The sequence below is a fragment of the Oncorhynchus mykiss genome, chromosome 25, assembly GCF_057628025.1.
Source record: "Oncorhynchus mykiss isolate SJ-2025 chromosome 25, ASM5762802v1, whole genome shotgun sequence".
In the NCBI taxonomy this organism is placed as follows: Eukaryota; Metazoa; Chordata; class Actinopteri; order Salmoniformes; family Salmonidae; genus Oncorhynchus; species Oncorhynchus mykiss.
This window is the reverse complement of record NC_143046.1, coordinates 1,689,629-1,833,807: the sequence shown is the minus strand read 5'-3', so window position 1 is coordinate 1,833,807 and position 144,179 is coordinate 1,689,629. Positions and strand designations below refer to the sequence as shown.

Genomic DNA, 144,179 nt, shown 5'->3' with positions numbered 1-144,179 from the left:
ATACTATTTACCATGGTGATACTATTTACCATGGTGATACTATATACTATGGTGATACTATATACTATGGTGATACTATACAAGATGGTGATACTATTTACTATGGTGGTACTATGGTGGTACTATATACTATGATGGTACTATTTACAATGTTGGTACTATGGTGGTACTATTTACTATGGTGGTACTATGTTGGTACTATTTACTATGGTGGTACTGTGGTGGTACTATTTACTATGGTGATACTCGGGTGTTACTATATACTATGGTGGTACTATTTACTGTGGTGGTACTGTGGTGGTACTATTTACTATGGTGGTACTATATACTATGGTGTTACTATATACTATGGTGATGCTATATACTATGGTGGTACTATGGTGATAATGTATATTATGGTGATACTATATACTATGGTGATGCTATATACTATGGTGGTACGGTGGTGGTACTATGGTGATACTATATACTATGGTTATACAGAGTATATATACAATGGTGATACTATATACTATGGTGATACTATGGTGATGCTATATACTCTGGTGATGCTATATACTATGGTGGTACCATGGTGATAATGTATACTATGGTGATAGTATGGTGATACTATGGTCATACTGTATACTAGGGTGATGCTATATACTATGGTGGTACTAGGGTGGTACTATGGTGATAATGTATACTATGGTGATACTATATACTATGGTGTTACTATATACTATGGTGATACTATGGTGACACTCTATACTATGGTTATACTATGGTGATACTAGATACTATGCTGATACTATATATTATGGTGAAACTATATAAAATGGTGGTAGTATGGTGGTACTATATACGATGGTGATACTATATACTATGTTGATACTATTTACCATGGTGGTACAATATACTATGATGGTACTATTTACCCTGGTGGTACTATGGTGGTACTATATACTATGGTGGTCCTATATACTATGGTGGTACTATTTACCATGGTGGTACAATGGTGATACTATATACTATTGTGGTACTATATACTATGGTGGTACTATGGTGGTACTATTTACTATGGTAGTACTATGGTGGTACTATTTACTATGGTAGTACTATGGTGGTACTATTTACTATGGTAGTACTATGGTGGTACTATGGTGGTACTATTTACTATGTTGGTACTATGGTGGTACTATTTACTATGGTGGTACTATTTACTATGTTGGTACTATGGTGGTACTATTTACTTTGGTGGAACTATGGTGGTACAATGGTGATACTATTTACTATGGTAGTACTATGGTGGTACTATTTACTATGCTGGTACTATATACTATGGTGGTACTATTTACTGTGGTTGTACTATGGTGGTACTATATACTATGGTGGTACTATTTACTATGGTGGTACTATTTACTATGGTGGTATAATGGTGATACTATATACTATTGTTGTACTATGGTGGTACTATGGTAGTACTATGGTGGTACTATTTACTATGGTAGTACTGTGGTGGTACTATAGTGATACTATATACTATGGTGGTGCAATGGTGGTACTATTTACTATGGTTGTACTATGGTGGTACTATTTACTATGTTGGTACTATGGTTGTACTATGGTGGTACTATTTACTATGTTGGTACTATGGTGGTACTATTTACTATGGTGGTACTATTTACTATGTTGGTACTATGGTGGTACTATTTACTTTGGTGGAACTATGGTGGTACAATGGTGATACTATTTACTATGGTAGTACTATGGTGGTACTATTTACTATGCTGGTACTATATACTATGGTGGTACTATTTACTGTGGTTGTACTATGGTGGTACTATATACTATGGTGGTACTATTTACTATGGTGGTACTATTTACTATGGTGGTATAATGGTGATACTATATACTATTGTGGTACTATGGTGGTACTATGGTAGTACTATGGTGGTACTATTTACTATGGTAGTACTGTGGTGGTACTATAGTGATACTATATACTATGGTGGTGCAATGGTGGTACTATTTACTATGGTTGTACTATGGTGGTACTATTTACTATGTTGGTACTATGGTTGTACTATGGTGGTACTATTTACTATGTTGGTACTATGGTGGTACTATTTACTTTGGTGGAACTATGGTGGTACAATGGTGGTACTATTTATTATGGTGGTACTATGGTGGTACTATATACTATGGTGGTACTATATACTATGGTGATACTATATACTATGGTGGTACTATATACTATGGTGGTACTATTTACTATGGTAGTACTATGGTGGTACTATTTACTATGGTAGTACTATGGTGATACTATATACTATGGTGGTACTATGGTGATACTATTTACTATGTTGGTATATGGTGGTACTATTTACTATGGTGGTACTATGGTGGTACCATTTACTTTGGTGGTACAATTGTGGTACAATGGTGGTACTATTTACTATCGTGGTACTACATACTGTGGTGGTACTATTTACAATGGTGGTACTGTGGTGGTTCTATTTACTATGGTGGTACTGTTTACTATGGTGATACTATATACTGTGGTGGTACTATATACTATGGTGGTACTATATACTATGGTGGTACTATTTACTGTGGTTGTACTATGGTGGTACTATATACTATGGTGGTACTATTTACTACGGTTGTACTATGGTGGTACTATATACTATGGTGATACTATATACTATGGTGGTACTATATACTATGTTAGTACTATGGTGGTACTATTTACTATGGTGGTACTATATACTATGGTGATACTATATACTATGGTGGTACTATTTACTATGGTAGTACTATGGTGATACTATATACTATGATGTACTATGGTGATACTATTTACTATGTTGACACTATGGTGATACTATTTACTATGTTGGTACTATGGTGGTACAATATACTATGGTTGTACTATGGTGGTACTATGGTGGTACTATTTACTATGGTGGTACTATGGTGGTACTGTTGGTACTATGATAATACTATTTACTATGGTGGTACTATATACTATGGTGGTACTATGGTGTACTATTTACTATGGTAGTACTATGGTGGTACTATGGTGTACTATTTACTATGGTAGTACTATGGTGGTACTATTTACCATTGTGGTACTATGGTGGTACTATTTACTATGGTTGTACTATGGTGGTACTATTTACTATGTTGGTACTATGGGGTACTATTTACTATGGTGGTACTATATACTATGGTGGTACTATGGTGTACTATTTACTATGGTAGTACTATGGTGGTACTATTTACTATTGTGGTACTATGGTGGTACTATTTACTATGGTAGTACTATGGTGTTACTATATACTATGTTGGTACTATTTACTATGGTGGTATTATGGTGGTACTATATACTATGGTGATACTATTTACTATGGTGGTACTATGGTTGTACTATAGTGGTACTGCATACTATAGTGGTAATATATACTATGGTGATACTATATACTATGGTAAAGCTAAGGTGATACTATTTACCATGGTGATACTATTTACCATGGTGATACTATATACTATGGTGATACTATATACTATGGTGATACTATACAAGATGGTGATACTATTTACTATGTTGGTACTATGGTGGTACTATATACTATGATGGTACTATTTACAATGTTGGTACTATGGTGGTACTATTTACTATGGTGGTACTATGTTGGTACTATTTACTATGGTGGTACTGTGGTGGTACTATTTACTATGGTGGTACTCGGGTGTTACTATATACTATGGTGGTACTATTTACTGTGGTGGTACTGTGGTGGTACTATTTACTATGGTGGTACTATATACTATGGTGTTACTATATACTATGGTGATGCTATATACTATGGTGGTACTATGGTGATAATGTATATTATGGTGATACTATATACTATGGTGATGCTATATACTATGGTGGTACTATGGTAGTACTATGGTGGTACTATTTACTATGGTAGTACTGTGGTGGTACTATAGTGATACTATATACTATGGTGGTGCAATGGTGGTACTATTTACTATGGTTATACTATGGTGGTACTATTTACTATGTTGGTACTATGGTTGTACTATGGTGGTACTATTTACTATGTTGGTACTATGGTGGTACTATTTACTTTGGTGGAACTATGGTGGTACAATGGTGGTACTATTTATTATGGTGGTACTATGGTGGTACTATATACTATGGTGGTACTATGTAATATGGTGGTACTGTTTACTATGGTGGTACTGTTTACTATGGTGGTACTATATACTATGGTGATACTATTTACTATGGTAGTACTATGGTGGTACTATTTACTATGGTAGTTCTATGGTGATACTATATACTATGGTGGTACTATGGTGATACTATTTACTATGTTGGTATATGGTGGTACTATTTACTATGGTGGTACTATGGTGGTACTATGGTGGTACCATTTACTTTGGTGGTACAATTGTGGTACAATGGTGGTACTATTTACTATGTTGGTACTATTTACTATGTTGGTACTATGGGGTACTATTTACTATGGTGGTACTATATACTATGGTGGTACTATGGTGTACTATTTACTATGGTAGTACTATGGTGGTACTATTTACTATTGTGGTACTATGGTGGTACTATTTACTATGGTAGTACTATGGTGGTACTATATACTATGTTGGTACTATTTACTATGGTGGTACTATATACTATGGTGGTACTATTTACTATGGTTGTACTATGGTGGTACTATTTACTATGGTATTGCTATGGTGGTACTATATACTATGGTGGTACTATTTACTATGGTTGTACTATGGTGGTACTATTTACTATGGTATTACTATGGTGGTACTATATACTATGGTGGTACTATTTACTATGGTATTACTATGGTGGTACTATATACTATGGTGGTACTATTTACTATGGTATTACTATGGTGGTACTATATACTATGTTGGTACTATATACTATGGTGGTACTATATACTATGGTGGTACTATGGTGGTACTATTTACTATGTTGGTACAATGGTGGTACTATTTACTATGGTGGTACTATTTACTATGTTGGTACTATGGTGGTACTATTTACTATGGTGGTACTATTTACTATGTTGGTACTATGGTGGTACTACTTACTATGGTGGTACTATTTACTGTGTTGGTACTATGGTGGTACTATTTACTATGTTGGTACTATGGTGGTACTATATACTATGGTGGTACTATTTACTATGTTGGTACTATGGTGGTACTATATACTATGGTGGTACTATTTACTATGTTGGTACTATGGTGGTACTATTTACTATGGTGAAACTGAGCCCGGCAGACAGTGAAAAACATCAGTAAATGGGATAAGACCTTTACATGCCACAGTATCCCATCTACGATAAGCATATCCCAGTTATCTTGTTTGGGTTCCTAAAAACTCTGACAGGAGCTTATTCAGGTTATTGTGAATGAGATATGACATTCATACGCATCAACTCGAAAAAATAATACTTGAGTATCACCAGCAATAACGGGTTATTGGTTTAAAAGTGGTCAGTGATAAGGGGTCTTTGGGTTTAGTTTGGTCCTGCAGCGCCCTCTGCTGGTGACCAGGTGTAACATCTACACATGGTGGATACCTTCGGCACTGTTTTTTTTTTAGTATTGTCAAGAAATGTCGCCGTAGCTCAGCTTGGTTTTAAGGGAACACAGAGCTATGATGACATAACCACTCCCCATAACCATGCCAAATGGCACCCTACTCCCTTTATAGTGCACTACTTTAGACCAGAGCCCTATGGGACCCTACTCCCTTTATAGTGCACTACTGCAGACCAGAGCCCTATAGGCCCTATGGGACCTGGTCAAAGTTGTGCACTATTTAGGGTGACCATGCTGGACAGAACACATGAATTACATCACTGTTTCCATGAGTAAACAGATCATTGACTATAGACTAATTGACTAACTATAATTGAGAATTTCAATAAGCATTTTCCTACGGCTGGCCATGCTTTCCACCTGGCTACACCTACCCCGGTCAACAGCACTGCACCCCCCACAGCAACTCGCCCAAGCCTTCCCCATTTCTCCTTCTCCCAAATCCAGTCACCTTATGTTCTGAAAGAGCTGCAAAATCTGGACCCCTACAAATCAGCCGAGCTAGACAATCTGGACCCCTACAAATCAGCCGGTCTAGACAATCTGGACCCTCTCTTTCTAAAATTATCTGCCGAAATTGTTGCAACCCCTATTACTAGCCTGTTCAACCTCTCTTTCGTGTCGTCTGAGATTCCCAAAGATTGCAAAGCAGCTGCGGTCATCCCCCCCTCTAGACCCAAACTGCTACACACCTATATCTATCCTACCCTGTCTTTCTAAGGTCTTTAAAAGCCAAGTAAACAAACAGATTACCAACCATTTCGAATCTCACCGTACCTTCTCTAATATGCAATCTGGTTTCAGAGCTGGTCATGGGTGCACCTCAGCCACGCTCAAGGTCCTAAACGACATCATAACCGCCATTGATAAGAGACATTACTGTGCAGCTGTATTCATTGACCTGGCCAAGGCTTTCGACTCTGTCAATCACCACTTTCTTATCGGCAGACTCAACAGCCTTGGTTTCTGAAATGACTGCCTCGCCTGGTTCACCAACTACTTCTCCGATAGAGTTCAGTGTGTCAAATCGGAGGGTCTGTTGTCCTGGCCTCTGAAAGTCTCTATGGGGGTGCCACAGGGTTCAAATCTTTGTAGTAGAGTTACAATGGTTATTCCATCAAACTTCAAATGATTAGAATTGTACACAACACAGAACAGAACAACCAGGTTGAGGGTCAGTGGCCAAAGCCCGCGAACAGGAATATTCCAAGTTCAGACAGAAGGGGGAGTCAGATCGCTATGATCGCCAGGAACTTTTCTTTTGGTGTCTATTTTTAATTGTTGCGCTAATGGTGCTGCCTGTTGGTGTTAGGTAGGCAGCTACAGTAGTTGAATGATGTATGAACAGAACAGAGCAGAGTGCTAGCTGTCAAACAAATCAAATCTAATTTTATTGGTCACATACACTTGGTTAGCAGATGTTAATGTGAGTGTAGCGAAATGCTTGTAGTCCCGACAGTGCAGTAATATCTAACAAGCAATCTAACAATTTGCCAACAACTACCTAATACACACACATCTAAAGGGATGTAATAAGAATATGTACATATAAATATATGGATGAGTGATGAACGAGCGGCATCGGGTGGTGTAGGTGTCCTGGAGGGCAGGTAGTTTGCCCCCGGTGATGCGTTGTGCAGACCTCACTACCCTCTGGAGAGTCTTACGGTTGTGGGCGGAGCAGTTGCCGTACCAGGCGGTGATACAGCCCGACAGGATGCTCTTGATTGTTCATCTGTAGAAGTTTGTGAGTGCTTTTGGTGACAATAATTTCTTCAGCCTCCTGAGGTTGAAGAGGCGCTGCTGCACCTTCTTCACCACGCTGTCTGTGTGGGTGGACCATTTCAGTTTGTCCGTGATGTGTACACCGAGGAACTAAAAACTTACTACCCTCTCCACTACTGTCCCGTCGATGTGGATAGGGGGGTGCTCCCTCTACTGTTTCCTGAAGTCCACGATCATCTCCTTTGTTTTGTTGACGTTGAGTGTGAGGTTATTTTCCTGACACCACACTCCAAGGGCCCTCACCTCCTCCCTGTAGGCCGTCTCGTCGTTGTTGGTAATCAAGCCTACCACTGTAGTGTCGTCTGCAAACTTGATGATTGAGTTAGAGGCGTACATGGCCACGCAGTCGTGGGTGAACAGGGAGTACAGGAGAGGGCGGCCCGTCGGGAAGTCCAGGACCCAGTTGCACAGGGCGGGGTCAAGACTCAGGGTCTCGAGCTTGATGATGACTTTGGAGGGACTATGGCGTTAAATGCTGAGCTGTAGTCAATGAATTAGCATTCTCACATAGGTCTTCCTCTTGTCCAGATGGGTTAGGGCAGTGTGCAGTGTGGTTGCGATTGCGTCATCTGTGGACCTATTGGGTCTAGGGTGTCAGGTAGGCTGGAGGTGATATGGTCCTTGACTAGTCTCTCAAAGCACTTCATGATGACGGAAGTGAGTGCTACGGGGCGGTAGTCATTTAGCTCAGTTACCTTACCTTCCTTGGGAACAGGAACAATGGTCGCCCTCTTGACGCATGTGGGGACAGCAGACTGGGATAAGGATTGATTGAATATGTCCGTAAACACACCAGCCAGCTGGTCTGCGCATGCTCTGAGGATGCGGCTGGGGATGCCGTCTGGGCCTGCAGCCCTGCGAGGATTAACACGTTTAAATGTTTTTCTCACATCTGCTGCAGTGAAGGAGAGTCTTGGTTTTGGTAGCGGGCAGTGTCAGTGGCACTGTATTGTCCTCAAAGCGAGCAAAGAAGTTATTTAGTCTGTCTGGGAGCAAGACATCCTGGTCCGCGACGGGGCTGGTTTTCTTTTGTAATTCGTGATTGACTGCCACATACCTGACCACGACATACCCTGCCACATACCTATTGTGTCTGAACCGTTGAATTGCGACTCTACTTTGTCTCTATACTGACACTTAGCTTGTTTGATTGCCTTGCGGAGGGAATAGCTACACTGTTTGTATTCGGTCATGTTTCCGGTCACCTTGCCCTGGTTAAAAGCAGTGGTTCGCGCTTTCAGTTTCGTGTGAATGCTGCCATCAATCCACGGTTTCTGGTTAGGGAATGTTTTAATAGTTGTTGTGGGTACCACGCCGATGCACTTTCTAATTAACTCTCTCACCGAATCAGCATATTCGTCAATGTTATTGTCTGACGCAATGCAGAACATATCCCAATCCACGTGATCGAAGCAGTCTTGAAGCGTGGAATCAGATTGGTCGGACCAGCATTGAACAGACCTTAGCAAGGGAGCTTCCTGTTTTAGTCTCTGTCTATAGGCTGGGAGCTACAAAATGGAGTCGTGGTCAGCTTTTCCGAATGGAGGGTGGGGGGGCCTTATATGCGGAAGTTAGAATAACAATTATCCAGGTTTTAACCAGCCCTGGTAGCAGAATCGATATGCTGATAGAATTTCGGGAGTCTTGTTTTCAAATTAGCCTTGTTAAAATCCCCAGCTTCAATGAATGCAGCCTCAAGATATGTGGTTTCCAGTTTATATAGAGTCAAATCAAGTTCGTTCAGAGCCATCGATGTGTCTGCTTGGGGGGGAATATATGCGGCTGTGATTATAATCGAAGAGAATTCTCTTGGTAGATAATGTGGTCGACATTTGATTGTGAGGAATTCAGTCAGGTCAGGTGAACAAAAGGACTGGAGTTCCTGTATGTTGTTATGATTACACCACTTCTCGTTAATCATAAGGCATACCCCCCCGCCCCTCTTCTTACCAGAAAGATGGTTGTTTCTGTCGGCACGGTGGTTGAAGAAACCAGCTGGCTGTATCGATTCCGATAGCGTGTCTCGAGTGAGCCATGTTTCCGTGAAGGAAAGAACGTTAGTCTCTGATGTCCCTCTGGAATGCTACCCTTGCTCGGATTTCATCAACCTTGTTGTCAAGAGACTGGACATTGGCGTGTAGTATGCTTGGGAGTGGTGCTCGATGTGCCCGTCTCCGGAGCCTGACCAGAAGACCTCTTCGTTTGCCCCTTTTACGGCGACGTTGTTTTGGTTCGCCGGCTGGGATCCGATCCATTGTCCTGGGTGGTGGGCAAAACACAGGTTCCGCTTCGGGAAAGTCGTATTCCTGGTCGTAATGATGGTGAGTGGACGTTGCTCTTATGTTCAGTAGTTCTTCTCGACTGTATGTAATGAAACCTAAGATGACCTGGGGTACCAATGTAAGAAATAACACGTAAAAATAAAAAACTGCATAGTTTCCTAGGAACGCGAAGCGAGGCGGCCATCTCTGTCGGCGCCGGAAAGTATGACTCTAAGTTATATAAGTACAACTCTAAGTTATATAAGTACAACTAAGTTATATAAGTACAACTCTAAGTTATATAAGTACAACTCTAAGTTATATAAGTACAACTCTCTGTCAGCGCCAGAAGTTACAAACCACTCATATCTAGAGCAGCTTCTGAAGGTGAACCACTAAAATCAAAATCTAATCAAATGTATTTATATAGCCCTTCGTACATCAGCTGATATCTCAAAGTGCTGTACAGAAACCCAGCCTAAAACCACAAACAGCAAGAAATGCAGGTATAGAAGCACGGTGGCTAGGAAAAACTCCCTAGAAAGGCCAAAACCTAGGAAGAAACCTAGAGAGGAACCAGGCTATGTGGGGTGGCCAGTCCTCTTCTGGCTGTGCTGGGTGGAGATTATAACAGAACATGGCCAAGATGTTCAAATGTTCATAAATGACCAGCATGGTCCAATAATAATAAGGCAGAACAGTTGAAACTGGAGCAGCAGCACGGCCAGGTGGACTGGGGACAGCAAGGAGTCATCATGTCAGGTAGTCCTGAGGCGTGATCCTAGGGCTCAGGTCCTCCGAGAGAGAGAAAGAAAGAGAGAATTAGAGAGAGCACACTTAAATTCACACAAGACACCGAATAGGACAGGAGAAGTACTCCAGATATAACAAACTGACCCTAGCCCCCCGACACAAACTACTGCAGCATAAATACTGGAGACTGAGACAGGAGGGGTCAGCAGACACTGTGGCCCCATCCGAGGACACCCCCGGACAGGGCCAAACAGGAAGGATATAACCCCACCCACTTTGCCAAAGCACAGCCCCCACACCACTAGAGGGATATCTTCAACCACCAACTTACCATCCTGAGACAAGGCTGAGTATAGCCCACAAAGATCTCTGCTACGACACAACCCAAGGGGGGCGCCAACCCAACCCAGACAGGATGATCACTTCAGTGACTCAACCCACTGAGGTGACGCACTCCTCCCAGGGACGGTATGAGAGAGCCCCAGTAAGCCAGTGACTCAGCCCCTGTAATAGGGTTAGAGGCAGAGAATCCCAGTGGAACGAGGGGAACCGGCCAGGCAGAGACAGCAAGGGCGGTTCGTTGCTCCAGAGCCTTTCCGTTCACCTTCCCATTCCTGGGCCAGACTACACTCAATCATATGACCCACTGAAGAGATGAGTCTTCAGTAAAGACTTAAAGGTTGAGACCGAGTTTGCGTCTCTGACATGGGTAGGGAGACCATTCCATAAAAATTGAGCTCTGTAGGAGAAAGCCCTGCCTCCAGCTGTTTGCTTAGAAATTCTAGGGACAATTAGGAGGCCTGCGTCTTGTGACCGTAGCGTACGTGTAGGTATGTACGGCAGACCAAATCAGAGAGATAGGTAGGAGCAAGCCCATGTAATGCTTTGTAGGTTAGCAGTAAAACTTTGAAATCAGCCCTTGCTTTGACAGGAAGCCAGTGTAAGGAGGCTAGCACTGGAGTAATATGATCACATTTTTTGGTTCTAGTCAGGATTCTAGCAGCCGTATTTAGCACTAACTGAAGTTAATTTAGTGCTTTATCCTGGTAGCTGGAAAGTAGAGCATTGCAGTAGTCTAACCTAGAAGTGACAAAAGCATGGATTCATTTTTCTGCATCATTTTTGGACAGAAAGTTAGATTTTTGCAATGTTACGTAGATGAAAAAAGCTGTCCTTGAAATGGTCTTGATATGTTCATCAAAACAGAGATCAGGGTCCAGAGTAATGCCGAGGTCCTTCAGTTTTATTTGACACGACTGTACAACCATTAAGATTAATTGTCATATTCAACAGACGGTCTCTTTGTTTCTTGGGACCTAGAACAAGCACCTCTGTTTTGTCCGAGTTTAAAAGTAGAAACTCATATCTAGAGCAGCATCTGGAGGTGAACCACTCATCTAGAGCAGCGTCTGGAGGTGAACCACTCATCTAGAGCAGCGTCTGGAGGTGAACCACTCATATCTAGAGCAGCATCTGGAGGTGAACCACTTATCTAGAGCAGCATCTGGAGGTGAACCACTTATCTAGAGCAGCGTCTGGAGGTGAACCACTCATATCTAGAGCAGCGTCTGAAGGTGAACCACTCATATCTAGAGCAGCATCTGGAGGTGAACCACTCATCTAGAGCAGCATCTGGAGGTGAACCAATCATCTAGAGCAGCATCTGGAGGTGAACCACTCACCTAGAGCAGCGTCTGGAGGTGAACCACTCACCTAGAGCAGCGTCTGGAGGTGAACCACTCATCTAGAGCAGCATCTGGAGGTGAACCACTCACCTAGAGCAGCGTCTGGAGGTGAACCACTCACCTAGAGCAGCGTCTGGAGGTGAACCACTCATATCTAGAGCAGCGTCTGGAGGTGAACCACTCATATCTAGAGCAGCGTCTAGAGGTGAACCACTCATATCTAGAGCAGCGTCTAGAGGTGAACAACTCATCTAGAGCAGCATCTGGAGGTGAACCACTCATCTAGAGCAGCGTCTGGAGGTGAACCACTCACCTAGAGCAGCGTCTGGAGGTGAACCACTCACCTAGAGCAGCGTCTGGAGGTGAACCACTCATCTAGAGCAGCGTCTGGAGGTGAACCACTCATCTAGAGCAGCATCTGGAGGTGAACCACTCACCTAGAGCAGCATCTGGAGGTGAACCACTCACCTAGAGCAGCGTCTGGAGGTGAACCTCTCATATCTAGAGCAGCGTCTGGAGGTGAACCACTCATATCTAGAGCAGCGTCTGGAGGTGAACCACTCATATCTAGAGCAGCGTCTGGGGGTGAACCACTCATCTAGAGCAGCGTCTGGAGGTGAACCACTCACCTAGAGCAGCGTCTGGAGGTGAACCACTCACCTAGAGCAGCGTCTGGAGGAGGACCACTCATTTAGAGCAGCGTCTGGAGGTGGACCACTCATCTAGAGCAGCGTCTGGACGTGGACCACTCATCTAGAGCAGCGTCTGGAAGTGAACCACTCATCTAGAGCAGCGTCTGGACGTGGACCACTCATCTAGAGCAGCGTCTGGAGGTGGACCACTCATCTAGAGCAGCGTCTGGAGGTGAACCACTCATCTAGAGCAGCGTCTGGACGTGGACCACTCATCTAGAGCAGCGTCTGGAGGTGAACCACTCATCTAGAGCAGCATCTGGAGGTGGACCACTCATCTAGAGCAGCGTCTGGAGGTGAACCACTCATCTAGAGCAGCGTCTGGACGTGGACCACTCATCTAGAGCAGCGTCTGGAGGTGAACCACTCACCTAGAGCAGCGTCTGGAGGTGAACCACTCACCTAGAGCAGCGTCTGGAGGAGGACCACTCATTTAGAGCAGCGTCTGGAGGTGGACCACTCATCTAGAGCAGCGTCTGGACGTGGACCACTCATCTAGAGCAGCGTCTGGAGGTGAACCACTCATCTAGAGCAGCGTCTGGACGTGGACCACTCATCTAGAGCAGCGTCTGGAGGTGGACCACTCATCTAGAGCAGCGTCTGGAGGTGAACCACTCATCTAGAGCAGCGTCTGGACGTGGACCACTCATCTAGAGCAGCGTCTGGAGGAGGACCACTCAAATCGTGTCAGCGGCCCAAATGGCTCCCTTTTAGTGCACTATATAATGAATATAGTGCCATTCGGGACACAGCCAATCTTTTCCAGTCCTGTTAGCAAACCTATCAAACATTTAACAAAATACCAGCAATGTACTGTACCCACCAGTTCGTCATCTAGAACCTAATATCCTCCAGCCTCTAAGTGTCTGGTAGATAAGATAAGGGAAGTGGCGTGTGTGTGTGTGACACCAGTCCACCTCTGATTGGACAGCATTATAAAGGTGACACCAGTCCACCTCTGATTGGACAGCATTATAAAGGTGACACCAGTCTACCTCTGATTGGACAGCATTATAAAGGTGACACCAGTCCACCTCTGATTGGACAGCATTATAAAGGTGACACCAGTCCACCTCTGATTGGACAGCATTATAAAGGTGACACCAGTCCACCTCTGATTGGACAGCATTATAAAGGTGACACCAGTCCACCTCTGATTGGACAGCATTATAAAGGTGACACCAGTCTACCTCTGATTGGACAGCATTATAAAGGTGACACCAGTCCACCTCTGATTGGACAGCATTATAAAGGTGACACCAGTTCACCTCTGATTGGACAGCATTATAAAGGTGACACCAGTCCACCTCTGATTGGACAGCATTATAAAGGTGGTACCAGTCCACCTCTGATTGGACAGCATTATAAAGGTGACACCAGTCCACCTCTGATTGGACAGCATTATAAAGTTGACACCAGTCCACCTCTGATTGGACAGCATTAGAAGGTGACACCAGTCCACCTCTGATTGGACAGCATTAGAAGGTGACACCAGTTCACCTATATAGATCTGTGTATATATCTGTTCATTGTGTATAAGATGGATCATTAGGGTATGTATATTTATATATCAGTCAAAAGTTTGGACACACCTACTCATTCAATGTGTTTTTCTTTATTTTGACTATTTTCTACATTGTAGAATAATAGTGAAGACATCAAAACTATGAAATTACACATATGGAATCATGTAGTAACCCAAAAAGTGTTAAACAAATCAAAATATAAATTTGACATTTGAGATTCTTCAAAGTAGCCACCCTTTGCCTTGATGACCGCTTTGTACACTCTTGGCATTCTCTCAACCAGCTTCATGAGGTAGTCACCTGGAATGCATTTCAATTGACAGGTGTGTCGGGGTGCTCTCCGTGCTCTCCGGGGGGGGGGGGGGGGTGGAGTCTAGCCCCACGCCCCTGGACCATGACTGTCCTTCTGATACATGTTTACCGTCAGAAACCTGTTTTCCTGGTCCTTATCGCTGTCCTCAAACATGTGGATTTGCCTTCCCTTGCAGAGAACTTTCTTTGTGGTATAGCTGAAATGCCTGGCTACAGCTGTACGCCAGGCAGTAGTGGGTCTGTGTAAAATAACAGGTTTGTAACAGTCCTGTTTTGTGACCAGTCGGCAAACAACGTTTATGAGTTCTCCCTCAGAATTCTGTGATTAAAGTTGTATCTCTCTCGCCGTCTCTATCTCCAGGGTGAATAGCTTTATTGGCATGGGAAAGGGCTTTATTGGCATGGGAAACATATGTTTACATTGCCAAAGCAAGTGAAATAGATAATAAACAAAAGTGAAATAAACAATAAAAATGAGCAGTAAACATTACACTCACAGAAGTTTCAAAAGAACAGAGACATTTCAAATGTCATATTATGTCTATATACAGTGTTGTAATGAAGTGCAAATAGTTAAAATAAAGGGAAAACAAAAATAAATAAATATGGGTTGTATTTACAATGGTGTTTGTTCTTCACTGGTTGCCCTTTTCTCGTGGCATCAGGTCACACATCTTCCTGCTGTGATGGAACACTGGTATTTCACCCAGTAGCTATGGGAGTTTATCAAGATTGGGTTTATTTTCATATTCTCTCTCTCTCTCCAGGGTGAATAACTGTCTCTCTCTCTCTCTCTCCAGGGTGAATAACTGTCTCTCTCTCTCTCTCTCCAGGGTGAATAACTGTCTGTCTCTCTCTAGGGTGAATAACTGTCTGTCTCTCTCTCTCTCCAGGGTGAATAACTGTCTCTCTCTCTCTCTCCAGGGTGAATAACTGTCTGTCTCTCTCTAGGGTGAATAACTGTCTGTCTCTCTCTCTCCAGGGTGAATAACTGTCTCTCTCTCTCTCCAGGGTGAATAACTGTCTGTCTCTCTCTCTCTCCAGGGTGAATAACTGTCTCTCTCTCTCTCTCTCTCTCTCTCTCCAGGGTGAATAACTGTCTGTCTCTCTCCACGGTGAATAACTGTCTGTCTCTCTCTCTCCAGGGTGAATAACTGTCTGTCTCTCTCTCTCCAGGGTGAATAACTGTCTCTCTCTCTCTCTCCAGGGTGAATAACTGTCTCTCTCTCTCTCTCTCCAGGGTCAAGAATACAGGAGACATGTTCTAGAGCCTACTCAGGGTCAGGAATACAGGAGGAATGTTCTAGAGCCGTCTCGGGGTCAGGAATACAGGAGGATTGTTCTAGAGACGTCTCGGGGTCAGGAATACAGGAGGAATGTAGAAGGAAGGAATCTAGAACCTCCTCAGGGGTCAGGAATACAGGAGATGGTGTCTAAATCAGAGTAGAACATGACATGTAAAAACCCTTGAGGAGAAAACGTATCTTAAATGAGGATTAGTATTTTGCTGATTCGTATCTCTAATACATACTATGTGACAATGTTCACTGAGATCATATGCAAATACTCCACTAGACAAATATTTATGGGGGTTGTTAGTAAGAATTAAATAAATCAGTGAGGAGTTAACAGTCTTTTTCACATTTAGCCTTGTGGGTTTTGAGATCAATTGAGTCAGACTTAAAATCAATGCATACAGTATCCCCTTAAATGATGGCGCTGGAGGAGATGGCTGCCGTTTTACGGTCCCCTAACCAGTTGTGTTATTGTGTGTGTTTTTCTCGCTATTTGTAACTTATTTTGTCCATAATGTTTCTGCCGCCGTCTTTTATGACCGAAAAGAGCTTCTAGATATCAGGACAGCGATTCCTCACCTCGTACTGGAAGAAGATTTTTTCTTTAACGAGTCGGATGCAAAGGATTTACTTCAGACACCTGACTAGGCCCTCATCCCCGTCATTCGCAGGAGAAAGAGAAGGAGATATCGGGGATGTAGGTCTGGGTGAGGATCTGACGGCGAGTGGATAATCTGCCTTTACCATCGGTCCTATTAACCAACGTACAATCATTGGATAATAGAATAGATGAACTACGAGCAAGACTATCCTACCAACGGACATTAAAAACATCCACACAGGTGGACTTTATTTAACTAATTAAGTGACTTTGATCTTATTTAGGGGCTTCAAAGCGAATACATATGCACTCACCATTTTTCCTTAATTCTTTATAATTTTTAAAAACGTTTTTTCATTTTTATTTCACTTAACCAATTTGAGCTATTTTGTGTATGTCCATTTCTATGAAATCCAAATAAAAATCAATTTAAATTACAGGTTGTAATGCAACAAATAGGAAAAACGCCAAGGGGTGAATACTTTTCCAAGGCACTGTACAGCTGGTGCACGAAATCTAAGGAAGTAGGAAGGTTTTGCTCACCTGAGGTAGAGTATCTCATGATAAGCTGTAGACCACACTATTTACCAAGAGAGTTTTCATCTAAATTCTTTGTAGCTGTCTATTTACCACCCCAAACCGATGCTGGCACTAAGACCGCACTCAATGAGCTGTATAGGGTCATAAGCAAACAGGAAAATGCTCATCCAGAAGTGGCGCTCATAGTGGCCGCGGACTTTAATGATAATAATGCAGGGAAATTTAAATCTGTTTTACCTCATTTCTACCAGCATATTAAATGAGCAACCAGAGGGAAAAAAACTCTAAACCACCTTTACTCCACACACACAGACACATACAAAGCTCTCTCTCACCCTCCATTTGGCAAATCTGACCATAATTCTATCCTCCTGATTCCTAACTAAAGCAGGAAGCACCAGTGACTCGGCCAATAAAAAAGTGGTCAGATGAAGCAGATGCTAAGCAACAGGGCTGTTTTGCACAGACTGGAATATGTTAGGGCTTGTGGCAGGGCTTGCAAACGATTACAGACTACAACGGGAAGCACAGTCGCGAGCTGTAACAAGAGCATACCAGATGAGATAAATTACTTCTATGCTCGCTTTGAGGCAAGTAACACTGAAACATGCATGAGAGCATCAGCTGTTCCGGATGACTGTGTGATCACGCTCTCTGTATCCGGTGTGAGTAAAACCTTTAAACAGGTCAACATCCACAAGGCCGCAGGGCCAGTCGGATTACCAGGACGTGTACTCCGAGCATGCGCTGACCAACTGCCATGTGTCTTCACTGACATTTTCAACCTCTCCTTGTCTGAGTCTGTAATACCAACATGTTTCAAGCAAACCACCATAGTCCCTGTGCCCAAGAACACCAAGGCAACCTGCCTAAATGACTACCGACCCGTAGCTCTCACGTCTGTATCCATGAAGTGCTTTGAATGGCTGGTCATGGCTCACATCAACACGATTATCCCAGAAACCCTAGACCCTCTCCAATTTGCATACCGCCCCAACAGATCAACAGATGATGCAATCTCTATTGCACTCCACACTGCCCTTTCCCACCTGGACAAAAGGAACACCCATGTGAGAATGCTATACAGCTCAGTGTTCAACACCATAGAGCTCTCAAAGCTCATCATTAAGCTTAGGACCCTGGGACTAAACACCTCCCTCTGCAACTGGATCCTGGACTTACTGACGGGCCGCCCCCAGGTGGTAAGGATAGGTAACAACACATCCGTCCCGCTGATCCTCAACACGGGGGCCCCTCAGGGGTGTGTGCTTAGTCTCCTCCTGTGCTCCCTGTTCACTCATGACTGCATGGCCTGGCCAACACCATCATTAAGTTTGCTGACGACAGTGGTAGGCCTGATCACTGACAACGATGAGACATCCTATAGGGAGGAGGTCAGACAGCTGGCAGTGTGGTGCCAGGACAACAACCTCTCCCTCAACGTGATCAAGACAAAGGAAATGATTGTGGACTACAGGAAAAGGAGGACCGAGCATGCCCCCATTCTCATCGACGGGGCTGTAGTGGAACATGTTGAGAGCTTCAAGTTCCTTGGCGTCCACATCACCAACAAACTAATATAGTCCAAGCACACCAAGACAGTCGTGAAGAGGGCACGACAAACCTATTCCCCCTCAGGAAACTGAATAGATTTGGCATGGGTCCTCAGATCCTCAAATGGTTCTACAGCTGCACTATCGAGAGCATCCTGACTGGTTGCATCACTGTCTGGTACGGCAACTGCTCGAGCTCCGATCGCAAGGCACTACCGAGGGTAGTGCGTACGGCCCAGTACATCACTGGGGCCAAGCTTCCTGACATCCAGGACCTCTATACCAGGCGGTGTCAGTGGAACGCCCTAACGATTGTCAAAGAATCCAGCCACCCTAGTCATAGACTGTTTTCTCTGTACCGCACGGCAAGCCGTACCAGAGCACCAAGTCTAGGTCCAAGAGGCTTCTAAACAGTTTCTACCCCAAGCCATAAGATTCCTGAACAGCTAATTAAATGGCTAGCCAGACTATTTGCATTGCCCTTTACACTTCTGCTACTCTCTGTTATTCTCTATGCATAGTCACTTCAATAACTCTACCTGCCTGCTTTAATGTTTGTGATTGGGATAAAGAGGAGAGGAGGACCAAGGTGCAGTGTGGTAAGTTATGCCTTTTAATGAAAACGAATACTCAAACAAAACAACAAAAATGATAAACGAAACAGTTCTGTATGGTGAACATACACTACAGAAAATAATCTCCCACAACTCAAAGGGGAAACCAGGCTACCTAAGTATGGTTCTCAATCAGGGACAACGATTGACAGCTGCCTCTAATTGAGAATCATACCAGGCCAAAAAAGGAACATAGACTGCCCACCCCACCCCAACCCACACCCTGACCATACTAAAACAAAGACAAAACAAAGGAACTAAGGTCAGAGCGTGACTCCATAATTACCTCGACTAACCGGTGCCCCCGCACATTGACATTTTTAAACTGCATTGTTGGTTAGGTAAGTAAGCATTTTACTGTTGTATTTGGCGCATGTGACAAATAAAATTTGATCTGATTTATCAAGCTTGTTAATTTGTTAGCTATCCAGCTGAGTGATCTAGCTTGTTAATTTGTTAGCTATCCAGCTGAGTGATCTAGCTTGTTAATTTGTTAGCTATCCAGCTGAGTGATCTAGCTTGTTAATGTGTTAGCTATCCAGCAGAGTGATCTAGCTTGTTAGCTATTGTCACACCCTGATCTGTTTAACCTGTGCTTGTCTCCAACCCCTCAAGGTATCCCCCATCTTCCCCTTTATCCCCTGGGTACTTATACATGTGTTCTCTGTTTGTCTGCTGCCAGTTCGTCTTGTTTGTCAAGTCAACCAGCGTTTTCTCAGCTCCTGTTTTCTCCCAGTCTCTCTTTTTCTTGCCCTCCTAGTTTTGACCCTTGCCTGACCCTGACTCTGAGCCCACCTGCCTGTCCTGACTCTGAGCCCACCTGCCTGCCCCTTACTCTGAGCCCACCTGCCTGCCCCTGACTCTGAGCCCACCTGCCTGCCCCTGACTCTGAGCCCACCTGCCTGCCCCTGACTCTGAGCCCACCTGCCTGCCCCTGACCCTGAGCCCACCTGCCTGCCCTGACCCTGAGCCCATCTGCCTGCCCCTGACCCTGAGCCCACCTGCCTGTCCTGACTCTGAGCCCACCTGCCTGCCGCTGACGCTGAGCCCACCTGCCTGCCCTGACTCTGAGCCCACCTGCCTGCCCCTGACTCTGAGCCCACCTGCCTGCCCCTGACTCTGAGCCCACCTGCCTGACCCTGACTCTGAGCCCACCTGCCTGTCCTGACTCTGAGCCCACCTGCCTGCCCCTGACTCTGAGCCCACCTGCCTGCCCCTGACTCTGAGCCCACCTGCCTGTCCTGACTCTGAGCCCACCTGCCTGCCCCTGACTCTGAGCCCACCTGCCTGCCCCTGACTCTGAGCCCACCTGCCTGCCCCTGACTCTGAGCCCACCTGCCTGCCCCTGACTCTGAGCCCACCTGCCTGCCCCTGACTCTGAGCCCACCTGCCTGCCCCTGACTCTGAGCCCACCTGCCTGCCCCTGACTCTGAGCCCACCTGCCTGCCCCTGACTGAGCCCACCTGCCTGCCCACCTGCCTGCCCCTGACCCTGAGCCCACCTGCCTGACCCTGAGCCTGCCTGCCCTTACTCTGAACCCACCTGCCTGTCCTGACTCTGAGCCCACCTGCCAGCCCCTGACCCTGAGCCCGCCTGCCTGACCCTGAGCCTGCCTGCCCCTGACCCTGAGCCCACCTGCCTGACCCTGAGCCCACCTGCCTGACCTGACCCTGAGCCCACCTGCCTGACCTGACTCTGAGCCCACCTGCCTGCCCCTGACTCTGAGCCCACCTGCCTGCCCCTGACCCTGAGCCCGCTTGCCGTCCTGTACCTTTGCCTCTACTCTGGATTATCGACCCCTACCTGCCTTGAACTCTCGTTTGCCTGCCCCTGTTGCCGTAATAAACATTGTTACTTCAACAGTCTGCATTTGGGTTAATTTGTTAGCTATCCAGCTGAGTGATCTAGCTTGTTAATTTGTTAGCTATCCAGCTGAGTGATCTAGCTTGTTAATGTGTTAGCTATCCAGCAGAGTGATCTAGCTTGTTAGCTATTGTCACACCCTGATCTGTTTAACCTGTGCTTGTCTCCAACCCCTCAAGGTATCCCCCATCTTCCCCTTTATCCCCTGGGTACTTATACATGTGTTCTCTGTTTGTCTGCTGCCAGTTCGTCTTGTTTGTCAAGTCAACCAGCGTTTTCTCAGCTCCTGTTTTCTCCCAGTCTCTCTTTTTCTTGCCCTCCTAGTTTTGACCCTTGCCTGACCCTGACTCTGAGCCCACCTGCCTGTCCTGACTCTGAGCCCACCTGCCTGCCCCTTACTCTGAGCCCACCTGCCTGCCCCTGACTCTGAGCCCACCTGCCTGCCCCTGACTCTGAGCCCACCTGCCTGCCCCTGACTCTGAGCCCACCTGCCTGCCCCTGACCCTGAGCCCACCTGCCTGAGCCCACCTGCCTGTTTTCTCCCAGTCTCTCTTTTTCTTGCCCTCCTAGTTTTGACCCTTGCCTGACCCTGACTCTGAGCCCACCTGCCTGCCCCTGACTCTGAGCCCACCTGCCTGCCCCTGACTCTGAGCCCACCTGCCTGCCCCTGACTCTGAGCCCACCTGCCTGCCCCTGACTGAGCCCACCTGCCTGCCCACCTGCCTGCCCCTGACCCTGAGCCCACCTGCCTGACCCTGAGCCTGCCTGCCCTTACTCTGAACCCACCTGCCTGTCCTGACTCTGAGCCCACCTGCCAGCCCCTGACCCTGAGCCCGCCTGCCTGACCCTGAGCCTGCCTGCCCCTGACCCTGAGCCCACCTGCCTGACCCTGAGCCCACCTGCCTGACCTGACCCTGAGCCCACCTGCCTGACCTGACTCTGAGCCCACCTGCCTGCCCCTGACTCTGAGCCCACCTGCCTGCCCCTGACCCTGAGCCCGCTTGCCGTCCTGTACCTTTGCCTCTACTCTGGATTATCGACCCCTACCTGCCTTGAACTCTCGTTTGCCTGCCCCTGTTGCCGTAATAAACATTGTTACTTCAACAGTCTGCATTTGGGTCTTACCTGACACCTAATAGCTATCCAATTGAGTTATCAAGCTTGTTAGTTTGTTAGCTATCAAGCCTTTTAGCTATCCAGTTGGGCTATCAAAGCTTGTTAGTGTAACAGGGTTATATTGGTGATTCCCCTTGCCACTTTCTTGTTAAGCCAATTTGGTTTGAGTTTGTCTTGCCTTCACCTACTCAACATGGCATCTTATTGGCTGGTTTGCGTAGCTCCCTTACGAGGGAGGATGTTTCGTTTAGAATCGTCCCAGTGAACAAGCACCAAACCAGCGGTAAGTTGTTGGTTGCAAAGCACTGTACGTCAAAAGTGATTTTTATACTCCCAAGTGTTTTAAATGTACAATTTATATCAATTTGTTTGTAAATGTTATTCGAACATCACACATAAGATGCAGTTTTTGGAGAATATTTGTTGTGCATTTTGTTCTAGAGAATTCCAGCTAATACTAGCTAGCAACTTAGTGTGTCTGGTGGGGGGGTTTGTATAGTTTGTACAGTGCGTGAGTGCAGAGTTGGATGGTGAGCCGTGCCTTGCATGACGTCCAATTTTGTGCTGTTCCTATCAGAATAAATCTCCATGACTGGTGCTACAAGTTGGAGTTTGTGTCGATGATTGATTGTACACAACGCAAGCAGAGTACTGTTACAATAGCTATCCAGTTGAGTTATCAAGCTTGTTAGCTATCCAGTTATCTTCTTGGGGTGGAATGAGACAGGAGGAGAGTAGGGGTTAGGGAGTAGGGGTCAGGGTGTAGGGGTCAGGGAGTAGGGTGTAGGGGTCAGGGAGTAGGATGTAGGGGTCAGTACCTGTAGGACAAGGTTTCCATTTTAATTGGCAGGATATTTGATAAATGTACAGGACCTATATGGAATGGGTGCTTAACCTGATTAGGGAATCCACCGTCAGTGCACAGAATGACAGATATCACATTTGCATTATGGTTATTCATATTAACAGAACATGCAAGTCGAGGATGCAACGATGTGGGGTCCTTCTTACTGAATTCTGATCTGCACTTTGAAGATGTTAGAATACCTGTCCACATTTACTTTCCCTCAACCAACAAGATAACTAACGAACAGCAAAATCACTAGCCTGTCAATCCACTACAGTTAAAAAGTTTAGGCTACCTTTTCTATATGCCAGCTTGTTGAGAAAGAAACAGCCTAAACAGACTCTGGGACAGTTGTGGGCCGATAGATCCCAAATTCATCCAACCAGTAGGAGGATAGAAGGAATAGAAGGATAACCATGACCAGTCCAACATGTATTTCCATCAACTGATATTTCCATCAGTCTAGAGGCTATAAGGCATTATGTCCATCAGTCTAGAGGCTATAAGGCATTATGTCCATCAGTGTAGAGGCTATAAGGCATTATGTCCATCAGTCTAGAGGCTATAAAGCATTATGTCCATCAGTCTAGAGGCTATAAAGCATTATGTCCATCAGTTTAGAGGCTATAAGGCATTATGTCCATCAGTGTAGAGGCTATAAGGCATTATGTCCATCAGTGTAGAGGCTATAAGGCATTATGTCCATCAGTTTAGAGGCTATAAAGCATTATGTCCATCAGTCTAGAGGCTATAAAGCATTATGTCCATCAGTTTAGAGGCTATAAAGCATTATGTCCATCAGTCTAGAGGCTATAAAGCATTATGTCCATCAGTTTAGAGGCTATAAGGCATTATGTCCATCAGTGTAGAGGCTATAAGGCATTATGTCCATCAGTGTAGAGGCTATAAGGCATTATGTCCATCAGTGTAGAGGCTATAAGGCATTATGTCCATCAGTTTAGAGGCTATTAAGCATTATGTCCATCAGTCTAGAGGCTATAAAGCATTATGTCCATCAGTTTAGAGGCTATAAGGCATTATGTTCATCAGTGTAGAGGCTATAAGGCATTATGTCCACCAGTGTAGAGGCTATAAAGCATTATGTCAGTGTTGGAGTGTTCCCCTGGCTATCTGTACATTTTAAAAACAAGAAAATGGTGCCATCTGCTTTGCTTAATAAAATACATTTTTAATGATTTATACTTTTACTTTTGATACATAAATATATTTTACATACTACATTTACGTTTGATACTTAAGTATATTTAGAACCAAATACTTTTAGACTTTTACTCAAGTATTATTTTACTGGGTGACTTTCACTTTTACTTTAGTAACTTTCCATCAATACTTTTACTGAAGTATGTTTAGAAATCTTATCAATCACAAGAGTAAAACCTATATTCCAAGCTGAACAACGAAATAAACGTTGTGTTATTTAATTAGGTATATAATGACCAAATGTTGCGAAATAGCCACATAGATGGCTATTATGATTTTATTCCTTTAAAAAAGGAATGAATGGCGAACGGGGCAAACGTTCGCTCTAATCGGAAATAATGTCACCAAAGATTTTAAAAACGAAGAGACCCCAGCCCCTCGTTTCAAATGGGAACAAATGAGTCACAGTGGGCAGAACAGGCAAGATCCTATTGGCGCGTTCTGGCACGCATGCGCATATTTCCGTTAGGGAACGCCTACTCTGTGAAGTGCTTGTGTCCAATAACAACATTTCTCTTTGCACTCCTTCGAAACAACGCCATTTATTTTTTTGTATTTCATTTTTAATGCAAAGAGTAAAGTAAAACCTAGTCCACTCTGTTCGTAATAAATTATAGTTTTGGGAACAGTACATTTTATTAACATCAAATATATAATCGATGAGAAATTTTGCAGAAATTTCAACCAAGTCCATCTCGGTCCAGCGTCTCCCAATGCCTGCATCTGGGATTCCTTTTTAAATGTATTTATATTTTTATTACCAATGTAGAAATGTCTGTATACTTACAATAAGTACATAAATAGACAATGATATCATATGCTAGGGGGTACAACAAATTATATATTATACAAATACCTTAAAAGAAACACACATATTGATTGTTTTAACAGCTTTCTTATTAGAAGAATGTATAATGGTCTTAATGTACTGCTAGAATTCCTTCACGGAAGAGTGTTTTTATTTTATTTGTGAATTTACCATTTATGAATACAACTGGGCTTCCTCCGCGGTAACGCCAAGCGGATGCTTCACATTTATACATCCGGTGAAATATCGATCTCATTGCTGTGACGTAACGTCGTTGACTATGGAACCCGCCTTCCTCTGGCAAGATGGCGCCGCTGGTGGTACAGCTGAAATGTGGACTCCACTTGCAAAGACAAACATTTACTACTTTACTCCAACATACAAGTTCGTATCATATTTGGAGAGGAGGTAACACACCGAATGGGAAGCAACAGACGACTTATTTGGTGAGTATTAACCTGGAGAGGGGAGGAAGGATACTGCTCTTAGACAAGTGTCCATCATAATGTTATAAAGTTAGCTAGTTTGGGGTGACTGGGTGTTAAGTTGTATTAGTCAGAAAGTTAACCAAGTTTGTGGTGCGTTGTTTCACAAGATTGCCATGGCTGTCGATGTTTGGCTTCAAGTTGAGATTAAAGTGAAAGTGATTTCGACATTAACTAGTTTAAGTTACTTGGATAACATCCCATAAGTAGCTATGGTTAGCTGGCTGGGTTGTGGTCACCTAGGTATGTCAATTGTGGGGCAGAAACTCTAATCCAGAGCGATTTACTTGCTGTAGGGCACATCGGTTGTTTTCCTTACCCAGTCGGCTCGGGGATTCGAACCAGAAACCTTTCGCTTACTTGCTCGTAACCGCTACCATACCTGCCTACTTCAGAACTGACAAAGTACAGCGTGTCAGTGCACAGTCTGTCTGATATGACTGCGCATCCCACCCGTGGACTAACTGATAATAGCTGCACGTGACAGACACCATGGGCTTATTAATTAGACCGGTTTTTGTTGCCAAACGTTTCTCAAACGGAAGCGAACGAAATGGACAGGGACCTACCGGGAATTTGTCCAATAAACTGTTTGGACTAATGATTACACCCCAGGTTGTAAGCCAGCTAGTACTACTGGTACGATGACATGCTTTACTCACTGTTGTTGAGCAACACTGTCACTGTGGTGAAATAACGGTTCAATTGCATTGATCCTGGATATTCTGGCACATAGCTAGCTCTTGATGCCTACAATCTTCTCTTAAAGGCTGTACAAATATGTTCCACCACGAACACTGTCTCAGTGTGTTCCTGACACCTGGAATGGGTTGGTTTAGCCCATGATCATGGACTCTCAGGCCCATAAGTCATTGGATGAAGGCGTCTTCTGAATGGGGAGTTTTGTTAAGATGCCTGACGCTCGGTCTGAACATGAACGTGTCTCGGTTTTGGACGCATTAGGGTCCTTATCTTTCAGCCAGAAATCATAAAGGTTAAATGAATACACTCCGTGTTAGGGTTCCCACACGGCCATATCTCCATGTTAGCGTGCTGATTTACTGAGACAAGAGGCGATCAGCTGTTCCAATTAGCTATCTAGCTCTGAACACCTGTGTGTAAACGTAATTTGGGAAGCGTAGCGGAAGTGTAGTTTCAGCGGATGGAGTCACCCATAGCTGTATGCATCTGTGCAAAACTGCTACAGTAACTTTCTCAGTCATTATTCACAATTCATTCATGAATATCCGTATTTAGAAAGTCTATTCGTATACTACGTTATTTACCATTCCTATTGGGCACAAAATAGCCTGAAACTCAATCCAAACAAATAGCAAATACATCCAACAAATTTGTTACGAGCTTGATGTAGTCATTGCATGCTATGAATATGGAATGCAATACTTCTTACTACTTTAATACACAAGTGAATTTGTCCCAATACTTTTGGTTCTCTAAAATGGACTATGTACATGTACTACTATTATACTGTACAGAAATGCTGTAATTTGCAAACCGTTCACCCGATATGGATGAAAATACTCACAAATTAAAGCTGACAGTCTTGACTTGAATCTCATTGTATCATTTGAAATCCGAAGTGCTGGAATACAGAGCCAAAACAACAACATGTGTCACTGTACCAATACTGTTGGCGCTCACTGTATAGGACCAAACATCCTATTTGGACTAAACTTTTTTTTCTAACAATGATGAATACAAAGAAAGTGTCAAAATACACCTGCAAAATGTCACCCATCTCTTTGCATAGCCCACCACATGGCCAGTTTCCTCAACCCCAACTGGATGGATCCATAAAGAATTACTTTGGGAATAAATAAAACTGAATTAAAAAAATAATAATACTTGAATAGAGGCTAATGCAATTGAAGGCATACAATTGTTGCTTCCTGAAACACCCAAATAATACATTAGAGGCAGTAGCCTTCCAGCGTGGAGCCAACTATTCAGCACCGTTTCACACTGCTTTGAGACAAGCCTCTTGATAAATCAATGTCAGAGATTTATTTTCACCGAATCTCCATTTGGATTCTGATTGTAGAAATGTTAGCTATGCTGAGGTGAGTGCTGCTCATGACCATCTTGTCTAGTAGGCTTGTTTATTATCACCGATCTGAACGTTTAGACGGCGTGTTATGTAGTTTAACGAGTCCATTAGTTTGAAATTCACTCGCTGTTGCTTAGTAACCTACTCTTTACCAGAAGCCTGTGTCTGAATCCATGTGATTTTAAAAAAAAAATTTAATCTCCGTTTGTATATTTGGATAATTCTCTGGCAGAGAAAAGAGGGTAAGAGGAGGTGGTATGTCTCTTCGTTTGCCCGTCTGTCACTGATCAGAAATATTTAGCGTGCTATAATGTAGCCTAAATCAAGTGGTCATCTGTCACTGATTTAAAAATATATATATGTTTTTTATGACAGCGGTTCCACACATTGCCGCAATGAAAGTTGTGAAGGGAAAAAAAAATAAAAAATGAAAAGCTGAAATGTTTTGAGTCAATCAGTATCAACCCCTTTATTATGGCACCATTATGGATAGATCAGTTACTCCAAATTGACAGTGAAAAGAAGGAAGCCTGTACAGAATAAAAAATATTCCAAAACATGCATCCTGTTTGCAAACAAGGCACTAAAATTATACTGCAAAATATGTGGCAAAGCGATTCACTTTTTGCCCTGAATACAAAGTATTCTGTTTGAGGTAAATCCAATACAACATGTTACTGAGTACCACTCTCCATATTGTCAAGCATCGCTGAATGGCGCACAAAATCCTACAGGAAATCCTGGTTCAGTCTGCTTTCCACCAGACACTGGGAGACGAATTCACCTTTCAGCAGGACAAGAACACAAGGCCAAATCTACACGGTAGTGTTAATCAAGAAGACTGTTACTGAATTTATAGTTTTGACTTAAATCTAAATGTAAATGGTTGCCTAGCAATGATCAACAACTAGTTTAATAGATAAAATATAAAATGTTAATTAATTAATGAATATTAATGTTCAAGCAACGTCAACACAAGAACTGTTCGTCGGGAGCTTCATGAAAGGGGTTTCCATGGCCCAGAACAAGCCTGAGATCACCATGCCCAATGCCAAGCGTCAGCTGGTGTAAATCTCACCGGACTCTGGAGCAGTGGAAACGGGTTCTCTGGAGTGATGAATCACGCTTCACCATCTGGCAGTCCGACAGACTAATCTAGGTTTGGTGAAGGGAAATCTCAAAGCTACAGCATACAATGACATCGTAGACGATTCTGTGCTTCCAACTTTGTGGCAACAGTTTGGGGAATGACAATACCCCTGTGCACAAAGTGAAGGCCATACAGCAATGGTTTGTCATTTGGCGTGGGAGAATTTGACTGGACTGCACAGAGCCCTGACCTCAACCCTATCGAACACCTTTGGGATGAGTTGGAATGCTTACTGTGAGCCAGACCTAATCGCCCAACCTCACTAATGCTCTTGTACCGTTACCCCCTGTATATAGCCTCCACATTGACCCTGTACTGGTACCCTCTGTATATAGCCTCCACATTGACTCTGTACCGGTACCCCCTGTATATAGCCTCCACATTGACCCTGTACCGGTACCCCCTGTATATAGCCTCCACCTTGACCCTGTACCGGTACCCCCTGTATATCATCTCCACATTGACTCTGTACCATAATACCCTGTATATAGCCTCCACATTGACTCTGTACCGACCCCCTGTATATAGCCTCCACATTGACTCTGTACCGGTACCCCCTGTATATAGCCTCCACATTGACCCTGTACCGGTACCCCCTGTATATAGCCTCCACATTGACTCTGTACTGGTACCCCCTGTATATAGCCTCCACATTGACCCTGTACTGGTACCCCCTGTATATAGCCTCCACATTGACTCTGTACCGGTACCCCCTGTATATAGCCTCCACATTGACTCTGTACTGGTACCCCCTGTATATAGCCTCCACATTGACTCTGTACCGTAATACCCTGTATATAGTCTCCACATTGACTCTGTACCGTAATACCCTGTATATCGTCTCCACATTGACTCCGTACCGTAATACCCTGTATATAGCCTCCACATTGACTCTTTACCGTAATACCCTGTATATAGTCTCCACATTGACTCTGTACCGTAATACCCTGTATATAGCCTCCACATTGACTCTGTACCATAATACCCTGTATATAGCCTCCACATTGACTCTGTACCGGTACCCACTGTATATAGCCTCCACATTGACTCTGTACCATAATACCCTGTATATAGCCTCCACATTGACTCTGTACCGGTACCCCCTGTATATAGCCTCCACATTGACTCTGTACCGTAATACCCTGTATATAGTCTCCACCTTGTTATTTTACTGCTGTTCTTAATTACTTGTCAATTTTATTTTTTGAAGCTGCATTGGTGGTTAGCTGCCCATAAGTAGCATTTTCCTGTAAGGGAAAGAGCCTGTTTGCAACGCATGTGCCTAATACAATTTGATTTGAACAATGGGCCTTCTACGCCTTCAGAGGATTTATAAAATAATGATTAATAATAATAATAATAATAATAATAATAATGATCTCATTTAACCTCTGCCAATTTATGTTGGAAAGAAAAGGTTTAACACTGAAGAGAAAAAAAAGATCCAATCAAGATTTTTCTTTGCTGGTCTCTGGGGAGATAAATCTAGCTAGCTAAGTCAGCCATTGGCTAGGCCATCAGAAGTTAGATAAAGGCATCTGTCATTCAACTGTATATGGGGCAACATTTGGTTGCCTGATACACCTGATACCGATAACTGGGGTTGCACATTTTGGGGAATATTCAGAGTTGGGAATTAATGGAGGTATATGCAAATTAATATTAATTCCATTTAAATGTAGATGTTTTTTGCATTTGGATATATTTACCATATCATATGGAGACAAACATTTTACCTTAATAATTTGCAATTATGTCTACTTATGTTAAGTCCTTCCAATTGTTTTATTTCTATTTAGTTACGAATTGAACATTCGTTGACTTCACATGAGATGATTTCACTGAACAACAGAAGGGAATATTGAATGATCCCCAATGATCAATCGCCTCTTCCAAAAACATATTCAACATCTGTAAAATGATAGTCCAGAAACCAAAGCTTTAGTTGTCTTCCTCTCAGGCTTCCATGTCTTCTCCCTGGACCTCCTCAATGTCCACCTCTTGAACATCAGACTCCGAGGCCTCATCTTCACTGTCACTTTGCAACCTTGTTGAGGTTGGCTCGTTGTCAGGCTCAAAAAGCCTCAAATTTGCTCGAATGGCCACCAATTTTTCAACCCTTGTATTGGTCAGCATGTTGCGTGCTTTGGTGTGTGTGTGTGTTCCCAAACAAGGACCAGTTGCGCTCTGAGGTGGCTGATGTTGGTGGGGTTTGGAGGATGATGGGGAAAGAGCCTCAGATCCACTAAGTCCCTTCCACCAGGTGGCTGATGAGAGATGTTGGCATGTCTGCCATATTGCATCCCAAAGCCCTTGCTTGGAAGTGTACTTCGCCAGACTGCCAAGAACCTTGCCCTCATCCAGGCCAAGGTGGCAAGACACAGTAGTGATGACATCATAGGCCTTGTTGATCTCTGCACCAGACAGGATGCTCTTGCCATGATTCTTGGGGTCCAACATGTCTGCTGCAGTGTGTTGCAGGGCTTCAGGCAGAAGTCTTCACACCTTTTGATGTATTTCAGAACTGCAGTTTCCTCTGATTGGAGCAACAGTGATGTGGGCAGGGCAGTATGGATTTATTATCTTACATCTGCAAGCAGAGTGTGAACATCATACAGGATGGCATTGTCTCCCTCAATCTGTGCAATGGCTACTGCTATAGGTTTAAGGTTAAGTAAAAAAAAAACTTCTGATTCCAGGGGGACCATGAGCTGTGGCTGTCTAAGGTGCCTGATTCATCATTTTCACCTCGAATAGAAGTAGAGCGACTTTTGTCAGAGGTTGCTTGTTGTGAACGCTGAGGGAACTTTATGCACTTGGCCAGATGATTCTGCATCTTTGTTGCATTCTTCACATATGATTTGGCACAGTATTTGCAAATGTACACAGCGTTTCCTTCTATATTAGCTGCAGTGAAATGTCTCCACACATCAGATCGTGCCCGTGGCCTTTTCTGAAGAAAAAGGAGTAAAAAAACAACAAATACAATTCCATGTATCATGACCTGTAAATGTTTATGGAAACAAGCTCCTCCCCTCTGTTCTCCTCCCCTCTGTTCTCCTCTCCTCCCCTCTCCTCTGTTCTCCTATTCTCCTCTGTTCTCCTGTTCTTTAGCTGAGCCCCAACCTGAGGACAGCCTCATGGACAGTCAACAGAAGTGACAACAGACGTATACTGGAGGCTGCAAAGGTACGTTCGGTTTGTTATTGGAGCCCATGCCATTTATGATATCAGAAATGATTACGTTTGAATGTGAACTGTGTGTGCTTGCTCACAGCATTTGCAGGTGACCGAGAGGACATGTTGGCACGGAAATGCAGGTGGAAGGCTAAACGCAGACCCCAAAAATGTGGTAAGAAAACACATAGTACTTCCAACTGTTCTATAACAGAAGCATGTTATGTTTTATTAGCTCCATGATCAGCATGTAAACAGAGAGAGAAGGGGATCATCCATTTGTTCCTAACTCAGTTCTCTAGGGAAAGACTCACCTTTACTCTCATAGGCAACTGACTGTTAATTCATACCACTACTAGACCAACAACAACAACTGACTGTTAATACATACCACCACTACTAGACCAGCAACAACTGACTGTGTTAATTCATACCACTACTAGACCAGCAACAACTGACTTAATTCATACCACCATTACTAGACCAGCAACAACTGACTGTTAATTCATACCACCACTACTAGACCAGCAACAACTGACTGTGTTAATACATACCAGTACTACTACACCAGCAACAACTGACTGTGTTAATTCATACCACAACTAGACCGGCAACAACTGACTGTTAATTCATACCACTACTACTACACCAGCAACAACTGACTGTGTTAATTCATACCACTACTAGACCAGAAACAACTGACTGTGTTAATTCATACCTCTACTAGACCAGCAACAACTGACTGTTGATTCATACTACTAGACCAGCAACAACTGACTGTTAATTCATACCACTAGACCAACAACAACTGACTGTGTTAATTCATACCACTACTAGACCAGAAACAATTGACTGTGTTAATTCATACCACTACTTGACCAGCAACAACTGACTGTTAATTCATTCCACTAGACCAGCAACAACTGACTTTTAATTCATACCACTAGACCAGCAACAACTGACTGTGTTAATTCATACCACTACTAGACCAGAAACAACTGACTGTGTTAATTCATACCACTACTAGACCAGAAACAACTGACTGTTAATTCATACCACTAGACCAGCAACAACTGACTGTGTTAATTCATACCACTACTAGACCAGTAACAACTGACTGTGTTAATTCATACCACTACTAGACCAGAAACAACTGACTGTGTTAATTCATACCACTACTAGACCAGAAACAATTGACTGTGTTAATTCATACCACCACTACTAGACCAGCAACAACTGACTGTGTTAATTCATACCACTACTACTACACCAGCAACAACTGACTGTGTTAATTCATACCACCACTACTAGACCAGAAACAACTGACTGTGTTAATTCATACCACTACTAGACCAGAAACAATTGACTGTGTTAATTCATACCACCACTACTAGACCAGCAACAACTGACTGTGTTAATTCATACCACCACTACTAGACCAGCAACAACTGACTGTGTTAATTCATACCACTACTACTACACCAGCAACAACTGACTGTGTTAATTCATACCACTACACCAGCAACAACTGACTGTGTTAATTCATACCACCACTACTAGACCAGCAACAACTGACTGTTAATTCATACCACCACTACTAGACCAGCAACAACTGACTGTTAATTCATACCACCACTACTAGACCAGCAACAACTGACTGTTAATTCATACCACTAGACCAGCAACAACTGACTGTTAATTCATACCACTACTAGACCAGCAACAACTGACTGTGTTAATTCATACCACTACTAGACCGGCAACAACTGACTGTGTTAATTCATACCTCTACTAGACCAGTAACAACTGACTGTGTTAATTCATACCACCACTACTAGACTGGCAACAACTGACTGTGTTAATTCATACCACCACTACTAGACCATCAACAACTGACTGTGTTAATTCATACCACTACTAGACCAGCAACAACTGACTGTGTTAATTCATACCACTACTAGACCAGCAACAACTGACTGTTAATTCATACCACCACTACTAGACCGGCAACAACTGACTGTGTTAATTCATTCCACTACTAGACCAGCAACAACTGACTGTTAATTCATACCACTACTAGACCAGCAACAACTGACTGTGTTAATTCATACCACTACTAGACCAGCAACAACTGACTGTTAATTCATACCACTACTAGACCAGCAACAACTGACTGTTAATTCATACCACCACTACTAGACCAGCAACAACTGACTGTGTTAATTCATACCACCACTACTAGACCAGCAACAACTGACTGTGTTAATTCATACCACTACTAGACCAGAAACAACTGACTGTGTTAATTCATACCACTACTAGACCAGCAACAACTGACTGTTAATTCATACCACCACTACTAGACCAGCAACAACTGACTGTGTTAATTCATACCACCACTACTAGACCAGCAACAACTGACTGTGTTAATTCATACCACTACTAGACCAGCAACAACTGACTGTTAATTCATACCACCACTACTAGACCAGCAACAACTGACTGTGTTAATTCATACCACCACTACTAGACCAGCAACAACTGACTGTGTTAATTCATACCTCCACTACTAGACCAGCAACAACTGACTGTGTTAATTCATTCCACTACTAGACCAGCAACAACTGACTGTGTTAATTCATACCACTACTAGACCAGCAACAACTGACTGTGTTAATTCATACCACTACTAGACCAGCAACAACTGACTGTTAATTCATACCACTACTAGACCAGCAACAACTGACTGTGTTAATTCATACCACTACTAGACCAGCAACAACTGACTGTTAATTCATACCACCACTACTAGACCAGCAACAACTGACTGTGTTAATTCATACCACCACTACTATACCAGCAACAACTGACTGTGTTAATTCATACCTCCACTACTACACCAGCAACAACTGACTGTGTTAATTCATACCACCACTTCTAGACCGGCAACAACTGACTGTTAATTCATACCACTACTAGACCAGCAACAACTGACTGTGTTAATTCATACCTCTACTAGACCAGTAACAACTGACTGTGTTAATTCATACCACCACTACTAGACTGGCAACAACTGACTGTGTTAATTCATACCTCCACTACTAGACCGGCAACAACTGACTGTGTTAATTCATACCACTACTAGACCAGCAACAACTGACTGTTAATTCATACCACCACTTCTAGACCGGCAACAACTGACTGTGTTAATTCATACCACTACTAGACCAGCAACAACTGACTGTTAATTCATACCACCACTTCTAGACCGGCAACAACTGACTGTGTTAATTCATACCACTACTAGACCAGCAACAACTGACTGTTAATTCATACCACCACTACTAGACCGGCAACAACTGACTGTGTTAATTCATTCCACTACTAGACCAGCAACAACTGACTGTTAATTCATACCACCACTACTAGACCAGCAACAACTGACTGTGTTAATTCATACCACTACTAGACCAGAAACAACTGACTGTGTTAATTCATACCACTACTAGACCAGCAACAACTGACTGTGTTAATTCATACCACTACTAGACCAATAACAACTGACTGTGTTAATTCATATCACCACTACTAGACCAGCAACAACTGACTGTGTTAATTCATATCACCACTACTAGACCAATAACAACTGACTGTGTTAATTCATACCACCACTACTAGACCAGCAACAACTGACTGTGTTGAAAGTGCAGTATACAGCAATCACTCCACCATTTCCTTTTTGCTAAAATTCTAATAGACCACCTAAGTTATAGTTTGTGACAAAACAAGCAGTTGTTGTGTAGAGAATCATCGAAGCCGCTGTGAAATTTATTTTCCATATATAAATAATGTATTTTCAGTTTGAAGCTGATGTACAAAACTGAAAGTGAAAGCTACATAAACTTGAACGGGAAGCATAGAAAGAGCTCACGTAGAACAGATCTACCACTTCTTAGACTGCCTTTCAATGAGAGTGATAGATCTATAACACATAGAACAGATCTACCACTTCTTAGACTGCCTTTCAATGAGAGTGATAGATCTATAACACATAGAACAGATCTACCACTTCTTAGACTGCCTTTCAATGAGAGTGATAGATCTATAACACATAGAACAGATCTACCACTTCTTAGACTGCCTTTCAATGAGAGTGATAGATCTATAACACATAGAACAGATCTACCACTTCTTAGACTGGCTTTCAATGAGTGATAGATCTATAACACATCTCTATGTGAAGTTGGTCAGGTCGCCCCCCCCCCCCCCCAAAAAAAAAAAGCTCAGCAATCTACCCCAGATTGACAAAGCAAAATCAGGGTTTTAGAAATGTTTGCGAATTTATTACAAATAAAATACCTTATTTACATAAGTTTTCGCACCCTTTTCTACCAGACTCAAAATTGATCTCAGGTGCAACCTGTTTCCATTGATCATCCTTGATGTTTCTAGAATTTGATTGGAGTCCACCTGTGGTAAATTCAATTGATTGGACATGATTTGGAAAGGCCTGTCTATATAAGGTCCCACAGTTGGCAGTGCATGTTAGAGAAAAACCAAGCCACGACGTCAAAATGTATTTGTCCGTTGAGTTCCGAAACAGGATTGTGTCGAGGATGGAAGAAGTTTGCAGGTTCACCTTCCATCAGGACAATGACCTTAAGCACACAGCCAAGACAACGCAGGAGTGCCTTCGGGACAAGTCTCTGAATGTCCTTGCGTGGCACAGCTGGAGCCCAGACTTGAATCCGATCGAACATCTCTGGAGAGACCTGCTTCTGTGCAGCGACGCTCCCCATCCAACCTGATAGAACTTGAGGATCTGCAGAGAAGAATGGGATAAACTCTCCAAATACAGGTGTGCCAAGCTTGTAGTGTCATACCCAAGAATGGAAACAGAATGCATCTGAGCTCAATTTGGAGTCTCATAGCAAACGATGGGAATACTTATGCCAATGTCATATTTTTATATATAAAGGAACACATTTCTAACCCTGTTTTTGCTTTGTCATTATGGGGTATTGTGATGTCATTATGGGGTATTGTGATGTCATTATGGGGTATTGTGATGTCATTATGGGGTATTGTGTGTAGATTGATGACTGGGGAAAAAACAATTTAATCAATTTTAGAATAAGGCTATGTCAGGTCTTTGCTATGCCGGATTAAGTGATATGACATGCTATTCTATAAAATAATTTCTCTGTAATTAATATTACCTGATTAAAACTAATCATGTAAATGTAATTAACTACAAAGTTGGGGCACCACGAAAGAATGTTTAGAGAGCTGTTATCTTCCGAATAAACTCTTAAAGACCTAGTAATATTTTATATCAATAGCAGTCATTTGTTAATCGTCACCTTATTCAGTCTCATCTGCAACTTGTAAATTATTGGTTATCTTCACGAACCCTGGCTAACAAGTTGAATCAGCAATACAACATTTGGTTTAATTGTTTAGGCATTTAGTAAATAAATACTCACACAGAATTACATATACAAAAGGATGGATCATACATCGATTACTAATTGTCATAAAAGTAAATGTCCCTAGCGGACGGAACCGATATGACGGCTGGTTACAAAAAGAAAAGGGGTTGGGTTTTGAATGAAAGAGCGGGAAGACTGAGGAACAAAGGTATTTGGTCTCTGATCGGACCTTGTAAAGCTATGCTATCGTAAATACAGAATCTTATGCGTTCTAAATAACCGCCCATTTGGAAAAGGAAAATCCAATAAATATTTACTGAGCTGCGCTTTCAAAAGGTTGGTCGTAGATGGAAGGCAGTGTTGCTCAACAGAGATCTTCCTGTCCTCTGAAGAAGGTAGAACGGATGTGTTGTAGTAACGTCGTGTGTTTGGTTGAAGAGATACTTTTCTGTCCTTCCCTAGCCCACGTTTACAGCCGCTGCTGCTAACTCAACGGCTAGGAGGTATCACTTCTTTAGTGAATAAGAGTTCAAAGTTCATAACAAGTTGCCGTACTTTAAGCTCACACTGAAGTTGGCTTAGTTCTGTTTGATATTAGCCCTTTTAACGTATGGACCGTCGTCCTCATGTCCTCGGGAACACAAATGTAAAATTTTCGTAAAGGGCTTATATAGTGGTGGAGAGAAGGGCGTGTTTCATAGTTCACAACCAATATCTGTTCACCTGGGCCGGGCCACTGAATTGAGCCTAGTTCACTTATGAAAACCAATTCTCTCATTTAGAAGCTAAAATTACATTTCATCTTCACAAATAGTTTCATATTTAAACATTTAAATTGCACAACAATTCCATGTGAATCTGATAACTAGAATGTGTAGACTTTCCAAGATAGGATGACAAACTATCATCAGTAATAATGTCTCAGGACATCTGATTTCATATTCTTTAAGTAACAATTCATATTTTCAACTGGTTGGATTACCGAAATATTGTTCCGTTCCCCAACCTTTTGATGAGTCACTCATAAACCTCACCAACAGGGCATCGTCATGACCGCTGTAACGTAACAAAACGTGGAATAAGTCAAGGAACTGTAAATTGTACTTTCAAGAATTTTTACTTCAGTACTTTAGACCAGATTTAGGCTTTAACACAAACACACTAGTGTTGTCACGATACCAGATTTAGGCTTTAACACAAACACACTAGTGTTGTCACGATACCAGATTTAGGCTTTAACACAAACACACTAGTGTTGTCACGATACCAGATTTAGGCTTTAACACAGCAACTTTAAAAGCGTATTAGCCAAAGTCCCAGAATGACACCTGATCCAGACAAACTCAGCTTTGTTCAATCGTTGGACATCTTTTCACTTCAATATCATTACATTTTAACGTTTTTTTTTTAGAAAGCCATGTATGCATTTAAGTAATCAATTATAAAACTATATTTGACTTGTTTTACCAATTTAACTACAAAACACCTTAATGGTAATCATTTTTTAAATGGTCAATCTCTATTTATAAACTGGGTAAATCAAGATGTCACCTAGGTCTTTCCACAATACAGGTGACTACGTATTCAATAGGAGCGTCAGCTTGTTTTAGTTGATTTCATGGGGCTACAGATGAAAAACAATCCCTTCCATTTGGAACTTTTTTTTTAGGAGAATATTTGATTGTACTGATCAACAACATTTGCATAAAAGCAATCCCTTTTTAAAAAAGTGTGCGCTGTCTCGTTTTAAGAAATTAATTATATAATTTCAAGGCAGAATGTGGAATCTGACTTTGTTGCTATGCAATCTAGCAGAAGCCCGACAGGAGGCGAGGGAGGAAAGGTAGGCAACAATTAAAGCTGGAAGCTACCGGTATCGTCTTGCATTGTAAAAGTGTTATAGCCTGTAGGACATTGTTTTGCGAACAGTTTGGAACAGGTTCAACATTCCGACATGTTGCATTATTCAAGTGTGTTAACTTCAGTTTATCATGAGGGAAGCTAACAACACAGCCAGACCGTTCTAGTAATGAATCACGAAGTGGACAGACAGCTCTAGTAATGAATCAGGAAGTGGACAGACAGCTCTAGTAATGAATCAGGAAGTGGACAGACAGCTCTAGTAATGAATCAGGAAGTGGACAGACAGCTCTAGTAATGAATCAGGAAGTGGAGCTGTGTACAACATGATGAGCAGGGAGCAAACAACACAGCCAGACTGCTCTAGTAATGAATCAGGAAGTGGACAGACAGCTCTAGTAATGAATCAAGAAGTGGACAGACAGCTCTAGTAATGAATCAGGAAGTGGACAGACAGCTCTAGTAATAAATCAGGAAGTGGAGCTGTGTACAACATGATGAGCAGTGAGCTAACAACACAGCCAGACTGCTCTAGTAATGAATCAGGAAGTGGACAGACGGCTCTAGTAATGAATCAGGAAGTGGACAGACGGCTCTAGTAATGAATCAGGAAGTGGACAGACGGCTCTAGTAATGAATCAGGAAGTGGAGCTGTGTACAACATGATGAGCAGGGAGCTAACAACACAGCCAGACTGCTCCAGTAATGAATCAGGAAGTGGACAGACGGCTCTAGTAATGAATCAGGAAGTGGACAGACGGCTCTAGTAATGAATCAGGAAGTGGACAGACGGCTCTAGTAATAAATCAGGAAGTGGACAGACGGCTCTAGTAATGAATCAGGAAGTTCAGCAGACTCTTTGTTCTTGGCGCTACAAAGTGGCTGTGCTGGTAGGCTGACTTGATCCTCTCAGTCACGTGAGACACATTTGACAGAGGTACCAAACTTAACAAAAATTTTACTATGAACAGTTAATTTTTTTTGTATTGGAAAAGTACCATCGTTTCTGTATACCGTGCAACACACACACACACACACTCTCGTTCCTATAATCACTTTGGTGTTGCTGCAGCTGTGTAGCAGCCTCTAGTCCAGGCCACTGTGGCAGCTGGCTGACAGAGCAGGTAAACAACCATCTTGGCACCTCAGATGTGATGACAACCCCACGGCCTCCGGGGAGATGTAGAGTCAGACAGGATCTCCGGGTCTACCTGGAGACAGGTCTGTAGCATAGAGATAGATAGAGGACTCATCTTTGTATCGGTGCCATTATGGCGTCTGCGGCAGCATGAGCAGCACTATCGAGGCTGTCTTCATTTTAAAGTAGGTATTTTATGTTTAAAATAAGTGTAAAGCTGATATTGATTTACTGCCACCTGCAGTGCTAGAGTCCTGAACCTAATGGTGGCATTAATTTGTGGCCACTAGATGGCAGAGATATTCCTTAAATCAATTTACAACCCGTAGGCAACCTAACTTGAAGACAATGCTCTGGCTGCTCGCTCCCAGTTTACTTTAAAATGGTGGGAGCCCTTGATGTCCATGCTAGAACGGGTTTTATACATCTACAGCAGTTTTCATATCCCCACGGCCCACTAAGAGATGTCAGGCAGGCTCTCCGGGTCCACCTGGAGGCAGACGGCCAGTCTGCTCTCCATCCCTTGGGCGTACGCACCCCCGCACCAAGTGTCAGTGTCCCCTGGGGGCTGGACAGCAACTACAGGCCAGGGGGCTCTAGTTTCCCTGTCTGTCAAAGCAATTGGGAAAGAGAGCCAATATGTCTTGTCATATTGCTGTAAAAGCAGCCCCGGCCATCAGCCCCGGCCATCAGCCCCGGCCATCAGCCCCGGCCGTGCTACTGCTTCAGAAACATTTGGACTATTACTGTTACTCTGACTATTACTGTTACTCTGACTATTACTGTTACTCTGACTATTACTGACTTACTGTTACTCTGACTATTACTGACTTACTGTTACTCTGACTATTACTGACTATTACTGTTACTCTGACTATTACTGACTATTACTGTTACTCTGACTATTACTGTTACTCTGCCTATTACTGACTATTACTGTTACTCTGACTATTACTGACTATTACTGACTTACTGTTACTCTGACTATTACTGACTATTACTATTACTCTGACTATTACTAACTATTACTGACTATTACTGTTACTCTGACTATTACTGACTATTACTGTTACTCTGACTATTACTGACTATTACTGTTACTCTGACTATTACTGACTATTACTGTTACTCTGACTATTACTGACTATTACTGTTACTCTGACTATTACTGACTATTACTGTTACTCTGACTATTACTGACTTACTGTTACTCGGACTATTACTGACTATTACTGTTACTCTGACTATTACTGACTATTACTGTTACTCTGACTATTACTGACTATTACTGTTACTCTGACTATTACCGACTATTACTGTTACTCTGACTATTACTGACTATTACTGACTTACTTACTGTTACTCTGACTATTACTGACTATTACTGACTATTACTGACTATTACTGTTACTCTGACTATTACTGTTACTCTGACTATTACTGACTATTACTGTTACTCTGACTATTACTGTTACTCTGACTATTACTGACTTACTGTTACTCTGACTATTACTGTTACTATTACTGACTATTACTGTTACTCTGACTATTACTGACTATTACTGACTATTTTTATTATTACTCTATTATTATGACTTACTACTCTGTCTGTCGTTACTGTCTGTCGTTACTCTGTCTGTCGTTACTCTGTCTATGTTTTGGACGAGTGCAGCTTTTTTCAAAGCCTTGTGACGTTTGGTCCGTTTACCTTCCTGTTCTGTGGTCAGTGAGGAGGAACAAATACATAAATAATAGTGGATGCCATTCAGAAGCCGCTTTTATCCAAAGCAACTTAGTCATGTGTGTGTATAGGAGGCCCCAGCGGGAATTAAACCCAAATTCCTTGTCTTTGCAACCGCCATGCTCTACCAATTGACCCATGTGAATAAACAATTATATCATCTAACAGTGTTTTTCTTGTGTCCCGGTGGCAGTTGAAGGAGGTGAATTCCCGGACCATCTTGTCTAACATGTTGTCCTACGTGTGGCCCAAGGACCGGCCTGATCTTCGGGCTAGAGTAGCCATTGCCCTGGGGCTGCTGGCTGGAGCTAAGGTAGGCTGCTGGAAGACAGACAGCTGCTGGCTGGGAGGTACAGTGCTTCTAGAAAGTCTACGCATCCAACTTTTTTCACATTTTGTTGAGTTACGATGTGGGATTGAAATATATATCTACACAATACTCAGTGTCAAAGTGAAAATAGAATTCTACACATTTTTACAAATTAATAATTAAATAACTAAAATATAGTTCAGGAGTATAATGTGTCTTAATAAATCACATAAGTTATTGGACTCACTGTGGATGAAATAAGTTACATGGATTCACTCTGGATGAAATAAGTTACATGGACTCACTCTGGATGAAATAAGTTACATGGATTCACTCTGGATGAAATAAGTTACATGGACTCACTCTGGATGAAATAAGTTACATGGACCCACTCTGGATGAAATAAGTTACATGGATTCACTCTGGATGAAATAAGTTACATGGACTCACTCTGGATGAAATAAGTTACATGGACTCACTCTGGATGAAATAAGTTACATGGACTCACTCTGGATGAAATAAGTTACATGGACTCACTCTGGATGAAATAAGTTACATGGACTCACTGTGGATGAAATAAGTTACATGGACTCACTCTGGATGAAATAAGTTACATGGACTCACTCTGGATGAAATAAGTTACATGGACTCACTCTGGATGAAATAAGTTACATGGACTCACTCTGGATGAAATAAGTTACATGGACTCACTCTGGATGAAATAAGTTACATGGATTCACTCTGGATGAAATAAGTTACATGGACTCACTCTGGATGAAATAAGTTACATGGATTCACTCTGGATGAAATAAGTTACATGGACTCACTCTGGATGAAATAAGTTACATGGACTCACTCTGGATGAAATAAGTTACATGGATTCACTCTGGATGAAATAAGTTACCTTGGACTCACTCTGGGTAAAATAAGTTACATGGACTCACTGTGGATGAAATAAGTTACATGGACTCACTCTGGATGAAATAAGTTACATGGACTCACTCTGGATGAAATAAGTTACATGGACTCACTCTGGATGAAATAAGTTACATGGATTCACTCTGGATGAAATAAGTTACATGGACTCACTCTGGATGAAATAAGTTACATGGACTCACTCTGGATGAAATAAGTTACATGGACTCACTCTGGATGAAATAAGTTACATGGATTCACTCTGGGTAAAATAATAGGAGTTGACATGATTTTTGAAGGACTAACCCTTCCTCTGTCCCCCATATATGGGGCAGCAGGGAGCCTCGTGGTTAGAGCATTGGGCCCGTAACCGAAAGGTTGCAAGATCGAATCCCCGTGCTGACAAGGTAAATATCTGTTCGGCCCCTGATCAAGACCGTTAACCCACTAGGTCATCAACTCCTGGACTGCTCTGGCGTGTTGTGTGATGGTATCAACTCCTGGACTGCTCTGGCGTGTTGTGTGATGGCATCTCCACTGGCCTGACGAGCTCCACCGGCCTGACGAGCTCCACCGGTCTGACGAGCTCCACTGGTCTGACGAGCTCCACTGGTCTGACGAGCTCCACTGGCCTGACGAGCTCCACTGGCCTGACGAGCTCCACTGGCCTGACGAGCTCCACTGGCCCCACGAGCTCCACTGGCCCCACGAGCTCCACTGGCCCCACGTGTTTCTACTGGCCCGACGAGCTCCACTGGCCTGACGAGCTCCACTGGCCTGACGAGCTCCACTGACCAGTGTTTCTACTGGCCTGACGAGCTCCACTGGCCCCACGTGTTTCTACTGGTCCCGGGCAGTAATGTCGGACCGAGAAGGAAAATAAATGAAAGTGCCAGAAAACAATGGGCTAAGTGGATTTTGACTCTTCATTATAGATACATTATATATGTAATATATACATTATATTATATTCACTCTGTTTATATATGGGGCGTGTATATTATTCACTCACATTATATGGGATGTGTAAATTGATGCTTTCTCCCTCCGTGTAGAAATTCAACCACAGCGCACACAACACACCCAGGTACCGAGAGGCGGGACAGACAGCAGACTGTCAAACCAGCAGTGTTTCTCTGTCACCTTTGTGACTGACAGGCTCCTGTCCTGTCTAGAAGATGCATATTGTTAAATCTAGTGCACCCTTATCGGAGTTGCCAACAACCGGATGCTTCTGGTTCTCAGGGATACAGCCATCTTCAACCGGGTGCTTCTGGTTCTCAGGGATACAGCCATCTTCAACCGGGTGCTTCTGGTTCTCAGGGATACAGCCATCTTCAACCGGGTGCTTCTGGTTCTCAGGGATACAGCCATCTTCAACCGGGTGCTTCTGGTTCTCAGGGATACAGCCATCTTCAACCGGGTGCTTCTGGTTCTCAGGGATACAGCCATCTTCAACCGGGTGCTTCTGGTTCTCAGGGATACAGCCATCTTCAACCGGGTGCTTCTGGTTCTCAGGGATACAGCCATCTTCAACCGGGTGCTTCTGGTTCTCAGGGATACAGCCGTCTTCAACCGGGTGCTTCTGGTTCTCAGGGATACAGCCGTCTTCAACCGGGTGCTTCTGGTTCTCAGGGATACAGCCATCTTCAACCGGGTGCTTCTGGTTCTCAGGGATACAGCCGTCTTCAACCGGGTGCTTCTGGTTCTCAGGGATACAGCCGTCTTCAACCGGGTGCTTCTGGTTCTCAGGGATACAGCCGTCTTCAACCGGGTGCTTCTGGTTCTCAGGGATACAGCCATCTTCAACCGGGTGCTTCTGGTTCTCAGGGATACAGCCATCTTCAACCGGGTGCTTCTGGTTCTCAGGGATACAGCCATCTTCAACCGGGTGCTTCTGGTTCTCAGGGATACAGCCATCTTCAACCGGGTGCTTCTGGTTCTCAGGGATACAGCCATCTTCAACCGGGTGCTTCTGGTTCTCAGGGATACAGCCATCTTCAACCGGGTGCTTCTGGTTCTCAGGGATACAGCCATCTTCAACCGGATGTGCCAACTTCGCTCAGGTGTTTTCTTTTACGCCTGCTACATTAGGTTAATTCTAGTGGGTCAGCAGACTTTTTTTCCTTCTGACTAGCGGCTCTAGTAACCGGCTGAAAGTTAGCCTACAATCAGCTGTATAGCCAACCTGAAAACACTGTAAACCACACGCCCTTCTGGACTGAGCTGCAGGAGAGGAAGGAAACTGCTTAGGGGTGTCACCATGAGGCCATTGGTGATTTTAAAATGGTTACAGAGGTCGATGGCTGTAATGGGTGAACTGAGGATGGATCAACAACATTGTAGTGATTCCATAATAATGACCTAAACGACAGAGTGATAAGATGACAAATATTTTCCGAAACATGCACTGAGGCACTAAAGTAATACTGTACAAAACAAAATGTTGGGCCTAAATGCAAAGCCTTAACATTTGTGGAAAATCAAACGCATCATTGAGTAACTCCCTCCTTATTTTCAAGCATGGTTATGGCTGCAAGGTTATGGGTATTCTTGACATCGACAAAAGACTGGGGAGTTTTTCAGGATGAAAAGAAAGGGATGGAATTCAGCACAGGAAAAATCCTAGAGGGAAAACCTGGTTCAGTCTGCTTTCCTGGGAGACACTGGGAGATGAATTCATCTTTCAGCAGGACAATAACCTAAAACACAAGGCCATATCTACATTGGAGTTGCTTACCAAGAAGACAGTGAATGTTCGAGTGGCCAAGTGTTTTTATTTTTACTTAAATCTGCTTGAAAATCTACGTCAATACTTAACTTGAATGGTTGTCTAGCCATAATCCCCAACACTTTGAAAGAGCTTTTAAGAATTTATTTTGAATAGAATAATGGGAAAATATTGTAGAATCCAGGTGTGCAAATCTCTTATGAGAGTTAACCAAGGAGACTCCCAGCTGTAGTCGCTACCAAAGGTGTTTCCAACATGTATTGACTCAGGCAGCTGAACACTTATGACAATGAAGATGTATATTACTGTTTTCATTTCTTTTTTTACTTTGACAGTGTTTTGTGTAGATCGTTGAAGAAGTGATGGGATGATGAAACAGTTGGGCGTTGGGAGGTACCGTACCGGGGCGTTGGGAGGTACCGGGGCGTTGGGAGGTACCGGGGCGTTGGGAGGTACCGGGGCGTTGGGAGGTACCGGGGCGTTGGGAGGTACCGGGGCGTTGGGCGGCACCCTACCGGGGAGTTGGGCGGCACCGTATCCTCATCTGTCCTGCCATGGCCTGAGGGCACAGAGTATCCTCATCTCTCCGTCTAGACCAGATGTCTTTATCTCTACCTCAGTCTATTTCACCTGATGTCGAGATTGGCACGGCGTGTTAAACAAGGATTATCTTCAGCTTTATAATTGGAAAAGACCCCGTCCATCGTATCAGTAATCTTGTTACCAGACACTTCCTCCCAAATGCGCAAAGAGTCTGGTGGACCAACTCGTCAAACTTGTCCTTCATTAGCCAATAGAACGACAAGGAGAAGCTCCCAGTGCATCGGCTTAATCTACTAACCAATCATCTCACACAGCTCTTTCCCCTAACCCTCCCCTATATGTGTTTTATTTCCATTTGGAGCCATGCCTCGCAGACATGTGATTTGCTTTAATTACCTAAACTTTACTCAGTAAGGTCACTCCCATATAAATTCAATGATCACTCCTACTAAGGCCAACTTTAAATTGTTATCGCAGGCTTAAATACTGTATGCAATAGCCTGGGGTGAGGTTATTTCAGCAGTAGTCATGTTTTGGCTGTTCTGTAAGGCATTTCAGTTGTCTCGGCAGCAGTGGTTAGTTCCAGGAGACCAGAGGGACAGTATTGTAAACACTCAGCCCCTATTGTCATCAGGGTTAAAGCTGGGAAATGTCACCTGTATCGTTCATTCATTGACTCCTGGGCTTTTATTGCCCGATTTTTAGAATGAGACGAGCCATCACACAGGCAAAGACAGCATACCAGGACATGTACCCAGAATGCAAGTGTCTTCAGACATTTTCAACCTCTCCATGACCCAGTCTGTAATACCAACATGTTTCAAGCAGACCACCATAGTCCCCGTGCCCAAGAATGCCAAGGTAACATGTGCTACGGACTATCGCCCATTTACGTCCTATTGCCATGAAAGGCTGGTCATGTCTCACATCAACACCATCATCCCAGGCACCCTGGACCCAGTGGTCCAATTCACATACTGCCCCTACAGATCCATAGATGACGGAATTACACTCCACACTGCCCTTTCCCACCCGGACATAAGGAACACCTATGTGAGAATGCTGTTCATTGACTACAGCTCAGCCTTCAACACCATAGTGCCCTCCAAACTCTTCAACAATGTGTAGGCAGGTAGCTTAAGATTCAAACCTTCTCAAACAGCCTAATCCATACTCTCGAAGGTGCTCCCATAATAATGTGATTTGTACCGCATACAAGGTAAGGTAATGCATTCTTCCCACACTAAGACATTACCTCGTTCCACTTCCTTTTAAAAGTGTGTTTCCATATTTAGAATAAAACATCTTTCCTACGAACCATCAGGCTTGATGGAGCTGTTTTGTCCTGTAGTAATGTGGTGCCTGTGTTTCCTTTAACAATTCTCATTGAATATTTGTTTTTATATGTATGTTGATTAAAATGTTTAGGTTAGTAGTAACCACCACCACCTGTTATATTGGGTATGTTGGACAAGTCATTCATGTAGATATAGAGGTCTATAGAGTCTGTCTGCATTCCTGATTTCTGGAACCGATAGCTTACCTGTGGAACATTGACTTTTCCTTGTTTTACTATCCTGACTTCTCCGGTCCCCACCAGGATAGTAATACAAGCCCACACACAGCCAGCCGTATTGCACCTAGCTTCTATCATCAGAGTGGAAATTAATGATTTCACATCTCTCCCCCCCCCCTCCCTCGCTCTCTAGATGACCAACGTGATGGTACCCTTCATGTTTAAGTATGCTGTGGACGAGCTGAATGGACTTTCAGGTCATATGTTGAACTTGAGCGACGCCCCCAGCACCGTGGCTACCGTGGCAACTGCTGTTCTGATTGGCTGTAAGTCCCACAAAAAATGTATGTATTTGAATATCTTGGAACCGAATATTGTCACAGTCCAGGAGTTATTATAGAATCAATCTGGGAACCATTAAACATTAAGTATATCAAACCTAGTCTCTGTGTCCCGACCTCTCTGCTGTCACTCTGTGAATAGACTAGAGGTCAGAGGTCAGGGTGTTGGTGACCAGTCCTTCCTATGAGTCCAGACTGCCTCCCTAACCCTGGCTCTGACTGCTGATGAAAACAACTAATGAACAACGGTAGCTAGCTAGACACCAGGATTGGCTTGAGGTGCTTAACGTATTTGAATTTGGCATACTGATATTCAGGTACTGGGATACCTTGAAAATCTGACGCTTTCTCAAGTTGGTACTTGAAAAGTACTTGAATTAAAAGGAGAGGAGGATATATATATATATATGCCTTGTGAATTCCTAGGCATACTACAGAATTGTATTTCCTCATGTGTTTGGCGCTCTGGTTGCCAGGCGATACATAACTGACTGATTAGGCAAGGCGAGATCGCTCATTCCACCCACACTGCCTCCCAGCAAGGCAGATTCAACCCTGCCTGCAGGATATTGATGTTTATGAATGGTTCTGCCAGACCCATCCGGGGCTGTAGCAGAGGGTTCTGCCAGACCCATCCGGGGCTGTAGCAGAGGGTTCTGCCAGACCCATCCGGGGATGTAGCAGAGGGTTCTGCCAGACCCATCCGGGGCTGTAGCAGAGGGTTCTGCCAGACCCATCCGGGGCCTATAGGGAGGTGGTCAGAGACGACAACAACCTCTCCCTTAATGTGAGCAAGACAAAGGAGATTATCGTGGACTACAGGAAAAGGCAAGTTGAACAGGCCCCCATTAACATCGACGAGGCTGTAGTGGAGCAGGTCGAGAGTTTCAAGTTCCTTGGTGTCCACATCACCAACAAACTAACATGGTCCAAACATACCAAGACAGTCGTGAAGAGGGCATCTCAAAACCTTTTCCCCCTCAGGAGACTGAATAGATTTGGCATGGGTCCCCAGATCCTCAAAGTTCTACAGCTGCACCATCAAGAGCATCCTGACCGGTTGCATCACCGCCTGGTATGGCAACTGCTAGGCATCTGACCGAAAGTCTCTACAGAGGGTAGTGCGAACGGACCAGTACATCACTGGGGCCAAGCTTCCTGCCATCCAGGACCTATATAATAGGCGGGGAAAGCCCACATTTTTCTGCTACCGCTCGGCAAGCCGTACCGGAGTGCTAAGTCTTTGACCAAAAGGCTCCTCGAGCTGAACAATTAATAAAATCTCCACCGGACAATTTACATTGACCCCCTCCCTTTGTACATTGCTGCTACTCGCTGTTTATTATCTATGCATAGTCACTTCACCCCCACCTACATGTACAAATAACCTCAACTAACCTGTACCCCCGCACACTGACTCAGTACCGGTGCCCCCTGTATATAGCCTCGTTATTCTTATTGTGTTACTTTTTACTTTCGTGTACTTGGTAAATATTTTCTTAACCAACAGACATCAAGAAGAGTTAAGAGCTTGAAAGTAAGAATTTCACGGTAAAGTATAAACTTGTTGTATTTGGCGCATGTGACAAAGTTTGTTTTGAGAAACGACAGTCCATTACTTTAAGACATGAAGGTCAGTCAATACGGAACATTTTAAAGAACTTTGAAAGTTTCTTCAAGTCCAGTTGCGAAAACCATCAAGCGCTATGATGAAACTGTCTCTCATGAGGACAGCGACAGGAATGGAAGACCCAGAGTTACCTCTGCTGCAGAGGATACATTTATTAGTTACCAGGCTGGCCTGGGTTGGAACTGTCTCTATTATTACATGGGCTGGCCTGGGCCCGAACAGTCTCCTCTCATAAATTCAGGCTAGATTTGTCATCCATGTCCATTTTGAGCCAACCTGGGTCCTAATAGTATTTAACACTAATAGTATGTATTTTTTCAAGTACCTGAGGTTAACCTCATTTGACTTGCCTAGTTTAATCAAATCAATGGATCTCAATTTTTGTCTTTACCTGATAACTACAAAGGTTGTCTTGCCCCTCTCTCCGCTGAGCTCCGCCCCTATGTAAGCAAAGCCGTGATGAAATCCTCTTTCTCTTCTCCCAGATGGTGTGTCCCGTGCCGGTTCGGCCCTCTTCAATGAGCTGCGTAACGCCGTGTTTGGGAAGGTGGCCCAGAGTTCCATCCGGCGTATCGCCAAGAACGTGTTCCTGCACCTCCACAGCCTGGACCTGGGTTTCCACCTGTCCCGCCAGACGGGGGCGATGTCAAAGGCCATTGATAGGGGCACCAGGGGCATCTCCTTCGTCCTCTCTGCCATTGTCTTCAACCTGGGACCCACTGTTTTTGAGATGGGGCTGGTCTCTGCTATCCTGGTGGGTAAAGTCCCCCTGCCTCCATATATCCATACTATCATGAACATTAGTGTGTTAGTTTGACAGGAGAGTAGGAGCATATATCACTGTACCGACACTGCCCCCGAGTACCGACACTGCCCCCGAGTACCGACACTGCCCCCGAGTACCGACACTGCCCCGACACTGCCCCCGAGTACCGACACTGCCCCGACACTGCCCCCGAGTACCGACACTGCACCGACACTGCCCCCGAGTACCGACACTGCACCGACACTGCCCCCGAGTACCCACTCTGCCCCCGAGTACCCACTCTGCCCCCGAGTACCCACTCTGCCCCCGAGTACCCACTCTGCCCCCGAGTACCCACTCTGCCCCCGAGTACCCACTCTGCCCCCGAGTACCCACTCTGCCCCCGAGTACCCACTCTGCCCCCGAGTACCCACTCTGCCCCCGAGTACCCACTCTGCCCCCGAGTACCCACTCTGCCCCCGAGTACCCACTCTGCCCCCGAGTACCCACTCTCGAGTACCCACTCTCGAGTACCCACTCTCGAGTACCCACTCTCGAGTACCCACTCTCGAGTACCCACTCTCGAGTACCCACTCTCGAGTACCCACTCTCGAGTACCCACTCTCGAGTACCCACTCTCGAGTACCCACTCTGCCCCCAGAGTACCCACTCTGCCCCCAGAGTACCCACTCTGCCCCCAGAGTACCCACTCTGCCCCGACTCTGCCCCGACACTGCCCCCGATTACCGACTCTGCCCCGACTCTGCCCCCGAGTACCGACTCTGCCCCCGAGTACCGACTCTGCCCCGACACTGCCCCCGAGTACCGACACTGCCCCGACTCTGCCCCCGAGTACCGCCTCTGCCCCCGAGTACCGCCTCTGCCCCCGAGTACCGCCTCTGCCCCCGAGTACCGACACTGTACCGACACTGCCCCCGGGTACCGACTCTGCCCCCAGAGTACCGACTCTGCCCCCAGAGTACCGACTCTGCCCCCAGAGTACCGACTCTGCCCCCAGAGTACCGACTCTGCCCCCAGAGTACCGACTCTGCCCCCAGAGTACCGACTCTGCCCCCAGAGTACCGACTCTGCCCCCAGATCTGCCCCCAGATCTGCCCCCAGATCTGCCCCCAGATCTGCCCCCAGATCTGCCCCCAGATCTGCCCCCAGAGTACCGACTCTGCCCCCAGAGTACCGACTCTGCCCCCAGAGTACCGACTCTGCCCCCAGAGTACCGACTCTGCCCCCAGAGTACCGACACTGTACCGACACTGCCCCCGGGTACCGACTCTGCCCCAGAGTACCGACTCTGCCCCAGAGTACCGACTCTGCCCCCAGAGTACCGACTCTGCCCCAGAGTACCGACTCTGCCCCCAGAGTACCGACTCTGTGCCCCCAGAGTACCGACTCTGCCCCCAGAGTACCGACTCTGCCCCCAGAGTACCGACTCTGCCCCCAGAGTACCGACTCTGCCCCCAGAGTACCGACACTGCCCCCGAGTTCCGACACTGTACCGACATTGGCCGCGAGTACCGACTCTGCCCCCGAGTACCGACTCTGCCCCCGAGTACCGACTCTGCCCCCGAGTACCGACATTGTACCGACACTGCCCCCGAGTACCGACACTGCCCCCGAGTACCGACACTGCACCGACACTGCCCCCGAGTACCGACACTGCCCCGACGCTGCCCGAGAGTACCAACACTGCACTGACACTGCCCCAGAGTACCGACACTGCCCCCGAGTACCGACACTGTACCGACACTGCCCCCGAGTACCGACTCTGCCCCCAAGTACCGACACTGTACCGACACTGCCCCCGAGTACCGACTTTGCACCGACACTGCCCCCGAGTACCGACACTGCCCCCGAGTACCGACACTGCCCCCGAGTACCGACACTGTACCGACACTGCCCCCGAGTACCGACACTGTACCGACACTGCCCCCGAGTACCGACACTGTACCGACACTGCCCCCGAGTACCGACTCTGTACCGACACTGCCCCCGAGTACCGACTCTGCCCCGACACTGCCCCCGAGTACCGACACTGCCCCGACACTGCCCCCGAGTACCGACACTGCCCCGAGTACTGACACTGTACCGACACTGCCCCCGAGTACCGACACTGCCCCCGAGTACCGACACTGTACCGACACTGCCCCCGAGAACCGACACTGTACCGACACTGCCCCCGAGTACCCACACTGTACCGACACTGCCCCCGAGTACCCACACTGTACCGACACTGCCCCCGAGTACCCACACTGTACCGACACCCCCGAGTACCAACACTGCCCCCGAGAACCGACACTGCCCCCGAGTACCGACACTGCACCCGAGTACCGACACTGCACTGACACTGCCCCCGAGTACCCACACTGTACCGACACTGCCCCCGAGTACCCACACTGTACCGACACTGCCCCCGAGTACCCACACTGTACCGACACTGCCCCCGAGTACCAACACTGTACCGACACTGCCCCCGAGTACCGACACTGCCCCCGAGTACTAACACTGCCCCCGAGTACCAACACTGCCCCCGTTTACCTGACACTGTACCGACACTGCCCCCCGAGTACCTGACACTGTACCGACTCTGCCCCAGAGTACCGACTCTGCCCCCCAGTACCGACTCTGCCCCCGAGTACCGACTCTGCACCGACACTGCCCCCGAGTACCGACACTGCCCCAGAGTACCGACACTGCCCCGACACTGCCCCCGAGTACCGACACTGCCCCGACACTGCCCCCGAGTACCGACACTGCCCCCGAGTACCGACACTGTACCGACACTGCCCCCGAGTACCGACACTGTACCGACACTGCCCCCGAGTACCCACACTGTACCGACACTGCCCCCGAGTACCCACACTGTACCGACACTGCCCCCGAGTACCCACACTGTACCGACACTGCCCCCGAGTACCCACACTGTACCGACACTGCCCCCGAGTACCGACACTGCCCCCCGAGTACCTGACACTGTACCGACACTGCCCCCCGAGTACCTGACACTGTACCGACTCTGCCCCCGAGTACCGACTCTGCCCCCCAGTACCGACTCTGCACCGACACTGCCCCCGAGTACCGACACTGCCCCGACTCTGCCCCCGAGTACCGACTCTGCCCCGACTCTGCCCCCGAGTACCGACACTGCCCCGACTCTGCCCCCGAGTACCGACTCTGCCCCCGAGTACCGACTCTGCCCCCGAGTACCGACTCTGCCCCCGAGTACCGACACTGCCCCCGAGTACCGACACTGCCCCGACACTGCCCCAGAGTACCGACTCTGCCCCCGAGAGTACCGACACTGCACCGACACTGCACCGTCACTGCCCCAGAGTACCGACACTGCACCGACACTGCACCGTCACTGCCCCAGAGTACCGTCACTGCCCCCAGAGTACCGACTCTGCCCCAGAGTACCGACTCTGCCCCCAGAGTACCGACTCTGCCCCCAGAGTACCGACTCTGCCCCCAGAGTACCGACTCTGCCCCCAGAGTACCGACTCTGCCCCCAGAGTACTGACTCTGCACCGACTCTGCCCCCGAGTACCGACTCTGCACCGACTCTGCCCCCCGAGTACCTGACACTGTACCGACTCTGCCCCCGAGTACCGACTCTGCCCCCCAGTACCGACTCTGCCCCCGAGTACCGACTCTGCACCGACACTGCCCCCGAGTACCCACTCTCGAGTACCCACTCTCGAGTACCCACTCTCGAGTACCCACTCTCGAGTACCCACTCTCGAGTACCCACTCTCGAGTACCCACTCTGCCCCCAGAGTACCCACTCTGCCCCCAGAGTACCCACTCTGCCCCCAGAGTACCCACTCTGCCCCCAGAGTACCCACTCTGCCCCCAGAGTACCCACTCTGCCCCGACACTGCCCCCGAGTACCGACACTGCCCCGACACTGCCCCCGATTACCGACTCTGCCCCGACTCTGCCCCCGAGTACCGACTCTGCCCCCGAGTACCGACTCTGCCCCGACACTGCCCCCGAGTACCGACACTGCCCCGACTCTGCCCCCGAGTACCGCCTCTGCCCCCGAGTACCGCCTCTGCCCCCGAGTACCGCCTCTGCCCCCGAGTACCGACACTGTACCGACACTGCCCCCGGGTACCGACTCTGCCCCCGAGTACCGACTCTGCCCCCAGAGTACCGACTCTGCCCCCAGAGTACCGACTCTGCCCCCAGAGTACCGACTCTGCCCCCAGAGTACCGACTCTGCCCCCAGAGTACCGACTCTGCCCCCAGATCTGCCGACTCTGCCCCCAGATCTGCCCCCAGATCTGCCCCCAGATCTGCCCCCAGATCTGCCCCCAGATCTGCCCCCAGATCTGCCCCCAGAGTACCGACTCTGCCCCCAGAGTACCGACTCTGCCCCCAGAGTACCGACTCTGCCCCCAGAGTACCGACTCTGCCCCCAGAGTACCGACTCTGCCCCCAGAGTACCGACACTGTACCGACACTGCCCCCGGGTACCGACTCTGCCCCAGAGTACCGACTCTGCCCCAGAGTACCGACTCTGCCCCCAGAGTACCGACTCTGCCCCCAGAGTACCGACTCTGCCCCCAGAGTACCGACTCTGCCCCCAGAGTACCGACTCTGCCCCCAGAGTACCGACTCTGCCCCCAGAGTACCGACTCTGCCCCCAGAGTACCGACTCTGCCCCCAGAGTACCGACTCTGCCCCCAGAGTACCGACACTGTACCGACATTGGCCGCGAGTACCGACTCTGCCCCCGAGTACCGACTCTGCCCCCGAGTACCGACTCTGCCCCCGAGTACCGACTCTGCCCCCGAGTACCGACTCTGCCCCCGAGTACCGACTCTGCCCCCGAGTACCGACTCTGCCCCCGAGTACCGACTCTGCCCCCGAGTACCGACATTGTACCGACACTGCCCCCGAGTACCGACACTGCACCGACACTGCCCCCGAGTACCGACACTGCCCCGACGCTGCCCTAGAGTACCGACACTGCCCTGACACTGCCCCAGAGTACCGACACTGCCCCCGAGTACCGACACTGTACCGACACTGCCCCCGAGTACCGACTCTGCCCCCAAGTACCGACACTGTACCGACACTGCCCCCGAGTACCGACTTTGCACCGACACTGCCCCCGAGTACCGACACTGCCCCCGAGTACCGACACTGCCCCCGAGTACCGACACTGTACCGACACTGCCCCCGAGTACCGACACTGTACCGACACTGCCCCCGAGTACCGACACTGTACCGACACTGCCCCCGAGTACCGACACTGTACCGACACTGCCCCCGAGTACCGACTCTGCCCCGACACTGCCCCCGAGTACCGACACTGCCCCGACACTGCCCCCGAGTACCGACACTGCCCCGAGTACTGACACTGTACCGACACTGCCCCCGAGTACCGACACTGCCCCCGAGTACCGACACTGTACCGACACTGCCCCCGAGAACCGACACTGTACCGACACTGCCCCCGAGTACCCACACTGTACCGACACTGCCCCCGAGTACCCACACTGTACCGACACTGCCCCCGAGTACCCACACTGTACCGACACCCCCGAGTACCAACACTGCCCCCGAGAACCGACACTGCCCCCGAGTACCGACACTGCACCCGAGTACCGACACTGCACTGACACTGCCCCCGAGTACCCACACTGTACCGACACTGCCCCCGAGTACCCACACTGTACCGACACTGCCCCCGAGTACCCACACTGTACCGACACTGCCCCCGAGTACCCACACTGTACCGACACTGCCCCCGAGTACCCACACTGTACCGACACTGCCCTCGAGTACCAACACTGTACCGACACTGCCCCCGAGTACCGACACTGCCCCCGAGTACTAACACTGCCCCCGAGTACCAACACTGCCCCCGTTTACCTGACACTGTACCGACACTGCCCCCCGAGTACCTGACACTGTACCGACTCTGCCCCAGAGTACTGACTCTGCCCCCCAGTACCGACTCTGCCCCCGAGTACCGACTCTGCACCGACACTGCCCCCGAGTACCGACACTGCCCCAGAGTACCGACACTGCCCCGACACTGCCCCCGAGTACCGACACTGCCCCGACACTGCCCCCGAGTACCCACACTGCCCCCGAGTACCGACACTGTACCGACACTGCCCCCGAGTACCGACACTGTACCGACACTGCCCCCGAGTACCCACACTGTACCGACACTGCCCCCGAGTACCCACACTGTACCGACACTGCCCCCGAGTACCCACACTGTACCGACACTGCCCCCGAGTACCCACACTGTACCGACACTGCCCCCGAGTACCGACACTGCCCCCCGAGTACCTGACACTGTACCGACACTGCCCCCCGAGTACCTGACACTGTACCGACTCTGCCCCCCAGTACCGACTCTGCACCGACACTGCCCCCGAGTACCGACACTGCCCCGACTCTGCCCCCGAGTACCGACTCTGCCCCGACTCTGCCCCCGAGTACCGACACTGCCCCGACTCTGCCCCCGAGTACCGACTCTGCCCCCGAGTACCGACTCTGCCCCCGAGTACCGACTCTGCCCCCGAGTACCGACTCTGCCCCCGAGTACCGACTCTGCCCCCGAGTACCGACTCTGCCCCCGAGTACCGACTCTGCACCGACACTGCCCCCGAGTACCGACACTGCCCCGACACTGCCCCAGAGTACCGACACTGCCCCGACTCTGCCCCCGAGAGTACCGACTCTGCCCCCGAGAGTACCGACACTGCACCGACACTGCACCGTCACTGCCCCAGAGTACCGACACTGCACCGACACTGCACCGTCACTGCCCCAGAGTACCGTCACTGCCCCCAGAGTACCGACTCTGCCCCAGAGTACCGACTCTGCCCCAGAGTACCGACTCTGCCCCCAGAGTACCGACTCTGCCCCCAGAGTACCGACTCTGCCCCCAGAGTACCGACTCTGCCCCCAGAGTACCGACTCTGCCCCCAGAGTACCGACTCTGCCCCCAGAGTACCGACTCTGCCCCCAGAGTACCGACTCTGCACCGACTCTGCCCCCGAGTACCGACTCTGCACCGACTCTGCCCCCCGAGTACCTGACACTGTACCGACTCTGCCCCCGAGTACCGACTCTGCCCCCCAGTACCGACTCTGCCCCCGAGTACCGACTCTGCACCGACACTGCCCCCGAGTACCGACACTGCCCCGACACTGCCCCAGAGTACCGACACTGCCCCGACACTGCCCCCGAGTACCGACACTGCCCCGACACTGCCCCCGAGTACCGACACTGCCCCCGAGTACCGACTCTGCCCCCGAGTACCGACTCTGCCCCCGAGTACCGACTCTGCACCGACACTGCCCCCGAGTACCGACACTGCCCCGACACTGCCCCAGAGTACCGACACTGCCCCGACTCTGCCCCCGAGAGTACCGACTCTGCCCCCGAGAGTACCGACACTGCACCGACACTGCACCGTCACTGCCCCAGAGTACCGACACTGCACCGACACTGCACCGTCACTGCCCCAGAGTACCGTCACTGCCCCCAGAGTACCGTCACTGCCCCCAGAGTACCGACTCTGCCCCCAGAGTACCGACTCTGCCCCCAGAGTACCGACTCTGCCCCCAGAGTACCGACTCTGCCCCCAGAGTACCGACTCTGCACCGACTCTGCCCCCGAGTACCGACTCTGCACCGACTCTGCCCCCCGAGTACCTGACACTGTACCGACTCTGCCCCCGAGTACCGACTCTGCCCCCCAGTACCGACTCTGCCCCCGAGTACCGACTCTGCACCGACACTGCCCCCGAGTACCGACACTGCCCCGACACTGCCCCAGAGTACCGACACTGCCCCGACACTGCCCCCGAGTACCGACACTGCCCCGACACTGCCCCCGAGTACCGACACTGCCCCCGAGTACCTGACACTGTACCGACACTGCCCCCCGAGTACCTGACACTGTACCGACTCTGCCCCCGAGTACCGACTCTGCCCCCCAGTACCGACTCTGCCCCCCAGTACCGACTCTGCACCGACACTGCCCCCGAGTTCCGACACTGCCCCGACACTGCCCCAGAGTACCGACACTGCCCCAGAGTACCGACACTGCCCCGACACTGCCCCCGAGTACCGACACTGCCCCCGAGTACCGACACTGTACCGACACCGCCCCAGAGTACCGACTCTGCCCCCAGAGTACCGACTCTGCCCCCAGAGTACCGACTCTGCCCCCGAGAGTACCGACTCTGCCCCCGAGAGTACCGACTCTGCCCCCGAGAGTACCGACTCTGCCCCCGAGAGTACCGACTCTGCCCCCGAGAGTACCGACTCTGCACCGACACTGCACCGTCACTGCCCCAGAGTACCGACTCTGCCCCAGAGTACCGACTCTGCCCCCAGAGTACCGACTCTGCCCCCAGAGACTCTGCCCCCAGAGACTCTGCCCCCAGAGACTCTGCCCCCAGAGACTCTGCCCCCAGAGACTCTGCCCCCAGAGTACCGACTCTGCCCCCAGAGTACCGACTCTGCCCCCAGAGTACCGACTCTGCACCGACTCTGCCCCCGAGTACCGACTCTGCACCGACTCTGCCCCCGAGTACCGACTCTGCACCGACTCTGCCCCCGAGTACCGACTCTGCCCCCGAGTACCGACTCTGCACCAACTCTGCCCCCGAGTACCGACTCTGCCCCCGAGTACCGACTCTGCCCCCGAGTACCGACTCTGCCCCCGAGTACCGACTCTGCCCCCGAGTACCGACTCTGCCCCCGAGTACCGACTCTGCCCCCGAGTACCGACTCTGCCCCCGAGTACCGACTCTGCCCCCGAGTACCGACTCTGCCCCCGAGTACCGACTCTGCCCCCGAGTACCGACTCTGCCCCGACTCTGCCCCCGAGTACCGACTCTGCCCCCGAGTACCGACTCTGCCCCCGACTCTGCCCCCGAGTACCGACTCTGCCCCGACTCTGCCCCGACTCTGCCCCCGAGTACCGACTCTGCCCCGACTCTGCCCCCGAGTACCGACTCTGCCCCGACTCTGCCCCCGAGTACCGACTCTGCCCCGACTCTGCCCCCGAGTACCGACTCTGCCCCGACTCTGCCCCCGAGTACCGACTCTGCCCCGACTCTGCCCCCGAGTACCGACTCTGCCCCGACTCTGCCCCCGAGTACCGACTCTGCCCCGACTCTGCCCCCGAGTACCGACTCTGCCCCGACTCTGCCCCGACTCTGCCCCCGAGTACCGACTCTGCCCCGACTCTGCCCCCGAGTACCGACTCTGCCCCGACTCTGCCCCCGAGTACCGACTCTGCCCCGACTCTGCCCCCGAGTACCGACTCTGCCCCCGAGTACCGACTCTGCCCCGACTCTGCCCCCGAGTACCGACTCTGCCCCGACTCTGCCCCCGAGTACCGACTCTGCCCCGACTCTGCCCCCGAGTACCGACTCTGCCCCGACTCTGCCCCCGAGTACCGACTCTGCCCCGACTCTGCCCCCGAGTACCGACTCTGCCCCGACTCTGCCCCCGAGTACCGACTCTGCCCCGACTCTGCCCCCGAGTACCGACTCTGCCCCCGAGTCCCGACTCTGCCCCCGAGTACCGACTCTGCCCCCGAGTACCGACTCTGCCCCGACTCTGCCCCCGAGTACCGACTCTGCCCCGACTCTGCCCCGACTCTGCCCCCGAGTACCGACTCTGCCCCGACTCTGCCCCGACTCTGCCCCCGAGTACCGACTCTGCCCCGACTCTGCCCCCGAGTACCGACTCTGCCCCCGAGTACCGACTCTGCCCCGACTCTGCCCCCGAGTACCGACTCTGCCCCGACTCTGCCCCCGAGTACCGACTCTGCCCCGACTCTGCCCCCGAGTACCGACTCTGCCCCGACTCTGCCCCCGAGTACCGACACTGCCCCGACTCTGCCCCCGAGTACCGACTCTGCCCCGACTCTGCCCCCGAGTACCGACTCTGCACCGACACTGCCCCCGAGTACCGACACTGCCCCCGAGTACCGACACTGCCCCCGAGTACCGACACTGCCCCCGAGTACCGACACTGCCCCCGAGTACCGACTCTGCCCCCGAGTACCGACACTGCCCCGACACTGCCCCCGAGTACCGACACTGCCCCCGAGTACCGACTCTGCCCCCGAGTACCGACACTGCCCCCGAGTACCGACACTGCCCCCGAGTACCGACACTGCCCCGACTCTGCCCCCGAGTACCGACTCTGCCCCCGAGTACCGACTCTAACCCTGTACTGTAGTCTTATACGGGGTATAATCTTAACAACTTGGATGTGCTCAAATGTAACAATGTCTTTTTCCCAAATCTTTAATTCCGCCCATCCTCGACCCCAAGACTTGGGGGTCGAGGGTTGCCTAGTGGGTAGAGCGTTGGACTCGTAACCGAAAGCTTGCAAGTTGAAATCCCCGAGCTGACAAGGTACACATGTCGTTCTGCCCCTGAACAGGCAGTTAACCCACTGTTCCCAGTCCGTCATTGAAAATAAGAATTTGTTCAAAACTGATTTGCCTAGTTAAATAAAGGTGAAATAAACACTGATTCCCTAGTTGATCCTGCGTTTTGACTCCCTAGTTGATCCTGCCCTGCGTTTTGACTCCTCAGTTGATCCTGCCCTGCGTTTCTCGATTGTCCTACGGAAAAGATGCAGTTGTGCAAACAATGAGCTGTTTTATAAGTTAGTACATGGGCAAAAATATTAGAGACTCAGAATATGGATTTATATTCTATGAACACTTTAAAACGCCCAAGGTCAATGTCAGCACCCTCTTGGAAATTAAATTATCGTAATACAATCCACATAAATATCTGCCTGTTTAAGCCAGAGGTATGTTTTTTTTGGCATTGGATGCGTCTCAATATACCACATCCGCCGATGTCGACTTCTGCATCTGGTGAAAGGTGTCTGGGCTAGAGCAGGGTTTGTCAGATTGTTACGCACGCCTCTATGAAGAGGGAATGCAACACCCTGCTACAACTAAACTCTCCGTGAAGCGAAAAAGGTATGGACTGTAGGTGCGAGTAAGGATGACAACAGGCAGAATGTGGTACCGTTTACAAGGACTTTATTCCTTTACACGGTAATATAGGGAAAAGGGGCTGGACGGAACCAAAGCAAAGAAAGTAAATCTCAAATCCCCCCCCTCTCCTATCTTACCTGCCTACCCACTACTTACCTAATTTAGCACCACCTGGTGCCCTATAACCAAAATACAGGGGGTGGTCCGCCCAGGTCTTACCTAGTGTGCCTAGACAGTGAATATACTACGGGTATATGTATGCCCGCGGGCCTCTTGCCTAAGCACTCCCAAGGTGCCTTCCTCTTCCCCCCTGGGAACAAATGAAACAGAATATTAAACAATTTCACAAACAAACTAAGAAACAAAGGACATCAACTAAGCTCTACCTGAGCAACAAACTCACAGAACATACCACTTCCCAGCAATGAACTCCCAGCAAATCAACCTCCAGCAAAATCTCTCTGCAATGACCTCCCAGCAAATCTCTAGCAAATACCCTATGCAATGACCTCCCAGCAAAAATCTCTCTCTGCTTAACGGAACACTGGCTTTTATATAGCTTCAGATTGAATGGGTAATTGGAGACAGCTGAGTCTTGACGAGGGGGCGGGGTCAGCTCTCCAATTAGCCCTGGAGTTGACCAATCAGCTGCTTGAGGGATTTCAGGAAGCCATTTCCTGAAATAAGCACATGCACAAACACAAACTACAACACATAAACTGGGGAACGTAACACAGATTATCCCAAATTTGGTCTTCTCACGTCTCTGGAGTGGTTTGGGTGACTCTCAGGAACACGATGGTGTTCTCCGTTTTGTTCTACAACCCCACCACAAGCGTCTTGGGTCTCATCTGAAGTCGGTACAGCTGATCTGCCAACTTCTGTCTGAACAGTTTGGGCTACACTGATGTGGTTTTGATCTAGGATGCCCACAGGCCTCACAAGACTCATCTGAAGGTCCCCAGGTACCAGGTAAACATTTCTATGGAAGTCCACCACATGACCAAAAGTATGTGAACACCTGCTTGTCCAACATCTTATTCCAAAATCACGGGCATTAATATGGAGTTGGTCCCCCTTTGCAGCTGTAACAGCCTCCACTCTTCTGGGAAGACTTTTTAATAGATGTTGGAACATTGATGCAGAGACTTGCTTCCATTCAGCCACGAGACCATTAGTGAGGTCAGGGCACTGATGTTGGGGGTGATTAGGCCTGGCTCGCATTCGGTGTTCCAATTCATCCCAAAGGTGTTCATTGGGGTTGAGGTCAGGGTTCTGTGCAGCCAAGTCAAGTTCTTCCACACCAATCTAGACAAACTATTTCTGTATGGACCTCTTTGTGCTGAAACATGAAAAGGCCCCCAACTGTTGCCGCAAAGTTGGAAGCACAGAATTGTCTAGAATGTTATTGTATGCTGTTGTGTTAAGATGTTCCTTCACTGGAACTAAGGGGCCTAGTCCCATCCATGAAAAACATCCCCAGACCATTATTCCCCATCCACCAAACTTTACAGTTGGCACGATGCATTGCGGCAGGTAACGTTCTTCTGGCATCCGCCAAACCGAGATTTGTCCGTCAGAATGCCAGATGGTGAAGCGTGATTCTTCACTCCAGAGTTTAATGGCGGCGAGCTTCACACACCGCCATTTTATCGATACAGTTTGAATGCACAGAGACACCGTGCCAAGATCCTTAGGCCCATTGTCGTATGACATCTCCTTCGTGTTGAGTTGATCAGGCTGTGGATTGTGGCCTGTGGAATGTTGTCCCATTCCTCTTCGATGGCTGTGTTGTTGGATATTGCCGGGAACTGGAACGTACTCGAGGACAGTTTTATCTTCCAGGAATTGTGTACAGATCTTTGCTACATCGGGCCTCCTCAGGATCTCGTCTGTTCAAAGTTGATATCAGCAAACCGCTCGCCCACACTACACCAGACATGTGGTCTGCCATCTGCCCGGTACAGTCGGTTAGGAAGTCGGTCACGACGCCGAACTGCAGTCGGGTCAAGATCCTGGTGAGGACGACGAGCACGCAGATGAGCTTAACTGACACTGTTTCTGACAGTTTGTGCAAATCCACAGTTTAGGGAGCAGAGTGAACAGTCTATGGGTTAGGTGGCTGGAGTCTTTATATTATATTAGTGTTATCTACCTGGTGAGACTAATGGCTCGTCTTGTTTTTCTCCTGATGTTCTGCTCTGTTCTAGCTATAGTCATATGTTGTAATGATAGCTTGGTAATGTCTTTATCCAGCTCCAGTTTTGTCTTTCTCCCTCTTTACTCAGCATTATTCTTTCTTCTTTTCTACAATATTAACATGTATCTCTCTCTCTCTCTCTCTCTCTCTCTCTCCTCAGTATTATAAATGCGGGGTGGAATTTGCTGCGGTGACTCTGGGTACTCTGGGAGCGTATACAGCCTTCACCATTGCTGTCACACAGTGGAGGTACAGTCCACTAGGTTGTTGTTGTTGACAGATGGCCTTCACCGTAGCTAACCGTTTGGTGTTCATTGTACTAGGTAAATACAGTGCCTTCAGAAAGTATTCAGACCCATTTACTTTTTCCACATTTTGATATGTTGCAGCCTTATTCCAAATTAGATGAGGATTTCAAGACTGTTGGAAAAGCCTTCCAGGTGAAGCTGGTTGAGAGAATGCTACTTCGAAAAATCTGAAATTATATTTTCATTTGTTTAACAACTTTTTTGGTTTCTACATGATTCCATATGTGTTATTTCATAGTTTTGATGTCTTCACTATTATTCTACAATGTAGAAAATAGTAAAAATAAAGAAAAACCCCTTGAATGAGTAGGTGTGTCCAGACTGTTGACTGGTACTGTAAATGTAATATTTCAGTTTATTTTTATACATTTGTAAAAAATTCTAAACTTTTGCTTTGACATCATGGGGTGTTGTGTTCAACATTGATGAGGAAAAAAGGCTGTAACGTAACTAAATGGAAAAGTGGTCTGAATACTGACCGAATGCTCTGAATGTGGTTGGCCTAGCTATAGCTAGCAGTTTAGAAAAGCTGAAGCTACCTTTTCCTGTGAAATCTTCCCAGCTGTGTACCCCTTGTCGTCCATCTTGTTCTCTAGGACTCGGTTCAGGATAGAGATGAACAAGGCAGACAACGAGGCAGGAAACGCTGCTATTGACTCTTTACTCAACTATGAGACCGTTAAGGTGAGACCGTTTCTCTCTCCACCTCTCTGCTCTCTCCTTCTCCACCTTCCTTCTCCGCCTTAATCGTCTGCTGCTCAGTCACATGGACAGATATTCATGTTATTTGGAGGAATTAATCCAGCCCCCCACCCCCCCGCCCAGACATCCACAATAGCCCCCCCCCCCCCTCCCTGCCCAGTCATCTGCAATACCCCCCCCTCCCTGCCCAGTCATCTGCAATACCCCCCCCCCCCCCTGCCCGGACTTCCACAATACCCCCCCCCCCCCCCCCCCCTGCCCAGACATCCGCAATAACCCCCTCTGCCCGGACTTCTGCAAAACAATAACCCCCCCCCCTTCCCAGACATCCACAATATTCCCCCCCCCCCCTGCCCAGTCATCTGCAACCCCCCCCCCCCCCCCGCCCAGACATCTGCAAACCCCCCCCCCCCCCCCCCCCCCCCCCCCCCCCCCCCGCCCAGACATCCGCAATACCCCCCCGCCCAGACATCCGCAATACCCCCCCCCGCCCAGACATCCGCAATACCCCCCCCCCGCCCAGACATCCGCAATACCCCCCCCCGCCCAGACATCCGCAATACCCCCCCCCCCTCTGCCCGGACTGCCACAATAACCCCCCCCCCCGCCCAGACATCTGCAAACCCCCCCCCCCCGCCCAGACATCTGCAATACCCCCCCCGCCCAGACATCCGCAATACCCCCCCCGCCTCACCTCACCTTACCTGACCTTACCTTACCTTTCCTGATCTTACCTGACCTTACCTTACCTTTCCTGACCTCACCTGATCTCACCTGACCTGACCTTACCTGATCTCACCTTACCTGATCTCACCTTACCTGACTTCACCTTACCTGACCTTACCTGAACTTACCTGACCTTACCTGAACTTACCTGACCTGTCCTTACCTGACCTGACCTGACCTGACCTGACCTTACCTGACCTTACCTGACCTTACCTGATCTCACCTGACCTTACCTTTCCTGACCTCACTTGACCTTACCTGATCTCACCTGACCTTACCTTTCCTGACCTCACCTGACCTCACCTTACCTGATCTCACCTGACCTTACCTGACCTCACCTGACCTCACTTGACCTTACCTGATCTCACCTGAACTCAACTTATCTGATCTCACCTGACCTGATCTTACCTTACCTTCCTCTCTCTCTGTTCCAGTATTCTACTACACGATACTGTCTGACCTCACCTGATCTTACCTTACCTCCCTCTCTCTCTGTTCCAGTATTCTACTACACAATACTGTCTGACCTCACCTTACCTCCCTCTCTCTCTGTTCCAGTATTCTACTACACGATACTGTCTGACCTCACCTGATCTTACCTTACCTCCCTCTCTCTCTCTGTTCCAGTATTCTACTACACAATACTGTCTGACCTCACCTTACCTCCCTCTCTCTCTGTTCCAGTATTCTACTACACAATACTGTCTGACCTCACCTTACCTCCCTCTCTCTCTGTTCCAGTATTCTATTACACGATACTGTCTGACCTCACCTGATCTTACCTTACCTCCCTCTCTCTCTGTTCCAGTATTCTACTACACAATACTGTCTGACCTCACCTCCCTCTCTCTCTGTTCCAGTATTCTACTACACGATACTGTCTGACCTCACCTGATCTTACCTTACCTCCCTCTCTCTCTGTTCCAGTATTCTACTACACAATACTGTCTGACCTTACCTCCCTCTCTCTCTGTTCCAGTATTCTACTACACGATACTGTCTGACCTCACCTTACCTCCCTCTCTCTCTGTTCCAGTATTTCAACAATGAGAAGTATGAAGCAGAGAAGTATGATGGTTATCTGAAGAGCTACGAGTCCTCCTCCCTGAAGACCACCTATACCCTGGCCATGCTCAACTTTGGACAGAGTGCCATCTTTAGTGTGGGCCTAACTGGTATCATGGTACTAGCTAGCAAGGGGATCATGGCAGGTCAGTCTACCCCTACAGCCTAACTAACCCGAACCCCTACACCCTAACTAACCCAAACCCCTACACCCTAACTAACCCTAACCCCTACACCATAACTAACCCTAACCCCTACACCCGAACCCTTACACCCTAACTAACCCGAATCCCTAAACCCTAACTAACCCGAATCCCTACACCCTAACTAACCCCTACACCCTAACTAACCTTAACTACTACACCCTAACCCCTACACCCTAACTAACCCTTACACCCCTAACCCCTACACCCTAACCCCTACACCCTAACTAACTGCTAAACCCTATCCCCTACACCCTAACCCCTACACCCTAACTAACCCCTAAACCCTGTCCCCTACACCCTAACTACTTCACCCTAACTAACCCCTACACCCTAACCCCTACACCCTAACTAACCCCTACACCCTAACTAACCCTAACCCCCTACACCCTAACTAACCCTAACCCATACACCCTAACTAACCCCTACACCCTAACTAACCCCTACACCCTAACTAAACCTAACCCATACACCCTAACTATCCCCTACACCCTAACTAACCCTAACCCCTACACCCTAACTAACCCTAACCCCTACACCCTAACTAAACCCTACACCGTAACTAACCCTAACCCCTACACCCTAACTAACCCTAACCCCTACACCCTAACTAACCCTAACCCCTACACCCTAACTAACCCTACACCGTAACTAACCCTAACCCCTACACCCTAACTAACCCCTACACCCTAACTAAACCTAACCCATACACCCTAACTATCCCCTACACCCTAAATAACCCTAACCCCTACACCCTAACTAACCCTAACCCCTACACCCTAACTAACCCCTACACCCTAACTAACCCCTACACCCTAACTAAACCTAACCCATACAACCTAACTATCCCCTACACTCTAACTAACCCTAACCCCTACACCCTAACTAACCCTAACCCCTACACCCTAACTAAACCCTACACCGTAACTAACCCTAACCCCTACACCGTAACTAACCCCTACACCCTAACTAACCCTAACCCCTACACCCTAACTAACCCTACACCCTAACTAACCCCTACACCCTAACTAAACCTAACCCATACACCCTAACTATCCCCTACACCCTAAATAACCCTAACCCCTACACCGTAACTAACCCCTACACCGTAACTAACCCCTACACCCTAACTAACCCCTACACCCTAACTAACCCCTACACCCTAACTAAACCTAACCCATACACCCTAACCCTAACCCCTACACCCTAACTAACCCTAACCCCTACACCCTAACTAACCCTAACCCCTACACCCTAACTAACCCTAACCCCTACACCCTAAATAACCCCTACACCCTAAATAACCCTAACCCCTACACCCTAACTAACCCTAACCCCTACACCCTAACTAACCCTAACCCCTACACCCTAACTAACCCTAACCCCTACACCCTAACTAAACCCTACACCGTAACTAACCCTAACCCCTACACCCTAACTAACCCTAACCCCTACACCGTAACTAACCCTAACCCCTACACCCTAAATAACCCTAACCCCTACACCCTAACTAACCCTAACCCCTACACCCTAACTAACCCTAACCCCTACACCCTAACTAACCCTAGTCCTACCAAGGGCATCATGACAGGTGAGGAGAGGGTCCAGAAATAGAATGTTGAGAACCCTTTCCAAATCAATTGACATTACAAAATCAACATTCCATTCCTGCAGATTCCTCTTTTAATCAGTTGTGGATGTTTGACAGTGTGTTGTTGAAGGCTCTATGACAGTAGGAGACCTGGTGATGGTGAATGGTCTGCTGTTCCAGCTCTCTCTGCCTCTTAACTTCCTGTTGTTGTTGACAGGCTCTATGACAGTAGGAGACCTGGTGATGGTGAATGGTCTGCTGTTCCAGCTCTCTCTGCCTCTTAACTTCCTGTTGTTGTTGACAGGCTCTATGACAGTAGGAGACCTGGTGATGGTGAATGGTCTGCTGTTCCAGCTCTCTCTGCCTCTTAACTTCCTGTTGTTGTTGACAGGCTCTATGACAGTAGGAGACCTGGTGATGGTGAATGGTCTGCTGTTCCAGCTCTCTCTGCCTCTTAACTTCCTGTTGTTGTTGACAGCCTCTATGACAGTAGGAGACCTGGTGATGGTGAATGGTCTGCTGTTCCAGCTCTCTCTGCCTCTTAACTTCCTGTTGTTGTTGACAGGCTCTATGACAGTAGGAGACCTGGTGATGGTGAATGGTCTGCTGTTCCAGCTCTCTCTGCCTCTTAACTTCCTGTTGTTGTTGACAGCCTCTATGACAGTAGGAGACCTGGTGATGGTGAATGGTCTGCTGTTTCAGCTCTCTCTGTCTCTTAACTTCCTGTTGTTGTTGACAGGCTCTATGACAGTAGGAGACCTGGTGATGGTGAATGGTCTGCTGTTCCAGCTCTCTCTGCCTCTTAACTTCCTGGGCACCGTGTACAGAGAGACACGCCAGGCCCTCATCGACATGAATACACTCTTCACACTGCTCAGTGTTGACACCAAGATTAAGGTAACACACAACAAGATCAAGGTAACACAAGGTTTCCTAAGGGTTAGGTTCTCCAGTTCTAGAACACTGTAATTACTGACTAGCTGCACACAGTGTTCCTAAAGGTTCTATACTTATAGTCCAGTTCTAGAACACTCTAATTACTGACTAGCTGCACACAGTATTCCTAAAGGTTCTATACTTATAGTCCAGTTCTAGAACACTCTAATTACTGACTAGCTGCACACAGTATTCCTAAAGGTTCTATACTTATAGTCCAGGTCCTCTCCTCTGTCTATAGGAGAAGGAGCTGGCCTCTGCCCTCCTTGTGACCCCCTCCACCTCCCCAGGAGGGTTAGAGGTCAGGGGTTAGGGGTAAGTCTGTAGTAGGTAGTCCTAACTCTCCTGTCTCTCTACTCTAGGAAAGAGAGCTGGCCCCTCCTCTCTTCGTCACCCCTCAAGAAGCCACCATCAGGTTTGAGGATGTCTACTTTGAGTACCTGGAAGGACAGAAGGTTCTAGAGGGCGTCTCCTTCCAGGTGCCGGCTGGGAAGAAGGTGGCCATCGTAGGAGGGAGCGGATCAGGGTAAGCTCTCATTTAGAAAGGCCTTGACCTGTCTGAAATGGTCATATGAAGTGCACTGGTCAACAGTAGGGTTGCACATTTCTGGTAGTTTTCTCAAAGTCCCTGGAATTGTGAGGGAATAACCAGGAAATCCAGTATCGTTCAAGCGGGATTTCAGGAGCAGGACATTTTGGGAATGTTTCCAGGATTTTGCAACGTTAGTCAACAGTGTTCATCTGTAACATCCTGGTTTGGCCGTGTCTGATTGTCCATGTTTACATGCTCACAGTATTCCACAATGTAGCTCATATCCCGCTTAAGGTCTTATTCAGGATGAGCTGTTTGCATGCACCTTTTGATATCCTGTTCACAAGTATCCCTATAACCCTGAGTAAACAGAATATTCCTCATTGAAGTTCATATGGGTTAAATGGAATAGTAACTGAAGTCTGGACACTGACTGTCAGCCTATGACCTCACCTGTAGGCCTATGACTTCACCTGTAGGTCTATGACCTCACCTTTAGGCCTATGACCTCACCTGTAGGCCTATGACCTCACCTGTAGGCCTATGACCTCACCTGTAGGCCTGTGACCTCACCTGTAGGCCTGTGACCTCACCTGTAGGCCTGTGACCTCACCTGTAGGCCTATGACCTCACCTGTAGGCCTATGACCTCACCTGTAGGCCTATGACCTCACCTGTAGGCCTATGACCTCACCTGTAGGCCTATGACCTCACCTGTAGGCCTATGGCCTCACACATTTAGAGTAATATGTTATTAATTCCTGTAGAATGATGCATTTCTTGCAGTAAAAGGATATAACAAATATGCATTTTGTCTCAGGAACAGTAGTGGAGAAATATGAAAATAGAAAATGCAAAAGTGCGGTTAATGTGTTATCTTTGACTCTGTTAAGCACACCGTATTTCACCACATCAAATATGTCTAGCTCCAACAGTGACATGCTGGTGTTCCTAGAATACAGAATATTATCTTTGACTCTGTTAAGCACACCGTATTTCACCACATCAAATATGTCTAGCTCCAACAGTGACATGCTGGTGTTCCTAGAATACAGAATATTATCTTTGACTCTGTTAAGCACACCGTATTTCACCACATCAAATATGTCTTATCAGAAACATGTTCAATCTTTTTCTCAGCTTTTGATTTCCTTAAAATCGGTCAAACTGATGACATTTGACATGTTGCACAGGACCAATCTTTCCACTGTTCTTGGTGCTGTTGAGTTTTCTCCCGGTTCCTAATGGAAACAGACAACTTTACCGGTGTTCACTACATTACTAATAAATTCATTCTCGGTGTTAACTACATTACTAATAAATTAATTATTGGTGTTAACTACATTACTAATAAATTCATTCTGTCGCTGTTCTGCTGAGCACTACTTTATTTAGTCTTCTGGGGCAACAAGTTATGACAGAAGAGAAGCTGTATCTAACTATAGTTGACAAACAAATGGCCTACAAGATGTCATTAATTATAATATAGCCTACCAAATGTCATTAATTATAATATGGCCTACGAGATGTCATTAATTATAATATGGCCTACCAGATGTCATTAATTATAATATGGCCTACCAAATGTCATTAATTATAATATGGCCTACCAGATGTCATTAATTATAATATGGCCTACAATATGTCATTAATTATAATATAGCCTACCAAATGTCATTAATTATAATATGGCCTACGAGATGTCATTAATTATAATATGGCCTACCAGATGTCATTAATTATAATATGGCCTACCAGATGTCATTAATTATAATATGGCCTACAATATGTCATTAATTATAATATGGCCTACCAGATGTCATTAATTATAATATAGCCTACCAAATGTCATTAATTATAATATGGCCTACCAGATGTCATTAATTATAATATGGCCTACCAGATGTCATTAATTATAATATGGCCTACGAGATGTCATTAATTATAATATAGCCTACGAGATGTCATTAATTATAATATGGCCTACCAGATGTCATTAATTATAATATGGCCTACCAGATGTCATTAATTATAATATGGCCTACGAGATGTCATTAATTATAATATGGCCTACCAGATGTCATTAATTATAATATGGCCTACCAAATGTCATTAATTATAATATGGCCTACGAGATGTCATTAATTATAATATGGCCTACCAGATGTCATTAATTATAATATGGCCTACGAGATGTCATTAATTATAATATGGCCTACGAGATGTCATTAATTATAATATAGCCTACGAGATGTCATTAATTATAATATGGCCTACCAGATGTCATTAATTATAATATGGCCTACCAGATGTCATTAATTGTAATATGGCCTACCAGATGTCATTAATTATAATATGGCCTACCAGATGTCATTAATTATAATATGGCCTACCAAATGTCATTAATTATAATATATCCTACCAGATGTCATTAATTATAATATGGCCTACCAAATGTCATTAATTATAATATAGCCTACCAGATGTCATTAATTATAATATAGCCTACCAGATGTCATTAATTATAATATGGCCTACGAGATGTCATTAATTATAATATGGCCTACGAGATGTCATTAATTATAATATGGCCTACGAGATGTCATGAATTATAATATGGCCTACGAGATGTCATGAATTATAATATGGCCTACGAGATGTCATTAATTATAATATGGCCTACGAGATGTCATTAATTATAATATGGCCTACCAGATGTCATTAATTATAATATGGCCTACCAGATGTCATTAATTATAATATGGCCTACGAGATGTCATTAATTATAATATGGCCTACGAGATGTCATTAATTATAATATGGCCTACCAGATGTCAGTAATTATAAGCAGAAACTTGTCTAAAATAGACTGCCACCCCTGATATGCCCTTCGCTGACTGTGAAAAACAACCGTCAACCGCATAAGATGTTGACATGCCACAGTATCAGATCAGATAAGATGTTGACATGCCACAGTATCCCGTCTCAGATCAGATAAGATGTTGACATGCCACAGTATCCCGTCTCAGATCAGATAAGATGTTGACATGCCACAGTATCCCGTCTCAGATCAGATAAGATGTTGACATGCCACAGTATCCCGTCTCAGATCAGATAAGATGTTGACATGCCACAGTATCCCGTCTCAGATCAGATAAGATGTTGACATGCCACAGTATCCCGTCTCAGATCAGATAAGATGTTGACATGCCACAGTATCCCGTCTCGGATCAGATAAGATGTTGACATGCCACAGTATCCCGTCTCAGATCAGATAAGATGTTGACATGCCACAGTATCCCGTCTCAGATCAGATAAGATGTTGACATGCCACAGTATCCCGTCTCGGATCAGATAAGATGTTGACATGCCACAGTATCCCGTCTCAGATCAGATAAGATGTTGACATGCCACAGTATCCCGTCTCGGATCAGATAAGATGTTGACATGCCACAGTATCCCGTCTCAGATCAGCATATCCCAGGCATCTTATTCTGGTTTCACGTAACTGGGATACAACCTTTTCGGGGTTTATTGTAAACGGGATATGATGTTTATATGCGTCAACTCAAAAACAGAATACTTGAGTCTCCCGAATAATAACAGGATATAGGTAGCATGTAAACATGGTCACTGGGTCTGGGATCTGTCTCTGTGTAGAAACCCTTATTCACCAGCTCTACTTGGTACATAATTGGCCGGCTGCTTCACTAATCTGTTCTAGTGTTGAAGTGTAAATGTGCCTCTTATGGTCCTAACCTGTATTTAACTTATCCTCTCCAATTATATCTTCAGATTCTGGGTTAAAACCTTTAGGTGCTTATTCAGCATCGCTCTGCAAGCGTAGTCTTTCTACTATAGTTACAATGTCAGTCCTATTTCCCAGAAGTCATAGAAAAATATATTGGTCACATACACATATTTAGCAGATGTTATTGTGGGTGTTGCGAAATGCTGGTGTTCCTAGCTCCAACAGTGTAATGCTGGTGTTCCTAGCTCCAACAGTGTAATGCTGGTGTTTCTAGCTCCAACAGTGTAATGCTGGTGTTCCTAGCACCAACAGTGAAATGCTGGTGTTCCTAGCTCCAACAGTGTAATGCTGGTGTTCCTAGCTCCATCTGTGTAATGCTGGTGTTCCTAGCTCCAACAGTGTAATGAATGCTGGTGTTCCTAGCTCCAACAGTGTAATGCTGGTGTTCCTAGCTCCAACAGTGACATGCTGGTGTTCCTAGAATACAGAATATTATCTTTGACTCTGTTAAGCACACCGTATTTCACCACATCAAATATGTCTAGCTCCAACAGTGACATGCTGGTGTTCCTAGAATACAGAATATTATCTTTGATTCTGTTAAGCACACCGTATTTCACCACATCAAATATGTCTAGCTCCAACAGTGACATGCTGGTGTTCCTAGAATACAGAATATTATCTTTGACTCTGTTAAGCACACCGTATTTCACCACATCAAATATGTCTAGCTCCAACAGTGACATGCTGGTGTTCCTAGAATACAGAATATTATCTTTGACTCTGTTAAGCACACCGTATTTCACCACATCAAATATGTCTAGCTCCAACAGTGACATGCTGGTGTTCCTAGAATACAGAATATTATCTTTGATTCTGTTAAGCACACCGTATTTCACCACATCAAATATGTCTAGCTCCAACAGTGACATGCTGGTGTTCCTAGAATACAGAATATTATCTTTGACTCTGTTAAGCACACCGTATTTCACCACATCAAATATGTCTAGCTCCAACAGTGACATGCTGGTGTTCCTAGAATACAGAATATTATCTTTGACTCTGTTAAGCACACCGTATTTCACCACATCAAATATGTCTAGCTCCAACAGTGACATGCTGGTGTTCCTAGAATACAGAATATTATCTTTGACTCTGTTAAGCACACCGTATTTCACCACATCAAATATGTCTAGCTCCAACAGTGACATGCTGGTGTTCCTAGAATACAGAATATTATCTTTGACTCTGTTAAGCACACCGTATTTCACCACATCAAATATGTCTAGCTCCAACAGTGACATGCTGGTGTTCCTAGAATACAGAATATTATCTTTGACTCTGTTAAGCACACCGTATTTCACCACATCAAATATGTCTAGCTCCAACAGTGACATGCTGGTGTTCCTAGAATACAGAATATTATCTTTGACTCTGTTAAGCACACCGTATTTCACCACATCAAATATGTCTAGCTCCAACAGTGACATGCTGGTGTTCCTAGAATACAGAATATTATCTTTGACTCTGTTAAGCACACCGTATTTCACCACATCAAATATGTCTAGCTCCAACAGTGACATGCTGGTGTTCCTAGAATACAGAATATTATCTTTGACTCTGTTAAGCACACCGTATTTCACCACATCAAATATGTCTAGCTCCAACAGTGACATGCTGGTGTTCCTAGAATACAGAATATTATCTTTGACTCTGTTAAGCACACCGTATTTCACCACATCAAATATGTCTAGCTCCAACAGTGACATGCTGGTGTTCCTAGAATACAGAATATTATCTTTGACTCTGTTAAGCACACCGTATTTCACCACATCAAATATGTCTTATCAGAAACATGTTCAATCTTTTTCTCAGCTTTTGATTTCCTTAAAATCGGTCAAACTGATGACATTTGACATGTTGCACAGGACCAATCTTTCCACTGTTCTTGGTGCTGTTGAGTTTTCTCCCGGTTCCTAATGGAAACAGACAACTTTACCGGTGTTCACTACATTACTAATAAATTCATTCTCGGTGTTAACTACATTACTAATAAATTAATTATTGGTGTTAACTACATTACTAATAAATTCATTCTGTCGCTGTTCTGCTGAGCACTACTTTATTTAGTCTTCTGGGGCAACAAGTTATGACAGAAGAGAAGCTGTATCTAACTATAGTTGACAAACAAATGGCCTACAAGATGTCATTAATTATAATATAGCCTACCAAATGTCATTAATTATAATATGGCCTACGAGATGTCATTAATTATAATATGGCCTACCAGATGTCATTAATTATAATATGGCCTACCAAATGTCATTAATTATAATATGGCCTACCAGATGTCATTAATTATAATATGGCCTACAATATGTCATTAATTATAATATAGCCTACCAAATGTCATTAATTATAATATGGCCTACGAGATGTCATTAATTATAATATGGCCTACGAGATGTCATTAATTATAATATGGCCTACCAGATGTCATTAATTATAATATGGCCTACCAGATGTCATTAATTATAATATGGCCTACAATATGTCATTAATTATAATATGGCCTACCAGATGTCATTAATTATAATATAGCCTACCAAATGTCATTAATTATAATATGGCCTACCAGATGTCATTAATTATAATATGGCCTACCAGATGTCATTAATTATAATATGGCCTACGAGATGTCATTAATTATAATATAGCCTACGAGATGTCATTAATTATAATATGGCCTACCAGATGTCATTAATTATAATATGGCCTACCAGATGTCATTAATTATAATATGGCCTACCAGATGTCATTAATTATAATATGGCCTACGAGATGTCATTAATTATAATATGGCCTACCAGATGTCATTAATTATAATATGGCCTACCAAATGTCATTAATTATAATATGGCCTACGAGATGTCATTAATTATAATATGGCCTACCAGATGTCATTAATTATAATATGGCCTACGAGATGTCATTAATTATAATATGGCCTACGAGATGTCATTAATTATAATATAGCCTACGAGATGTCATTAATTATAATATGGCCTACCAGATGTCATTAATTATAATATGGCCTACCAGATGTCATTAATTGTAATATGGCCTACCAGATGTCATTAATTATAATATGGCCTACCAGATGTCATTAATTATAATATAGCCTACCAGATGTCATTAATTATAATATGGCCTACCAAATGTCATTAATTATAATATATCCTACCAGATGTCATTAATTATAATATGGCCTACCAAATGTCATTAATTATAATATAGCCTACCAGATGTCATTAATTATAATATAGCCTACCAGATGTCATTAATTATAATATGGCCTACGAGATGTCATTAATTATAATATGGCCTACGAGATGTCATTAATTATAATATGGCCTACGAGATGTCATGAATTATAATATGGCCTACGAGATGTCATGAATTATAATATGGCCTACGAGATGTCATTAATTATAATATGGCCTACGAGATGTCATTAATTATAATATGGCCTACCAGATGTCATTAATTATAATATGGCCTACCAGATGTCATTAATTATAATATGGCCTACGAGATGTCATTAATTATAATATGGCCTACGAGATGTCATTAATTATAATATGGCCTACCAGATGTCAGTAATTATAAGCAGAAACTTGTCTAAAATAGACTGCCACCCCTGATATGCCCTTCGCTGACTGTGAAAAACAACCGTCAACCGCATAAGATGTTGACATGCCACAGTATCAGATCAGATAAGATGTTGACATGCCACAGTATCCCGTCTCAGATCAGATAAGATGTTGACATGCCACAGTATCCCGTCTCAGATCAGATAAGATGTTGACATGCCACAGTATCCCGTCTCAGATCAGATAAGATGTTGACATGCCACAGTATCCCGTCTCAGATCAGATAAGATGTTGACATGCCACAGTATCCCGTCTCAGATCAGATAAGATGTTGACATGCCACAGTATCCCGTCTCGGATCAGATAAGATGTTGACATGCCACAGTATCCCGTCTCAGATCAGATAAGATGTTGACATGCCACAGTATCCCGTCTCGGATCAGATAAGATGTTGACATGCCACAGTATCCCGTCTCAGATCAGCATATCCCAGGCATCTTATTCTGGTTTCACGTAACTGGGATACAACCTTTTCGGGGTTTATTGTAAACGGGATATGATGTTTATATGCGTCAACTCAAAAACAGAATACTTGAGTCTCCCGAATAATAACAGGATATAGGTAGCATGTAAACATGGTCACTGGGTCTGGGATCTGTCTCTGTGTAGAAACCCTTATTCACCAGCTCTACTTGGTACATAATTGGCCGGCTGCTTCACTAATCTGTTCTAGTGTTGAAGTGTAAATGTGCCTCTTATGGTCCTAACCTGTATTTAACTTATCCTCTCCAATTATATCTTCAGATTCTGGGTTAAAACCTTTAGGTGCTTATTCAGCATCGCTCTGCAAGCGTAGTCTTTCTACTATAGTTACAATGTCAGTCCTATTTCCCAGAAGTCATAGAAAAATATATTGGTCACATACACATATTTAGCAGATGTTATTGTGGGTGTTGCGAAATGCTGGTGTTCCTAGCTCCAACAGTGTAATGCTGGTGTTCCTAGCTCCAACAGTGTAATGCTGGTGTTTCTAGCTCCAACAGTGTAGTGCTGGTGTTCCTAGCACCAACAGTGACATGCTGGTGTTCCTAGCTCCAACAGTGACATGCTGGTGTTCCTAGCTCCAACAGTGACATGCTGGTGTTCCTAGCTCCAACAGTGTAATGCTGGTGTTCCTAGCACCAACAGTGTAATGAATGCTGGTGTTCCTAGCTCCAACAGTGTAATGAATGCTGGTGTTCCTAGCTCCAACAGTGTAATGCTGGTGTTCCTAGCTCCAACAGTGTAATGCTGGTGTTCCTAGCTCCAACAGTGTAATGCTGGTGTTCCTAGCTCCAACAGTGTAATGCTGGTGTTCCTAGCTCCAACAGTGTAATGCTGGTGTTCCTAGCTCCAACAGTGTAATGCTGGTGTTCCTAGCTCCAACAGTGTAATGCTGGTGTTCCTAGCTCCAACAGTGTAATGCTGGTGTTCCTAGCTCCAACAGTGTAATGCTGGTGTTCCTAGCTCCAACAGTGTAATGCTGGTGTTCCTAGCTCCAACAGTGTAATGCTGGTGTTCCTAGCACCAACAGTGTAATGCTGGTGTTCCTAGCTCCAACAGTGTAATGCTGGTGTTCCTAGCTCCAACAGTGACATGCTGGTGTTCCTAGCTCCAACAGTGACATGCTGGTGTTCCTAGCTCCAACAGTGTAATGCTGGTGTTCCTAGCTCCAACAGTGTAATGCTGGTGTTCCTAGCTCCAACAGTGTAATGCTGGTGTTCCTAGCTCCAACAGTGTAATGCTGGTGTTCCTAGCTCCAACAGTGTAATGCTGGTGTTCCTAGCTCCAACAGTGTAATGCTGGTGTTCATAGCACCAACAGTGTAATGCTGGTGTTCCTAGCTCCAACAGTGTAATGCTGGTGTTCCTAGCTCCAACAGTGTAATGCTGGTGTTCCTAGCTCCAACAGTGTAATGCTGGTGTTCCTAGCTCCAACAGTGTAATGCTGGTGTTCCTAGCTCCAACAGTGTAATGCTGGTGTTCCTAGCTCCAACAGTGTAATGCTGGTGTTCCTAGCTCCAACAGTGTAATGCTGGTGTTCCTAGCTCCAACAGTGTAATGCTGGTGTTCCTAGCTCCAACAGTGTAATGCTGGTGTTCCTAGCTCCAACAGTGTAATGCTGGTGTTCCTAGCTCCAACAGTGTAATGCTGGTGTTCCTAGCTCCAACAGTGTAATGCTGGTGTTCCTAGCTCCAACAGTGTAATGCTGGTGTTCCTAGCTCCAACAGTGTAATGCTGGTGTTCCTAGCTCCAACAGTGTAATGCTGGTGTTCCTAGCTCCAACAGTGTAATGCTGGTGTTCCTAGCACCAACAGTGTAATGCTGGTGTTCCTAGCTCCAACAGTGTAATGCTAGTGTTCCTAGCTCCAACAGTGTAATGCTGGTGTTCCTAGCTCCAACAGTGTAATGCTGGTGTTCCTAGCACCAACAGTGCAGTAAAATCGAACAATTCACAACAATACACACACCTAAAACTAAAATAATACTAATATATAAATATTAGGACGAGCAACGTCGGAGGGGCATTGACTAAAATACAGTAGAATAGAATACAGTATATACATATGAGATGAGTAAAGCAGTATGTAAATATTATTAAAGTGACCAGTGTTCCATGTCTATGTACATAGGGCAGCAGCCTCTAAGGTGCAGGGTTGAGTGGTAGCCAGCTAGTGACAGTGACTCAATTCAGAGCAGGGTACTGGGTGGAGGCTGTCTAGTGGTGGCTATTTAACAGTGATGGCCTTGAAATAGAAGCTGTTTTTCAGTCTCTCGGTCCCAGCTTTGATGCACCTGTACTGACCTCGCCTTCTGGATGGTAGCTGGGTGAACAGGCCGTGACTCGGGTGGTTGTTGTCCTTGATGATCTTTATGGCCTTCCTGTGACATCGGGTGGTGTAGGTGTCCTGGAGGGCAGGTAATTTGCATTGTGCAGACCTCACAAGTCCACGATCAGCTCCTTCATTTTGTTGACATTGAGGGAAGGTTATTCCCTGGCACCACTCCCAGGGCCCTCAGCTCCTTCCTGTAGGCTGTCACGTCATTGTTGGTAATCAGGCCTACTTTTATGACGTCTGCAAACTTGATGATTGAGTTGGAGGTGTGCATGGCCACGCAGTCATTGGTGAACAGGGAGTACAGGAGGGGGCTGAGCACGCACACTTGTGGGGCCCCTGTGTTTGGGATCAGCATACTGGAGGTGTTGTTACCTATCTTCAGGTAAGGTGGATGTGATATGGTCCTTAACTAGCCTCTCAAAGCACTTCATGATGACAGAAGTGAGTGCTACGGGGTGATAGTCATTTAGTTCAGATAGCTTTGCTTTCTTGGGTACAGAAACAATGGTGGACATCTTGAAGCATGTGGGGACAGCAGACTGGGATAAGGAGAGACTGAATATGTCCGTAAACACTCCAGCCAGCTGGTGTGCGCATGCTCTGAGGACGAGGTTAGCGATGCTGTCTGGGCCGTCAGCCTTTCGAGGGTTAACACTCTTAAATGTCTCACTCATTTCGGCCACGGAGAAGGAGAGTCCACAGTTCTCGGGAGCAGGCCGCGTCGGTGGCGCTGTGTTATCCTCAAAGCTTGTCTGCAACGTGGCTGGTTTTCCCTTTGTAATCCGTTTCCTGTAGACTCTGCCACATACGTCTCGTGTCTGAGCCGTTGAATTGCGACTCCACTTAAGACAGAGAATTTTTATTAGGATTAAATGTCAGGAACTGTGAAAAACTCAGTTTAAATGTATTTGGTTAAGGTGTACGTAAACTTTCAACTGTTTACGTCAATGTTATTCTCAGAGCCTACCCGGAACATATCCCAGTCTGCGTGATCAAAACAGTCTTGAAGCATGGATTCTGATTGGTCAGACCAACGTTAAATAGACCTTAGCACGGGTCCTTCCTTGAGTTTCTGCCTATAGGAAGGGAGAAGGAGGATGGAGGGCGAGGGAGTAACAATGGTCTAGAGTTTTTGAAGCGCGAGTATGACAAGCAATATGTTGATCTTCGGTAGCTTTTTCCTCATATTTGCTTTGTTAAAGTCCCCAGTTACAATAAATGCGGCATCAGGATGTGTGGTTTCCAGTTTGCATAAAGTCCAGTGTAGTTCCTTGAGGGACGTTGTGGTATCGGCTTGACTACAACTGAAGAGAATTCTCTCTGGAGGTAGTACGGTCGGCATTTGATTGTGAGGTATTCTAGGTCAGGTGAACAAAAGGACTTGAGTTCCTGTACGTTATCACAATCACACCATGAGTAGTTAATCATGAAACATACACCCCCGCCCTTCTTCCCGGAGAGTTCTTTCTTCCTCTCTGTGTGATGTACTGAGAACCCAGCTGGCTGCGTGGACGGGGGCAGTATACCCGGAGAGAGCCATGATTCCATGAGTATGTTACAGTCCCTGATGTCTCTCTAGAAGGAGATCCTTGCCTTGAACTCACCATAGTAATCATGGTTCTGTGTTGTTTCAGGAAGAGCACCATAGTAACCATGGTTCTGTGTTGTTTCAGGAAGAGCACCATAGTAACCATGGTTCTGTGTTGTTTCAGGAAGAGCACCATAGTAATCATGGTTCTGTGTTGTTTCAGGAAGAGCACCATAATGCGTATGTTGTTCCGGTTTTACGAGCCCCAGAAGGGAAACATCTACATCGCTGGACAGAACATCAGAGACGTTGGACTGGACAGCCTGCGACGGGCCGTAGGGGTGGTACCACAGGTAAAACTAACTTGATTAGATTAAATTTATTGATTGTTTATTAAGTTGACTTGGACAACAATCAACTCCCACAACAAGGGGGCAGATGTGGAAGCGAATAGAAACTACAGGTTCTTTCCTTCACATGTGTATTTGTTCAGTGTGTTGTAGTGGAAATGTACTGTATTTACCAAATCATGAGAGCAAACCACCATACAAGTCAGAGTTATCATAAAGTCCATCTTTAATTATATGAGCTCCATCACAACCCTGTGACTCTCAGATCAATTCAGTGTCTATAAATGAATTCTCTGAGAGTCCCTTACACATTGCAACTGAGATCCTTTATAGCAAAGACACACATAGCCAGACAGCATTGGCTATAAATTATCATTCAGCTTTGGTCTCCTAAACTATGTTCTTATCTCGCTCTTGGTACCACTCAGGACCAACACCATTACCTCACCCAATGGCATACATCAAATACACCCCCTCCTGGACAAGATCACAGAGAGACAGTGACTGGCACACAGACATTGTGGAGCCAAGAGATAATTGGTTCCCCCTCAATCATCCATTCACATGGTTTAAAAGATACGTTTACATATGAAGACAAGCTTGACCTCTCCCCTTTCTGTGGCACAAGTAACTGAACCCAGGACAGAGCAAGGATAACTGCAACCGGCCACCACTATAGTACAACAAGATGCATTCTAAATGACAAGTAACTCACAAGCATATTATGAAAATAAAACATATTATCTATGTTACCCAACTAATTCTGATTCTGCCACGACAGTGTTTCCTCTCCTGATGTGTCCTCTCCTGATGTGTCCTCTCCCGATGTGTCCTCTCCCGATGTGTCCTCTCCCGATGTGTCCTCTCCCGATGTGTCCTCTCCCGATGTGTCCTCTCCCGATGTGTCCTCTCCCGATGTGTCCTCTCCCGATGTGTCCTCTCCTCAAGTTGAGCTGACGGTATTGATTGACTGTACTGTTTCCTCCCTCACTCTGTCTCTCTACCCTCCTCCCTACCCAGGATGCAGTGCTCTTCCACAACACCATCTTCTACAACCTTCAGTACGGGAACATCAACGCCACGCCAGAGGAGGTGTACCAGGTGGCACGGCTGGCAGGGATCCACGACGCCATCCTTAGGATGCCTCACGGATACGACACTCAGGTCGGCGAGAGGGGACTCAAACTGTCAGGTAGGTCAGACACACCCTGGTCGGGAGAGGGGACTCAAACTGTCAGGTAGGTCAGACACACCCTGGTCGGGAGAGGGGACTCAAACTGTCAGGTAGGTCAGACACACCCTGGTCGGGAGAAGGGACTCAAACTGTCAGGTAGGTCAGACACACCCTGGTCGGGAGAGGGGACTCAAACTGTCAGGTAGGTCAGACACACCCTGGTCGGGAGAGGGGACTCAAACTGTCAGGTAGGTCAGACACACCCTGGTCGGGAGAGGGGACTCAAACTGTCAGGTAGGTCAGACACACCCTGGTCGGGAGAGGGAACTCAAACTGTCAGGTAGGTCAGACACACCCTGGTCGGGAGAGGGGACTCAAACTGTCAGGTAGGTCAGACACACCCTGGTCGGGAGAGGGGACTGAAACTGTCAGGTAGGTCAGACACACCCTGGTCGGGAGAGGGAACTCAAACTGTCAGGTAGGTCAGACACACCCTGGTCGGGGGAGGGGACTCAAATATCTACCTCAAATAGACTGCATTATTGACTTGCTGTTATGTTTCTGTTGCCGTGTGTTTCAAGACTGTATTATTGACTTGCTGTGTGTGTTTCAGGTGGGGAGAAGCAACGTGTGGCCATAGCCAGGGCCATACTGAAGAACCCTCCTATCCTGCTGTATGATGAAGCTACCTCCTCGCTGGACTCTATCACTGAGGAGGTAACTGACACACACACACACACACACACACACACACACACACACCCACCCACACAGAATCAGCTGTTGTCTCTTCTGCAGCTCAGTTTACCAACCAACCAATCAGCTGCGTAGATGTTAGGGGATAGAGTACACTGTGCCCTGAAGTTGGAGAGAACAGGCCACATGTCCTGTTATAGTTTCATACTGAATTACATGTAGATGTGTACTGCTTTCTTATTGTGAAGCTTTTTATATGGGCATATGTAAATAGCATCAGGAGCACACAGGGGTGGGCAGGAGGGGGGATGATGACAGGAGATATTGCTGGCTGCTGCTGTGTTGACTTAGTGGTTTTAATGACATTTTCTCAGAGAAACCGGCTTCATATATATCCTGCCTGTCATATTGGCATCGGTGTACTCCTAGAACATTCTAGAACTATTTCTAACACTTGATGTTCCTGTGTTGTTTCTCTACAGTGTTCTAGAACTATTTCTAACACTTGATGTTCCTGTGTTGTTTCTCTACAGTGTTCTAGAACTATTTCTAACACTTGATGTTCCTGTGTTGTTTCTCTACAGTGTTCTAGAACTATTTCTAACACTTGATGTTCCTGTGTTGTTTCTCTACAGTGTTCTAGAACTATTTCTAACACTTGATGTTCCTGTGTTGTTTCTCTACAGTGTTCTATAACTATTTCTAACACTTGATGTTCCTGTGTTGTTTCGCTAGTGTTCTAGAACTATTTCTAACACTTGATGTTCCTGTGTTGTTTCGCTAGTGTTCTAGAACTATTTCTAACACTTGATGTTCCTGTGTTCCATAATAATGGCGCCGTAGGGGATGGCTGCCATTTTACGGGCTCCTAACTAATGATGCACCGATATGACATTTTTGGCCGATATCGATATTTTCCTTGCCAAAAAAAATACTTTCTGGAAACATTCTGGAAATCATTTTGAATTCTTCATGTTCCTGTGTTGTTCTAGACCCTTCTAGAACTATTTGTAACATTCAATGTTTCTGTGTTGTAGAAAGTTCTAGAACTGTTTCTAATACTTTATGTTCCTCTGTTTCTCTACAAAATGCTAGTACAATTTCGAATAATTCATTCTAGAGTGTTCTAGAATTATTTCTAATACTTCATGTTGATTCTGTGTACTTCTAGAACATTCTTAGTTCCATGAAGGGTCTGGTCCAGGACCGGACGTCCGTATTCATCGCTCACAGACTGTCCACCATTGTAGACGCAGACGAGATCATCGTACTCAACAAGGTAAGAAGACCTTCTCATAGTGATTATTCCAAGGAGGGAGCTTTTTTTTTTTTTTTAAATCAACTTTTCCTGTTGAAAAGCGTTATCCCAAGTATAAATACAGAAAATTACACACACTGAAAGGGTAAAAAACAACAACATTTGGGAACAAAACAATTTTCTTTTATACAACTGCAAACCTCAAGGAGTAGTTAGTGCCTTGCGAAAGTATTCGGCCCCCTTGAACTTTGCGACCTTTTGCCACATTTCAGGCTTCAAACATAAAGATATAAAACTGTATTTTTTTGTGAAGAATCAACAACAAGTGGGACACAATCATGAAGTGGAACGACATTTATTGGATATTTCAAACTTTTTTAACAAATCAAAAACTGAAAAATTGGGCGTGCAAAATTATTCAGCCCCTTTACTTTCAGTGCAGCAAACTCTCTCCAGAAGTTCAGTGAGGATCTCTGAATGATCCAATGTTGACCTAAATGACTAATGATGATAAATACAATCCACCTGTGTGTAATCAAGTCTCCGTATAAATGCACCTGCACTGTGATAGTCTCAGAGGTCCGTTAAAAGCGCAGAGAGCATCATGAAGAACAAGGAACACACCAGGCAGGTCCGAGATACTGTTGTGAAGAAGTTTAAAGCCGGATTTGGATACAAAAAGATTTCCCAAGCTTTAAACATCCCAAGGAGCACTGTGCAAGCGATAATATTGAAATGGAAGGAGTATCAGACCACTGCAATCTACCAAGACCTGGCTGTCCCTCTAAACTTTCAGCTCATACAAGGAGAAGACTGATCAGAGATGCAGCCAAGAGGCCCATGATCACTCTGGATGAACTGCAGAGATCTACAGCTGAGGTGGGAGACTCTGTCAATAGGACAACAATCAGCCGTATATTGCACAAATCTGGCCTTTATGGAAGAGTGGCAAGAAGAAGGCCATTTCTTAAAGATATCCATAAAAAGTGTTGTTTAAAGTTTGCCACAAGCCACCTGGGAGACACACCAAACATGTGGAAGAAGGTGCTCTGGTCAGATGAAACCAAAATTGAACTTTTTGGCAACAATGCAAAATGTTATGTTTGGCGTAAAAGCAACACAGCTGAACACACCATCCCCACTGTCAAACATGGTGGTGTCAGCATCATGGTTTGGTCCTGCTTTTCTTCAGCAGGGACAGGGAAGAGGGTTAAAATTGATGGGAAGATGGATGGAGCCAAATACAGGACCATTCTGGAAGAAAACCTGATGGAGTCTGCAAAAGACCTGAGACTGGGACGGAGATTTGTCTTCCAACAAAATCTACAATGGAATGGTTCAAAAATAAACATATCCAACTGCTGTTCACAAATGCTCTCCATCCAACCTCACTGAGCTCGAGCTGTTTTGCAAGGAGGAATGGGAAAAAATGTCAGTCTCTCGATGTGCAAAACTGATAGAGACATACCCCAAGCGACTTACAGCTGTAATCGCAGCAAAAGGTGGCGCTACAGAGTATTAACTTAAGGGGGCTGAATAATTTTGCACACCCAATTTTTCAGTTTTTGATTTGTTAAAAAAGTTTGAAATATCCAATAAATGTCATTCCACTTCATGATTGTGTCCCACTTGTTGTTGATTCTTCACAACAAAATACAGTTTTCTATCTTTATGTTTGAAGCCTGAAATGTGGCAAAAGGTCGCAAAGTTCAAGGGGGCCGAATACTTTCGCAAGGCACTGTATATACTTGGGATATATTATTATTATTATTATTTTTATTTTACCTTTATTTAACTAGGCAAGTCAGTTAAGAACAAATTCTTATTTTCAATGATGGCCTAGGAACAGTGGGTTAACTGCCTGTTCAGGGGCAGAACAACAGATTTTTACCATGTCAGCTCGGGGATTCGATCCAGCAACCTTTTGATTGCTGGCCCAACGCTCTAACCACTAGGTTACCTGCCGCCCCACACTGTCACTACATTAAGTAGGTTACTGGCCCAACGCTCTAACCACTAGGCTACCTGCCGCCCCACACTGTCACTACATTAAGTAGGTTACTGGCCCAACGCTCTAACCACTAGGTTACCTGCTGCCCCACACTGTCACTACATTAAGTAGGTTACTGGCCCAACGCTCTAACCACTAGGCTACCTGCCGCCCCACACTGTCACTACATTAAGTAGGTTACTGGCCCAACGCTCTAACCACTAGGCTACCTGCCGCCCCACACTGTCACTACATTAAGTAGGTTACTGGCCCAACGCTCTAACCACTAGGCTACCTGCCGCCCCACACTGTCACTACATTAAGTAGGTTACTGGCCCAACGCTCTAACCACTAGGCTACCTGCTGCCCCACACTGTCACTACATTAAGTAGGTTACTGGCCCAACGCTCTAACCACTAGGCTACCTGCCGCCCCACACTGTCACTACATTAAGTAGGTTACTGGCCCAACGCTCTAACCACTAGGTTACCTGCCGCCCCACACTGTCACTACATTAAGTAGGTTACTGGCCCAACGCTCTAACCACTAGGCTACCTGCCGCCCCGCACTGTCACTACATTAAGTAGGTTACTGGCCCAACGCTCTAACCACTAGGCTACCTGCTGCCCCACACTGTCACTACATTAAGTAGGTTACTGGCCCAACGCTCTAACCACTAGGCTACCTGCCGCCCCACACTGTCACTACATTAAGTAGGTTACTGGCCCAACGCTCTAACCACTAGGCTACCTGCCGCCCCACACTGTCACTACATTAAGTAGGTTACTGGCCCAACGCTCTAACCACTAGGCTACCTGCCGCCCCACACTGTCACTACATTAAGTAGGTTACTGGCCCAACGCTCTAACCACTAGGCTACCTGCCGCCCCACACTGTCACTACATTAAGTAGGTTACTGGCCCAACGCTCTAACCACTAGGCTACCTGCCGCCCCACACTGTCACTACATTAAGTAGGTTACTGGCCCAACGCTCTAACCACTAGGCTACCTGCCGCCCCACACTGTCACTACATTAAGTAGGTTACTGGCCCAATGCTCTAACCACTAGGCTACCTGCCGCCCCACACTGTCACTACATTAAGTAGGTTACTGGCCCAACGCTCTAACCACTAGGCTACCTGCCGCCCCACACTGTCACTACATTAAGTAGGTTACTGGCCCAACGCTCTAACCACTAGGCTACCTGCCGCCCCACACTGTCACTACATTAAGTAGGTTACTAGCCCAACGCTCTAACCACTAGGCTACCTGCCGCCCCACACTGTCACTACATTAAGTAGGTTACTGGCCCAACGCTCTAACCACTAGGCTACCTGCTGCCCCACACTGTCACTACATTAAGTAGGTTACTGGCCCAACGCTCTAACCACTAGGCTACCTGCTGCCCCACACTGTCACTACATTAAGTAGGTTACTGGCCCAATGCTCTAACCACTAGGCTACCTGCTGCCCCACACTGTCACTACATTAAGTAGGTTACTGGCCCAACGCTCTAACCACTAGGTTACCTGCCGCCCCACACTGTCACTACATTAAGTAGGTTACTGGCCCAACGCTCTAACCACTAGGCTACCTGCCGCCCCACACTGTCACTACATTAAGTAGGTTACTGGCCCAACGCTCTAACCACTAGGTTACCTGCCGCCCCACACTGTCACTACATTAAGTAGGTTACTGGCCCAATGCTCTAACCACTAGGCTATCTGCCGCCCCACACTGTCACTACATTAAGTAGGTTACTGGCCCAACGCTCTAACCACTAGGTTACCTGCCGCCCCACACTGTCACTACATTAAGTAGGTTACTGGCCCAACGCTCTAACCACTAGGTTACCTGCCGCCCCACACTGTCACTACATTAAGTAGGTTACTGGCCCAACGCTCTAACCACTAGGCTACCTGCCGCCCCACACTGTCACTACATTAAGTAGGTTACTGGCCCAACGCTCTAACCACTAGGTTACCTGCCGCCCCACACTGTCACTACATTAAGTAGGTTACTGGCCCAACGCTCTAACCACTAGGCTACCTGCCGCCCCACACTGTCACTACATTAAGTAGGTTACTGGCCCAACGCTCTAACCACTAGGCTACCTGCCGCCCCACACTGTCACTACATTAAGTAGGTTACTGGCCCAACGCTCTAACCACTAGGCTACCTGCCGCCCCACACTGTCACTACATTAAGTAGGTTACTGGCCCAACGCTCTAACCACTTGGCTACCTGCCGCCCCACACTGTCACTACATTAAGTAGGTTACTAGCCCAACGCTCTAACCACTAGGCTACCTGCCGCCCCACACTGTCACTACATTAAGTAGGTTACTGGCCCAACGCTCTAACCACTAGGCTACCTGCTGCCCCACACTGTCACTACATTAAGTAGGTTACTGGCCCAACGCTCTAACCACTAGGCTACCTGCCGCCCCACACTGTCACTACATTAAGTAGGTTACTGGCCCAATGCTCTAACCACTAGGTTACCTGCCGCCCCACACTGTCACTACATTAAGTAGGTTACTGGCCCAACGCTCTAACCACTAGGCTACCTGCCGCCCCACACTGTCACTACATTAAGTAGGTTACTGGCCCAACGCTCTAACCACTAGGCTACCTGCCGCCCCACACTGTCACTACATTAAGTAGGTTACTGGCCCAACGCTCTAACCACTAGGCTACCTGCCGCCCCACACTGTCACTACATTAAGTAGGTTACTGGCCCAACGCTCTAACCACTAGGCTACCTGCCGCCCCACACTGTCACTACATTAAGTAGGTTACTGGCCCAACGCTCTAACCACTAGGCTACCTGCCGCCCCACACTGTCACTACATTAAGTAGGTTACTGGCCCAACGCTCTAACCACTAGGCTACCTGCCGCCCCACACTGTCACTACATTAAGTAGGTTACTGGCCCAACGCTCTAACCACTAGGCTACCTGCCGCCCCACACTGTCACTACATTAAGTAGGTTACTGGCCCAACGCTCTAACCACTAGGTTACCTGCCGCCCCACACTGTCACTACATTAAGTAGGTTACTGGCCCAACGCTCTAACCACTAGGCTACCTGCTGCCCCACACTGTCACTACATTAAGTAGGTTACTGGCCCAACGCTCTAACCACTAGGCTACCTGCCGCCCCACACTGTCACTACATTAAGTAGGTTACTGGCCCAACGCTCTAACCACTAGGCTACCTGCTGCCCCACACTGTCACTACATTAAGTAGGTTACTGGCCCAACGCTCTAACCACTAGGCTACCTGCCGCCCCACACTGTCACTACATTAAGTAGGTTACTGGCCCAACGCTCTAACCACTAGGCTATCTGCCGCCCCACACTGTCACTACATTAAGTAGGTTACTGGCCCAACGCTCTAACCACTAGGCTACCTGCCGCCCCACACTGTCACTACATTAAGTAGGTTACTGGCCCAACGCTCTAACCACTAGGCTACCTGCCGCCCCACACTGTCACTACATTAAGTAGGTTACTGGCCCAATGCTCTAACCACTAGGCTACCTGCCGCCCCACACTGTCACTACATTAAGTAGGTTACTGGCCCAACGCTCTAACCACTAGGCTACCTGCCGCCCCACACTGTCACTACATTAAGTAGGTTACTGGCCCAACGCTCTAACCACTAGGCTACCTGCCGCCCCACACTGTCACTACATTAAGTAGGTTACTAGCCCAACGCTCTAACCACTAGGTTACCTGCCGCCCCACACTGTCACTACATTAAGTAGGTTACTGGCCCAACGCTCTAACCACTAGGCTACCTGCCGCCCCACACTGTCACTACATTAAGTAGGTTACTGGCCCAACGCTCTAACCACTAGGCTACCTGCCGCCCCACACTGTCACTACATTAAGTAGGTTACTGGCCCAACGCTCTAACCACTAGGCTACCTGCCGCCCCACACTGTCACTACATTAAGTAGGTTACTGGCCCAACGCTCTAACCACTAGGTTACCTGCTGCCCCACACTGTCACTACATTAAGTAGGTTACTGGCCCAACGCTCTAACCACTAGGCTACCTGCCGCCCCACACTGTCACTACATTAAGTAGGTTACTGGCCCAACGCTCTAACCACTAGGCTACCTGCCGCCCCACACTGTCACTACATTAAGTAGGTTACTGGCCCAATGCTCTAACCACTAGGCTACCTGCCGCCCCACACTGTCACTACATTAAGTAGGTTACTGGCCCAACGCTCTAACCACTAGGCTACCTGCTGCCCCACACTGTCACTACATTAAGTAGGTTACTGGCCCAACGCTCTAACCACTAGGCTACCTGCCGCCCCACACTGTCACTACATTAAGTAGGTTACTGGCCCAACGCTCTAACCACTAGGTTACCTGCTGCCCCACACTGTCACTACATTAAGTAGGTTACTAGCCCAACGCTCTAACCACTAGGCTACCTGCTGCCCCACACTGTCACTACATTAAGTAGGTTACTGGCCCAACGCTCTAACCACTAGGCTACCTGCTGCCCCACACTGTCACTACATTAAGTAGGTTACTGGCCCAACGCTCTAACCACTAGGCTACCTGCCGCCCCACACTGTCACTACATTAAGTAGGTTACTGGCCCAACGCTCTAACCACTAGGCTACCTGCCGCCCCACACTGTCACTACATTAAGTAGGTTACTGGCCCAACGCTCTAACCACTAGGCTACCTGCCGCCCCACACTGTCACTACATTAAGTAGGTTACTGGCCCAACGCTCTAACCACTAGGCTACCTGCCGCCCCACACTGTCACTACATTAAGTAGGTTACTGGCCCAACGCTCTAACCACTAGGCTACCTGCTGCCCCACACTGTCACTACATTAAGTAGGTTACTGGCCCAACGCTCTAACCACTAGGCTACCTGCCGCCCCACACTGTCACTACATTAAGTAGGTTACTGGCCCAACGCTCTAACCACTAGGCTACCTGCCGCCCCACACTGTCACTACATTAAGTAGGTTACTGGCCCAACGCTCTAACCACTAGGCTACCTGCCGCCCCACACTGTCACTACATTAAGTAGGTTACTGGCCCAACGCTCTAACCACTAGGCTACCTGCCGCCCCACACTGTCACTACATTAAGTAGGTTACTGGCCCAACGCTCTAACCACTAGGCTACCTGCTGCCCCACACTGTCACTACATTAAGTAGGTTACTGGCCCAACGCTCTAACCACTTGGCTACCTGCCGCCCCACACTGTCACTACATTAAGTAGGTTACTGGCCCAACGCTCTAACCACTAGGCTACCTGCCGCCCCACACTGTCACTACATTAAGTAGGTTACTGGCCCAACGCTCTAACCACTAGGCTACCTGCCGCCCCACACTGTCACTACATTAAGTAGGTTACTGGCCCAACGCTCTAACCACTAGGCTACCTGCCGCCCCACACTGTCACTACATTAAGTAGGTTACTGGCCCAACGCTCTAACCACTAGGCTACCTGCCGCCCCACACTGTCACTACATTAAGTAGGTTACTGGCCCAACGCTCTAACCACTAGGCTACCTGCTGCCCCACACTGTCACTACATTAAGTAGGTTACTGGCCCAACGCTCTAACCACTAGGCTACCTGCCGCCCCACACTGTCACTACATTAAGTAGGTTACTGGCCCAACGCTCTAACCACTAGGCTACCTGCCGCCCCACACTGTCACTACATTAAGTAGGTTACTGGCCCAACGCTCTAACCACTAGGCTACCTGCTGCCCCACACTGTCACTACATTAAGTAGGTTACTGGCCCAACGCTCTAACCACTAGGCTACCTGCCGCCCCACACTGTCACTACATTAAGTAGGTTACTGGCCCAACGCTCTAACCACTAGGCTACCTGCCGCCCCACACTGTCACTACATTAAGTAGGTTACTGGCCCAACGCTCTAACCACTAGGCTACCTGCCGCCCCACACTGTCACTACATTAAGTAGGTTACTGGCCCAACGCTCTAACCACTAGGCTACCTGCCGCCCCACACTGTCACTACATTAAGTAGGTTACTGGCCCAACGCTCTAACCACTAGGTTACCTGCCGCCCCACACTGTCACTACATTAAGTAGGTTACTGGCCCAACGCTCTAACCACTAGGCTACCTGCCGCCCCACACTGTCACTACATTAAGTAGGTTACTGGCCCAACGCTCTAACCACTAGGCTACCTGCCGCCCCACACTGTCACTACATTAAGTAGGTTACTGGCCCAACGCTCTAACCACTAGGCTACCTGCCGCCCCACACTGTCACTACATTAAGTAGGTTACTGGCCCAACGCTCTAACCACTAGGTTACCTGCCGCCCCACACTGTCACTACATTAAGTAGGTTACTGGCCCAACGCTCTAACCACTAGGCTACCTGCCGCCCCACACTGTCACTACATTAAGTAGGTTACTGGCCCAACGCTCTAACCACTAGGCTACCTGCCGCCCCACACTGTCACTACATTAAGTAGGTTACTGGCCCAACGCTCTAACCACTAGGCTACCTGCTGCCCCACACTGTCACTACATTAAGTAGGTTACTGGCCCAACGCTCTAACCACTAGGCTACCTGCCGCCCCACACTGTCACTACATTAAGTAGGTTACTGGCCCAACGCTCTAACCACTAGGCTACCTGCCGCCCCACACTGTCACTACATTAAGTAGGTTACTGGCCCAACGCTCTAACCACTAGGCTACCTGCCGCCCCACACTGTCACTACATTAAGTAGGTTACTGGCCCAACGCTCTAACCACTAGGCTACCTGCCGCCCCACACTGTCACTACATTAAGTAGGTTACTGGCCCAACGCTCTAACCACTAGGCTACCTGCCGCCCCACACTGTCACTACATTAAGTAGGTTACTGGCCCAACGCTCTAACCACTAGGTTACCTGCCGCCCCACACTGTCACTACATTAAGTAGGTTACTGGCCCAACGCTCTAACCACTAGGCTACCTGCCGCCCCACACTGTCACTACATTAAGTAGGTTACTGGCCCAACGCTCTAACCACTAGGCTACCTGCCGCCCCACACTGTCACTACATTAAGTAGGTTACTGGCCCAACGCTCTAACCACTAGGTTACCTGCCGCCCCACACTGTCACTACATTAAGTAGGTTACTGGCCCAACGCTCTAACCACTAGGCTACCTGCTGCCCCACACTGTCACTACATTAAGTAGGTTACTGGCCCAACGCTCTAACCACTAGGTTACCTGCCGCCCCACACTGTCACTACATTAAGTAGGTTACTGGCCCAACGCTCTAACCACTAGGCTACCTGCCGCCCCACACTGTCACTACATTAAGTAGGTTACTGGCCCAACGCTCTAACCACTAGGCTACCTGCCGCCCCACACTGTCACTACATTAAGTAGGTTACTGGCCCAACGCTCTAACCACTAGGCTACCTGCCGCCCCACACTGTCACTACATTAAGTAGGTTACTGGCCCAACGCTCTAACCACTAGGCTACCTGCCGCCCCACACTGTCACTACATTAAGTAGGTTACTGGCCCAACGCTCTAACCACTAGGCTACCTGCCGCCCCACACTGTCACTACATTAAGTAGGTTACTGGCCCAACGCTCTAACCACTAGGCTACCTGCCGCCCCACACTGTCACTACATTAAGTAGGTTACTGGCCCAACGCTCTAACCACTAGGCTACCTGCCGCCCCACACTGTCACTACATTAAGTAGGTTACTGGCCCAACGCTCTAACCACTAGGCTACCTGCCGCCCCACACTGTCACTACATTAAGTAGGTTACTGGCCCAACGCTCTAACCACTAGGCTATCTCCCGCTATAGGGTTTATAAGGGTTTTATCTCTCTCTCCCAACGCTCTAACCACTAGGCTACCTGCCGCCCCACACTGTCACTACATTAAGTAGGTTACTGGCCCAACGCTCGAAACCACTAGGCTACCTGCCGCCCCACACTGTCACTACATTAAGTAGGTTACTGGCCCAACGCTCTAACCACTTGGCTACCTGCCGCCCCACACTGTCACTACATTAAGTAGGTTACTGGCCCAACGCTCTAACCACTAGGCTACCTGCCGCCCCACACTGTCACTACATTAAGTAGGTTACTGGCCCAACGCTCTAACCACTAGGCTACCTTCCGCCCCACACTGTCACTACATTAAGTAGGTTACTGGCCCAACGCTCTAACCACTAGGCTACCTGCCGCCCCACACTGTCACTACATTAAGTAGGTTACTGGCCCAACGCTCTAACCACTAGGTTACCTGCCGCCCCACACTGTCACTACATTAAGTAGGTTACTGGCCCAACGCTCTAACCACTAGGCTACCTGCCGCCCCACACTGTCACTACATTAAGTAGGTTACTAGCCCAATGCTCTAACCACTAGGTTACCTGCCGCCCCACACTGTCACTACATTAAGTAGGTTACTGGCCCAACGCTCTAACCACTAGGCTACCTGCCGCCCCACACTGTCACTACATTAAGTAGGTTACTGGCCCAACGCTCTAACCACTAGGTTACCTGCCGCCCCACACTGTCACTACATTAAGTAGGTTACTGGCCCAACGCTCTAACCACTAGGCTACCTGCCGCCCCACACTGTCACTACATTAAGTAGGTTACTGGCCCAATGCTCTAACCACTAGGCTACCTGCCGCCCCACACTGTCACTACATTAAGTAGGTTACTGGCCCAACGCTCTAACCACTAGGCTACCTGCCGCCCCACACTGTCACTACATTAAGTAGGTTACTGGCCCAACGCTCTAACCACTAGGCTACCTGCTGCCCCACACTGTCACTACATTAAGTAGGTTACTGGCCCAATGCTCTAACCACTAGGCTACCTGCTGCCCCACACTGTCACTACATTAAGTAGGTTACTGGCCCAATGCTCTAACCACTAGGCTACCTGCCGCCCCACACTGTCACTACATTAAGTAGGTTACTGGCCCAATGCTCTAACCACTAGGCTACCTGCTGCCCCACACTGTCACTACATTAAGTAGGTTACTGGCCCAATGCTCTAACCACTAGGCTACCTGCCGCCCCACACTGTCACTACATTAAGTAGGTTACTGGCCCAACGCTCTAACCACTAGGCTACCTGCTGCCCCACACTGTCACTACATTAAGTAGGTTACTGGCCCAACGCTCTAACCACTAGGCTACCTGCCGCCCCACACTGTCACTACATTAAGTAGGTTACTGGCCCAACGCTCTAACCACTAGGCTACCTGCCGCCCCACACTGTCACTACATTAAGTAGGTTACTGGCCCAACGCTCTAACCACTAGGCTACCTGCCGCCCCACACTGTCACTACATTAAGTAGGTTACTGGCCCAACGCTCTAACCACTAGGCTACCTGCCGCCCCACACTGTCACTACATTAAGTAGGTTACTGGCCCAACGCTCTAACCACTAGGTTACCTGCCGCCCCACACTGTCACTACATTAAGTAGGTTACTGGCCCAACGCTCTAACCACTAGGCTACCTGCCGCCCCACACTGTCACTACATTAAGTAGGTTACTGGCCCAACGCTCTAACCACTAGGCTACCTGCCGCCCCACACTGTCACTACATTAAGTAGGTTACTGGCCCAACGCTCTAACCACTAGGCTACCTGCCGCCCCACACTGTCACTACATTAAGTAGGTTACTGGCCCAACGCTCTAACCACTAGGTTACCTGCCGCCCCACACTGTCACTACATTAAGTAGGTTACTGGCCCAACGCTCTAACCACTAGGCTACCTGCCGCCCCACACTGTCACTACATTAAGTAGGTTACTGGCCCAACGCTCTAACCACTAGGCTACCTGCCGCCCCACACTGTCACTACATTAAGTAGGTTACTGGCCCAACGCTCTAACCACTAGGCTACCTGCCGCCCCACACTGTCACTACATTAAGTAGGTTACTGGCCCAACGCTCTAACCACTAGGCTACCTGCCGCCCCACACTGTCACTACATTAAGTAGGTTACTGGCCCAACGCTCTAACCACTAGGCTACCTGCCGCCCCACACTGTCACTACATTAAGTAGGTTACTGGCCCAACGCTCTAACCACTAGGCTACCTGCCGCCCCACACTGTCACTACATTAAGTAGGTTACTGGCCCAACGCTCTAACCACTAGGCTACCTGCCGCCCCACACTGTCACTACATTAAGTAGGTTACTGGCCCAACGCTCTAACCACTAGGTTACCTGCCGCCCCACACTGTCACTACATTAAGTAGGTTACTGGCCCAACGCTCTAACCACTAGGCTACCTGCCGCCCCACACTGTCACTACATTAAGTAGGTTACTGGCCCAACGCTCTAACCACTAGGCTACCTGCCGCCCCACACTGTCACTACATTAAGTAGGTTACTGGCCCAACGCTCTAACCACTAGGTTACCTGCCGCCCCACACTGTCACTACATTAAGTAGGTTACTGGCCCAACGCTCTAACCACTAGGCTACCTGCCGCCCCACACTGTCACTACATTAAGTAGGTTACTGGCCCAACGCTCTAACCACTAGGCTACCTGCCGCCCCACACTGTCACTACATTAAGTAGGTTACTGGCCCAACGCTCTAACCACTAGGCTACCTGCCGCCCCACACTGTCACTACATTAAGTAGGTTACTGGCCCAACGCTCTAACCACTAGGCTACCTGCCGCCCCACACTGTCACTACATTAAGTAGGTTACTGGCCCAACGCTCTAACCACTAGGCTACCTGCCGCCCCGCACTGTCACTACATTAAGTAGGTTACTGGCCCAACGCTCTAACCACTAGGCTACCTGCCGCCCCACACTGTCACTACATTAAGTAGGTTACTGGCCCAACGCTCTAACCACTAGGCTACCTGCCGCCCCACACTGTCACTACATTAAGTAGGTTACTGGCCCAACGCTCTAACCACTAGGCTACCTGCCGCCCCACACTGTCACTACATTAAGTAGGTTACTGGCCCAACGCTCTAACCACTAGGCTACCTGCCGCCCCACACTGTCACTACATTAAGTAGGTTACTGGCCCAACGCTCTAACCACTAGGCTACCTGCCGCCCCACACTGTCACTACATTAAGTAGGTTACTGGCCCAACGCTCTAACCACTAGGCTATCTCCCGCTATAGGGTTTATAAGGGTTTTATCTCTCTCTCCCAACGCTCTAACCACTAGGCTACCTGCCGCCCCACACTGTCACTACATTAAGTAGGTTACTGGCCCAACGCTCGAAACCACTAGGCTACCTGCCGCCCCACACTGTCACTACATTAAGTAGGTTACTGGCCCAACGCTCTAACCACTTGGCTACCTGCCGCCCCACACTGTCACTACATTAAGTAGGTTACTGGCCCAACGCTCTAACCACTAGGCTACCTGCCGCCCCACACTGTCACTACATTAAGTAGGTTACTGGCCCAACGCTCTAACCACTAGGCTACCTTCCGCCCCACACTGTCACTACATTAAGTAGGTTACTGGCCCAACGCTCTAACCACTAGGCTACCTGCCGCCCCACACTGTCACTACATTAAGTAGGTTACTGGCCCAACGCTCTAACCACTAGGTTACCTGCCGCCCCACACTGTCACTACATTAAGTAGGTTACTGGCCCAACGCTCTAACCACTAGGCTACCTGCCGCCCCACACTGTCACTACATTAAGTAGGTTACTAGCCCAATGCTCTAACCACTAGGTTACCTGCCGCCCCACACTGTCACTACATTAAGTAGGTTACTGGCCCAACGCTCTAACCACTAGGCTACCTGCCGCCCCACACTGTCACTACATTAAGTAGGTTACTGGCCCAACGCTCTAACCACTAGGTTACCTGCCGCCCCACACTGTCACTACATTAAGTAGGTTACTGGCCCAACGCTCTAACCACTAGGCTACCTGCCGCCCCACACTGTCACTACATTAAGTAGGTTACTGGCCCAATGCTCTAACCACTAGGCTACCTGCCGCCCCACACTGTCACTACATTAAGTAGGTTACTGGCCCAACGCTCTAACCACTAGGCTACCTGCCGCCCCACACTGTCACTACATTAAGTAGGTTACTGGCCCAACGCTCTAACCACTAGGCTACCTGCTGCCCCACACTGTCACTACATTAAGTAGGTTACTGGCCCAATGCTCTAACCACTAGGCTACCTGCTGCCCCACACTGTCACTACATTAAGTAGGTTACTGGCCCAATGCTCTAACCACTAGGCTACCTGCCGCCCCACACTGTCACTACATTAAGTAGGTTACTGGCCCAATGCTCTAACCACTAGGCTACCTGCTGCCCCACACTGTCACTACATTAAGTAGGTTACTGGCCCAATGCTCTAACCACTAGGCTACCTGCCGCCCCACACTGTCACTACATTAAGTAGGTTACTGGCCCAACGCTCTAACCACTAGGTTACCTGCTGCCCCACACTGTCACTACATTAAGTAGGTTACTGGCCCAACGCTCTAACCACTAGGCTACCTGCTGCCCCACACTGTCACTACATTAAGTAGGTTACTGGCCCAACGCTCTAACCACTAGGCTACCTGCCGCCCCACACTGTCACTACATTAAGTAGGTTACTGGCCCAACGCTCTAACCACTAGGCTATCTCCCGCTATAGGGTTTATAAGGGTTTTATCTCTCTCTCCCAAAGCTCTAACCACTAGGCTACCTGCTGCCCCACACTGTCACTACATTAAGTAGGTTACTGGCCCAACGCTCTAACCACTAGGCTACCTGCCGCCCCACACTGTCACTACATTAAGTAGGTTACTGGCCCAACGCTCTAACCACTAGGCTACCTGCCGCCCCACACTGTCACTACATTAAGTAGGTTACTGGCCCAACGCTCTAACCACTAGGCTACCTGCTGCCCCACACTGTCACTACATTAAGTAGGTTACTGGCCCAACGCTCTAACCACTAGGCTACCTTCCGCCCCACACTGTCACTACATTAAGTAGGTTACTGGCCCAACGCTCTAACCACTAGGCTACCTGCTGCCCCACACTGTCACTACATTAAGTAGGTTACTGGCCCAACGCTCTAACCACTAGGTTACCTGCCGCCCCACACTGTCACTACATTAAGTAGGTTACTGGCCCAACGCTCTAACCACTAGGCTACCTGCCGCCCCACACTGTCACTACATTAAGTAGGTTACTGGCCCAACGCTCTAACCACTAGGCTACCTGCCGCCCCACACTGTCACTACATTAAGTAGGTTACTGGCCCAACGCTCTAACCACTAGGTTACCTGCCGCCCCACACTGTCACTACATTAAGTAGGTTACTGGCCCAACGCTCTAACCACTAGGCTACCTGCCGCCCCACACTGTCACTACATTAAGTAGGTTACTGGCCCAATGCTCTAACCACTAGGCTACCTGCCGCCCCACACTGTCACTACATTAAGTAGGTTACTGGCCCAACGCTCTAACCACTAGGCTACCTGCCGCCCCACACTGTCACTACATTAAGTAGGTTACTGGCCCAACGCTCTAACCACTAGGCTACCTGCTGCCCCACACTGTCACTACATTAAGTAGGTTACTGGCCCAATGCTCTAACCACTAGGCTACCTGCTGCCCCACACTGTCACTACATTAAGTAGGTTACTGGCCCAATGCTCTAACCACTAGGCTACCTGCCGCCCCACACTGTCACTACATTAAGTAGGTTACTGGCCCAATGCTCTAACCACTAGGCTACCTGCTGCCCCACACTGTCACTACATTAAGTAGGTTACTGGCCCAATGCTCTAACCACTAGGCTACCTGCCGCCCCACACTGTCACTACATTAAGTAGGTTACTGGCCCAACGCTCTAACCACTAGGTTACCTGCTGCCCCACACTGTCACTACATTAAGTAGGTTACTGGCCCAACGCTCTAACCACTAGGTTACCTGCTGCCCCACACTGTCACTACATTAAGTAGGTTACTGGCCCAACGCTCTAACCACTAGGCTACCTGCCGCCCCACACTGTCACTACATTAAGTAGGTTACTGGCCCAACGCTCTAACCACTAGGCTACCTGCCGCCCCACACTGTCACTACATTAAGTAGGTTACTGGCCCAACGCTCTAACCACTAGGCTACCTGCTGCCCCACACTGTCACTACATTAAGTAGGTTACTGGCCCAACGCTCTAACCACTAGGCTACCTGCCGCCCCACACTGTCACTACATTAAGTAGGTTACTGGCCCAACGCTCTAACCACTAGGTTACCTGCTGCCCCACACTGTCACTACATTAAGTAGGTTACTGGCCCAACGCTCTAACCACTAGGCTACCTGCCGCCCCACACTGTCACTACATTAAGTAGGTTACTGGCCCAACGCTCTAACCACTAGGCTATCTCCCGCTATAGGGTTTATAAGGGTTTTATCTCTCTCTCCCAACGCTCTAACCACTAGGCTACCTGCTGCCCCACACTGTCACTACATTAAGTAGGTTACTGGCCCAACGCTCTAACCACTAGGCTACCTGCCGCCCCACACTGTCACTACATTAAGTAGGTTACTGGCCCAACGCTCTAACCACTAGGCTACCTGCCGCCCCACACTGTCACTACATTAAGTAGGTTACTGGCCCAACGCTCTAACCACTAGGCTACCTGCTGCCCCACACTGTCACTACATTAAGTAGGTTACTGGCCCAACGCTCTAACCACTAGGCTACCTGCCGCCCCACACTGTCACTACATTAAGTAGGTTACTGGCCCAACGCTCTAACCACTAGGCTACCTGCCGCCCCACACTGTCACTACATTAAGTAGGTTACTGGCCCAACGCTCTAACCACTAGGCTACCTGCTGCCCCACACTGTCACTACATTAAGTAGGTTACTGGCCCAACGCTCTAACCACTAGGCTACCTGCCGCCCCACACTGTCACTACATTAAGTAGGTTACTGGCCCAACGCTCTAACCACTAGGCTACCTGCCGCCCCACACTGTCACTACATTAAGTAGGTTACTGGCCCAATGCTCTAACCACTAGGCTACCTGCCGCCCCACACTGTCACTACATTAAGTAGGTTACTGGCCCAACGCTCTAACCACTAGGCTACCTGCCGCCCCACACTGTCACTACATTAAGTAGGTTACTGGCCCAACGCTCTAACCACTAGGCTACCTGCTGCCCCACACTGTCACTACATTAAGTAGGTTACTGGCCCAACGCTCTAACCACTAGGCTACCTGCCGCCCCACACTGTCACTACATTAAGTAGGTTACTGGCCCAACGCTCTAACCACTAGGCTACCTGCTGCCCCACACTGTCACTACATTAAGTAGGTTACTGGCCCAACGCTCTAACCACTAGGCTACCTGCCGCCCCACACTGTCACTACATTAAGTAGGTTACTGGCCCAACGCTCTAACCACTAGGCTACCTGCCGCCCCACACTGTCACTACATTAAGTAGGTTACTGGCCCAACGCTCTAACCACTAGGCTACCTGCCGCCCCACACTGTCACTACATTAAGTAGGTTACTGGCCCAATGCTCTAACCACTAGGCTACCTGCCGCCCCACACTGTCACTACATTAAGTAGGTTACTGGCCCAACGCTCTAACCACTAGGCTACCTGCCGCCCCACACTGTCACTACATTAAGTAGGTTACTGGCCCAACGCTCTAACCACTAGGCTACCTGCTGCCCCACACTGTCACTACATTAAGTAGGTTACTGGCCTAACGCTCTAACCACTAGGCTACCTGCCGCCCCACACTGTCACTACATTAAGTAGGTTACTGGCCCAACGCTCTAACCACTAGGCTACCTGCCGCCCCACACTGTCACTACATTAAGTAGGTTACTGGCCCAACGCTCTAACCACTAGGTTACCTGCCGCCCCACACTGTCACTACATTAAGTAGGTTACTGGCCCAACGCTCTAACCACTAGGCTACCTGCCGCCCCACACTGTCACTACATTAAGTAGGTTACTGGCCCAACGCTCTAACCACTAGGCTACCTGCCGCCCCACACTGTCACTACATTAAGTAGGTTACTGGCCCAACGCTCTAACCACTAGGCTACCTGCTGCCCCACACTGTCACTACATTAAGTAGGTTACTGGCCCAACGCTCTAACCACTAGGCTACCTGCCGCCCCACACTGTCACTACATTAAGTAGGTTACTGGCCCAACGCTCTAACCACTAGGCTACCTGCCGCCCCACACTGTCACTACATTAAGTAGGTTACTGGCCCAACGCTCTAACCACTAGGCTACCTGCTGCCCCACACTGTCACTACATTAAGTAGGTTACTGGCCCAACGCTCTAACCACTAGGCTACCTGCTGCCCCACACTGTCACTACATTAAGTAGGTTACTGGCCCAACGCTCTAACCACTAGGCTACCTGCCGCCCCACACTGTCACTACATTAAGTAGGTTACTGGCCCAACGCTCTAACCACTAGGCTACCTGCTGCCCCACACTGTCACTACATTAAGTAGGTTACTGGCCCAACGCTCTAACCACTTGGCTACCTGCTGCCCCACACTGTCACTACATTAAGTAGGTTACTGGCCCAACGCTCTAACCACTAGGCTACCTGCTGCCCCACACTGTCACTACATTAAGTAGGTTACTGGCCCAACGCTCGAAACCACTAGGCTACCTGCCGCCCCACACTGTCACTACATTAAGTAGGTTACTGGCCCAACGCTCTAACCACTAGGCTACCTGCCGCCCCACACTGTCACTACATTAAGTAGGTTACTGGCCCAACGCTCTAACCACTAGGTTACCTGCCGCCCCACACTGTCACTACATTAAGTAGGTTACTGGCCCAACGCTCTAACCACTAGGTTACCTGCTGCCCCACACTGTCACTACATTAAGTAGGTTACTGGCCCAACGCTCTAACCACTAGGTTACCTGCCGCCCCACACTGTCACTACATTAAGTAGGTTACTGGCCCAACGCTCTAACCACTAGGCTACCTGCCGCCCCACACTGTCACTACATTAAGTAGGTTACTGGCCCAACGCTCTAACCACTAGGCTACCTGCCGCCCCACACTGTCACTACATTAAGTAGGTTACTGGCCCAACGCTCTAACCACTAGGCTACCTGCCGCCCCACACTGTCACTACATTAAGTAGGTTACTGGCCCAACGCTCTAACCACTAGGCTACCTGCCGCCCCACACTGTCACTACATTAAGTAGGTTACTGGCCCAACGCTCTAACCACTAGGCTACCTGCTGCCCCACACTGTCACTACATTAAGTAGGTTACTGGCCCAACGCTCGAAACCACTAGGCTATCTCCCGCTATAGGGTTTATAAGGGTTTTATCTCTCTCTCCCAACGCTCTAACCACTAGGTTACCTGCTGCCCCACACTGTCACTACATTAAGTAGGTTACTGGCCCAACGCTCTAACCACTAGGCTACCTGCTGCCCCACACTGTCACTACATTAAGTAGGTTACTGGCCCAACGCTCTAACCACTAGGCTACCTGCCGCCCCACACTGTCACTACATTAAGTAGGTTACTGGCCCAACGCTCTAACCACTAGGTTACCTGCCGCCCCACACTGTCACTACATTAAGTAGGTTACTGGCCCAACGCTCTAACCACTAGGCTACCTGCTGCCCCACACTGTCACTACATTAAGTAGGTTACTGGCCCAACGCTCTAACCACTAGGTTACCTGCCGCCCCACACTGTCACTACATTAAGTAGGTTACTGGCCCAACGCTCTAACCACTAGGCTACCTGCCGCCCCACACTGTCACTACATTAAGTAGGTTACTGGCCCAACGCTCTAACCACTAGGCTACCTGCCGCCCCACACTGTCACTACATTAAGTAGGTTACTGGCCCAACGCTCTAACCACTAGGCTACCTGCTGCCCCACACTGTCACTACATTAAGTAGGTTACTGGCCCAACGCTCTAACCACTAGGCTACCTGCCGCCCCACACTGTCACTACATTAAGTAGGTTACTGGCCCAACGCTCTAACCACTAGGCTACCTGCCGCCCCACACTGTCACTACATTAAGTAGGTTACTGGCCCAACGCTCTAACCACTAGGCTACCTGCCGCCCCACACTGTCACTACATTAAGTAGGTTACTGGCCCAACGCTCTAACCACTAGGCTACCTGCTGCCCCACACTGTCACTACATTAAGTAGGTTACTGGCCCAACGCTCTAACCACTAGGCTACCTGCCGCCCCACACTGTCACTACATTAAGTAGGTTACTGGCCCAACGCTCTAACCACTAGGTTACCTGCCGCCCCACACTGTCACTACATTAAGTAGGTTACTGGCCCAACGCTCTAACCACTAGGCTACCTGCCGCCCCACACTGTCACTACATTAAGTAGGTTACTGGCCCAACGCTCTAACCACTAGGCTACCTGCCGCCCCACACTGTCACTACATTAAGTAGGTTACTGGCCCAACGCTCTAACCACTAGGCTACCTGCCGCCCCACACTGTCACTACATTAAGTAGGTTACTGGCCCAACGCTCTAACCACTAGGCTACCTGCCGCCCCACACTGTCACTACATTAAGTAGGTTACTGGCCCAACGCTCTAACCACTAGGCTACCTGCCGCCCCACACTGTCACTACATTAAGTAGGTTACTGGCCCAACGCTCTAACCACTAGGCTACCTGCTGCCCCACACTGTCACTACATTAAGTAGGTTACTGGCCCAACGCTCTAACCACTAGGCTACCTGCCGCCCCACACTGTCACTACATTAAGTAGGTTACTGGCCCAACGCTCTAACCACTAGGTTACCTGCCGCCCCACACTGTCACTACATTAAGTAGGTTACTGGCCCAACGCTCTAACCACTAGGCTACCTGCCGCCCCACACTGTCACTACATTAAGTAGGTTACTGGCCCAACGCTCTAACCACTAGGCTACCTGCCGCCCCACACTGTCACTACATTAAGTAGGTTACTGGCCCAACGCTCTAACCACTAGGCTACCTGCCGCCCCACACTGTCACTACATTAAGTAGGTTACTGGCCCAACGCTCTAACCACTAGGCTACCTGCCGCCCCACACTGTCACTACATTAAGTAGGTTACTGGCCCAACGCTCTAACCACTAGGTTACCTGCTGCCCCACACTGTCACTACATTAAGTAGGTTACTGGCCCAACGCTCTAACCACTAGGCTACCTGCCGCCCCACACTGTCACTACATTAAGTAGGTTACTGGCCCAACGCTCTAACCACTAGGCTACCTGCCGCCCCACACTGTCACTACATTAAGTAGGTTACTGGCCCAACGCTCTAACCACTAGGCTACCTGCCGCCCCACACTGTCACTACATTAAGTAGGTTACTGGCCCAACGCTCTAACCACTAGGCTACCTGCTGCCCCACACTGTCACTACATTAAGTAGGTTACTGGCCCAACGCTCTAACCACTAGGCTACCTGCCGCCCCGCACTGTCACTACATTAAGTAGGTTACTGGCCCAACGCTCTAACCACTAGGTTACCTGCTGCCCCACACTGTCACTACATTAAGTAGGTTACTGGCCCAACGCTCTAACCACTAGGCTACCTGCCGCCCCACACTGTCACTACATTAAGTAGGTTACTGGCCCAACGCTCTAACCACTTGGCTACCTGCCGCCCCACACTGTCACTACATTAAGTAGGTTACTGGCCCAACGCTCTAACCACTAGGCTACCTGCCGCCCCACACTGTCACTACATTAAGTAGGTTACTGGCCCAACGCTCTAACCACTAGGTTACCTGCTGCCCCACACTGTCACTACATTAAGTAGGTTACTGGCCCAACGCTCTAACCACTAGGCTACCTGCCGCCCCACACTGTCACTACATTAAGTAGGTTACTGGCCCAACGCTCTAACCACTAGGCTACCTGCCGCCCCACACTGTCACTACATTAAGTAGGTTACTGGCCCAACGCTCTAACCACTAGGCTACCTGCTGCCCCACACTGTCACTACATTAAGTAGGTTACTGGCCCAACGCTCTAACCACTAGGCTACCTGCCGCCCCACACTGTCACTACATTAAGTAGGTTACTGGCCCAACGCTCTAACCACTAGGCTACCTGCTGCCCCACACTGTCACTACATTAAGTAGGTTACTGGCCCAACGCTCTAACCACTAGGCAACCTGCCGCCCCACACTGTCACTACATTAAGTAGGTTACTGGCCCAACGCTCTAACCACTAGGCTACCTGCTGCCCCACACTGTCACTACATTAAGTAGGTTACTGGCCCAACGCTCTAACCACTAGGCTACCTGCCGCCCCACACTGTCACTACATTAAGTAGGTTACTGGCCCAACGCTCTAACCACTAGGCTACCTTCCGCCCCACACTGTCACTACATTAAGTAGGTTACTGGCCCAACGCTCTAACCACTAGGTTACCTGCCGCCCCACACTGTCACTACATTAAGTAGGTTACTGGCCCAACGCTCTAACCACTAGGCTACCTGCCGCCCCACACTGTCACTACATTAAGTAGGTTACTGGCCCAACGCTCTAACCACTAGGCTACCTGCCGCCCCACACTGTCACTACATTAAGTAGGTTACTGGCCCAACGCTCTAACCACTAGGCTACCTGCCGCCCCACACTGTCACTACATTAAGTAGGTTACTGGCCCAACGCTCTAACCACTAGGCTACCTGCCGCCCCACACTGTCACTACATTAAGTAGGTTACTGGCCCAACGCTCTAACCACTAGGCTACCTGCCGCCCCACACTGTCACTACATTAAGTAGGTTACTGGCCCAACGCTCTAACCACTAGGCTACCTGCCGCCCCACACTGTCACTACATTAAGTAGGTTACTGGCCCAACGCTCTAACCACTAGGCTACCTGCCGCCCCACACTGTCACTACATTAAGTAGGTTACTGGCCCAACGCTCTAACCACTAGGCTACCTGCCGCCCCACACTGTCACTACATTAAGTAGGTTACTGGCCCAACGCTCTAACCACTAGGCTACCTGCCGCCCCACACTGTCACTACATTAAGTAGGTTACTGGCCCAACGCTCTAACCACTAGGCTACCTGCCGCCCCACACTGTCACTACATTAAGTAGGTTACTGGCCCAACGCTCTAACCACTAGGCTACCTGCCGCCCCGCACTGTCACTACATTAAGTAGGTTACTGGCCCAACGCTCTAACCACTAGGCTACCTGCCGCCCCACACTGTCACTACATTAAGTAGGTTACTAGCCCAACGCTCTAACCACTAGGCTACCTGCCGCCCCACACTGTCACTACATTAAGTAGGTTACTGGCCCAACGCTCTAACCACTAGGCTACCTGCCGCCCCACACTGTCACTACATTAAGTAGGTTACTGGCCCAACGCTCTAACCACTAGGCTACCTGCCGCCCCGCACTGTCACTACATTAAGTAGGTTACTGGCCCAACGCTCTAACCACTAGGTTACCTGCTGCCCCACACTGTCACTACATTAAGTAGGTTACTGGCCCAACGCTCTAACCACTAGGTTACCTGCTGCCCCACACTGTCACTACATTAAGTAGGTTACTGGCCCAACGCTCTAACCACTAGGCTACCTGCCGCCCCACACTGTCACTACATTAAGTAGGTTACTGGCCCAACGCTCTAACCACTAGGCTACCTGCCGCCCCACACTGTCACTACATTAAGTAGGTTACTGGCCCAACGCTCTAACCACTAGGCTACCTGCCGCCCCACACTGTCACTACATTAAGTAGGTTACTGGCCCAACGCTCTAACCACTAGGCTACCTGCCGCCCCACACTGTCACTACATTAAGTAGGTTACTGGCCCAACGCTCTAACCACTAGGCTACCTGCTGCCCCGGATATCACTTTTCAACAGGAAATGTTCAAAAATCACTGGACGTGTTTTAGGATTTGGGATATTAGACAACGATTTCTTCTACCTTGAATAACATTCAGGTCCCAAATCTTTTCCAAAATGTCCCTGGCCTGGCGCATTTGGTTGATCTTAATTTCCATCCACCAGGACAACCTGCACACCACACATCAGAACAGACCCTTCAGACCGCATCATAAAAACCATCGTTAGTAAAGTTGAAAACACTCATTATTTACCAACTACCTCAGACCACTAGAACAGTAAAGTTGAAAACACTTGTTATTTAGATATTGTTATTAAGATAATGGTAATTGTATGTAAGCTTATTTGTGGTCACCTTTGTTCTGAAGATATCAGCGGTCACTTTCTAATAAAAAAACTCCACTAAACACATAATCAACATTATTATGTGTCAATTTGACTGCAAAATAGTGTAGTCTGAAAACCGATATGACTGCAAGATAAATAGAGTATAGACTGAAAACCGAGATGACTGCAAGATAAATAGAGTATAGACTGAAAACCGAGATGACTGCACGATAAAGTATAGGCTGAAAACCGAGATGACTGCAAGATAAATATTGTAGGCTGAAAACCAAGATGACTGCAAGATAAATATTGTAGGCTGAAAACCAAGATGACTGCAAGATAAATATTGTACAGAGATCTTCCTGTCCTCGGAAGAATGTCTCTGGTGGTAAACTGGATACGTTGTAGTATCGTCGTCCGTCCTTTCCTAGCTCATGTTTACAGTTGCCGCTGCTAACTCAGCGGCTAGGAGGTATCACTTCTGTAGTGAATAAGAGTTCAAAGTTCATACCATTCGCAACCAAAGCTCACGCTGAGGTTGGCTTCGTTCTGTAGTCATTATCTGAATCCCTCTGACATCGGATCGTCGTCCTAATGTACCCGGAATAGAAAGTTATTCGCCCTTTTAATGCAGAGGCTGCAGGCCTTGCGTACTCGGAACAGAAAGTTGTATTTTCGTAAAGGGCTTATATAGTGGAGGGAGAGAAGGGTGTGTTCCATAGTTTATAACCAAGGTCTCTTCACAGGGGTGGGCCACTGATTGAGCAGAGCGCTAACCTTATGAAAACCAATTCTCTCATTTGGAAGCTAAAATTACATTTAATCTTTTCACAAATAGTTTCATATTTAAACATTTCAATTGCACAACAATTCCATGTGAATCTGATAACTAGAATGTGTAGACTTTCCACTGTACCGTTTATGTCATCCTATCATTAATAAGAATTTCTCAGATGACAACCGAACTGACATCATATTCATTAAGTACCAACGCATTTTTTCAACTGGTTGGATGACCAAAATATGCTTCCTTTCCCCCCAACTTTTGATGTTCCCTGACTCTCTATGTTTAACAAAGGGATTTTCAATAGTCACATCGGTAGAGTTGAGAGAGGAAAAAGGGAAAAGGTATTTATGGGGGTCATAAACCTCCCCCTCAGGTCAACGTCATGACAGATCATACATGTAACTTTGGCTAGCGAGACAGCCAGCCAACTAACGTTAGCTAGCTAGCTAACTGTACGCTTTAACTTGCAATGAAAACGACTTTCTGACAAAATTACAAACATATATCTGGGAATGTATACTGAACAAAAATATAAACGGAACATGCAACAATTTAAACGTTTTTACTGAGTTACAGTTCATTTAAGGAAAGTTAATTCAATTAATTAATTTGGTCGTGATCTATGGATTTCAAATGACTGGGTAACGGCATAGCCATAGTTGGGCCTTGGAGGGCATAGGCCCACCCACTGGGGTACCAGGCCCACCCACTGGGGTACTAGGCCCACCCACTAGGATACCAGGACCACCGACTGGGGTGCCAGGCCCAGCCACTGGGGTAGCAGAGGTAGCCTAGTGGTTAGAGCATTGGACTATTAACATACATACTGTAGGTGATCAGACAGTCACATACTGTAGGTGTATGTAGATCGGCAGGTAGCCTAGTGGTTAGAGAGGTGGGCCAGTAACCGAAAGGTTGCAAGATCGAATCCCTGAGCTGACAAGGTAAAAATCTGTCCTTCTGCCCTTGAACAAGTCTCTGTTCCTAAGCCGTCATTGAAAATAAGAATGTGTTTATTAACTGACTTGCCCAGTTAAATAAAGGTAAAATAACATTTATTAAAAAACATACTGAGCAGCTCATTATAGACAGTCCTTCGTGACAGACCAATCCAAACTCATCTCTCGGCATGTTCAGCCCATCCATTTTCTCAGCCAATCATGGCTAGCGGGAAGGTTTCCGACTTTTTCAGAGGCGAAACCAACTATGCTCGTAATTTAACAATTGTATTTATATTTACAGATGGCATATAAGTTTGTTATTAAGGCACATAAAAGTTCAAATGTTCCAGAAGGCATTTCTGACCAGAATGCATGTTCTCCTGTGAAGTAGTGACACACGTGACATACTCTTAGTTTCCTGAAACGAGTCACAATTATAGGATAGGCATTAGAATGAGATGCCTCAATAATAGCTACTATCGGTGGTAGGCCTAATGTCTCTCCAGGAGCTGATCTGTCGTCAGTATTGTGGAATAATTCTAGTGTTAAGGAAAGATTTGAATAGCGAAATCTGATCCGAGAGCAGCACTCCCTTTCTTTCAATCCTATCAGTATCGTCAAATGCCTCAACAACACACTTAGCGAAGGTTCTCAACAACACACTTAGCGAAGGTCCTCAACAACACACTTAGCGAAGGTCCTCAACAACACACTTAGCGAAGGTCCTCAACAACACACTTAGCGAAGGTCCTCAACAACACACTTAGCGAAGGTTCTCAACAACCTTTGCCAAGTTTAGTTAGTTATGTACCTCTTTTGGCTACTATATCTATTGAGGTAGTGTTCTCACTTACAACATTAATCTAGTGAGGTAGGAGGAGAGAGGAATGAGGAATAGAAAGAGGAGAGGAGAGGGGGTTGAAGTTTGGTTTGTCTTGTGGTGTGTCTTAGCTCTTTGAAAGCTGTTGGTGATGTTTTCCATGTTCCCCCGTGAGCAGAGGCAGAGCGTCAGATGGAGAGATCATAAGGTCGTCGTGGCGAGGAGGCATGTTATTCCGTGTCGCCATGGTGTCAGCTCGTTAAGTCACAGAGTTAGAAACAGTCAGTTACGTGCATGCCCACCGTGCCAACACTTCTGCCTTGCTCCCTGGGGGGTGGGATACTTTTATTACTGAGTGGGTGGGTGGGTGAGGGAGGGAGGGGGGTGTGCTGCTGTCGTGTGCCAGTAGGGAAGAGTCAGGTAGAGAGGGAGGGTTTCAGAGAGACGGAGAGTAGCGAGAGTCAGGTAGAGAGGGAGGGTTTCAGAGAGACAGAGTAGCGAGAGTCAGGTAGAGAGGGAGGGTTTCAGAGAGACAGAGAGTAGGGAAGAGTCAGGTAGAGAGGGAGGGTTTCAGAGAGACGGAGAGTAGGGAAGAGTCAGGTAGAGAGGGAGGGTTTCAGAGAGACGGAGAGTAGGAAAGACTCAGGTAGAGAGGGAGGGTTTCAGAGAGACGGAGAGTAGGGAAGAGTCAGGTAGAGAGGGAGGGTTTCAGAGAGACGGAGAGTAGGGAAGAGTCAGGTAGAGAGGGAGGGTTTCAGAGAGACGGAGAGTTGGGAAGAGTCAGGTAGAGAGGGAGGGTTTCAGGGAGATGGAGAGTAGGGAAGAGTCAGGTAGAGAGGGAGGGTTTCAGGGAGATGGAGAGTAGGGAAGAGTCAGGTAGAGAGGGAGGGTTTCAGAGAGACGGAGAGTAGGGAAGAGTCAGGTAGAGAGGGAGGGTTTCAGGGAGATGGAGAGTAGGGAAGAGTCAGGTAGAGAGGGAGGGTTTCAGAGAGACGGAGAGTAGGGAAGAGTCAGGTAGAGAGGGAGGGTTTCAGAGAGACTGAGAGTAGGGAAGAGTCAGGTAGAGAGGGAGGGTTTCAGAGAGACGGAGAGTAGCGAGAGTCAGGTAGAGAGGGAGGGTTTCAGAGAGTAGCGAGAGTCAGGTAGAGAGGGAGGGTTTCAGAGAGACAGAGTAGCGAGAGTCAGGTAGAGAGGGAGGGTTTCAGAGAGACAGAGAGTAGGGAAGAGTCAGGTAGAGAGGGAGGGTTTCAGGGAGATGGAGAGTAGGGAAGAGTCAGGTAGAGAGGGAGGGTTTCAGAGAGACGGAGAGTAGGGAAGAGTCAGGTAGAGAGGGAGGGTTTCAGAGAGACGGAGAGTTGACTATTCATCACTCTAGAGTTGATATTCTAATTAATTCTCGATGTCTCCCATTCAATACTGCATTCTGTGTCAAAGTCTTTTTTACATGGACTTTAGTCAGACTCAACTAGATTTTATAGTAGAATAATCCTCTCTCTCCCTCTCTCTGTCCTTCTCCCTCTGTCTCCCTTCCTCCTCCAGGGTAAGATAGCAGAGCGAGGGGACCACCACTCTCTCCTGGCTACTCCAGGCTCTCTGTATGCTGACCTGTGGAACACTCAGAACAGTAAGATACTGAACATTAAGAACAGCCCGGTGGAACTGCAGCCAGAGAGACTCAGCCAGAAGGAGGAGGAGAGGAAGAAACTACAGGAGGAGATCATGAACAGTGTCAAGGGCTGTGGGAACTGCTCCTGTTGAGGAGAGGAGAGACAAGGACATCCCTCAATACCTGTCGTCCCTTCCTCCTTCCTTCACTCACTGACAGCCTGCCCTCAGTACTTTAGTCTCTCTCAGGGGAGGGGTCATATACACCTCTCCATCTCACTCCTGCCACAACAAACCCTGGGCTGACTGCCCCTCCCCTTGCTCCTCTTGAGAAGGCGATTGGTGGCCGAAGAGGAGACTGAGAAGGAAGCCTATCTGCCATTGGCTGATGTCTACAGAGAGGCAGTGTTCATCTACCAATCATCTCAGGACAAAACACGCATAAGAGATCTTGTATATGATGACATCATGGTGTATAGGGTTGAGTAAGAACAGGACTGAGTAAGAACAGGACTGAGTAAGAACAGGACTGAGTAAGAACAGGACTGAGTAAGAACAGGACTGAGTAAGAACAGGACTGAGTAAGAACAGGACTGAGTAAGAACAGGACTGAGTAAGAACAGGACTGAGTAAGAACAGGACTGAGTAAGAACAGGACTGAGTAAGAACAGGACTGAGTAAGAACAGGACTGAGTAAGAACAGGACTGAGTAAGAACAGGACTGAGTAAGAACAGGACTGAGTAAGAACAGGACTGAGTAAGAACAGGACTGAGTAAGAACAGGACTGATGGACTGAGTAAGAACAGGACTGATGGACTGAGTAAGAACAGGACTGATGGACTGATTAAGAACAGGACTGATGGACTGAGTAAGAACAGGACTGAGTAAGAACAGGACTGATGGACTGAGAAAGAACAGGACTGAGTAGGAACAGTATTGATGGACTGAGAAAGAACAGGACTGAGTAAGAACAGGACTGATGGACTGAGTAAGAACAGGACTGATGGACTGAGTAAGAACAGGACTGATGGACTGAGTAAGAACAGGACTGAGTAAGAACAGGACTGAGTAGGAACAGGACTGAGTAGGAACAGGACTGAGTAGGAACAGGACTGAGTAGGAACAGGACTGAGTAAGAACAGAACTGATGGACTGAGAAAGAACAGGACTGAGTAAGAACAGGACTGATGGACTGAGTAAGAACAGGACTGATGGACTGAGAAAGAACAGGACTGATGGACTGAGTAAGAACAGGACTGAGTAAGAACAGGACTGAGTAAGAACAGGACTGAGTAGGAACAGGACTGAGTAGGAACAGGACTGAGTAAGAACAGGACTGAGTAGGAACAGGACTGAGTAGGAACAGGACTGAGTAGGAACAGGACTGAGTAGGAACATGACTGAATAAGAACAGGACTGATGGACTGAGAAGGAACAGGACTGAGTAGGAACAGGACTGAGTAGGAACAGGACTGAGTAGGAACAGGACTGAGTAGGAACAGGACTGAGTAGGAACAGGACTGAGTAGGAACAGGACTGAGTAGGAACAGGAATGAGTAGGAACAGGAATGAGTAGGAACAGGACTGAGTAGGAACAGGACTGAGTAGGAACAGGACTGAGTAAGATCAGGACTAATGGACTGAGTAAGAACAGGACTGAGAAAGAACAGGACTGATGGACTGAGTAAGAACAGGACTGAGTAAGACCAGGACTGAGTAGGACCAGGACTGAGTAGGACCAGGACTGAGTAGGACCAGGACTGAGTAGGACCAGGACTGAGTAGGACCAGGACTGAGTAGGACCAGGACTGAGTAGGACCAGGACTGAGTAAGAACAGGACTGAGTAAGAACAGGACTGAGTAAGAACAGGACTGAGTAAGAACAGGACCGATGGACTGAGTAAGAACAGGACCGATGGACTGAGCAAGAACCGGACTGAGTAAGAACAGGACCGATGGACTGAGTAAGAACAGGACTGATGGACTGAGCAAGAACCGGACTGAGTAAGAACAGGACTGATGGACTGAGTAAGAACAGGACCGATGGACTGAGTAAGAACAGGACTGATGGACTGAGCAAGAACAGGACTGAGTAGGAACAGGACTGAGTAAGAACAGGACTGATGGACTGAGAAAGAACAGGAGTAGGAACAGGACTGAATAAGAACAGGACTGATGGACTGAGAAAGAACAGGACTGAGTAGGAACAGGACTGAGTAGGAACAGGACTGAGTAGGAACAGGACTGAGTAGGAACAGGACTGAGTAGGAACAGGACTGAGTAGGAACAGGACTGAGTAAGAACAGGACTAATGGACTGAGTAAGAACAGGACTGAGAAAGAACAGGACTGATGGACTGAGTAAGAACAGGACTGAGAAAGAACAGGACTGATGGACTGAGTAAGAACAGGACTGAGTAAGACCAGGACTGAGTAGGACCAGGACTGAGTAGGACCAGGACTGAGTAGGACCAGGACTGAGTAGGACCAGGACTGAGTAGGACCAGGACTGAGTAGGACCAGGACTGAGTAAGAACAGGACTGAGTAAGAACAGGACTGAGTAAGAACAGGACTGAGTAAGAACAGGACTGAGTAAGAACAGGACTGAGTAAGAACAGGACTGAGTAAGAACAGGACTGAGTAAGAACAGGACTGATGGACTGAGTAAGAACAGGACTGATGGACTGAGTAAGAACAGGACTGAGTAAGACCAGGACTGAGTAAGACCAGGACTGAGTAGGACCAGGACTGAGTAGGACCAGGACTGAGTAAGAACAGGACTGAGAAAGAACAGGACTGATGGACTGAGTAAGAACAGGACTGAGAAAGAACAGGACTGATGGACTGAGTAAGAACAGGACTGAGAAAGAACAGGACTGATGGACTGAGTAAGAACAGGACTGAGTAAGACCAGGACTGAGTAAGACCAGGACTGAGTAGGACCAGGACTGAGTAGGACCAGGACTGAGTAGGACCAGGACTGAGTAGGACCAGGACTGAGTAGGACCAGGACTGAGTAGGACCAGGACTGAGTAAGAACAGGACTGAGTAAGAACAGGACTGAGTAAGAACAGGACTGAGTAAGAACAGGACTGAGTAAGAACAGGACTGATGGACTGAGTAAGAACAGGACTGATGGACTGAGTAAGAACAGGACTGAGAAAGAACAGGACTGATGGACTGAGTAAGAACAGGACTGAGTAAGACCAGGACTGAGTAAGACCAGGACTGAGTAGGACCAGGACTGAGTAGGACCAGGACTGAGTAAGAACAGGACTGAGAAAGAACAGGACTGATGGACTGAGTAAGAACAGGACTGAGTAGGAACAGGACTGAGTAGGAACAGGACTGAGTAGGAACAGGACTGAGTAAGAACAGGACTAATGGACTGAGTAAGAACAGGACTGAGAAAGAACAGGACTGATGGACTGAGTAAGAACAGGACTGAGTAGGACCAGGACTGAGTAGGACCAGGACTGAGTAGGACCAGGACTGAGTAGGACCAGGACTGAGTAAGAACAGGACTGAGTAAGAACAGGACTGAGTAAGAACAGGACTGAGTAAGAACAGGACTGAGTAAGAACAGGACTGAGTAAGAACAGGACTGAGTAAGAACAGGACCGATGGACTGAGTAAGAACAGGACCGATGGACTGAGCAAGAACCGGACTGAGTAAGAACAGGACCGATGGACTGAGTAAGAACAGGACTGATGGACTGAGCAAGAACCGGACTGAGTAAGAACAGGACTGATGGACTGAGTAAGAACAGGACCGATGGACTGAGTAAGAACAGGACTGATGGACTGAGCAAGAACAGGACTGAGTAGGAACAGGACTGAGTAAGAACAGGACTGATGGACTGAGAAAGAACAGGAGTAGGAACAGGACTGAATAAGAACAGGACTGATGGACTGAGAAAGAACAGGACTGAGTAGGAACAGGACTGAGTAGGAACAGGACTGAGTAGGAACAGGACTGAGTAGGAACAGGACTGAGTAGGAACAGGACTGAGTAGGAACAGGACTGAGTAGGAACAGGACTGAGTAGGAACAGGACTGAGTAGGAACAGGACTGAGTAAGAACAGGACTAATGGACTGAGTAAGAACAGGACTGAGAAAGAACAGGACTGATGGACTGAGTAAGAATAGGACTGAGAAAGAACAGGACTGATGGACTGAGTAAGACCAGGACTGAGTAAGACCAGGACTGAGTAAGACCAGGACTGAGTAGGACCAGGACTGAGTAGGACCAGGACTGAGTAGGACCAGGACTGAGTAGGACCAGGACTGAGTAGGACCAGGACTGAGTAGGAACAGGACTGAGTAAGAACAGGACTGAGTAAGAACAGGACTGAGTAAGAACAGGACTGAGTAAGAACAGGACTGAGTAAGAACAGGACTGAGTAAGAACAGGACTGATGGACTGAGTAAGAACAGGACTGATGGACTGAGTAAGAACAGGACTGAGAAAGAACAGGACTGATGGACTGAGTAAGAACAGGACTGAGTAAGACCAGGACTGAGTAAGACCAGGACTGAGTAGGACCAGGACTGAGTAGGACCAGGACTGAGTAGGACCAGGACTGAGAAAGAACAGGACTGATGGACTGAGTAAGAACAGGACTGAGAAAGAACAGGACTGATGGACTGAGTAAGAACAGGACTGAGTAAGACCAGGACTGAGTAAGACCAGGACTGAGTAGGACCAGGACTGAGTAGGACCAGGACTGAGTAGGACCAGGACTGAGTAGGACCAGGACTGAGTAGGACCAGGACTGAGTAGGACCAGGACTGAGTAGGACCAGGACTGAGTAAGAACAGGACTGAGTAAGAACAGGACTGAGTAAGAACAGGACTGAGTAAGAACAGGACTGAGTAAGAACAGGACTGAGTAAGAACAGGACCGATGGACTGAGTAAGAACAGGACTGAGTAAGAACAGGACTGAGTAAGAACAGGACTGAGTAAGAACATTAAAGTGTATTTGTCAGATCGGTGCCCATGTTGCATAATGTCATCGCGTTTGTTAGAACGGAACACTGGTTGGACTTGTTGTACAAATTCACCTTCATGTCCAACAGAAAGAAAGACATTACAATGTGTATAATTATGTAAAGGCATTGGAGAAAGAACATGGTGTTTTTGTGTGATAACCTGAATAAAGAGCAGTGAGACTCAGATTGTTCCTATTATCTGTCAGTCTGATGAAGGGGGGGGTCTTTCTTAATGTCCGGAGCCCGCTGCCTTTCTGTTCTACCTGATAATTAATTGCACCCACCTGGTGTCACAGGTCTAAACCAGTCCCCGATTAAAGGGGAATCACCCACCTGGTGTCACAGGTCTAAACCAGTCCCCGATTAAAGGGGAACAATGAAAACACGAAGTGGTACTGGCTTGACGGTCCGGAGTTGAGTTTGAAGGATCCAGATTATTATTCATTGCGTTTTCTATGGATAACACACCAGCCGTTCTGTATGGTTCCTCCTCCCTGATGCCACGGCCCGGTACTTCCTCCCTACCAGTCTAGTTTGCTTGGTGATGTCACGGGGTGGCCCGGTACTTCCTCCCTACCAGTCTAGTTTGCTTGGTGATGCCACGGGGTGGCCCGGTACTTCCTCCCTACCAGTCTAGTTTGCTTGGTGATGCCACGGGGTGGCCCGGTACTTCCTCCCTACCAGTCTAGTTTGCTTGGTGATGCCACGGCCCGGTACTTCCTCCCTACCAGTCTAGTTTGCTTGGTGATGTCACGGGGTGGCCCGGTACTTCCTCCCTACCAGTCTAGTTTGCTTGGTGATGTCACGGGGTGGCCCGGTACTTCCTCCCTACCAGTCTAGTTTGCTTGGTGATGTCACGGCCCGGTCCTTCCTCCCTACCAGTCTAGTTTGCTTGGTGATGTCACGGGGTGGCCCGGTCCTTCCTCCCTACCAGTCTAGTTTGCTTGGTGATGTCACGGGGTGGCCCGGTACTTCCTCCCTACCAGTCTAGTTTGCTTGGTGATGCCACGGCCCGGTACTTCCTCCCTACCAGTCTAGTTTGCTTGGTGATGCCACGGGGTGGCCCGGTACTTCCTCCCTACCAGTCTACTTTACTAACTGTCCTAACTACTCCCCATAGTCTCCCCAGTGAGGTGACCCCCCCATGTTGCTGCCATGTCCTTTAGATTCATTCACCAGCCCAGTGAGGTGACCCCCCCCATGTTGCTGCCATGTCCTTTAGATTCATTCACCAGCCCAGTGAGGTGACCCCCCCCCATGTTGCTGCCATGTCCTTTAGATTAATTCACCAGCCCAGTGAGGTGACCCCCCCATGTTGCTGCCATGTCCTTTAGATTCATTCACCAGCCCAGTGAGGTGACCCCCCCATGTTGCTGCCTTGTCCTTTAGATTCATTCACCAGCCCAATTGGTCCCTCTACCTTGTTGCCAGCCTTAGAATATTTTCCTTGAGCTGGGAAGGTATTTTAAAACAATCATTGTCGTCATAATTTGTTACTATGGCGATCATCAGGTCTTGGTACTTCCAACCAGCTTGTGTGTTATTTGAAGACACAATTCAAACACAACTTATCTATTGCAACAACCAACCACAGGAGAGAACAATATCCTATGAAGGTGTTTGTGTGGTGTGTTGTGTTGTGTTGTGCACACCACCTCTGATATGAGTTAACGTGAACCCACACCTGCCATGAGAATGCACAGTGTCTCATCTTGTTCAGGTTATTACTGGAAAAGAGAATGTTGTCAATGATTTACCCGGTTCAAGGCTAAACATAGTTTCAACTTAACATTCAGTGTGATTTCCCTTTATCTTCTGTTGGCTATATTCAGCCCTCTACCTCTGATTAATTATGAGGACACTAGAGATGTACATGAATACCCTCACCTTGCAATAGAAAAAGTGGTCAGATGACACAGATGCTTAAACTAAAACTAAAGTTTTGCTAGCACAGACTGGAATATGTTCCAGGATTCTTCCGATGGCATTGAGGAGTACACCACATCAGTCATTGGCTTCATCAATAAGTGCATCAATGACGTCGTCCCCACAGTGACTGTACATACATACCCCAACCAGAAGCCATGGATTACAGGCAGCATTCGCACTGAGCTAAAGGCTAGAGCTACCACTTTCAAGGTGCGAGACTCAACCCGGAAGTTTATAAGATATCCCCCTGTGCCCTCCAATGAACCATCAAACAGGCAAAGCGTCAATACAAGTGTAAAGACATCCTGTGTGTAGCTGGTGTAGAGAGTCAGGCGCAGGACAATGTATATTTACTCAAATACAAATGCAAAATATGCGAGCCCACAAATACGGACCGTCTTACAATAAACAATCACTCACAAACAAACATGGGGGAACAGAGGGTTAAATAATGAACAAGTCATTGGGGAATTGAAACCAGGTGTGTAAGACAAAACAAATGGAAAATGAAAAGTGGATTGGCGATGGCTAGAAAGTCGGTGACTTCGACCGCCGAACGCCATCCGAACAAGGAGAGGGACCTACTTCGCCGGAAGTTGTGACAGTACCCCCCCCCCCCATGACGGGGCGACCCGGATGGAGAAGGTGGAAATCCCGCAGCAACGAAGGGTCCAAGACGTCCTCCACCGGCACCCAGCACCTCTTCTCCGGACCATACCCCTCCCACTCCACGAGGTACTGAAGGCCCCTTGCCCAACGCCTCGAGTCCAGGATGGCTCGAACAGCATACACCGGGGCCCCCCCGATGTCCAGAGGGGGCGGAGGAACCTACCGCACCTCAGACTCCTGGAGTGGACCAGCAACTACCGGCCTGAGGAGAGACACATGGAACAAGGGGTTAATACGGTAATCGGGGGGAAGCTGTAAACCTGTAGTATACCTTATTCAGTCTCCTCAGGATTTTGAATGGCCCCACAAACCGCGGATCCAGCTTCCGGAGGGGCAGGTTTCGGGTCGAGAACCAGACCCGGTCCCCCGGTGTTTGCCTCACTGCGGTGGTGGTCGGCGCTCGCCTTCTGCCGCCTCACGGCCCGTTGCAGGTGCACATGGGCGGCGTTCCAGGTCTCCTCCGAGCGCTTAAACCATTCGTCCACTGCAGGAGCTTCGATCTGGCTCTGATGCCAAGGTGCCAGAACCGGCTGATACCCCAGGACGCACTGGAAGGGAGAGAGGTTAGTGGAGGAGTGGCGGAGAGAGTTTTGGGCCATCTCTGCCCAGGGGATGAATGCCGCCCACTCCCTCGGTCGGTCCTGGCAACATGACCGCAGAAACCTACCCACATCCTGGTTCACTCTCTCCACCTGCCCATTAGTCTCGGGGTGAAAACCTGAGCTGAAGCTGACCGAGACCCCCCGACGTTCCGTGAATGCTCTCCAGACCCTGGACATGAACTGGGGACCCCGATCAGAGTCTATGTCCTCAGGCACCCTGTAGTGCCAGAAGACGTGAGTCTGTAGGGCCGTAGGGAGACCGGGAAAAGGGAGGAGACGGCAGGACTTAGAAAACTGATCCACAACGACCAGAATCGTGGTGTTGCCCTGTGAGGGAGGAAGATCCGTCAGGAAGTCCACCGACAGGTGCAACCACGGCCGTTGTGGAACGGGTTAGGGTTGTAACTTCCCTCTGGGCAGGTGCCTGGGAGCCTTGCACTGGGCGCACACCGAGCAGGAGGAAACATAAACCCTTACGTCCTTGGCCAAGGTGGACCACCAGTACTTCCCACTAAGACAGCGCACTGTCCGACCGATGTCAGGGTGACCAGAGGAAGGTTACGTGTGGGCCCAATAGATCAAACGGTCGCGGACAGCAGACGGAACGTACAGGCGCCCAGCTGTACACTGGGAGGGAGTGGGCTCTGTGCGTATCGCCCGGTCGATGTCCACGTTCAGCTCCCACACCATCGGTACCACCAGGCAAGAGGCCGGAAGTATGGGAGTGTGATCCATGGACCGCTCCTCTGTGTCATACATCCGGGACAGTGCATCTGCCTTAGCGTTCTGGGAACCTGGTCTGTAGGACAGAGTGAAAACAAAACGTGTAAAGTACACGGCCCACCTTGCCTGGCTAGGGTTCAGTCTCCTCGCCGCCGGGATGTACTCCAGATTGCGGTGGTCAGTCCAGATGAGAAAAGACTGTTTAGCCGCCTCAAGCCAATGTCTCCACGCCTTCAGAGCCTTGACAACAGCCAACAGCTCCCGATCCCCAACATCATAGTTTCGCTCCGCCGAGCTGAGTTTCTTTGAAAAGAAAGCACAGGAGCTTTGGTGGTGTGCCCGAGCGCTGAGAGAGCACGGCTCCTATCCCAGCCTCGGACGCGTCCACCTCCACTATGAATGCCAAAGAGGGATCCGGATGAGCCAGCACGGGAGCCGAGGTAAACAGAGCCATCAGGTGACCAAAAGCCCTGTCTGCTTCAGCCGACCACTGCAAACGTACCGGTCCCCCCTTCATCAGTGAGGTAATGGGAGCCGCAACCTGACAAGAACTCCGGATTAACCTCCGGTAGTAGTTGGCAAACCCTAGAAACCGCTGCACTTCTTTTACCGTGGTGGGAGTCGGCCAATTACGCACGGCTGAAATGCAGTCACTCTCCATCTCCATCACTGAAGTGGAAATGCGGTACCCTAGGAAGGAGACAGACTGTTGGAAGAACAGACATTTCTCAGCCTTGACGTACAGGTCATGCTCCAACAGTCGACCAAGCACCCTGCAAACCAGGGACACGTGCTCGGCGCGTGTAGCGGAGTATATCAGAATGTCATCGATATACACCACTACACCCTGCCCGTGCAGATCCTGGAAAGTCTTGTCAACAAAGGCCTGGAAGACTGATGGAGCATTTATCAACCCGTAAAGCATGACGAGGTACTCATAGTGCCCTGAGATGGTACTAAATGCCGTCTTCCACTCATCCCCCTCCCGGATACGCACCAGGTTGTAAGCGCTCCTGAGATCCAATTTTCCAACCGCGTATTGACTCGATTGCACTGGCAATGAGAGGCAGCGGGTAGCTGTACCTCACTGTGATCTGATTGATACCCCGATAGTCAATACACGGGCGCAGACCTCCATCCTTCTTCACAAAAAAGAAACTCGAGGAGGCAGGTGAAGTGGAGGGCCAAATATATCCCTGCCCCCAGGGATTCGGAGACATATGTTTCCATAGCTGCCGTCTCCTCCTGTGACAGAGAATACACGTGACTCCTGGGAAGTGCTGCATCTAACAGGAGATTCATCACACAATCCTCCCGTCGATGGGGTGGTAATTGAGTCGCCTTCTTCTTACAGAAGGCGAGAGCCAAATCTGCATATTCAGAGGGAATGCACACGGTGGAGACCTGGTCTTGACGTTCCACCGTAGTCGCACCTATGGAAACTCCCACACACCTCCCTGAGCACTCTCGTGACCACCCCTTGAGAGCCCTCTGTTGCCACGAAATAGTGGGGTCATGACAGGCCAACCAGGGTAGGCCCAGCACCACGGGAAATGCAGGAGAATCAATAAGGAAGAGACTGATTCTCCCCTTGTGACCCTCCTGCGTAACCATGCCCAGTGGAGCGGTGGCCTCCATAATCAGCCCTGACCCTAATGGTCGACTATCTAGGTCGTGCACAGGGAAGGGCATATCCACAGGAACAAGGGGGATACCTAAACTATGAGCAAATGAACGGTCAATAAAATTCCCTGAATCTACGAGCGCCTTCTGCTGGGAATGCGGGGAAATGAAATAAACGCATACATGTGAGCAACAGGGGGCTCTGGATGAGCCTGATGCTGACTCACCTGGGGTGACACGATAGTGTCATGCCTGCTGCCTCGACTCCCTGAGGAACCCCCCAGCACCGACCAGCAGTGTGCCCTCTGCGGCCACAGATGGTGCAGGGAATGACCCTCCGGTCGCCCTAAGTGCAGCACCTCCCAGCTCTATGGGTGTCGGAGCGGAGGTGCTCGGGGATGGAACTGACAGGCCCCGATCCGGTCGTCCATGGGTAGTCAGCAGGTTGTCCAGCCGGATGGACAGGTCCACCAGCTGGTCCAATGTGAGGGTGGTGTCTCGGCAAGCCAACTTCCGACGGACGTCCATGCGCAGACTGCACCGGTAGTGATCGATCAGGGCCCTGTAGTTCCATCCTGCGCTGGCGGCCAGGGTCCGGAAGTCCTATGCATAATCCTGCGCGCTCCTCGTTCCCTGCCTCAGCGGGGAACACCCGCTTTTGGGCAGTTAACTCTGCGTAATGGTCCAACGCCGCGTCTCCCTCACTCCATACGGCGTTGGCCCACTCCAGGGCTTTGCCTGAGAGGCAGGAGAGGAGGGCGGACACGCTCTCACGTCCCGAAGGAGCCGGGTGGACGGTCACGAAGTAGAGCTCCAGCTGTAGTAGGAACCCCTGGCATCCGGCAGCCGTCCCATCATGCTCCCTCGGTAGCACAAGCCGAATCCCGCTGGAACCGGGTGAAGGAGGGGTGGACAGTGGGGTTGGCGGTAGTGGCATTGGTGGAGGCGTTGGAGGACCTCCTCTCTCCTTTCTATCCATTGTCTGCAGCACGCGATCCATGGCGGTGCCCAGACGTTGTAACATGGTCTCGTGACGCACTCTTCGACCGGAAAAGGGGGGTCGTCTGCTCCTGCTGACTCCATCTCAGGTGAGTAATTCTGTAAAGACATCCTGTGTGTAGCTGGTATAGAGAGTCAGGCGCAGGACAGCAGATATGAGTAATCAATGTATACAGTGCCTTGCGAAAGTATTCGGCCCCCTTGAACTTTGCGACCTTTTGCCACATTTCAGGCTTCAAACATAAAGATATAAAACTGTATTTTGTGAAGAATTAACAACATGTGGGACACAATCATGAAGTGGAACGACATTTATTGGATATTTCAAACTTTTTTAACAAATCAAAAACTGAAAAATTGGGCGTGCAAAATTATTCAGCCCCTTTACTTTCAGTGCAGCAAACTCTCTCCAGAAGTTCAGTGAGGATCTCTGAATGATCCAATGTTGACCTAAATGACTAATGATGATAAATACAATCCACCTGTGTGTAATCAAGTCTCCGTATAAATGCACCTGCACTGTGATAGTCTCAGAGGTCCGTTAAAAGCGCAGAGAGCATCATGAAGAACAAGGAACACACCAGGCAGGTCCGAGATACTGTTGTGAAGAAGTTTAAAGCCGGATTTGGATACAAAAAGATTTCCCAAGCTTTAAACATCCCAAGGAGCACTGTGCAAGCGATAATATTGAAATGGAAGGAGTATCAGACCACTGCAAATCTACCAAGACCTGGCCGTCCCTCTAAACTTTCAGCTCATACAAGGAGAAGACTGATCAGAGATGCAGCCAAGAGGCCCATGATCACTCTGGATGAACTGCAGAGATCTACAGCTGAGGTGGGAGACTCTGTCAATAGGACAACAATCAGTATATTGCACAAATCTGGCCTTTATGGAAGAGTGGCAAGAAGAAAGCCATTTCTTAAAGATATCCATAAAAGGTGTCGTTTAAAGTTTGCCACAAGCCACCTGGGAGACACACCAAACATGTGGAAGAAGGTGCTCTGGTCAGATGAAACCAAAATTGAACTTTTTGGCAACAATGCAAAACGTTATGTTTGGCGTAAAAGCAACACAGCTGAACACACCATCCCCACTGTCAAACATGGTGGTGGCAGCATCATGGTTTGGGCCTGCTTTTCTTCAGCAGGGACAGGGAAGATGGTTAAAATTGATGGGAAGATGGATGGAGCCAAATACAGGACCATTCTGGAAGAAAACCTGATGGAGTCTGCAAAAGACCTGAGACTGGGACGGAGATTTGTCTTCCAACAAGACAATGATCCAAAACATAAAGCAAAATCTACAATGGAATGGTTCAAAAATAAACATATCCAGGTGTTAGAATGGCCAAGTCAAAGTCCAGACCTGAATCCAATCGAGAATCTGTGGAAAGAACTGAAAACTGCTGTTCACAAATGCTCTCCATTCAACCTCACTGAGCTCGAGCTGTTTTGCAAGGAGGAATGGGAAAAAATTTCAGTCTCTCGATGTGCAAAACTGATAGAGACATACCCCAAGCGACTTACAGCTGTAATCGCAGCAAAAGGTGGCGCTACAAAGTATTAACTTGAGGGGGCTGAATAATTTTGCACGCCCAATTTTTCAGTTTTTGATTTGTTAAAAAAGTTTGAAATATCCAATAAATGTCGTTCCACTTCATGATTGTGTCCCACTTGTTGTTGATTCTTCACAAAAAAATACAGTTTTATATCTTTATGTTTGAAGCTTGAAATGTGGCAAAGTTCAAGGGGGCCGAATACTTTCGCAAGGCACTGTATTTACTCAAAAACACAAATGCAAAATACGGACCGTCTTACAATAAACAATCACTCACAAACAAACATGGGGGAACAGAGGGTTAAATAATGAACAAGTCATTGGGGAATTGAAATCAGGTGTATAAGACAAAGACAAAACAATATTCATAGTCATGTTTAAAGGGTTAGGGTCAGGCTAGCTGTCAGATGACTGGTTTAAGTCATGGTTAAAGGGATAGGGTCAGGCTAGCTGTCAGATGACCGGTTTAAGTCATGGTTAAAGGGTTAGGGTCAGGCTAGCTGTCAGATGACTGGTTTAAGTCATGTTTAAAGGGTTAGGGTCAGGCTAGCTGTCAGATGACTGGTTTAAGTCATGGTTAAAGGGTTAGGGTCAGGCTAGCTGTCAGATGACAGGTTTAAGTCATGGTTAGGGTCAGGCTAGCTGTCAGATGACTGGTTTAAGTCATGGTTAAAGGGTTAGGGTCAGGCTAGCTGTCAGATGACTGGTTTAAGTCATGGTTAGGGTCAGGCTAGCTGTCATATGACTGGTTTAAGTCATGGTTAAAGGGTTAGGGTCAGGCTAGCTGTCAGATGACTGGTTTAAGTCATGGTTAAAGGGTTATGGTCAGGCTAGCTGTACCTCTAGGGACTGGGTGAGGTCATACAGCTTCAGGGGTCAGTCTCTGACAAAACAAGGGCCAACATCCCAAATGGCATCCTATTCACTATACAGTGGGGCAAAAAAGTATTTAGTCAGCCACCAATTGTGCAAGTTCTCCCACTTAAAAAGATGAGAGAGGCCTGTCATTTTCATCATAGGTAAACTTCAACTATGACAGACAAAATTAGAAAAAAAATCCAGAAAACCACATTTTTAATGAATTTATTAGCAAATTATGGTGGAAAATAAGTATTTGGTCACCTACAAACAAGCAAGATTTCTGGCTCTCACAGACCTGTAACTTCTTATTTAAGAGGCTCTTCTGTCCTCCACTCGTTACCTGTATTAATGGCACCTGTTTGAACTTGTTATCAGTATAAAAGACACCTGTCCACAACCTCAAACAGTCACACTCCAAACTCCACTATGGCCAAGACCAAAGAGCTGTCAAAGGACACCAGAAACAAAATTGTAGACCTGCACCAGGCTGGGAAGACTGAATCTGCAATAGGTAAGCAGCCTGGTTTGAAGAAATCAACTGTGGGAGCAATTATTAGGAAATGGAAGACATACAAAACCACTGATAATCTCCCTCGATCTGGGGCTCCATGCAAGATCTCACCCGTGGGGTCAAAATGATCACAAGAACGGTGAGCAAAAATCCCAGAACTACACGGGGGGACCTAGTGAATGACCTGCAGAGAGCTGGGACCAAAGTAACAAAGCCTACCATCAGTAACACACTACGCCGCCAGGGACTCAAATCCTGTAAGATTTTGAGTGAAAACCTCCTTCCATCAGCAAGGGCATTGAAGATGAAACGTGGCTGGGTCTTTCAGCATGACAATGATCCCAAACACACCGCCCGGGCAACGAAGGAGTGGCTTTGTAAGAAGCATTTCAAGGTCCTGGAGTGGCCTAGCCAGTCTCCAGATCTCAACCCCATAGAAAATCTTTGGAGGGAGTTGAAAGTCTGTGTTGCCCAGCAACATCCCCAAAACATCACTCCTCTAGAGGAGATCTGCATGGAGGAATGGGCCAAAATACCAGCAACAGTGTGTGAAAACCTTGTGAAGACTTACAGAAAATGTTTGACCTCTGTCATTGCCAACAAAGGTTATATAACAAAGTATTGAGATAAACTTTTGTTATTGACCAAATACTTATTTTCCACCATAATTTGCAAATAAATTCATTAAAAATCCTGCAATGTGATTTTCTGGAGAAAAAAAAATCTAATTTTGTCTGTCATAGTTGAAGTGTACCTACGACGAAAATTACAGGCCTCTCTCATCTTTTTAAGTGGGAGAACTTGCACAATTGGTGGCTGACTAATTACTTTTTTGCCCCACTGTATAGTGCCCTGGGCTCTGGTGAAAAGTGTTGCACTATAGGCCAAGAGGTTATAGGTTAGCATTTTGGACATCCCCAAGGACTCTCCTTATGGGCCCACTGTCCATACACTAGGTGCTTGGTACCAGTTTTATATGTATCGTGTATGCTTTACTGCTCATGTATGTGAATGTCAGGCTACATTAGTGTATGGTTACATCCCATTGGCAGTGACTATGATATATATGAATGTCACTAGGTAATAATATATGATCTTGTATTATGCAGTGTCCCAGTGTAATTATCACACAGTATTTAGACCCGCCAGTCGCCCTTCTCTGGACTGGTACCTCATGTACTGCATGCTCGCAGCGCGTCCAGTGTGCAATGCCTGCGTGTGTGGCCTTGCTTGCGTCGATTCAATTGGTTCGCGTGTCACGCTCTCATCATAGGTCGGGGGAGTGGAAGAGAAAAGACAGCGAGAGAGAGAGCAGAGCAGAGCAGGAGCGCGCTTATCTATGACACTGTGCCGGGCAAGGAGGGGGAGAGGTCCAGCTGAAGGAAAAAAGGAAGACAAAACCTCCATCGCAGCGGTGACAATGGCAGCATCAAACTCCTTATAGAGGTACAGACCCGCTGGAGTTACAGCCCGCCTGACTTGACGGCCTTTACATTTTCCATGGCACACTGCTGACTGACATCCCTAGTTTTCCCTAGCTCCGTTCCTGGAATACCAATCATTGTGTAGGCTAATTGAAAATGGAGCGGCAGGGGAGAGGATGATCTCTCTGCCTTCTCCTCCATCACTGAGAGAGAGGCGCGTCCACCTGCCTCTACCCGAGGCCCGGTGTACTGGTGGCGGCTGTAGAACACGGGATCATGCCGCAGACCTGTCCGTGTTTCCGGGGAAAGACATCGCTGATATCGGTCTAAAAGGCGAAAGAGAGATTCCTTCACGACAGGGAAAAAAACGCAGTTTGGTTGCAACCAGGAGCTGAGGTAGGAAGCGCGTTCAATTATGTCGTTATTCACAGGCACACAGCACCTTATTATACTATTTGCCTTACTATGGAGGGCTGTATTTGTGCAAATAGGCTACACATAACAGCTCTGTGTATGCGTAAATAAACAACATATACACGTTATATTTGTTATACAACAGCATTATTGGAAGACTGCATGGGCTTCTCCAAGCATGCGCTGTTCCTCCTTGGCTCGGGACATCTGTCAGAGGTATTATCCATCAGTTAGTCGTCACTGCTACATAGATTACCATATTATCTCTCTGCGAAAAAAAACACATCACATTCAGAGCAGAGAGGAACCGTCATAGCATACAGTCATAGCCTACACACACTAGTAGACTACACAGCAAGTTAAGAGATGCCACGTGTAACTAAACTCAATAGGATTTAAACCCATCGGGACGTCACATAGACGCTCCACACCTGCACTGAGAGGTTCCCAGCTCCACAATCAGATACATCCTTTATAAATTATTGATAGATTATTTATGTAAACAAATATTCCCTATGGAATAAACATGGGCCGGTCTTAAAAACATGCTGCTCTCCACATCCGCATGATGAGGTAGGTTCCTATATCAGTGAACACACATCAGACTGATCAGAGTGGAGCTGCTGAGCGACATTCCTGAAGGCTGGAGCGTCAGCCTTCTCTCGCTCACTTCACGGAGCTCCGGGCATGCCCGGCTCAGCATGCATTTGTAGTCTACTTGTGTGCTGCTAATAGCCCCTTGCTTTAGTTACTATCATGGAGCACACTACATATTTTCATAAAGAAACTGCTAAAACACACAGGTTCAAAATGAAGGTGACTTAGAAAGATGAGGACCAAGAGAGGGGTTGCGGTGATGTAGTATCCACAACTAAACAATCATTGTGGAATCTGAAAAGACACGTGTCCCGGAGCATTATTACGTGCACATGCCTTCACATGCTAAAATATAGGAATGAGGTGGGTAGATAACTGTGTCATTGTAGCAAAGTATTTATAAACAAAAATCTGATATCTTTAAAGTTTCGTTCATTTTTGTTGTATTATCTATACAATAGGCTATAATTCACCACTTTCAAGGAGCTTTCCGTTTTGATTGGGTTATTTGACCAAAAAAAAAAAAAAAAAAGGCCAACTCATAGACGAATTGAAAAAGAACAACTGCATCTCTGCAGTGGCCAAAGGGTGTTCATCATCCCCAGTGGCTCTGTAAGTGTGGAGAGGATGTTCTCCACTGCCGGCCGGCTCTCCAGAGCCCGAAGCAGCCCCAGACTGGCCAGACTCACGTTTCTAAAAGTGAATTCAAAGACACTGTAGACTGAGACTAATAAGGGATTTTTCATTTATTTGTATTTAATTCTAAGTGAGTCACAGCCTTTATGCGCAATTTATAGACTTTAATAATTTAATACAACTAAATGTTGTTTAAATGCTGAGCGTTTTATGTCCCTACATATTGTGTCACACTCCCAAATGCTTCAAGTTGTATTTCTTTGTAGGCTGAAGCCTTAAAATAATCCAGCCTGAATAATTCATTTTCATTCCTTCTCAGGCTCCCTGTCTGGTTCCTGACCTATTTACAGTGTTTATATGCTGTTTAATATGACATGTAGCCTATTTGAAATGATGAGCGCCTCTTACATTCACCTTTTCATGTTTATAAAAAATACTTTTTATTCAAATCATGTGGTTTGGTTTCAGTACTTCAAATCCAAATGGTATGTCCAGGTGGTCAACACAATAGGTTGGTTACATTGTGATTTTAATTTGGCGCTGCAGCTTTCTGTCCTATGGTTTTTAGAGGAGCGGTTGGAAAGGAAGTGGTTTTTAGAGGAGCGGTTGGAAAGGAAGTGGTTTTTAGAGGAGCGGTTGGAAAGGAAGTGGTTTTTAGAGGAGCGGTTGGAAAGGATGTGGTTTTTAAAGGAGCGGTTGGAAAGGAGGTGGTTTTTAGAGGAGCAGTTGGAAAGGAGGTGGTTTTTAGAGGAGCGGTTGGAAAGGAAGTGGTTTTTAGAGGAGCGGTTGGAAAGGAAGTGGTTTTTAGAGGAGCGGTTGGAAAGGAAGTGGTTTTTAGAGGAGCGGTTGGAAAGGAAGTGGTTTTTAGAGGAGCGGTTGGAAAGGATGTGGTTTTTAAAGGAGCGGTTGGAAAGGAGGTGGTTTTTAGAGGAGCAGTTGGAAAGGAGGTGGTTTTTAGAGGAGCGGTTGGAAAGGAAGTGGTTTTTAGAGGAGCGGTTGGAAAGGAGGTGGTTTTTAGAGGACCCCTCCTGCTACCTACTACCTAACCCTTCCTACTACCTACTACCTAACCCTTCCTGCTCCCTACTACCTAACCCCTCCTGCTCCCTACTACCTAACCCTTCCTGCTACCTACTACCTAACCCCTCCTGCTACCTACTACCTAACCCCTCCTGCTACCTAACCCTTCCTGCTCCCTACTACCTAACCCTTCCTGCTCCCTACTACCTAACCCTTCCTACTACCTACTACCTAACCCTTCCTGCTCCCTACTACCTAACCCTTCCTGCTCCCTACTACCTAACCCTTCCTGCTCCCTACTACCTAACCCTTCCTGCTCCCTACTACCTAACCCTTCCTGCTACCTACTACCTAACCCTTCCTACTACCTAACCCTTCCTGTTACCTACTACCTAACCCTTCCTGCTACCTACTACCTAACCCTTCCTGTTACCTACTTCCTAACCCTTCCTGTTACCTACTACCTATCCCTTCCTACTACCTAACCCTTCCTGTTACCTACTACCTAACCCTTCCTGTTACCTACTACCTATCCCTCCCTACTACCTAACCCCTCCTGCTCCCAACTACCTAACCCTTCCTGTTACCTACTACCTAACCCTTCCTGCTACCTACTACCTAACCCTTCCTGTTACCTACTTCCTAACCCTTCCTGTTACCTACTACCTACCCCTTCCTACTACCTACTACCTAACCCTTCCTGTTACCTACTACCTAACCCTTCCTGTTACCTACTACCTATCCCTCCCTACTACCTAACCCCTCCTGCTCCCTACTACCTAACCCCTCCTGCTACCTACTACCTAACACTTCCTGCTACCTACTACCTAACCCCTCCTGCTACCTAACCCTTCCTGCTCCCTACTACCTAACCCTTCCTGCTACCTACTACCTAACCCCTCCTGCTACCTACTACCTAACCCTTCCTACTACCTACTACCGAACCCTTCCTACTACCTAACCCCTCCTGCTACCTACTACCTAACCCTTCCTGCTACCTACTACCTAACCCTTCCTGCTACCTGCTACCTAACCCCTCCTGCTACCTACTACCTAACCCCTCCTGCTACCTACTACCTAACCCCTCCTGCTCCCTACTACCGAACCCTTCCTGCTACCTACTACCTAACCCTTCCTACTACCTACTACCGAACCCTTCCTGCTACCAACTACCTAACCCCTCCTGCTACCTACTACCTAACCCTTCATGCTACCTACTACCTAACCCTTCCTGCTACCTGCTACCTAACCCCTCCTGCTACCTACTACCGAACCCTTCCTGCTACCTACTACCTAACCCCTCCTGCTACCTACTACCTAACCCTTCCTGCTACCTACTACCTAACCCTTCCTGCTACCTGCTACCTAACCCCTCCTGCTACCTACTACCTAACCCCTCCTGCTACCTAACCCTTCCTGCTCCTTACTACCTAACCCTTCCTGCTCCCTACTACCTAACCCTTCCTGCTACCTACTACCTAACCCCTCCTGCTACCTACTACCTAACCCTTCCTACTACCTACTACCGAACCCTTCCTACTACCTACTACCGAACCCTTCCTACTACCTACTACCTAACCCTTCCTGCTACCTACTACCTAACCCCTCCTGCTACCTACTACCTAACCCCTCCTGCTACCTAACCCCTCCTGCTACCTAACCCTTCCTGCTCCCTACTACCTAACCCTTCCTGCTACCTACTACCTAACCCTTCCTGCTACCTGCTACCTAACCCTTCCTGTTACCTACTACCTAACCCTTCCTACTACCTACTACCTAACCCTTCCTACTACCTAACCCTTCCTACTACCTAACCCTTCCTACTACCTAACCCTTCCTGCTCCCTACTACCTAACCCTTCCTGCTACCTACTACCTAACCCTTCCTGTTACCTACTACCTAACCCTTCCTACTACCTACTACCTAACCCTTCCTGCTACCTACTACCTAACCCCTCCTGCTACCTAACGCTAACCCTTCCTGTTACCTACTACCTAACCCTTCCTACTACCTAACCCTTCCTACTACCTACTACCTAACCCTTCCTGCTACCTACTACCTAACCCCTCCTGCTACCTAACGCTAACCCTTCCTGTTACCTACTACCTAACCCTTCCTACTACCTAACCCTTCCTACTACCTACTACCTAACCCTTCCTGCTACCTACTACCTAACCCTTCCTGTTACCTACTTCCTAACCCTTCCTGTTACCTACTACCTAACCCTTCCTACTACCTACTACCTAACCCTTCCTACTACCTACTACCTAACCCTTCCTACTACCTACTACCTAACCCTTCCTGTTACCTACTACCTAACCCTTCCTGTTACCTACTACCTAACCCTTCCTGTTACCTACTACCTATCCCTTCCTACTACCTACTACCTAACCCTTCCTGTTACCTACCACCTAACCCTTCCTGTTACCTACTACCTGTCCCTTCCTACTACCTAACCCTTCCTGCTACCTGCTTCCTAACCCCTCCTGCGACCTGCTACCTAACCCTTCCTGTTACCTACTACCCAACCCCTCCTACCTACTACCTAACCCTTCCTGCTCTATAGAGCAACATGACAGCTGTTGGCTGGATGCCTCATGCTGCACAACCTTACAGATCGACAGGTAAAAATAGTGGTATAGCATCAATGACTAGGGAATAGGGACACGTAGCCGACGGAACATTATGCTGTAGCGTATTCTTGTGGTTGAATGCTTTGTAAATCATATTTGGGTTTAAATTATTTACAAAGGAACGTTATTTGAATGAGACTTCTATTTCATTGATGTAGTGTTAGTTTGGTTGGTCTTCAGGAGTAATTCTGTAGCCAGTACATCATCATGTCCTGTTGGGGTGGTCTTCAGGATTAATTCTGTAGCCAGTACATCATCATGTCCTGTTGGGGTGGTCTTCAGGAGTAATTCTGTAGCCAGTACATCATCATGTCCTGTTAGGGTGGTCTTCAGGAGTAATTCTGTAGCCAGTACATCATCATGTCCTGTTGGGGTGGTCTTCAGGAGTAATTCTGTAGCCAGTACATCATCATGTCCTGTTGGGGTGGTCTTCAGGATTAATTCTGTAGCCAGTACATAATCATGTCCTGTTGGGGTGGTCTTCACTAGTAATTCTGTAGCCAGTACATCATCATGTCCTGTTTGGGTGGTCTTCAGGATTAATTCTGTAGCCAGTACATCATCATGTCCTGTTGGGGTGGTCTTCAGGAGTAATTCTGTAGCCAGTACATCATCATGTCCTGTTGGGGTGGTCTTCAGGATTAATTCTGTAGCCAGTACATCATCATGTCCTGTTGGGGTGGTCTTCACTAGTAATTCTGTAGCCAGTACATCATCATGTCCTGTTGGGGTGGTCTTCACTAGTAATTCTGTAGCCAGTACATCATCATGTCCTGTTTGGGTGGTCTTCACTAGTAATTCTGTAGCCAGTACATCATCATGTCCTGTTGGGGTGGTCTTCAGGATTAATTCTGTAGCCAGTACATCATCATGTCCTGCTAGGGTGGTCTTCAGGAGTAATTCTGTAGCCAGTACATCATCATGTCCTGTTGGGGTGGTCTTCAGGAGTAATTCTGTATAATAACCAGTACATCATCATGTCCTGTTGGGGTGGTCTTCAGGAGTAATTCTGTAGCCAGTACATCATCATGTCCTGTTGGGGTGGTCTTCACTAGTAATTCTGTAGCCAGTACATCATCATGTCCTGTTGGGGTGGTCTTCAGGAGTAATTCTGTAGCCAGTACATCATCATGTCCTGTTGGGGTGGTCTTCAGGAGTAATTCTGTATAATAACCAGTACATCATCATGTCCTGTTGGGGTGGTCTTTAGGAGTAATTATGTAGCCAGTACATCATCATGTCCTGTTGGGGTGGTCTTCACTAGTAATTCTGTAGCCAGTACATCATCATGTCCTGTTGGGGTGGTCTTCAGGAGTAATTCTGTAGCCAGTACATCATCATGTCCTGTTGAGGTGGTCTTCAGGAGTAATTCTGTAGCCAGTACATCATCATGTCCTGTTGGGGTGGTCTTCAGGAGTAATTCTGTAGCCAGTACATCATCATGTCCTGTTGGGGTGGTCTTCAGGAGTAATTCTGTAGCCAGTACATCGTCATCATCCTTCTCAGACTCAGTTCATTCATGTAGTAGGTCTTGCTCTGATTCCTCTCAATGGAATAGAACCACAATACTTAACCATTAATTAATGACTTATTACAGCCAAATACTGTATATATGAAAAGGTGTCTTCAGGCCCAATAGGAACTGTAGGATAGAGAAACATATAAAGAAACAGATTTATCTCTGAAAACACCCATTCTAAAAATGAGAGAGAGACAGAGAGAGAGGGGGGAGAGAGAGAGAGGGGGGAGAGAGAGAGAGAGAGGGGGGAGAGAGAGAGAGGGGAGAGAGAGAGGGGGGGGGGAGGGGGAGAGAGACAGACAGAGAGTGAAAGAGAGAGAGAGAGAGACAGAGAGGGAGAGAGAGACAGAGAGAGAGAGAGAGAGAGACAGACAGAGAGTGAAAGAGACTGAGAGAGAGACTGAGAGAGAGACAGAGGGAGAGAGAGAGACATACAGAGAGTGAGTGAGAGAGAGACCGAGTGAGAGAGAGACCGAGTGAGAGAGAGACAGAGGGAGAGAGAGAGATTATTTCACTTTTGTATATTATCTACCTCACTTGCTTTGGCAATGTTAACACAAGTTTCCCATACCAATAAAGCCCCTTGAATTGAATTGAGAGAGAGAGACAGAGTGAAAGAGAGACAGGGTGAGAGAGAGACAGACAGAAAGAGAGGGAGAGAGGGAGAGAGGGAGAGAGAGAGAGAGATCGCATCAGAGGGGTAAATTGAGTTGACACGTTGACGAGGGTTTCATCATGATGTGTGACTGATGGCACAGTCTGCTGCATAGCTAGCTAGCTTCCCCAGGGCGGTGGAGGGGAGGTGGGACGCAGGGCGAGAGAGGGCTTCTTCCGTCCAGCCCTCCGACAGCCTTTCCAACCTTACAGGAACATGACGGATACCAAGGCTTAAATGACTGGAGCTATTATATCAAACTATATCTATCTCCACTCTGATGCTCTATGATAAAGAGGCTGTGTGTAGCTGTTGTATCAGTGTTCAGTCACATCTCCTCTCTATTTATTACTATCTTTGTTCTCTGTAACAAAGCTGTTTTCTGCTGATGGAAATGAAGTTAGAGACTGGGTCCGATGCAATGTTACACATTTCCCCCCTCATAGTTCACAGATCAGAACTCCGTCCGTCTGTCAGAGAGGTTTGTGTTCTGTCAGGGTTCTGTGATGGTAAGAAAGGCAGTAGAGGCGTTATGTTGTACTGGAGCAATAAAGACACAAGCTTCTAATCTACTCTCAGTCGAGCTCCTCTGCAGCCTTCCACTGACTCTGCAGTCACTTTTCAATGCTGTTATTTACACTATTGAGACTGGGCTTTTCTATCCTTTTCAGTGACCTATATTGTCACTTCTTCTGCCATAGTCATAGGTTGCACCTCCGCCACTCGGTCTCGTCCATGCCATTGTTATGACCGTTCTCACGCAGCCCTGGCAGAGCCATAGTGGTGCCCTGAAGTGGTGAGAAACCCAGTCATTCTGGAACGGAGGTAACTACTGTTTAGTCTAAATTACACTATAGTTCCTGGAAATACATTGACGTTGGTAAAATAGTCAAATATTTAGGAGGAAACATTTTTTGCCAGCATTATCAAGTCACCAAATTTACTTCAAACACGTGGCAATGTTGTCATCAGCTAGCAAAGTTTGTCAAAAATAGCTAGCAATGCTAACGTTAGCTTGGTAAAATCTGGTGGCCTCCCCTGAATCTTAGCTAGCTAGTTAATGTTATACTTCATCTAAAGTCAATCTGTCAACATCAAAAGGGGCTCCTACTAATTATTATCCTCCTTTTGAATGTAAGCCAAGCCACTGTAATGCACTTTGATTAAATCTTCATCAGCACTCATTGACGATGCGTTTAGTAGAACGCTCAATATGGCATTAGTCCAAAACGAACGTTCAAAACAATATTGTGAGGAAACATGCAACTAATGAATAGCTGTATTGTAACCTCTACTACTATATCTCTGTATTGTAACCTCTACTACTATATCTCTGTATTGTAACCTCTACTACTATATCTCTGTATTGTAACCTCTACTACTATATCTCTGTATTGTAACCTCTACTACTATATCTCTGTATTTCCTCTGTATTGTAACCTCTACTACTATATCTCTGTATTGTAACCTCTTCTACTATATCTCTGTATTGTAACCTCTTCTACTATATCTCTGTATTGTAACCTCTTCTCTATATCTCTGTATTGTAACCTCTACTACTATATCTCTGTATTGTAACCTCTACTACTATATCTCTGTATTGTAACCTCTACTACTATATCTCTGTATTGTCTCTGTATTGTAACCTCTACTACTATATCTCTGTATTGTAACCTCTACTACTATATCTCTGTATTGTAACCTCTACTACTATATCTCTGTATTGTCTCTGTATTGTAACCTCTACTACTATATCTCTGTATTGTCTCTGTATTGTAACCTCTACTACTATATCTCTGTATTGTAACCTCTTCTACTATATCTCTGTATTGTAACCTCTTCTACTATATCTCTGTATTGTAACCTCTACTACTATATCTCTGTATTGTAACCTCTACTACTATATCTCTGTATTGTCTCTGTATTGTAACCTCTACTACTATATCTCTGTATTGTCTCTGTATTGTAACCTCTACTACTATATCTCTGTATTGTAACCTCTACTACTATATCTCTGTATTGTAACCTCTACTACTATATCTCTGTATTGTAACCTCTACTACTATATCTCTGTATTGTAACCTCTACTACTATATCTCTGTATTGTAACCTCTACTACTATATCTCTGTATTGTCTCTGTATTGTAACCTCTTCTACTATATCTCTGTATTGTAACCTCTACTACTATATCTCTGTATTGTAACCTCTACTACTATATCTCTGTATTGTAACCTCTACTACTATATCTCTGTATTGTCTCTGTATTGTAACCTCTACTACTATATCTCTGTATTGTAACCTCTACTACTATATCTCTGTATTGTAACCTCTACTACTATATCTCTGTATTGTAACCTCTACTACTATATCTCTGTATTGTAACCTCTACTACTATATCTCTGTATTGTAACCTCTACTACTATATCTCTGTATTGTAACCTCTACTACTATATCTCTGTATTTCCTCTGTATTGTAACCTCTACTACTATATCTCTGTATTGTCTCTGTATTGTAACCTCTACTACTATATCTCTGTATTGTAACCTCTACTACTATATCTCTGTATTGTAACCTCTACTACTATATCTCTGTATTGTAACCTCTACTACTATATCTCTGTATTGTAACCTCTACTACTATATCTCTGTATTGTAACCTCTACTACTATATCTCTGTATTGTAACCTCTACTACTATATCTCTGTATTGTAACCTCTACTACTATATCTCTGTATTGTAACCTCTACTACTATATCTCTGTATTGTAACCTCTACTACTATATCTCTGTATTGTAACCTCTACTACTATATCTCTGTATTGTAACCTCTACTACTATATCTCTGTATTGTAACCTCTACTACTATATCTCTGTATTTCCTCTGTATTGTAACCTCTACTACTATATCTCTGTATTGTAACCTCTACTACTATATCTCTGTATTGTGACCTCTACTACTATATCTCTGTATTGTAACCTCTTCTCTATATCTCTGTATTGTCTCTGTATTGTAACCTCTTCTACTATATCTCTGTATTGTAACCTATACTACTATATCTCTGTATTGTGACCTATACTACTATATCTCTGTATTGTAACCTATACTACTATATCTCTGTATTGTCTCTGTATTGTAACCTCTTCTACTATATCTCTGTATTGTAACCTCTACTACTATATCTCTGTATTGTAACCTATACTACTATATATCTGTATTGTCTCTGTATTGTAACCTCTTCTACTATATCTCTGTATTGTGACCTATACTACTATATCTCTGTGTTGTAACCTATACTACTATGTCTCTGTATTGTAACCTCTTCTACTATATCTCTGTATTGTAACCTCTACTACTATATCTCTGTATTGTAACCTATACTACTATATCTCTGTATTGTCTCTGTATTGTAACCTCTTCTACTATATCTCTGTATTGTAACCTCTACTACTATATCTCTGTATTGTAACCTCTACTACTATATCTCTGTATTGTAACCTCTACTACTATATCTCTGTATTGTAACCTATTCTATTATATTTCTGTTTTGGGACCTCTACTACTATATCTCTGTATTGTAACCTCTACTACTATACCTCTGTATTGTAACCTCTACTACTATATCTCTGTATTTCCTCTGTATTGTAACCTCTACTACTATATCTCTGTATTGTAACCTCTTCTACTATATCTCTGTATTGTAACCTCTACTACTATATCTCTGTATTGTAACCTCTACTACTATATCTCTGTATTGTCTCTGTATTGTAACCTCTTCTACTATATCTCCGTATTGTAACCTCTACTACTATATCTCTGCCACTAGCTGCTCTTCCGTATCCTACTAGATATATGCTGCCCCAGCCTGTACAGTGTTTCTCCTCTGTACTGCTGAGTGCTGTAATTAAAGAGTGGTAGAGTCCAGGGAGATGAGAGGAGCGGAGGAGAGAGATGGGCACTCTGGGCTATAAGACTGATTGCTTTTCATGGCCACCGGGAGAGATAGATAGGGGAGGGAGAGAGAGAGAGAGAGAGAGAGAGAGAGAGAGAACCACAGCATCCCTGAGGGTCTGAACCAGGCTGACTGACCTGTAGAGAGAGAACCAGGCTGACTGCCCTGTAGAGAGAGAGAACCAGGCTGACTCTGCCCTGTAGAGAGAGAACTAGGCTGACTGCCCTGTGTAGAGAGAGAACCAGGCTGACTGCCCTGTGTAGAGAGAGAACCAGGCTGACTGCCCTGTGTAGAGAGAGAACCAGGATGACTGGGTGGTAGACTATTCTTGATACACACAGGAAACTAGTGAGCATGAACAACCCAGCAGCGTTGCAGTTCTTGACACAAACCGGTGCGCCTGGCAACTACTACCATGCCCCGTTCAAAGGCACTTAAATCTTTTGTCTTGCCCTCTGAATAGCACACATACGCAATACATGTCTCAAGGCTTAAAGATCCTTCTTTAACCACCTGTCTCCTCCCCTTCATATACACTGATTGAAGTGGATTTAACCAGTGACATCACTAAGGGATCATAGCTTTCACCTGGACTCACCTGGTCATGGAAAAATCAGGGGTTCCTAATGTTTTGTACACTCAGTGTATATACACAGACAGGGGGGTCTGAAGTTATTGACACCGTTGACAAAGATCAGCAATAGTGACTGTATAAAACCACTGACCAATAACAGGGGAGGTTAGCATGTCGTGGGGATATGATCTTTGTTCCTCACCATTACCAATAACAGGGGAGGTTAGCATGTCTTGGGGATATGATCTTTGTTCCTCACCATTACCAATAACAGGGGAGGTTAGCATGTCTTGGGGATATGATCTTTGTTCCTCACCATTACCAATAACAGGGGAGGTTAGCATGTCGTGGGGATATGATCTTTGTTCCTCACCATTACCAATAACATGGGAGGTTAGCATGTCGTGGGGATATGATCTTTGACCCTTTGTAACTTTCTCATTCATCATTCATCATTCATCACGGTTCATTCAGGATTATTCGTAATCATGGTAGCATCCACATTAATGTAGATTTGTTTAGAAACTATTCTTATTCTATTCTTATTTACAAAAAAAGTGTTTACGAAAGAACACAATACATTATGTACCATTCAATTATATATATTATATTAGGCACAAAATAATCTGAAACGATCTGCAAATGCATCAAACAAGCCTGATGTATTTAATTTTTATTATTTTTTATTTATTTAACCTTTATTTAACTAGGCAAGTCAGTTAAGAACAAATTCTTATTTACAATGACGGCCTACCAAAAAGGCAAAAGGCCTCCTGCTAGGACGGACGGGGGCTGGGATTAAAAATTAAAAATAAATAAATATAGGACAAAACACACATCACGATATAAGAGACAACGACAACACTACATAAAGAGAGACCTAAGACGACAACACTACATAAAGAGAGACCAAAGACGACAACGCTACATAAAGAGAGACCTAAGACAACAACGCTACATAAAGAGAGACCTAAGACAACAACACTACATAAAGAGAGACCTAAGACAACAACGCTACATAAAGAGAGACCTAAGACAACAACACTACATAAAGAGAGACCTAAGACAACAACACTACATAAAGAGAGACCTAAGACAACAACACTACATAAAGAGAGACCTAAGACGACAACACTACATAAAGAGAGACCTAAGACAACAACACTACATAAAGAGAGACCTAAGACAACAACGCTACATAAAGAGAGACCTAAGACAACAACACTACATAAAGAGAGACCTAAGACACCACAACACTACATAAAGAGAGACCTAAGACAACAACGCTACATAAAGAGAGACCTAAGACAACAACGCTACATAAAGAGAGACCTAAGACAACAACACTACATAAAGAGAGACCTAAGACAACAACGCTACATAAAGAGAGACCTAAGACAACAACACTACATAAAGAGAGACCTAAGACAACAACACTACATAAAGAGAGACCTAAGTAGTAGTCATTGCTTGCTTGGAATTTGGGACCAAATACTTAACCCTTGACCACTTGATTTCTAATAATCTTTTGGGGGGGTGTCAATATTATTGACCCATCTTTTTGAGAAAAATAATATTACTTGTTTTAAAGAAAATCTCTTTCTTGTATTAGTATAACATTTAATTTACCTATTATTATTTTTTAAATGTACACTACAGCTGAGTATTTACATGATTTATTTATACAGTCATTATTGCTCGTCTTTATCAAGAGTGGATCCCACTGTACATGTCATTTAGCAGACGCCTTTCTCCAAAGACACAGTCATTCTGCGTACATTATGAGTGGGCCCTGGAATCAAACCCACAATCCTAGTGTTACACGCATATGCCATGCCAACTGAGTTACAGAGGACCACAATTAAATCTCTAGCCAAGAGGCAAAACAGAACAGTGTAAATCTGTTAATCTAGGCCGTCATTGTAAATAAGAATTTGTTCTTAACTGACTTGCCTAGTTAAATAAAGGTTATACATGTCTTTCTGAATAATTCCCCATTCTAGAAATTTGTGTCGGTAAAAGAATCAGGCAGGGCGGTTATGAATCACAAACAGACCAATCAGAAATGCATTACTGTAAGAGCTATCCTCTGATTAGTCTAAACTCAGACATGGCTTTGTGATTGGACTGGAGCAAGACTGTGAATTCCCTTCAATGGAAGGTCTGGGCTCTGTCTCAACACTGACATGGCCTCTCGTTCTTCTCCTCTCTAGAAGGTCTGAGCTCTGTCCCAACACTGACATGGCCTCTCGTTCTTCTCCTCTCTAGAAGGTCTGAGCTCTGTCCCAACACTCTGACATGGCCTCTCGTTCTTCTCCTCTCTGGAAGGTCTGAGCTCTGTCTCAACACTGACATGGCCTCTCGTTCTTCTCCTCTCTAGAAGGTCTGAGCTGTGTCCCAACACTCTGACATGGCCTCTCGTTCTTCTCCTCTCTGGAAGGTCTGAGCTCTGTCTCAACACTCTGA

At 47.1% G+C, this 144,179-nt stretch overlaps 2 protein-coding genes across 2 annotated transcripts in view; both read left to right on the top strand.

Moving 5' to 3' along the window:
• The first annotated feature begins 24,844 nt into the window (after positions 1-24,844).
• abcb7 (ATP binding cassette subfamily B member 7) lies at positions 24,845-118,998 on the top strand. Its single transcript, XM_090221163.1, has 16 exons — positions 24,845-25,558; positions 31,930-32,004; positions 32,093-32,167; positions 42,357-42,476; positions 48,372-48,504; positions 50,635-50,903; positions 64,280-64,368; positions 65,024-65,111; positions 66,892-67,066; positions 69,454-69,611; positions 70,013-70,176; positions 82,215-82,344; positions 83,362-83,533; positions 84,129-84,232; positions 85,383-85,490; positions 113,754-118,998. The coding sequence occupies exons 1-16, from the start codon at positions 25,418-25,420 to the stop codon at positions 113,970-113,972; spliced, it is 2,220 nt and encodes a 739-aa protein (XP_090077289.1). The 5' UTR covers positions 24,845-25,417; the 3' UTR covers positions 113,973-118,998.
• Positions 118,999-129,609: 10,611 nt separating this feature from the next.
• Positions 129,610-144,179, top strand: part of LOC110504352 (neurite extension and migration factor-like) — a 131,621-nt gene continuing 117,051 nt past the window's right edge. The window contains exon 1 of the mRNA XM_036969638.2: positions 129,610-130,111. The gene's annotated coding sequence lies outside the window, so the exon portion shown is untranslated. The remainder of the gene's footprint in view (positions 130,112-144,179) is intronic.

Coding starts and splice junctions, on each gene's coding strand:
- abcb7 (XM_090221163.1), top strand. CDS start 25,418: ATGGCGCCGCTGGTGGTACAGCTGAAATGTGGACTCCACTTGCAAAGA. Junction 50,904..64,279: donor GGCTGGTCTCTGCTATCCTG/GTGGGTAAAGTC, acceptor CTCTCTCCTCAG/TATTATAAATGCGGGGTGGA. Junction 69,612..70,012: donor GTGTTGACACCAAGATTAAG/GTAACACACAAC, acceptor TCTCTACTCTAG/GAAAGAGAGCTGGCCCCTCC.